The sequence below is a fragment of the Canis lupus genome, chromosome 24, assembly GCF_003254725.2.
Source record: "Canis lupus dingo isolate Sandy chromosome 24, ASM325472v2, whole genome shotgun sequence".
Classification (NCBI taxonomy): Eukaryota; Metazoa; Chordata; class Mammalia; order Carnivora; family Canidae; genus Canis; species Canis lupus.
The window spans coordinates 43,629,282-43,771,429 of NC_064266.1; the positions used below are offsets into that span (position 1 = coordinate 43,629,282).

The 142,148-nt window shown below is 49.6% G+C and overlaps 2 protein-coding genes, 2 long non-coding RNA genes and 1 pseudogene across 21 annotated transcripts; 3 read left to right on the forward strand and 2 right to left on the reverse strand.

Moving 5' to 3' along the window:
• Positions 1 to 17,483: 17,483 nt before the first annotated feature.
• On the reverse strand, positions 17,484 to 51,752 carry LOC112674187 (uncharacterized). Of its 4 annotated transcripts, none has more exons than XR_003145297.3 (5): positions 50,958 to 51,752; positions 49,172 to 49,348; positions 44,773 to 44,872; positions 42,628 to 42,762; positions 17,484 to 20,886 (listed from the first exon to the last, which is right to left on the reverse strand). It is a non-coding gene; the product is annotated as an uncharacterized LOC112674187 (long non-coding RNA). The 4 variants fall into 4 exon arrangements; XR_003145298.3 differs by having other exon boundaries at positions 42,672 to 42,762; positions 50,958 to 51,742; XR_003145299.3 differs by lacking the exon at positions 42,628 to 42,762 and having other exon boundaries at positions 50,958 to 51,646.
• On the forward strand, positions 40,206 to 98,375 carry LOC112674186 (neuroendocrine secretory protein 55). Its single transcript, XM_035705908.2, has 3 exons — positions 40,206 to 41,442; positions 93,634 to 93,706; positions 97,892 to 98,375. The coding sequence occupies exon 1, from the start codon at positions 40,657 to 40,659 to the stop codon at positions 41,398 to 41,400; it is 744 nt and encodes a 247-aa protein (XP_035561801.1). The 5' UTR covers positions 40,206 to 40,656; the 3' UTR covers positions 41,401 to 41,442; positions 93,634 to 93,706; positions 97,892 to 98,375.
• On the forward strand, positions 53,678 to 108,873 carry GNAS (GNAS complex locus). Of its 14 annotated transcripts, none has more exons than XM_025470539.3 (13): positions 53,678 to 55,586; positions 93,634 to 93,706; positions 96,923 to 96,967; positions 101,255 to 101,309; positions 101,396 to 101,515; positions 103,466 to 103,563; positions 106,736 to 106,790; positions 106,922 to 106,995; positions 107,110 to 107,168; positions 107,277 to 107,397; positions 107,573 to 107,703; positions 108,031 to 108,098; positions 108,335 to 108,873. In XM_025470539.3, the coding sequence occupies exons 1-13, from the start codon at positions 53,693 to 53,695 to the stop codon at positions 108,479 to 108,481; spliced, it is 2,940 nt and encodes a 979-aa protein (XP_025326324.1). In that variant the 5' UTR covers positions 53,678 to 53,692; the 3' UTR covers positions 108,482 to 108,873. The 14 variants fall into 14 exon arrangements, with proteins under 14 accessions (XP_025326324.1, XP_025326326.1, XP_048956588.1 ...); XM_049100631.1 differs by lacking the exon at positions 53,678 to 55,586 and adding an exon at positions 87,015 to 87,041 and having other exon boundaries at positions 96,923 to 96,966; positions 101,251 to 101,309; positions 106,649 to 106,790; XM_049100626.1 differs by lacking the exon at positions 53,678 to 55,586 and adding an exon at positions 89,458 to 89,731 and having other exon boundaries at positions 106,649 to 106,790.
• LOC118352271 (uncharacterized) lies at positions 84,947 to 94,976 on the reverse strand. Of its 2 annotated transcripts, none has more exons than XR_004809142.1 (2): positions 94,901 to 94,976; positions 84,947 to 85,747 (listed from the first exon to the last, which is right to left on the reverse strand). It is a non-coding gene; the product is annotated as an uncharacterized LOC118352271 (long non-coding RNA). The 2 variants fall into 2 exon arrangements; XR_004809140.2 differs by lacking the exon at positions 94,901 to 94,976 and adding an exon at positions 85,857 to 86,414.
• A 7,956-nt stretch (positions 108,874 to 116,829) lies between the features above and the next one.
• Positions 116,830 to 118,982, forward strand: LOC112673333 (phosphorylated adapter RNA export protein-like; annotated as a pseudogene).
• Positions 118,983 to 142,148: the final 23,166 nt, after the last annotated feature.

Consider the following 142,148-nt stretch of genomic DNA (forward strand, 5'->3'; position numbering starts at 1 on the left):
TGCAGGGGTGAAGAGGGACCTGGGGGCTCCCGGATAACTCAGGGCAAGGAGACAGCATCCTTACGTGCCCTAGGTTCCGCCTGAGGCTGAGGGAGGGAACTTGTTGGCAGAACTTTTGGCGGGACAGAAATACCATGTCCCTGAGAGGGGACATTCAAGGAGACCAGATCAGGGGGACGTCTAGTCTGGTTTGGGGGCAGGTGCAGTCTCAGGGCCCCCCAGAGCGTGACGCACTTCGGCCGATGCCTTTTTCCGACCCGAGGGCGACCTGTTTCCTACCCGCACCTACAGACTTCGTGGGGACCATTTCCGCAGCCAGGAGTGGGCTTCCTGCCGCCTCCGCCTCCCCTCGACAGGGCCGGGGACCCACATGTGCTTGAAGCCAAGCTCTTGGTGCAGGAACCAGCCGGCACCCACCCAGGGGCGCCCGGCTACAGCGGGCAGCGGCTCCCCTCCCCGAAGGGCTTCCGATCGGCTCCCAGGCCTCACCCCGCGCAGCAGGGACGCAAGCACACCTCCAGCGCCCGGGCCGGATGTAAATCCAGAGGACAGGAGCCCAGCCTTGTAGTCCCTGTAGCCTCCACGACCCCGCGCCCGGGGGGCTTGCCTGGAGCCGTCACTCAGAGCCTCCCCTCGGCGCCCCGGAGGCCCGGAGCCACATGTACCCGTCGGCATATGCATTCCAAACAGGCCGCGGGGGGTGCTCGCTAAAACACCTCTCCATCTTGCGCTCAGGGCCGAGGTCAAGCAAATGGATCTGTGCAGAAAATGCTCTTTAAAATGCATTACGTGCCGGAGTTTAAAGAGATGCCCGCTGCTCGGTGAATTTCAAAAAGGCACAAGCTGGTGATGAACGACCTCGGGTTGTTAGCAGCTAAGGAACAAGGGGCTCTGTCTGTCTGCCGGTAAATAAAGTATGGTCATATGTCACCTTCGGGCTCTGTCGGAGGGAGGCTCCCGAACCTGTTGGACAGGAAGGTGCACTTCCCGGTTCATCCAAGCATCATACAATAAGGTTCTGATTGGGATGAATTGTGGAAGGAGCCACAGTGTGCAGTGAGGGGCCCCCATGGCCATCTGGGGCCCGGGGCCCGGGGGAGGTCTCAGCTCCTCTGCTCCTGGGCAGTAAGGAAACTCTGGGAGGCGCCCCCAGGCATGGACCAGCACGGCCTGATGGCTGTTGGTTAACTGTCCGGCAGATTCTGCCGTGGGACGTTTCTCCCCCGGGCAGCACTCGGAGACAGGCCGAAGGCACTCCTAGGCCCGCGTCGTGGGTGGAGAAGCAGTCGGTTCACCGACAGTGTATGCACTGCATCCTCTGTTTTCTCGCCTCTGAGGACGATCAGGGAAATCAAACCGGGAAAGCGGGGTGGTTTGGGGGGGGGGGTTCTTAACAAGCCGGCAGGACATGCCCCGTGTCCCGAGCACCCCGCCAGGCACGGTGGGGAGGCCGGCGCCGCCCGAGGCCGCTCTGACACACCCCGGGTCTGCAAGCACGTGCAGGGTTGCCACGGGGCAGCCACGACGCGTCACTGAGTCCAAGTGACAGACTCCGAGCAGACGAACTCGGGAACGCGCCCGGGCAGAGGAGTCTCAGGACCGAGAGGGAAGGAACGTGTCCCCCGGTTTGCTCTCGCTTCAGGGGACCAGGGGACGGAGCCAGCTGTGTGCATGTTTCCTCTCCCTCGTGTCTGACAGATGCATCCCGGGCTTCCCGGGGCCTGGGCGCCGGAGTGCGTGGTCATGGGGCTGTGCACAGAACCAGATGCGAGATAAAGGATGGGCCGTCCCACCAAGGTGAGTGGGAATATAATCACCCTAGAGAGACTGGCGTGGGCAATTACTCATCCCGACCCTTTCTTCCAAGACGGACAGCTTCTCATCGGGGCTCGGGAAGCTGGGTTTGTGACCTTGGGCAAGTTGTTTGCTTCTGGGAGCTCCACCTCTCATCTGCAGACGGGCAGCGCCTGCCAAGCAGTCCCCAGCACATCTGCGAGCCACTCGAGCCCTGCCACCCAGGTGCAAGCGTCCCGGACTCGGCCCGTGCAGAGAGGCCAGGCCCCTTCTCTCTTCTCTGCCTCCCCACCAACCCTGCAAGCTGTGTGCACTGAGCTGTGTGTCCCGCGCTCACCGGGTGCCGAGGCCCGTAGCCCCCGCTGCCAGGCTGCCCGTGGGCACCATCTCAGTTTGCAGACGTGGCGATTCTCCTGGTAGTTTGGACTCGAGTTGGGCCTCGTTCACAGCAGGACTCCCGCCTCCCTCCTGCTGAGGAGGCCGTGGCACGTGCTGTGAAGGCCGAAGCTCTCATATCACGCTGCCCGGGCTAGGATTTCGGTTTTACCACCTGATCCAGGCATCGGCGGAGTGGGTCCTACTCCTCTGGGCCTGGTCCTCATCTCCAGGACGGCGATGAGGATAATGCAAAGGACTTGAATCCTTATAGGGAGGAGCCCCTCAACAAATGAAGGTCTGATTGTAGCCGTTACTATTATCATGATGCCGGTCTGAGAAGACAAGTGTGTGGTTGCTGCGGCATGTGCCCCCCAGGGATGTCTTGCTCGGTCCTCCTCGCTTACCTGAGATCCACGGGTCTTCAGCTTTGCGCGGCCACCCTGTGCGGAGCACCTCGGTCTCTTTCCATCCTCAAGGCAAATCCCCAGGCACCAACGGGATTCCCCCCCCCCCGTGAGACCCCTCATTACCCAAGAAGCCCTCCACCAGACAAGGCCTCAGGGTAAAATATTTAAAACTGAGGCTTTCCTGCCAAGAACCCCTGGCCTCTGAGGTCTCTCGGCCATAGCCTGGGAATCCCTTCTCGAAATCCGGGCTCCACTCGGCCCTCCAGGGGCAGGGACCACTCTGCTGGTAGGAGTGGGGCTGTGAGCCGCGCGTGGCCGCTCACAACACCCGAGACGTGAGTATTTCAACAGGTCAACGATACGCAAAGCTGTTGGGATACCTCGCGTTCTTTTCGCCGTAGCAAGTTCTCAAAATCTGGTGCGTGTTTTGCTCTGATCACGTGTTGCAATCTGGACGCCAAGTTCTCGACAGAAGTACTCGATGTGTATTGAGAGTTCATAAAATTTAAAGCCGAAAACACAGATACACGGCACCCAAGTTGCTCCCAACAAACTTCAAAGTTTTCCGATAAGCGAGTCAAGCGTTAGCTTTTAAATTCTCAGTCTTAATTAAGTAGAACGAGACATCTGTTCCTCAGTCACATGAGCCACATTTCAAGCGCTCGGAAGCCACGTGTGGCTGGTAGCGGCTGACGGCACCTGACAAAGACCGTCTCCTCCATCATCAGAGGAAGTTCTGCTTGCTGGGCAGAGCTGCTGAGAACGGTGCCCTGGGGGGCCCTGTGTAGACGCAGACCCCGACCAGCGGGGGCGGGGGGCGTCTAGGGTGCAGGGGGTCCGGCCCCATGGATCGCACTTGGGGTGGCGAAGCTATAAAGAGCAGAGACTCTGGACGCAGCCGGGTGTCCAGTTCCGGCTCTGCCTCCCACTAGGGCGGTCGACTCCCTTCGCTTCCCTGGGGCTCCTGCCCCACTGATTACCAGGCTTGGCCGGACCTCCACGGAGTTCTGTGAGCCTGTCAGGACACTACAGGGCTTGTGCGGGGGATGCTCAGGGACCTCTGTCTCCGTCAATGAGCAGCTGTAATCTCGTACAGCTCTTTTGCACAATAAACTGAAACTTGCCTCTTCGTACCTCACACCCTCCCACCTTCCTTCTGTTCTCCACAGCTAAGCGGAGACACGCAGATTGCCTGAGCCACACAGTTGGCCTTCAAACGGTTTAAAGCAACAATCCCATCTCCTTACTCTTCCCTTCCTGCACTCTAAACCATCACACCCACTCTGTGTAGTACCATGGGAGGAGAAACCTCGTAAGCCGCTATCAGCCATCCACACTTTAGTGAGAACTGGCTCATCAGCTTACTTTCCTCTGTAGGAGCGGGCAGGCAAACAAACAGTCCGACTACCCGGGAACAACTTACCTGAGGTTGTGGGGTAGCAGGACAGCAACAGAATTAGAAGGTTTACAGGCTCTGGCCATTTGCTGCGTGGACAGAGCAGGGAGCCTCCAGAACTGTACGGTTGGTCCTGATGAGCCCAGTCATCCCCAGCACCCTGCATGCAGAGGCAAATGGAAAGTCACGAGATTGTACCATGGACACCCCACATCCAGCCACCCCTCACCTTAGCCTTCTCTGCTCCAAACAGCCTTTCGCTTGGAGGGTAGATGACCTGCCTTGGGGTGAGGCGTGAGGATAGGGCAAGGGGTCCTTCTCCCCAGCTGCCTGAGACCAGACGCTTCCTAGGTGGCCTTTCTTCCCTAATATGCCCCCGAGGTCAGCTTCAGGGGCTTCCCATGTGCAGTCCCAAGGCCCCCTGCCCTTTCCCTGCTGTGCTGCCATTGCCCCATCCAGCTACTGGTCTGCCTCCCCCGACAGACTCCAAGACCCCCTGGGCCTCGGTTATTGTCCTCAGCGCTCACCACCCCGTTGTGACTCCCTTTCCCTTCAGAAGGGCATTGGAAGCCAGTCTGCAGGGAAAAATCCCTAAAAGAGGCCGTGTCTTTTCTGCTCGTCCCTCTATCCCCCTGGGCCAGTGTCTGGGATATTATAGGACCTTAATTCAGGCTTGTTGAGTGAATGAATGACATGACATGACAGCAGGTAGGACGGGACTGTGGGCACAGAATTTGGATTTCCCACTCTCACGTGGCTCTGCCAGCCCGAGGCTTCCCTGGGGTCTCTCCCGGGGATGCACGGCCCAGGGTGCCAGCACAGTGTTCAGGCACAGCCTCCAGGCTGCATCGGCCATGGAGGGTTACAAGACCCTAAACTGGGGACATGCCAAGTAACTGGGCCTGAAGGGTTCACCTGTCCAAACAGAGGTCTTCCTTTAGCCCAGGCTCCTGGGAGGAGGAGATCTCTAAGCCCTAGGGATGTCCTGATAGGGTGCCTGTGTTTACCTGGGAGTCTTGGGTCACGCCTGATGGTCTATGCTGATGACATGACTCACTGTGGGCGCCTTGGCCCACCCAGTCTATCAGCCTGACCTCCAGAAGCGCTGGACGCCAAGGTCAGCCAATGGGCCGTGAATCATGTCTATATGGTCAGGCGCCCACAAAAACCCTGGGCCTGGGGGGTGTGGGGGAGCATCCTCACGGGCAGTGGCAAGTAGTGGCCAGCGGCCAGATCGTGGGTACTTTGCCTTCATTTATAAGGATTTCATTTCTTATAATGAGCATGGATTTCCATTGTAATCGCAAAAGAGCTTAGGCCATAAAAATATATAAAAATCGATTTAGAGGGAATAAATGTAACTTCATGTTCTTATTCGACCTCTCCACGGCTCACGAAACCTTGTGGGGAAGGCCCAGGAGGGGGATTACAAGGGGGGGGTCAGCTGGGGAGTGAGAGTGGGGCTGTGGGGAGAGGATGCTCTCCTGGTCAGGTGGCACATAGAATACAGCACAGATTCCCAAATGGGACAGACTTGTACTGAAAAAGTATCCGTTGTTTCTCTGAAATTCCGTGTCACCGGGCATGCTTTATTTGAGTTTGCTAACTGGCAGCCCTGTGTTGTGGCGACCTGGACCCCTTTGAGAGTTTGATAGAAACCCCAGGCTTTCTTCTGGAAAAGTGCCCGGGCCCCATTCTGCCAACAATTCCAGGGAATTCATGGAACCCTCTGAAAGCCTATCCAAGGATTTAGTTAGATCAGGGCTCAGCAAACTTTTTCTGCAAAGCTCCAGATAATAAATATCTTCAGCAAAAGCAGCCATAGCTGATACATACACACAGGCATGGCCGTATGCCAATAAAACATTATGGGAAATTCAAATTTCAGTTCCCATAAATAATTTCTGTGTGTCAAGAAAAAAATCTTTTGATTTTTTTTCCCAGCCATTTAAAAAAATATAAACACCGTTCTCAGCTGGCAGGTCACAGTGTGCCTAAGCCCTGCTCCAGAGCCCCTGCCCGCCCCCCGGTGGGGTCTCCTCCTTGCCCCTGTGTCCACCCCATCCCACTGCTGCCGCTGCCCCCTTTCAAATAAGGCCTGAGCAGTTTGGGAGGTGGGTGGGTGTTTGTTTGTTTGTTTGTTTGTTTGTTTGTTTGTTTGTTTTAAGAAAACAGTTGTTGGGGAAGGAATAAAGGCAGGTCCCAAGTGGTCTTTCTGTGATGACTGAGTCACCGGCCCGCCCACAGCCTGGGCCCCTTGCTTCCGTGCTACCTGCAGGGGAGGAAAGGTTGAGTGACCTGAGCAAAAGCCGGTCCACATGGCCCTTTGCAGCTAGTGGAAGAGGACCCTGTGGCCCACACGGCTCATAGGACGTTCTCGCAGGAAGCAGGGGAGGTGACAGACGGGCAGGGGGTCCGTCCGGCAGCACGGGAGGTCACAGGCGACTCTCCTTGTGATGCCAGGCCCTGCCCTCGGCACCAGCTAGGTCCCTGGGGATCCTACAACCTCCAACAGGGTGGTGGCTTTCTCGAGGTGTTCCGGAGCAGCAATTGAGTGGGCCACCCCTTCCGCCTGTCTCCTGTCACGCAGCCGTCCTGGAGATGTGGGCTGACTGGCTGCCCTTCTGGTGCAACGCCGTCCAGCCTGGTTAGCTGTGACACAGGCCCGTCCCAACCCCGACAGTGTGCGTGACTGGCCGCCGCAGGGGAGAAGCAGGCACTCGGTCGGCAGGGCGCTAGTGAGCACAGCACGGCGGCCCGAGTGTGGGGCCGCTCCACGGGAAGGTGAGCCGAACGGGCACAGACAGGTCTTTGTGGGGCTGGACGCTCTCCAGTCAGGGGGGAGTGTGTGCTGCAGGACCCGGTTCGCCCCGCAGCCCGGGGGCCTCGAACGCTGCTAGCCCAAGAGTGGGTGCTCAGCAAACGTCGGTCTGGGGTTGAGTGCTTCCAGCTCCCATTGCCCTTAGAAAGTCTAGGGGGCGGGATCCCTGGGTGGCACAGCGGTTTAGCGCCTGCCTTTAGCCCAGGGCGCGGTCCTGGAGACCCGGGATCGAATCCCACGTTGGGCTCCCAGTGCATGGAGCCTGCTTCTTCTTCTGCCTGTGTCTCTGCCTCTCTCTCTCTCTCTCTGTGACTATCATAAATAAATAAAAATTAAAAAAAAAAAAAAAAAAGAAAAGAAAGTCTAGGGGGATACCTGGGTGGCTCTGTGGTTTCGTGCCTGCCTTTGGCCCAGGGCACGATCCTGGAGTCCCGGGATCGAGTCCCACATCGGGCTCCCTGCATGGAGCTTGCTTCTCCCTCTGCCTGTGTCTCTCATGAATAAATAAATAAATACTTAAAAAAAAAAAAAAGTCTAGATGCTCCCCTTTTCTGGGGAACACACCTTGGAAGGTGATTGCTTCGTAATGCCCTTTCTCCATAAAATAAAAAGTGGCTAGCTCCGCTCTAATTTTATATATATATATATATATATATATATATATATTTTTTTTTTTTTTTACTGCTCTGCAAAATCTTGAATCCAACAACCAATCAGTCCAATGGCGTATTCATTGCCTGGAGAGGGGTATCCCTAGAGCACCTGAAAACTGCCCATAGTTACCCACCTCCTGTATATACTACAAAGGGGTTTTTGTGATACCGGATGTTTCTGCCTTGCTCTGCCAGCTTTGTAAAACAAGGCACTGCCAAGTATTTAATATTGATCTCTGGGAAGACACTGAGGACACTCGGGCTCAAGCCAACACGCATTAAAAGGCTGGTTTTCTCAAGGCTACACAGTGGAATCCACATGTTCGGCATCTGTTTTTGTCCCCCCCCCCCCAAGCCCGCTGAAAGAGGCGCTGCAGGTGGGGTCGGCCTACCCCTCCCGGAGCCGCTGAAGGGATGGGGAATAGTGGAATCCATTATACCTGAATAAAACGGCTGAGGGAGACAGGAGAAGTGAGCTGGGTCTAAGGTACCTTGGGTAGCCAGGCAGGAGAATGAGTGGAGAACAGATGTGCTGAAATTTCATTAAGAGGGTCTTGAAAATCAACCTGTCAGGATTAGATGCTTGTTCTTTCCAAGTGGTTTCTGAATTTTCAAGGTTTTCTTTTTCTTTCTTTCTTTCTTTCTTTCTTTCTTTCTTTCTTTCTTTCTTCCTTTCTTTCTGGAAATAAATAATTCTATAGGTCCTTCTCCCCAATCAGTGGCCTATCTTTGAAATTAACCATTTCTCTGGCTCTCCCTCTGATTGGGATCATGTTCCTCCTCAGTCTTTCTGAAGTGCTATTGTGCCGGGTGTTATTCGCTTAGCCACACACAATGTAACTTCGAAATGTGATGGAAAAAAAATTAGCATTTCCAGTGAACTGGAAAGAATGCATCTGATTTCAAAATGTGTACTTAGAAAAGAAAAAGTGCACCCAAATTGATTCTACCAACTTGAGGGCTTATTCCGGCAAGCCAAACCTGAAATGCATTTTTGCAAAGGGACAACTTTTATTTATGATTCTTTAGAGGAAGGAAATATGAAGATCCAGGCACAGGGAGGGAGGGGGGAGCGGGGAAAAAAGCATCTTGAGGATTTAATATAGCTTGGATTAATCAAAGCGCCTGCTTTTAAGCTGTGTGCCCCCACAGAGGAGTGAATTAATGAGCGATTTTATGCAATGAATATATTTTTTTCTTTAATTATCTAGGTATTTCAGATGAGCATGCTTCTTCTGACTTGAATTCTCCAGATACTTCTCTGAAATTTTAGCTTCACTTTGCATGGATAATTACTGCCTCCAGTTGTTCGGAGAGCAAGTCTCGAGGAAGTGGAAACCTCTCTCGCCCCGGACCCTCATGCAAATCAAGCGGGTTGCTCGCCACTCAACCTCAACTATAGCCTGAATCCTTTGGAATGAAGAATCTGTTTTAGAATTATCCTTAGGCCGGTGTCTCCTAGGTTGGTTTGGGGGAACGGTTGTTGTTTTTATTTTTTGGGGTTTTTTTTTTTTTTTTTAATAAGAGTGCAGACCCTGGACCCCACCCCAGGAGACTTAGAACCAGCAGGCCTGGGGTGGGCCTGGGAGCCTGTATTTTCAAAGGTCTCCCAGCAGAGTGGCCAAGCCCTCCCCTCCCCCTACTCTTTCTCTCTCTCTCTCTCTCTCTCTCTCTCACACACACACACACACACACAGAAGACACAGAAGAAAGCCTTTGATGAGGCAGGTTAGCTTCTCCGCTGCCTGTAGACCCAATGCTGATCCCAAAGGCTGAAGGTCTGTGAGCATCGAGAAGATGGGTGTCCTTTCCCACAGCACTAAGCTCAGCAGCAACGCAGACCCCCAGGAAGAGGGTGGGGGGTCCTGGAGACAAGCTGAGCGCGTGGTCGGTGTCGCCCCATTTGTAGGTTCCATGACTGTCCCAGCCTCCAGGAAAGGGGGGAGGGGACGAGGACACTGGGCGGTGGAATTCCCAGGCTGGGGCCTAAGCACTCAAGGTCAGTCTTATCTCTGCCTCGCAGCTTGACCCAAATGGACAGTCAGGTTTTGAGAAACAATAAGTGGGCACCGCCAAGAAGCCTGGAGCTATTGAAAGCCCTGGGCGGCAAATGTCGTTTGGAGGAAGGATTGCCCCTTCCTCTCGTAAAAACAATCCTGGATCTTACCTGAGCGTGGGGGCAGGGCAGCAGGGCTCAGGGGCAGGGCCAGAGGGCGCCTCGGAAGCCATGGCCCCCAGGCCACCCAGCCCAACCCCCATGGGCACCTGCCTGTCCTCCCCTGGGTCCCTCCCTGACCAAGCCCTCTTCTGAGGCCAGAGGAGGGAGGGAAGGGGGTGGTGCCCCACCTGATAGAAAAGTGCTAGATCAGTGGGAAGCCTGGGCCCTTCCGGCCCTCTCCCCTCGCAGCCAGCACCTCTGGGGTCTGCGGAGTCAGATCCCACCTTCACTCCTTCCCACCTTGCCCCACTTCCGAGGAACAGAGGGAGCCTACTTCTGACGCTGGCATCTCCTCTCCCCAACCCAGAATGTTTGGGAACCAGAAACCTCAAGTTCAGGAAAGTACAAGTGTGGCCTCTTCTTCCGGCCACCCCTCCCTCTGCCACATTTCCATTAGCACCAAAATCATAGCTGCCAGAGCCTCGGTGGCTTCCCGGCTTGGATAATTATTTTCTTCTTATTTCCATTCACATTCACCTGCAAACTTCATTAGACACTGGTGTATAAAACGGTCATGTCTCGGTACACGTGGCCAACCGGGCCCACGTCGTGCCGGGGCCTGCCTCCCAGCCCTCCCTCCCACGCCCTCTCCCCCTCCTGCGGGAACTAGGACGAAGTCATCCTGACCAGGGGCCTGCAGAAGGTGGCCTCCTCCCTCCCAGCAAATACCCTTCTGCTGCCTCTCTGCGCCCCCCCGCCCCCTCAGCAGGTGTTGATCTGGGTTAAAGCGAGTGCTCTTGGTCTTCCCTTTCCCAAGCTCAAGCCTAAGTCAAAGTTGGACAGAAGGGTTGGCGGGGCTTTCCAGGAGAGAATAACCGCCAGAAAGGTGTGCAAAGGCCCACACAAGGCGGCCGTGCAGTAACCAGCTCCAAATGAGCAGACACTCTGGGCATCTTCAAGGTGAACGGGAGTGCGGCGGACCCAGGAAGCACGGCCTCCGAGTAGCAGTGACGGCGACACGTGGCCCTCGTCCCACTCTGCTAGAATTCAGGAGAAACCACCCTGTCCCTTCTCCACTGGAGCCCCTCCCCTGGGTCTCTGACATGTAACTCTGCTCCGCGGAGTAAATGGAAAGCTCACTGCAGGTGCCTATTTCTTCTCTTTTCTTGAGCCCATCGAGTCAGAGAGCCCAAGAGACCAGGCCACTGAACGGAAAGTCACTTTGCTGGGGGCGGGGGGGCGGGGATGCTGCACGGAGCCGCGTGCCCCAAAGTTCAGCCCACCACGTTTCCACGTCTGTGGCTTCTGCGTATCTGCTGGCTTAGCTATTGTGCCATTATTTACTTAACTTTGTTTTGCTCTTGCATTATTTAAATGAATTACTTGGAAGAGATGTTTTACGCTACACCACGGTGAATGGAAAAATCTGTATCACTCGCCACAAATAGGAAATACACATAAAAACAAGTCCATACTTATCAAACGTGGTAACAGCAACCCTCACCACCTCGCCTAGGGGCCCGGGACTAGGGGGACGAGGGTCCTGGAACACGACTAGAGGGTGTCGGTGGCCGGGTTACAATGTGGAAGACACCAAAGTATCACCAAAGAGTATTGGCAAAGCAAGAGAACTACTGCAGAGTTTGGAAAAATTCTGAGGGCCAGAGAGGGGCCTGGGTGTCCCCAAGGCGACACTCTTGCCTGTTTCACAGGAATTCACCATCCCTTCCCTATGGTGTGTTTTTCGTAACAAATTAGCACTGTGTGGGGTTTGTTTGTGTTGTTTTTTTTTTTTTTTTTTTGTAAAGGGAATTTAATTTCATGTATTTATTTCTGAGCACTTATTTCTGGTTCTCAAAAACCAAAACATACAAAAGGGTGTGCGGGGAGGTGTCCCATGGCCTCCCTCCTCTCTCTCTCTGGCCTCTCCGCCCCCCCTCCTGGGAGCCAGCCAGACTAGGGACACACTAGGTATATACAAGCCAATGCATACGTGTATATTTTTTCCTTTTCTTATAAACACAGATGGTAGCATACTATAAACATTGTTCCCCACCGTGGCTTCAACAATGTGATGACGCATCTCCTCTCACTATACAATGAGCCTCCGGGTTCTGTTTTTAGCGCTACATGGTAATTCCATCGCAAGGGAGGAATGGGGTTTATTTAAGCAGCCCTCGATGGCAGGCATCTACGTTGTTGCCAGCCTGTTGCTGTTACCAACCACTCGGCAATGAATAAACCTGGGTATTCATCATCCCTGGCCTGGGCAGGGCATCGGAAGGAGAAGTTCCTGGCAGTGCAATTAGCAGGAGCCTTAGAACGTTGTTCGCACGTGTTTGTGATGTTCCTGTCCTCGTGGGACGGAGGGCTCCACCAAGGAGGTCAACGTCTGGGGACAGGAGCTCCAAAGAGCTGGTTCTATTTCCTCCAATTTAAGAACAGGCCTCTCCTAGTCTCCATCTTTGGGAAAAAAATGGAGAATTCCATTGAGACACACACACACACACACACACACACACACACACACACCATTGGGTTCTCCATGAATTACGGATTTTTAAAAAGACAGGAAGGGAGGTGAGATATTGAATTTCCAAACTGGTTTTATCTTACTTAATTGAAAGTTCATCTTGCGCTTCGGATTTTGGCACGGGTGTGCAAAGTGGCCGCAGCAGCCCCGCTCCAGGCCCCCTCACGCTTAGGAGGTGGGTTTGTGGGCTCCCCGAGAGACACGGGCTCCTTCTGGGTGTCCCGCTGGCGGGGCTGCTGGAGCACGGCCTGCCCATGTGGCAGTATTTGCGGGATCACTGGTACCCCAGCCTCAGGCCCCGCCGTGGCCTCGTGGCCGTGGGACGTGTCCCAAAGACGCGGGGGCACCTGGATCTCTGGGTGCCCCCCCTCGTGAGGGGCTCCCCTGGGCCCGGTAGGCACAAAGGGAGACTTTTGAAGGCGGACACCAGAGGCAGTGACTCAGAAATACGGCCACACGTGGGGTCCTGGTTCAGGAGCCCGAACCGCCTCTGGGGGTCCTCACGTTAGAGCACCACGTTAGAGCCCACACCGTGGTTCCGTGCAGGTCCCGATCTTGGCGCTCCCGTGTTAGACTGTTTGACCTCAACTAGGAGACACTTTGGGTTGTCACGACTTGGGCGAGGAGGGAAATATTCGTGTTCTGTGGGCAGAGGCCAGAGAGGCTGCTAAGTACCCTACACGTCCAGGATGCCTCCTGGCAGCGGTGCATTACCCCACGCCAAATGTCAGTGACGCGCGGGTTGGCCCGGCCATGCAACACCATCAAAAATGGTCTGGGGACTCAACGCTGTCTTTGTTTGTTTGTTTTTAATTTTATTTGTTCATGAGAGACACAGAGAGAGGCAGAAACGTAGGCAGAGGGAGAAGCAGGCTCCATGCAGGGAGCCTGATGCGGGACTCGATCCCAGGACTTTGGGACCATGCCCTGGGCCAAAGGCAGACGCTCAACTGCTGAGCCACCCAGGTGTCCCTCAACACTGTCTTTGAAAGGTGGAAGAACCCGGTCCCCTCACCTGAAGGCAGGAAACGTGCTTGATGTCTCGACTCCCCCTTCTCTGTTTCCAGGTCTCTGGCACTTAGACCCTCACTGAGTCCCCCGTCTCCTCAAGTCTAGGCTGCAAACATGTACACATCAGCTCAGAGGGGAAATATATGAGAGAAGCAATATCTTCGTATTCTCAACAATTTTTCTCCTCTGAGCTCAGAGAGCTTTTCCAGGACAATGTTACTTTATATTCCTATAATATAATGCAAGAAGGGATTGCTCTTCTCACTCTCCAGATAGACATATTTCCCAGAGAGCTGTTCCTGACAGCTAGTTAGTGAGAGAACTGGATCAGAATCGATAAGTCATGAGTACCCCCCTTTTTTTTTATTTTTACAAAATGAAAACAGTTCTTTTTTTTTCCTGATTATAAAAATGATACATGCACGTTGTTCTTTAAAAAAAAAATTCAAACGGTACAGAAAAACATAAGGAAGAAAAATAAAAAATTACCCAAATCCCTTCAGCAAGAGATATAAACAAATGTAGACGTTTTGGTGCCGATCCTTCCAGCCCTCTCTGCATGCGGGCGTGCATGTACTTTACCCACAACACCCTGCTGGCCGCTCCTGGGTCTCTCCACCTGCCCCTCACATTCTGGGCTCTGCTGCAAGGCCGTCCGGGGCATGGTAGGGTGCTCAGCAGCATCCCAGGCCTCTACCCATTAGATGCTCAGAGCATCTCCCCATCCCTGAACTCTGAGAACCCAAATGTCCCCCCAGAAGGAGGAGGCAAAACGGACCCTAGTTGAGAACCCCAGAGATAAATGGAATCATGATTCTACTGCTCTGTTTATACCCAATGTTTGGAGAGAGAGAAGGTGGGGGCGGAAAGAGTAAGGGTTTTGACTGTTGTGTCCCTTGGTATTTAGCATCAGAGTTGCGGGCAGGGGGCGGGGACCAGCTGTGATGTTTATGAGGTCAGAGCTGCAGGTAGATGACCTGACGTCTCCAGAAACAGGGACAGAGCGCCTGTGCCGGGAATGACCCCACGGGCCTGTCCGAAGTCCTTGCTTGGGTGGTGTCACCACGTGCCTGGCTCTGTGGCTCTGGTCGCAGGGACCCCAGGGCTGGAGGGAGGCTGGCCCCTCCTCAGGGACGAGGCCGGCTGCAGGGTTTCAGGGTGATTTATTCCAGGCACCGAGTCAAGAGGAGCAGCAAGGGGGCTGGTGCAGACAGCGTCGTGAGGTTCTGTTTGTGGGCTTTGTTTTTTAATTCAATTCTTTTGGAAAACAGATAAGCACACGTCTGCTTCAATCTAGTGTGCTAGGTTTTTTCTTTTCGTGTAAACTTTGGTTTCTTTTGAGCTTTAGATATTAAAAAAAAAAAAAGACAAATGTATGAGATCAGTTGGAGGTTTAAGCAAATTGGTTTATTCCATTGCCGGGGGAATTGGGGTGGATGAGTCACAGTCCTCCAGTTGTTGGATTTTTACAAAGTAGCGTATGGTTTCAATGCTGGTGCAAAGCCTCTGGCTCCTTGCTCTCCCCACCCCCACCCACACCCTTCCCCCACCTCTGCACGCACACCCCTGGGTCTCCCTCAAAATGCAGACTCCAGCACCCGCCCCTCACCCAGCCCAGTGGGACCAGGAGAGCTTGACTGCTTCCTAAAATGATCCCCACTACCTGAAACATCAGTGCACCCCCCAGCCTCGGGGTAACAACTGCAGTTCTTTCCAGGGCCCACAGGCCCTGCGTAGACCCTGGTTTTCTCCCAGGTGGCCCAACCTTCCTTGGGCCCCCCTGCTCCCATGGTTCCCTCCCACAGGGCCTTTGCACATGCAGTCTGCCCGTGCCAGGTAATGCCTCCCTGTCCTTTGGATCTCGGCCCCACAGCGCATCATCTGGGTCGGGACCAGCCCCCTCTGCTGCACGTCATCATTGGTGGCAGTTTGACACGTGTTTCTGTGATTATCCAATTAATCTCATTGGGCCATAAGCACCCTGAGGCACAGCCGATGAATATCTGAGGGAAGGAAGGCAAGAAGAAGGGAAGGCGGGAGGGGAGTCTCCTTCATCTTTAGAAGTGTGATTTTCTTTTTTTTTTTTTAACCTTCAACATCCCAGTCTTCCATATTCACGTGGCACCTGAGTATCAGCACTCTCTGCCCGCCTCTCCTCCCCTCCTGGGGACCGAGGTGAGCATCTCCCATTAGAGGATTGGGGAGACACATCCATTAAGCACCTGCGATGGCCGTCCGCTACCAGCCAGCGCGGGGGAGGAGGAATGACTCAGTGCCTCCCCGGCAGGAGTGACCAAATGGCCCGCTCCAGCCTTCCCGAGGAGCCGTCCTCCGCCCGTAATGGAGAAATTATGTGAGGTGTAATTTATAGTAAAAATCAAATGAACATTAATTCTGGTGAGTCACCCATGCAGAAAGGGCACCCGGCGGCTGTGGACGTGGGCTGCGGTGGAGGACGGCTAAATGTTCACTCAGAGACAGGGGACCGCAACGCACACTGTGGGTCCCAAAGTTTGGGGCGGCGGGTGGGCGCAGCAGCACGGGTCCACCGCACCTCGGGCTCCCGAGCTGGGAGGGCACTTGGCCAACGGCCAGTTAAGCTCCCCTATTCATAAAGGGGCCTCCAAGACCGCGGGAGATGCCAACCTGCCGCATGTCCTGCCCAAACCGCCTTCCCCAGCTGTGCCCATTGTGCGGCTTTGGGGCCCGCTCTGCACCGGAGGGCTGGCACTCCTCTCTCCTCCCTCTGCCAGCGCCCTCTCCCCGTTCAGGGGCTCCCATCACGGGCTCCCATCGACCGAGGGGTGACGCCTCCAGGCTTCTCGAAGGAACTTTCCCAAATGCAAGCCGGATTGTCAATGTGTCTAAAATGCTTCACGTGGCTCATCCCTGCCCTCTCAGTAAAATCCAAGCTGGGGCGGTGGGGTAGGTTGGGGGAGTCCTGAGGGTCAAGACCACCCCATGCGTTCCCCCTCCCCATCACGGGCACACACTTCCCTTCCGCCTGGCCAGCTGGCTACCTCCTCCGTGTCCGTGTCCGTGTCCGTGCCGCCTCCTTCAGGCAGCCCTCCCTGCTTCTCCTGGCCAAGCCCCTGTCACAGGGTCACAGGCTCTGAGCTCTACATGCACAGACCCATGTCCATCTTGTCCTCTTCTGCGTCCCTGCGGCATACGTCACTTCAGACTGCTGCGGGGAGGGATGGGTAGTGGCTGGCCCCAGAGAACTGGGTGGGGATGGCCGGGGGGGGCACCTCTGCTTCCCTTCCCCTGCCCTTTCTGGACCTCTTCCCAGGAGGAGGATGGTGCTCAGGAAAGCCAAGTTGGGGGGTGCCCCACCACAGCCACCCCAGCCTTGGTCAGGGGACAGGGACCCCTTCATGACCCTGGCCTGGACCACAGGCATCACAGCTAGCTGTGAAGGAACAGGCCACAGATGGCTCCCATTCACAGGCAGGTGCCAATGCCCAGTACACAGGAACACCTTCTTTCTGAGAAGATGGTATCAGTCCCAATTCACCTGATTACAAGAACATTCTTCCTTTTGAGAAAGTGAAGAGAGTATCAGGGGAGTTTGGGGAGATACTTTGGGGCAGACAGGGCCCCTGCCCTGGACTTCCTTCCTCCAAGAGTGTGTTCTGGGTTTTCTTCAACTTGTGCAGACCGTGGCCTGCAGCTGGGAAGCCCAGGCCCCACTGACTCCGGGCCATGGGGAGAGCACCTGCCAGGCCCGAAGTGGTCATGGAGGCTCAGGAGTTCCAGCCCAAGGAGGCCTGGGCCTTTCCCGGGAGGTCCTGGTGCACACGCTGGAGTATTAGGGCTTCCGGGCAAGAGACCCCACCCACCCCCCTCCTGTGACCTACCTCGGGCTCAGCACCACCCCTCTGACCTACCCACTGCCCCGCTGGTCCCAGCCAGGGCCCCAGCTCATCTCCCTCACCAGGTATCCGGGCCAACTTCCTCTCTCCTGTCCAGTCACCCCCACATAAGGGACCGTCCTCTCTTGTCTCTTCTTCCTGATGCTGGCTGTGCACCTGCTGGTGCCAGCGTCCTAGGACATGCAGGGACACCAGTGGGCAGAGTAGAGCAGCGCCCCCATACTGTGCAGCCTGCATTCAGGCAGAAGAGGAACCCCTTACACTGTAAATACACAATGCTGTGAGTCAGGGCACAGAAGAGAGATGAGGATGGGGGGTGACGGGGCATCCAGAGCCCACGTGGGTATGGGAGAGGGTGCGATTTTACTTTAGTTCTCTCTCTGTGGTGCTGACCTGCATCCAGGAAGGCCTGGTGCCTCAGTTTCTATTTCTCATGAGACTGGGCCACACGTGCCTATATTTTTAAAAAAAGCTTTTTATTTTAAAATCGTTTTAGATCTACAGAAAAGTTACCAAGAGAGTCCAGAGTTTCTGTGCACCCCAGCACCCAGTTCCTACTATTGTTACATTGCTGGGCTAATTTGCCACGGTGACTGAGCCAATACTGATACATTATTAACTCAACTCCAGGTGTTACTCAGGTTTCACCAAAAGCCCTTTATTTTCTGTTGCAGGATCCATTCCTGGACACATTACATTTTACTGTTAGGTCTCTTCTTGGCTTGGAGTTTCTCGGATTTCCCTTGTTTTAACGACCTTGACCATCCTGAGGAGTGCTGGTAGGACGTCCCCAGGGTTGGGTTTATACTTGGATTATTGGGATGATGGGTTCAGAAGGGACTCTTGGACGTGGAGGCTACTCATCATGCCCTACCTGGGTCTGTGTTCCCGACCAACAGTCAATGGGAGAAGTGAACCTCAGCCCCGGCTGCTGTGCAGTGCTCCCCTCAGCCAAGGTTCTCCGCTGTGCTCTGGAATCAAGACCCCGAGCATTGCCCAGACTGAAGGGGTGGGTAGTTGTGTCCCCGCTTCTAAAGGGGCTTTTATATGAATTCTTTGCAATTCTCCATACAAGAGATTTGTCTCTCACATGCATTCCTCTATTTATTCAGTTATCTACAACAGTGTAGACTGAATCCTAATCCCGGACTAGCCTGTGAGTTGAATGGTTCCACTCTGGGTCCCTGGGAGCACTCTGGGTGGCTCCTGTGTCCCTTGCCAGGCCCTCATTTTGGTTTTTGAGCACATCCTTACTTTCTGCCATGACTCTGGGCTCCAGGCTCATCACAGTCCTCGCCTCAGCCCAGGAAGAAGCTCTTGTAACAAGGAGGCTGGTTCCTTCCACCAGATACTGGCATCGGAGACCAAGTCTGAGGTGGGGCACGGCTGCGGCTGCTGGGGTGCCCCTGCTTCCAGGGCTTCCCAGGGCCCCGAGCAGAGCTGGGAAATCCGTCTGTGTATTGTGCACACGATGCACACTGATCTAGAGCTATTTCTGCAATGTCGGATCAAAGGCCCTCCAACACCAGGACCCGCGGAAGGGCACAGACTTCACATCTCAGCTACCCTGGGGCAGGAGGATCGAGTCCAGAGCAGACGGTATGTGAAACATTTTTTTGTCCTGATTTATTTCTTCCCATCAGGTCAAGGTAAAACTTAGGTAAGTCTCTTAACTGTAGTCTCCCAGTGGGGTGTGGGATCCCTCCCAGGACACCAGGTGATGTCTGGAGATGGGCAGAGGGGCGGCCACTGGCATCTGGTGGGGGCAGAGGCCCAGGGTGTGGCCAGCCTCAATATCAGTGATGTGGAAGGTGAAGCCCTGGGCCTGGACACAGGGTGGGGAGCGTGGGGTCCCCAGATTAAACCTGCAGCCTGTCCTCCTGCTCCGCCCGAGTGCAGGTACACAGAACACTAACATGCTACCTAATTCCTAGTTCTCCTGTATAGCCTTCCACTTCCCACGGAGGGAACGCCTCGAAGGGACTCCTGCTTCTCCTGTGCAGCTCGGCAGGGCCGGCGTGCCCACGGCTGAACAGGTGGCAGGGAGGAGGAGGCCACAGTGGGCAGAAGCCACGAGGAAGGAAGGCTGGCCTTGGCAAGGACGGGCGTGTGGTCTTCGCTGGGGACAGGAGGAAAAGCTACAGGCGAGAGAAGCAGGTGGTGGTTGGCATTACAGCTGTGCTGGCGATGGGGAGTGGGTGGGGGTGCCTGGCCCCAGAACTGGACCATTAGGCCCATTACCCACCCCCACCCCCCACCCTGAGACGCGGGCTCCAGAGCTGCTGATGCTGAGCCTCCCCCGCAGCTGCACTCTGGGAGCAGAGGCCCTGTCCTTCGTTCCTCTCTCGGCCTCTCATAGTGCCCGCGGCCCGAGTGTCCCGAGCACTGTCAGGAAGCCGCCCGGCACTTGGGACACTCCTTCAATTGCCTTTTTCATGTCCCAAGGGTCTGACTTTTTCGGCGCGGTCCATCCAGCTGCCTGCTTCGTTCCAAGTGTGTGACAAAGACAGGCCCTGCCCTCGGGGGTTCAGTCTGGGGGTGGGGGGGAGCCAGGCATTAGGAAAGTAAGTTCTACGCTATGGTAAGTGCCACGGAGGAAGAGAGCCACCTGTGACCGTGGGAGAGGACGGGGGGTACCCGGGCATCACGCTCCCTGCGGAGCCCCTAGAGCAGCAGCCACGAGCTCCAGGGAACCAGAGAAAAGACGAGGGAGCCATGGGTGCGAGGCGAGCAGGGAGGGCTCTATGGAGAACGAACAAAGAGATAGACGTCTACCCTACTCAAGCTCAGGTATTCGTTAGGCACCCACTGCACACCTTGGGAGAGGACCAGGCTGGTGAACGTAGTAATCCTCAGGACAGCTCTGGCCCCCATCCCACAAGCTCTCGGACTAGAATAGGGGGCAGCAAACATTACCAGCAAAATGACAGGGATGATGGGGGCCGTGAGAGCTGGGTGGCAGGGGGCTCCCTGCAGGTGGGAAGCCAGGGTGAGAAAGACCCCTCTGGCCCCCAAGAGAGGAAGAGCAGGCCCAGGTGCAGGTCTTCAGGCAACTGTGGGCTGAACAGCGTATGGAACATTTGGGGGCATTTGGGGGCAATGCTGGTGGTCAAGGCCAAGCTCAGAGGGTGGGCTGTACTGCAGGTAGCCACAGGAGGCTTGGGGCAGAACAACAGTAGGACAGGCCACCACGTGGGGGACTCGCTGGTTGGGGGGCAGGCTCCCCATGTCCCGCCTCCTGACAGTACAGCCCAGCCCGTGGGCGCAGCGCTCCTCCAGCCCTTCAGGAAAGCCTCCACCCAACCCTCTGAATCCAGCACAACAGGATTGGGGGGTGCCCTCCGGAAGAGCCCTTCATCTTCATTATCACCCCTCCTGGCCCGGCCCTGCACGGGGACCTCTGGTGGCCCCAGGTGGACAGAGACGGCACAGGACACCGGTGGCCCCTCTCTGCCCCCCAAGGGCTAATGCCACCACGAACCTCATGCACTCCACTCAAACATGCACATCGAAGCCTGCCTTCCGACCGCCCGCTCCCCATCCCAGTTCAAAGGCAGCACTGTTGACTTTGAAGAAACGGCCTTTGAACGTGGGTTTGCAGGGGCCTTGGCGGCAGGCTCTGAGCACCACGGAGAGGAACTTCATCACGGCTCTGTCTCGGCCTCACGCGCTGACAGCCGGCCTCAGCAGTTCATCTTCTGAAGGCTTCTCCCTGAAGGTTCTGTCGCCACCTTGATTTGAGCAGCGGGTGCGTGCTCACGACGCTGTTCTGTGCGGGGCCCCAGGAGAAGAGTCTATGAACAATGGCCTAACTTGAGGGTTGCCACCACGGCGAACCCCTGCCTCGTTCTGAACAAAAGCTGCAAATCAAAAAGGAGCTGTCAGTTCACTCCTGGGGAAGCAGGAGGCTGGTCCTTCCTGGTGGTGCAAAACCACGGGAGCGCAGCCTGCCCTCCGCCCTCAGCCCACCGTGTGCCCCGCGTCCTGCTCCAGGGCTCACCCCCACCGCTGACTTGGGTGGTTCTAGGCTGATGGCACTGGAGGGTGAGGAGTGTCAACGGGAGCCTGAACGTTCTGCCTAGAACATTCGCTGCGGCCGAGAGGAGATAGTGAGAAAATGACGACGGCAACCGGATCAGGAAGAGGACGTCTGAGTGGGACCTTCTCCTCGGGGGGCAGAAGACCACAGACCTAACAGCCTGGCGCCCCAGACAAGCAGGTAGTGGGGAGACAGGCCCATGGCCACCCCAACCAAGGTCACTGCATTCCACATTTATTATGCAGCAGTACAAAGTGTTTGCTCTATGGATGTTCCGTTATTAATTTTTTTTTTTTTTAACAACAGATGGTCTGGAGTTCCCTGCTTTCACCTGATATGGCTTGGCAGTAAACTGGTACAGTAAATCCTCTCATTTCAGGAGGCTTTGGGTGGTGGGGTTGCCACTGTGAATTAATCAAGCCATCTTACAGAAGCCCGGTGGCGAACCCAAAGTGAGCTCTGACTCGGCGTCTGTAAGGGGCCACCGCCCGGCCTGTGCTCAAAGCTACAAATGACTCAACTCCCAACCGACATTTGCAGAGAACATGCCTTAGAAACCCTTAAGAATGGCTGGGTTCCGGTAGAAGGCAAAGATCAGTCTTTATCTCCTAAGACCTTGTTCACACAAATCTATGTTTTTAGTTGACCTTTCCTTCAGAGAGCAAAGGGTAAACGCCCATGGAGAAGAGTCTGAAGCATTAAGATGTCAAATCAAGGAGGTGGCATTAACAAGGCTCAATGGTGCTGGAGTTTCAAAGGGGACACTGTTGCTGGAGGTTCCAAGGACACCCGAGAGCAAATAGATTTGGGTTAGAAAGAAAGCAGAAAAGGGGAAGGGTTAACAGGATAAACAAAGCCAGACACACAGACACACATGCACACAACCCCCAAGGTCACATTCAGGGGGCTTTTCTACTTGATCTTTCCTCCAGTGGCCAGAAGAGCCATCAGAGCAACTTATATTTACAGGCAATCTCTAGACTATTGTCTCTTGTCAATCTGAGAGAGAAGCAGCAATGGTTTTGGAAACGTGGCCCCTTTTCTGATGAGAGAGAACGGGTGGTTCACGAAATCAGCCGCGAGCCACATTCTCCAAGGCCTTCCTGTGTGATGATCTTAGATCATCCACCCACAGTTGACTCCAGAGCCTCGGCCAGCCAAGAGCAAAGCACAAGGAGTCAAGATTTCAAGTCAAACCTTCTCTCAAATCTTTCTGGTTGGCAAGAGGAAGGAGACAGAACTTGGCGGGCCTGTTGATCTTTTCAAGCAGGGACAGAGGCTAGGGAACCCAAGAAGACACAAGGCAGTTGAATTCGTGGCCTCGTTCACCATCGAATGACTGCGCCAATGGAAACCCATCATCTCTGTACCCAACTGGCATTCCAGGCAAGGAAACACATGCAGGTGCCACCACTTATCTGAGACCACATGGCCAGGTCCAGAGCAGGTCCGAGAGGTCCCCTGGGCCAAGGGGACCATAGGAACCCCCACCCCAGGGACTCTCCTGAGAAAGGGGCATGGAGAGCAGTCGACATCATTACTGCAGCTGCGCCACCTAGTGGTGAGGAACTGGGGCACTTTGTGGCACGGTCCCAGCCCCTGGGAACATCGATCACCCAAAGAGAGGAAGACCAAGGGCAGGGCTCCAAGCCAACATGGGGCTGTCCAGAAGACCTCTTCACAGTGCACCCACAGTGAGCAATGGTCACCCACACACCCACTTAGTTGACCATTTTCATGGGACGTGAGGCGTGGCTTCAGGCACTGACCTCTCAAGGCTCACTGTCCTCCCCTACCTGAGAGTGAAAATGGGGAGTCTCTGGAACTCCACATGTACAGGTCCTACTGCTCCTTCCAGAAGTGCAGGTGAGAGGGAAGGCACTGCTGGAAATCGGATCACCATGCACACACTGGCCTCTGCCCTCAGCCTGCCCACACTCTAATAGTCACATCCCACACCCCAGTCAGTGCTCCAAGGCCACCTTGCCCCAAGGCCATGTCTGCTCCAGGCTGGAAGGAACCAGCTCTGACCGTAGGCTGACAAACATTCCAGAAGTAACAGGGACCCTACCCTCCTCTACGCTGTCAAGAAACAGGCCTCAGAGTGAAAGCCTCCTTCAGACTGGACCACATCAGGAAATCAGACCCCAGCTACCCCAGCTCAGCTCTGTTCAAATCAAATTGACCTCTCACCGCTAGCACATCCTTAGGCAAGCGCTGTGAGCCTCCAAATGCATCCCAAACATACTCATCATCCCCGCTGACCATCCCCACTGACGGGACCAGCCAGGCCTCTGGACCAGCTGGTCTCCCAGCTGCTCCTCTTGCCTCTGGCAATGCCTCTTACACAGTAGCAGAGAGGGCGCTAGAGGTGGTGGATTCAGACCCTGGCCCTGGTCCAGCCCATCCCCTCCTTCTCACTCCTGCAACCAGCTCTTCCCACCCCAAGCCCTTCCCCTAGTGTGCGACACACGACACACGGGGACACGACACACGACACACGGGGACACGGGGGCTCCTGACTCAGCCCCAGCACCACCTCAGACTCCTCCCTGGAGCTCCCCCCTCCCATCCCTAAGCAGCGGTTCAGAAGGTGGGCTCTGGAGTTAGAATCCTGACTCCACACTGTCCAGCTGTATGGCCTTGCACAGGCTATCTGACCCGGGCGCCTCAGTTTCCCGGTGAAGTTGCTATGAAGATTGTATAAATTACTGTATTTCCCTAATGCCTTGGATGTGGGAGGCACCACGAGACATACCCAATAAAGGAGCAAACAAGTCAGGAGCGGGGCTTCCCGAGCGTGAGGCTGGTTGTGTGCGTCTCTCCCACAGAAGACGTGGTTCTTCAGAAGAGGAGTGGTCTCCCCAGCCCTCACACCGGGGCCCCGACGGCCCAGCCGCACCACGGCTGCCTCGGGTTCTTCCCAGGGGCCTGGATAAACAGGAGGTTCTGCGCAGCCACGGGGGTTAAGTTGAGGGCCGCCTGCCCCCAGTCAAGAGCCCCAAGAGCCCCCTGAGCACCACCCCCCACCCTCCTGCCTTCCTCCTCCGCTCTGGAAGCCACATCCAGGTTCCAGACCCGCTCCGGCCTCCCCAGGCCTCCAAAAGCCCATCCTCGTGGCTGAGAGGCCCAGAGCCGCACGGATGCTGGCGTGGCCACAGAAACCGCCCTAACCCTGTGGTGTTCCTACTCAGGTTACCGAGGGGCCACAGGGAGGGAAACCGGCAGCCGAGCCGCCTCCAGGGGCCTGCCAGAGGCCCTCGTGAGAGCTCGTTGCCCCCTTCCCAGGCCGGGCCACTCCGCGCTCTCCCATGAGCCCAGGTCTCCCAAGATCAATGTCATGGCAAAGTCAAGGAGGCCCCAGCCAGCAGTTGGGTGGCTAATTCTGACAGCCCTCGCCCCTTCGGAGATAATAATAGGTCCACTTCACTGCACGGAGAGCAAGTGCAAATGCCTACAGAGGCCAGGCCCTGCTCAGAGATGAGTGACGAGGCCAGGTGGCGGCCAGCGCGGTGGCGGTCCTCGGCTCCCCGACAGGGGGCGGCCGCCCCTCGGCGACGGCCGCCTGTGGACAGGGCCCCGGGCGGCTAGAGGCTCCCGGGAGTGGGCCAGGAGAAGTCCACCCTCCGAGTTTTGGTAATATCTCCTAATACCTAAACACTGGCGGCTACCATGATGGAGACTTAGGAAGACTGTCGTGTGCGGTTGAAGCACAAGCCGTTTCTGGGCGGGATCGGCGTGCGGGGCGGTTTCCAACTCCCTTCCAGAAGGGCGGCTTTCCCCGACATCAGTTTTTGCCGGTAGTAATAGCGGCCACCGTTTCGGGACTTATTTCTGGGCGTCAGGTGCTGCTCATCTAGTTTAAGGGCGCAGAGCCTTGGTTCCTTCCTCGTAAACCAGGAGACCGACCGGGCAGGCCATCGAGGCGCCCCCAGGGGCGCGGGGCCGACAGCGGGGGGCTGAGGTTGGCGCTCGGTTCTGCGTGACACCAGAACCAGGGACCTCACCCACAAGGCTTGCGCCCCGGGGCCGTCCCTGCGAGCGAGGGGGCTCAACCCCGCTGACCTCTGGGCTCCACACTTGTCCTTGGCGTTTCCCCACGTTTCCATCCGCCCCCGCCCCCGCCCGCCGCCGCCTACCGCTTACTCAAATGACCCTCCTGCTACCTCTTCACCGAACTGCACATGCTGGGCTCCTTCCCAGGCACTAATCCTTCCCAGCTCTCCTGACCATATCTAGCGATGGTAATGCAGTGTCCTCCAAATCCCCCTGCCCCTCTATCCTGCTGCCAACGGAGCTTCCATTTGGCCTGTGACATTTAAAAATATCTGTCCAGCCTTGGCATATAGAACCCAATACCCCCAGCTGTTTAAATACCACTGCCTCATTCGGCCCGCACATGCCCGTGCTTCCAGTAAAAGCGTAAGTTGACCCAGAACATCGGGCCACCCGAACCCTCTATTCCAATCACGCCAATCTTAATTTGGCTCCTCCGTCAAGTGTACCATCCGCTGGAGCCCATTCCTGCCCCTACAAGGAGAAGACAGGCGTGGGCCCGGGGGGCTTTGAGCGGCAGGGCAAGGTGTGGGCCATCTGTGTGCCCAGGACACGGGAGCACATGCCTGGAGCATGGTGTGATGTCCGCCACAGCTGTCCCTGCCCTCCCTGGCTTCCCACCCCACTGGGCCCCATGGCTCTGCTATTAATATAGCGCCAAGAGGCCCAGCAGCTGGCCGTGGCAAAATCTTTCCACACGGACAGTGACAACTGACATCACACTGATTTGGGCTCTGTACGTTCCAAATGTGCATTCTTTTAGAAAGAGCATTGCTGAAATTTGCCTGGTCACTGAAAATGTGTCTATGTTGTTTCGGGAACTGGGAAAACATCTCCAGTGACCGATTTGGGGGCCTTGAAAAAGGGATCCAGAAGACGGGTGGGAGCCCCAGGATCTCCTGGGGCTCATAGGGATTAGAGTCTACTCCCCTCTCAAGGGTGCCCCAGATCTGTGTAGTGACTAAGTGTCTCATGGAGAGGAGGAGGGAAAAGCAGGGGCAGTTACGTGACTTGCTCTTCTTAACGGAAAGAAGGTGGCTTCAACAGAGCCCAAAAGAGCCCAGAAAGAGCAGAGTGAAATGGTATGATTTCTGGGACATGCCTTAATAAAGCTACCCAAAGGAGTAGGGGTGAAAGAGGGAGCAAGAGCTGATGGGCTAGCACAGCTGTGCTGGGGCCCCAGGGTCTCGTCTCCACCTCTGTGTGCTGGCAAACTTCCCTAACAAGGTTAAGCTTCAACATGTAAAAAAAGACTCAACAAAAATTCAACAAAATCTGAACACACTCAAAAATACTCACAACATACATGTGAAAAAACAAATCAACAAATCACGGAGAACCTCACGTGTGCTAGGAACCCTTCTGGGACACTTCTCAACGTGTACAAAAGAAAGAGACGTGAGCAGAGAGCCCTGGTGTGCCGGTCAGCAACTGCCCCGCCTGAAAACGACCTCCTTTTGGCCACAGCACAACGGGTCTCCTCCCCAAATGCCCTGGATTTGTTTCAACTGTCCCATTCCATTGACCCATGGAGACAGCCTCAACACATACTTTTTTAAATTTAGTATTTAAAAATACACAACGAGCCAACCCAAGCAAGACACAGCCGGTAACCTCATCTACTAGAACGCCTTTCTCGCCTGCCCTCACCCACCTTCGCCGCCACAGCAACACAGTAACAAATCTCTAGTTTATCATAGGCTTTCTGCTTTCTGTGAATGTGTTTCTTCTATCATGTATATACTGGCTTAGTTTTGCTGGCTTTTGACCCGTATGAAAAGCATATCCTACCACACTTCTGAGGGCGTATTTTTAGGCACAGGCTCTTTTCTGGCATTTTCTGGCATCCAATCAAGAACCAAGTGCATGATGGGAGAAAGACCCACCTACCCCCACCCAAATCCCCAGAAAAGCCCAGCATGAGAGAAGAGGCCTCAGCTCAAAGGGGGTGTGGGTGGGCCCTGCAAGACGTGCCAGCAGGAAGTAGAGAAGGTGCCTGAGCTCACGCTCCTGTTGTTTGGGACAGAGCTCTGCTGAGGCCAAGGGCACGGGTTAAAGCCTCACTGATAAGCCTGTTTCTTGGCTGCGTCTGCAAACAAAAACATGTGAAGTGACGGCAAATGTCATGGTAAAGGCAGATCAAGACAACTACATCTGTCGATTTATTATTAGAAGGCAAATGTCATGGAAAGAAAATATGCCCCAAGTAATTTAGTCCTGTGCAAACTCAACAGGCTTCAGCTGGTTGGAACCAGAGGCCTTCCCAGCACTCCTCAGCTAAGAGTTGCCTCATTAGATACTGGGGTCAAAATCTAATTTGTCCCCCCTTGATGGTACATATCTGTTGGCGAGGGAGACCAGAATGTGCTGTCACCTGTCATGACATCTTTTCTCGGGTCCACACCAGTACCTCCTGAAGGGGATGAGCAGACTCAGCTCCTCGCCGTCTGCCGGGGAGAAGACAGTGCTGCACTGGACCAACCGAACCTGGTGCCCAGGATAACCCCAATGGGCCAAGGGCCAACTGAGCTTTGGATTTATCTTCTCAAGTATTTAAAAAATTCTTAGCCAGAAGCGAAGCAGTAACGGTAGAATTTTCCTTTAAAACTAAATTCATTTACACAGATACAACAAGTTGATTTAAAGAAAACCATTAAGTGCAGCTATAGTGCGGGAATATGGCAAAACTCATCCAGCTGGTATGGAAATAATTGAAGTTTGAGCAAAAATCTCAATTATTTCTAAGGGACTGTAAAATTTTTTCTAACTTGTATAGTGCTTCTGAGCTCTGAAAGTTCTGACCACATTCCATCCACACCACAGGCCAGCCACCTCCAGTCTTCTCTGTCCCATCCGGGTGCATGAGACGGGAAAGAAGGAGCCCAGAGTCCCCACCGCTGATGCTGAGCGGAGCCCCTAGGCCGGTGGTCACGCACCAGCTCTCAGGTCAGGAACCCACATGAAAGGTCAAGTTAGTGTTTTCTTTCTCCCAAGTTTGCTCTTTTCCTTCTTTACGTTTCCACGATGACTTCAGAAACACAGACGAGCAAACTTCCCTTTTCACGCTGATAGTTCACCCAATGTAACAGGTGCTCCTAAGAGCAGACCTTTCTCTCTTCAGACAGAAGTCTATTTTAAAACTAGTTGGAAAAATAAATAAATAAATAAATAAATAAATAAATAAATAAATAAATAAATAAATAAATCTAGTTGGAAATGGGAAGTTACTCTTTTAAACCTACTAAACATAATATTAATGTCAATCATATTATTTCATTAACTTTGTAGATATATATCTCCCTACAATGTTACATTATGGATAACAAATTAACGTTACTATTGAGGAAAAGCTAGGCAGCCCGTACAACCCGGTCTGCAGGAAAGCCCTACATTACCCCTGTCATCCCAGAAACCCCTCCAGTTAACACGGCCTTCCACACTCAAAAACGTCCCAGCTGGATGACAAATTACACAGTAACCCTGGTTATACACCATGACTAACTCGTCTAGCCTGCAAAGAGCAGGGCAGGGAGGGGAGTGGGGGACAGGGTCCCCCGATCTCGAAGGCTGGAGAGCATTCTTTCCATTGTGACCATTCCCAATTTAAACTGCCTAGATGGGGGATTAGGCAGGGAGGCCTACCACGCGGGTTCAAAATGATCAGAAGACCAGAGCGCAGCTCAGAGTTCTCGAGGGATCGCCAGCAAGAACGGTTTGTCAATGCTGCCTCCCCAAAGGCACGCTGCCCTTCACCAGAACTTGGAAGAAGCTGAGTGCACAGCCTGTGCCCCGGCCGCCTCTAGGCCAGGTCTCCCCCCACCCCTCTGGGCGGCAGGTCTCTGAAATGTAGTTCATTAAAGTTTCACTCTTCTTCCTGACCGGTCAGAGCCAAGGTCATGCCCCTCAGACCATGTGGGGGTCTGGGTACAGCACTGGTGCCACTGCCCTCCTGGCCAGAGCAACTGGGTGCCGAGAAGGTGAGGGTCAGACACATGCTGCCTGGTAGCCTCGGGCTAAAGGGCCACCAAGGCAAAGCGCTGTGTCTACCTGTGACCTCCCTTAGGACTGACCCTAGAGAACCCTAGTAAATGTGTGCAGAAGTATGTGCCAGGACGGGGCACCAAGTCGAAACAGCAAAAATACACATCAACAGGAAAAACGGCTATTGACAGTCCTTTACTGGGACCACAGCCGATGGGGCGACGATTAAAAAGAACCACAGAGATCTTATGTGAACCGACATACGAGGGTCTGCAAGATAACGCTGCCAAATGAAAAGGCTGCAAAGTCACTACTTGTCTTTAAAAAAAAAAAAAAAGACACTTTTTGAGGGCACTCGGACGGCTCAGTGGGTTAAGCGTCTGACACTTGACCTTGGGGTCACAGGTTCGGGGCCCACACTGGATGTGGGGCCTGGAAGGGTGGAAGGAAGACGTTTTCTATGGAAATAGGTCATTCTTTGTGAAGCTGGTCCCTCGGGGGAACGTGAGGGGTGGGCTACGGAGGCTGCGGCTGGACGAGGGCCACTAAAGCAGACTCTAGGCTTAAGCCTCGGTCAGTATCACCGAATTTATGGAACGTATCTAATTCATGCCCGCCATATGTAACGCAGTGCTGTATTTTTTGCCATAACGGAGAGGAGACGCTGCTAGGACATCACAGCTTTCAGAGTAGGCATCTCACAAAAGGGTCTCTGAGGGAAACGGGTGTGCCTTTCTTGTACCTACTCCCCCATATCCCGGGGACTGGCTTCAAGTAACAGCTGGCGCTTTGGGCCTTGGCTGGATTTTTGAATAACCGGCAGGAAAAGAGTGCTACCGAGTGCTCTTGGCTCTCACCTTGCCCAAGTCGTCCTCGGCTGCCGCGGGGACCCTGCCAGGCCAGAGCAGCGAGGCCATGGTATAGTTCTATTTCGAGCTTCCGAGCCACGTCCAGCCAGCTCTCGACCTGCTCTTTCTCTAACAAGAAGCCAGCAGAATGTCAGTTCTAACGTGATCAAGAAAAGAATGCAAAGCTGCACATTGTCCGTTTGGATGCTGACAAAAAATAGATCTGCTATCAAGGGGGCTGACATCTGAGCGCGGGGTTCATGTTCCATCCCCCCGCGAAGACCCTCGGCTCGGGGCGGCGCACGGGGACAGCAGCAGGGCAGAAGAACCCGATCTTTGAGGGCTCCCGCCCCACGTGGAGCTGTAAACTCAACTCCGGGGCCCTGTCGTCCCCGGGCTTTCCCACTAGGCTCCCGGCTATCGCCACAGCCCCTCCATCCAACTATGGAGGATCCTACCCTTTGGCCTAGTAGATTCCTTCTCGCAGGCCATGCAAGGCGCCTCTAACTCAATGGGCCAGGGGCAGAACTTGCCCCACAAGGCTCGGCAGGACTTGAGGTCCACCAGCCCCCTGCACTCCACACCCCCCGCCCTTCCCGTGCTCAGTGGAAGGTAGCCACTATCCCTTCCAGTTCCAGCTGCGTGTCCCCCCTCACACAGCCCACTCCCTGACTCCACGCTGCCGCCAAGCTGTCAGCTGATGTCCCCAACAACGACTCTCGAGGTCACTCTCACTGCCACCAGTTTTGTATTTCTAGAATGACCTTCCCCAGACCCAACTACTCCCACCATCTCTGGCTTGCCTCCAAATTCTACCCCCAGCCCCCAGCCAGAGAGAGTTTTGTCACAGACAACTTGATCGTGGCACCTCCCAGCCACCAGGACAAGGGCTTCCCACCGTCCTAAGGGTGGTGGAGACCCAAGACCGCATTCTGTTCTGCTGGGTCAAGGAGGCCCCAGCCCTGGGGCCACCTCCCCGACTCACTTCACTCTGTCCCCCAGGTTCTGCTGACTTTCTGCCAGTTCCCCTCATCCATCCAGTCCCTTCCAGCAGAGGGCCTGCAAACACGCAATTCCTGCGCTTGGACCCGGGCCACCCCTGCCGCTGCCACATGCTCATCCTTCAGTTCACAGCTCAAGTGTGCACATATCACTTCCCCAGGAAAGTATTCCCTGACATGCCCAGATCTAGGGCAGCTTCCTCTGCTGTACGCTCTGTAAAAAGTTTCTTTTCCAGTGCCCTTAGCTCAGGTTGTAACGAGACTCTCCTTAGCGTGATGATTCATTATTTCCAGATCCCCCGCCGAATAAAGAGTAGAGAGACAAGAGGCTGGTTTAGCTCACCAACACATTCCTGGTGCCTAGCACAGTGCATGGCCCACAGCAAGTATTCCGTGCACTTCTGTACATCAAACCACCGCTCCTAAGACCTTCATCAGGAAGCCACTATGAGAGAACTGGAAACAAAACCCACCATCACCACCACTACCACCATCACATTCACCACCGTCACCAGCACCACCACCAGCACCATCATCATCGTCACTACATCATCCCAACCACCACTCACATCACAAACTTCACCACCATCACTGAGAGCTGCCATCAGCCAAACTACTGGTTCAGAGTTCACCTGTTCTAGACCCTTGCTGGGCACTTTCTATTTCTTTCCTCATTTGATGCTCTCCATAACCCTGGAAGGGAGAGTTTTTTGGACCCTTGGAAGACCTTTCCTGCAATGGAGGAGATGGAAGTCCAGACAGGTGATGCCACTGGTCAGCTATGAAGCAGAATATATAAGATGCACATCTGGGTCCATCTGGTTCCAACACTGGCTTCTCACCTCTCACACTTCTCAGCCTTTCTACTGAGTCCCTCTTATTAGATGCCATCTTGCTTCCTCTTAGAAGCCACCCAAATACACTCAGAGAAAGGACATTAAGAGAAAATCCCTTAAAAAAAGAAACACAGCGAGGTTCCCCCTCCTCCCATTCCCTTGTTTCATAAAGGAATAAGGGCTCTTCTTTGCCATATGCTGTCAGACAGCATGTGGAGGCACCAGGGAGGGTGAGGAGACTAGAAAAGGATGAAAGAAGACATAAAACATCAATCTAATGAAATGACGTGACTAACCAGAAGAATATAAAAGAATAACCCAAACTTATTTTTAAATAAAAAGAGAAGCCCAGAATTACCAAATATCACAAACTGTACCACTTGTCAAGAGGACAATGAGGTGGAAGTCCCTGATTCAGAGATTTCAGACAACACTAAAATTTCAAAAGAAATGTGAGATGCCAATCTGGGGCAGCCAATTTATTTTTTTAATATAAGTAAAATCATTTTTAAAAAATGAAAAACATTTTGTGAAGCTCTAAAGAAAAAAAACCTCTAAAATCTTAAAACAAAAACCTCACATTACTATCTGTTTGATTCAAAAGGGGGTGACACTGACATACTAATAGGAGGGAAGCTTCTGCAGGCTCCGTGGTCAAGAATAGTCCCTGGGGTGCCTGGCTGGCTCAGTTGGTGGAGTTGATCTCAGAGTTATTAAGTTCAAGCCCCATGTTGGGAGTAAAGATCCATTAAAAATAAAATCTTTAAAAAAAAAAGTCCCTTCTCTGAATAACTTGAGCCTGATGAAAAAGCCACCCCATCGTCTTTAATTTTTCACACTTCACCGCGGGTTTGCATTTAGTGACCACTGACGTTGTTCACCTCTCTCTCTTATGTAGGAATCCCTTCGACAAAATCCTCTTCAACCTTCGTTGAGTATTTGCTTGAGCAGGCTGCTGGTTGCCTCATAAACCAACCAATTCTAAAAGTCACAGAATATGAGAAAAATGCACAAAAATCAATACCATTCCTATAAACGCACAGTAAACAGCCTGCAAATAAAATGAAAAGAGAGAGCCCATTCATAATAGCAACAAAAGTATCAAATACTTGGGAAATACATGATATATTTTCACATACCAAACTCTACATATGATACGTGGACATTATATAATGAAAACACAAATCCTTAATGGGAGAGATAGAAACTCAAGTAAATGAAGAGTGAGATCATACTGGGGCTCAAGGCTAAACGCAGAAACGATGACTGTATTTCCCAACTTAATTTATAGATTGAATGGAATTCCAGTCAAAAGATCACCAAGGTCATTACAGAACTTGATAAAAGTGGTTCTTAAATTCTATAGGAAAATAAGTGCACAAAACTATCAGAGGGTTCTGAGATAATATCCAATAAGAAGGCATTTGCCCCAGTAGATCTTAAAATATAGTATAAAGTGATGATCATTAAGGCTGTAAATCAATCAGGGTAAAACAATGGAGAAAGACATTATGATTTAACAAACGCAGCAGGAATAAAGTAGCTATCAATAAACAAAAAATACACAAGCCACCTAATGTCACAATAGTCTGGCCTGAGGTTTTTCAAGACCCTCTTATCTCAAATATGGAAAGGAAGTTTTAGCTTTAACTAAACATCAGGCAATTTCCAAGTGACAAAGATGAAGTTGTCTGACAGTCTAAAAAAAAAACACCTTTCTGCCTCCTCTGTTTATTTCCCCATGGTCATCTCAAGACCCACAGCGTCCTTGCTGGGGTGCTTGTTAATTAGATCCTCTTGTTCTCTGTGAGCACCAGTGTAGGTGAAGGAGACATGGGCAGTGGACAGGCAAGAATCTCCCACCAGGGCTCCCTGGCCAGGGCCCATGCCCGGCGTCCCCCAGCAGGCCCCACGCGGCCAGCTTACCCGCTGGTTGGCTTCCTAATGGCAAGGACTGTCCTCAAGGGCAATTATGATTGAAGTCCGCACTTGCCTCAAAACAAAACCAGACCTCTGTGCTTTGGAAAAACAGGAGTCTTCTCTTGCTCTATGAGTGAAGAGCTCGGAGGGAAGTGATGGTGTTTTGTGAGCGTATTTCTAGACCAGTAAAGGGAAAACCCCCAATTTACAATGATGTTTAGCCAAAACCATGAGTGGAAGAGGGGAAAGCCATGGCCAGCCTATTGATGAGTTTTCATTTCCGATTTTGTTCATTTCTGTTGTGTTAGTCTAGTTTCACGATGTTTTCTGTAGCATGCATAGTCCATGTCTGACCATGGGCCCCGCTGGAACCTGGATGGTCCGGGCATAGGGATGACCCTGTCAATCACCTGGCCCATGTCTCAGGATCCTTATGGATCCTGAGGAGGGAAGGGGTGTGGAGAAAAGACAGGCGAGCCCAGAGCTACTTCCACCGGAAGCAGAGGTGGTCAGGTGAACTGCTGATTACATACAGATCCATATCACTGTCCCCCACGTCTGACTGGTCAACAGTGCCCTGCCACCAAAAGCCACGTGCCCTAACATCTGTGCAGGGTGGGATGCAGCTTCACCAGACTGCCTTTTAGAAAAACAAAGCCCAGCTCAAATAACAAACAAATACCTAGAATCCTCTTTAACTCAGAGCAGCGTTACAGTGAATGAGGCTGATTTCCCCCGTTACCAGGCCGGACTGATTACAGAGCCCAGAGCCATTTGCCTGAAGATAATTGCCCCAATTCCCCACTTCACTTTGCACGTATAGAAACAGTCCCAATCTACCAGAGCCTCAGTGACTAGACATGTAAAATTGGTCTAATCATATTTTGAAGAGCTCGAGCTGAAAGGGTTTCTGTGAGCATGAGCCTGAACCATGACACCAGGCAGAGTTTCTCCCCTCTGGGTGCGTTGCTCGTTTGCTCACTCCCCCACCAAATCTGAAGGGGTGAGTCACTTTCTCAGCAGATGAGAGAAAAACAACTTTGAGGCTCTCTGTCAGTGCTGGTGGCTGGAGGTAAAGGCTGGATGCCCAGGAGAGCTGGACACGAGCTAAAAGCACAAGCCAGAGGACATTCCTGATAGCGGAGTCCTCTGCGATCAGCAGCCCATCTCCAGGAGGAAGCTGGTATGCAGGGCAGCGGGGACATCAGACACTAGAATCACAGGGGCTGTGGGCATCTTGGGACACCAATGTCTCAGCGGGCCATGGGAAAGAACCAGGCAAGCTCAAGTGTAAGTTGAGGGCAGGCAGATGGAGAGAACCTAGTCCTAATTTCTGTAGGACAAGGCCAGGCAAATGGCCAGAGTCCAGGCTGTCAACCAGGGACCACATGAAAGCTGACAGCTAGAGCAGAAGCAGAGAAAAGGAGGCACCATGCCCAAGGAGGACCTGTGTGCCCAAGTGTACGCTTTGCCTAAATAAGGGAGCTACCAGACACTTCCTGTTGGATTAGGAGCCTAGAAAGTGCTCCACCTGTGGCAGAGGTGGGTACGTAGGTAGGCAGGTAGGTGAGTGGGTGCTGGATGGATGAGAGAACACTGGTAGAACCCAAACCCAAGGGAAAGAAAGGCCATTCTCGAGAAGACAACTCCCAGCAGCTCTGTCCACAGGGCACAAATAGAGTATTATAATCCCAACAGTGGCCTGGACAGCATCCGGCCATGTCAAATAGGTGATTATTTCACCCTATCATTTGCTTTTAGCTCGAGATGGCATTCCCCCAAAATCACAGAACCAGGAGTTTGGGCCTGTCACTATTTCTACTGGTGAGAGCCAACCCGGATCAGTGCAGTCTGAGTAACAGCAAAATAACGCCCCAGAGAATTGAGCCAAATGCTCTTGTACTGTACCCAGACCTGGGGGCAAGTGGGACGTACAGTGCCAAATTCTCAGTAGGGCTGAGGCTTTCTGGCTGATTGCCACAGTCAGGGGTGGGGAATACTTCAAGCTCCCTGAATTCATTTCTACCCAAAAGAAAGTTTGAAAAGCTCTCCATCTCAAAAAATAGTCCTTTTCAATGATTGTCCAAAAAATACATTCAAGGGTGATTATACCCACTCACCTGGCAGAGCAGAACCAGTCTTTTATCTCATGTCTCATCTTGGAAACTGTGTTGGTGTCTAGGGGAACCCATGACAATAGTCTGTCAAGCCTTTTGAGAACTCATGGGATTCCTCTTGGTCTCTCTCAGAGAGACCAGCACAGCGATCTTCTCACCACAGAACTTTTAAAAAAACAAAAAAATCTAAAAAGTCAGGCCAGGGGGGAAAAAAAAAAAACACCACCACATCTTTTTCCAGAAACCTCCCCCCACAGATGAACTTCCCCTGACTGTATCAGCACTTCCCCAATACTGTAGGGTTCACTATTTGGCACTGGTTGGCAGCCCACTTTGTAGAATTGGGGGCACTTCGCGCTGACACGCATGTCGGAGGGGGAGCTGCAGTTCATTCTGTTACTGCCATGCCCCCCCACAGCGCCTGCGACAGCGTCCTGCTCACACAAGTGACTCAACTCCTGATGGCTAAATAGCCAATTTCATTCCTAATTTCCAAGACAGCTCTGGGAGGGGAGGCAAGGACCGATAGAATTAATAGACAGGGGATCCCTGGGTGGCTCAGCGGTTTAGCACCTGCCTTCGGCCCAGGGCCTGACCCTGGAGTCCCGGGATCGAGTCCCACATCGGGCTCCCTGTATGGAGCCTGCTTCTCTGTGTGTGCTTCTCTGTGCCTCTGCTTCTCTGTGTGTGTGTGTGTGTCTCATGAATGAATAAATAAAATCTTTAAAAAAAAAAAAAAGAATTACTAGACGGACTTGACAAATTTCTTTGCTCTGACAAGAGGGCTATGGAACAAAGTGCCTCTGAGCCTGAGCCCGATTATAGAAGCCGCACAGCAGCCCTGCTGGTTCCCTCTGCATACACCTGTTTGCTCATGTCCTGAAACTGCCACCCAAACATTCCTTCCTGTCACTGAGCCGCTTGCACTTTCAAATGCTTCTAAAATAGAAGCAGAGTCGGAAGGGCATGTCCATCAATAGAGCCCCCAGCCCCTCTCCCAAGGTCTCCAAATGCCTTTCATGGAATCAGAATCTGAGTTGAAAAGAATTTTGGCGCGCATCGAGTTCCAACTCGGCCTGGCTCATGAGTCCCACGGAAAACATCTCCAATATGTGCTCATCTGTCCTTTGATTTAACACCGCTTCTGACAAAGAGCCAACTGCCTCCTGACAGCCATTCCATTTCAGAGCCCTAATTGTTAGAATATTCTTCCTTGGGTTCAGCTGAAATCTGCCTGTTGTAACTACTACCCATAGGTTATAATTTTGCCCTCTGGAGCCACGTAAAATACATCTCAATGCCTGTTCCACAGGACAATCCTTTAAGGGGCTGAAGACAATATTCTTCACAATTCATCCCAATCAGAACCTTATTGTATGATGCTCGGATGAACTGGGAAGTGCACTTTCCTGTCCAACAGGTTCGGGAGCCTCCCTCTGGCAAAGCCCAAAGGTGACATGACCATACTTTATTTACCGGCAGACAGACAGAGCCCCTTGTTCCTTAGCTGCTAACAACCCGAGGTTGTTCATCACCCACTTGCTCCTTTTTGAAATTCACTCTGCAGCAAGCACTTTTTAAAGTCGTGCACGTAATGCATTTTAAACAGCATTTTCTGCACAGATCCATTTGCTCGACCTCGGCCCTAAGTGCGAGATGGAGCAGTATTTCAGTGTGGTCCTGCTGCTCCTCCCGGAGACTATGCGGAATGTTCACCAAAATGTATGTGTAACTATACAGGACCAGGGCTCTAAAATGCAGTGTTTTGTTAAATGTTCATTTGCTGATTAAAATGCATCTTGCAAAGAAAGTGCATTACTAATGCAGAATCTAGTCCAAAAGTACGTATTATGTAATGCACATTTGTTAATAATGCAGGCAATCTCGGTGTATCTATATTAGTGGATCAGCTCGGGGCTGCCATCTCCATTATAGGCATAAAGCACTCCTTCTGAAAAACGAAGTACTTTCTTATGAACACTAAAGAATCATAATCCACCTTGTTGCTGACAGCTGGCATTCGTCTCCATTGAAAGGGCATTCACCAGCACCCACATATTCTTGATTTTTTTCCCCAGCGTGCCTTGAAAATCCCTTGAACGACGTCTTTATGCTCCATGCACTGTCAGTGGGGCTGTGCTAATTGAAAGAAATAAAGCAGGTGGGTCAATGTGAGCAAAACCTTCAGAGATGTCCCTCCTTGATGGAGGCAGAGAGATATGGATTTGAAGTATGCAGGACCCAACAGCCCATCCAGTGCCCCCTACTAATAATCACATGATGACTGGAACCAGGCTCTTGTGAGGAGACCCTTTCAGTTCCTTTGCAAAGTGTGACAGTAGGCACAACTAGAATACAGACATTTGTCCTTTTATGGGGTTTGCCAAATCAACCCTACTTTCTTAGACCAATCAGTATTTTAATGCCACAAAAGAACTCAAAAGAACACAAGAGGAAAGACAGACACAGCCAAGAAGCCGAGTCAGGAACATTCAAGAACATCCACAGCCAAGATGCAGAAATAAAAAAATAAACCCTCAGCACATCGAAAGCAGTTGCTAGAATCTTGCTAAGGTCTGGTCTACACTCTGGTTTTGACAGCTGCATGTAAGCATGGTGTTGAAGGTATGAGGACAAGTTCCACCATGCCAGGTAATGGCTGTAGGCACAGGACTCTTTAGCCTCCAAGAAGGGGGTACCAGGAGCAAAAGCCTGGTAGGTGACCTCAAAAAGGAAAGCAGAATTGTGAGGGCATGCCTCTCCAGATTTCCCCCATGTTGACTCAAAGACAAAAAACCCCCATGTGTTCCAAGTGGAGCAACTTTATTGACATGTCCAAGAATTCTAGGAAGACGGTGTGGCTCTGGATTAGGCAACTACCTTTGGACTTGCCACCATGGCAAAAGGGCCACTCCATACTCTAACAGGGAAGGCGTCATATACAACCCAGAAGTAGCAGTCAGGTTATAGATAGAACTCAAGAGCTTTCCGAGGACCATGCTTCCCTGAGCTAAGATCACTCCAGGGATCCCCCTTCAGGAGGACATGGAGCTCATTTGATTTTCCAGGGCTGAGAAAGAGAGGTACTAATTTCCTCCAACCTTTCAGCCTCCGGGGTTCAGCATGGTCTTGGAACATCTAGCCACATCACCTAACCCTAATGCTCTGATGGACCCAATAGTTTTCTCAGAGCATTAAAGACGGATTAAATATTGGTGGGCAAGGAGGAATTCGGAGTGGTTTAACACTCTGATTAACAGCAGATTAGTCCTAAATGGGCTTTCCTTAATGTAAGTTTCTTTTCTTCATTTTTAACTTCACCTTCAGCACCTGGAACAGGGCTTGGCATGTGCCAGGCACTGAATAAATATTCACTGAATGAACTAGCTTTGTTGAAAACCTATCTGTGGGGATCCCTGGGTGGCGCAGTGGTTTAGCGCCTGCCTTTGGCCCAGGGCGCGATCCTGGAGACCCGGGATCGAATCCCACGTCAGGCTCCCGGTGCATGGAGTCTGCTTCTCCCTCTGCCTGTGTCTCTGCCTCTCTCTCTCTCTCTCTGTGACTATCATAAATAAATGAAAAAAAAAAAAAATTAAAAAAAAAGAAAACCTATCTGTGTATGAAATGAAAGCGCTTTAAGGGGTACCCCGTGAGATTTCCTTGATGGCTAACCGGCCTGCAGCGCCCCACAGGGGTAGAGAATGGGCTGTACCTACTGAATATCAGGGCAGGCAAGATTTGCCTTAACTAGTGGTTCCAGCTAATTAGAGTCTGTCTTCCAGCAGCACATGTTCTCAGCTAGAGCTCATGGCAGTCCACCGATGGGTCTGTGGACTTGCAAACCATCACCCTGTCTGTGGGGCCCTTCCTAGGAACGATGCTTACTTGTCCACGAGGTAATTAGCCAATTGAGACTACAGGGGGGTGCGGGGGATATTTTTCGGAAACGCTCTAATTACAGTCACTATAAGGGATCTGCCAAAGGTGGTTTCGTGATTAATGACTGCCTGAGGTTACCATCCTCAAACTATTAAACCCCTGGAACTCGCCCGGGGCTGGATCATTAATACCCATGCACAGACCCCCGTTTCATTCCGCCGAGTATCTGCGATTTTGCGGTCTGGTCTTTTGGCTTGTTTTACCGATAATCCTGGAGTTGGGAAGGTGTATGGACCCCACGGAGAACCGGACCCATGCCCGGCTGCCCGAGTACCCTAACCTGTGGCTAGCTGGCTCACTTGTTTTGCTCCTTGGCACCCGCCAGGCCCCCCCGCCCCTCGATTCGCCCAAGTCGCCCAAATCGTTTCAAACAAGGTTCCCTCCTGCCACCTGCCGGCCCACTAGGGTCTGCGCCACGGGCTCGGCGCCACGGCGCAGCTCGCGGGGAGGCGCCCCCGCCTCCCTACTGCACATGCCCGGCAGAAGTCCGGGCGCGCAACTTTGCAGAACCTCTCCGCCGCGTCCCTCCCGCCTCAGTCTCCTCTTTCCTCTCCCAGGCGAGAGGACCAGCGGAGGCACCTCTCCCGGGTCTTAGGCCGCAGAGTCTGAGACTTAGAGAGAGGAGCCCCGGAGGAGGAAGACTTTTTCTCCCCTTACCCATCCCTTCTTGCTCAGACAGGCAAGCAGAGGCGCGGAGCTTTAGAAAGTTGAGTGATCAGGAAGGTAGGTGCTTCCTTTTCTTCCCCCCTCACAGCGAGGTGGGGCTGGGACCTCCGGACCCAGCTTCTCACCTCGTGGGGTGCACCTCCGTCGGCTCTAGCAGCCAATGCGCATCGGAGCCCCGCTCTGCAGAGCCAGAGGGCGGGTGGTCTTCTCGGTGTGCGCCTAAGAGAATGGATCGTAGGTCCCGGGCTCAGCAGTGGCGCCGAGCTCGCCACAACTACAACGATCTGTGCCCACCCATCGGCCGCCGGGCAGCCACCGCGCTCCTCTGGCTCTCCTGCTCCATCGCGCTCCTCCGCGCCCTCGCCACCTCCAACGCCCGCGCCCAGCAGCGCGCGGCCGCCCAGCAGCGCCGGAGCTTCCTTAACGCCCACCACCGCTCCGGCGCCCAGGTGTTCCCCGAGCCCCCCGAGTCGGACCACGAGCACGAGGAGGCCGACCTCGAGCTGTCCCTCCCCGAGTGCCTAGAGTACGAGGAAGAGTTTGACTACGAATCTGAGACCGAGACCGAGACCGAGTCTGAAATCGAATCCGAGACCGACTTCGAGACCGAGCCTGAGACCGCCCCCGCCACTGAGCCCGAGACCGAGCCAGAAGACGAGCGCGGCCCCGTGGTGCCCAAGCACAGCAGCTTCGGCCAATCTCTCACCGAGCGTCTGCACGCTCTAAGATTGCGGAGCCCCGACGCCTCCCCGAGTCGCGCGCAGCCCAGCACTCAGGAGCCCCAGAACCCCAGGGAGGGGGAGGAGCCCGAGCCCAAGCCCGAGGACAAGGATCCGAGGGACCCCGAAGAGTCCGAGGAGCCAAAGGAGAAGAAGCAGCAGCGCCGCTGCAAGCCGAAGAAGCCCACCCGCCGCGACCCGTCCCCGGAGTCCCCTTCCAAAAGGGGACCCATCCCCATCCGGCGTCACTAATGGAGGACGCGGTCCAGATTCTCCTTGTTTTCTTTGATTCAGGTTAGTTGCCCGCCGCCGAGCCCGGGAGCCCGGGAGCCTGGGGTCGGGGCGGGAGCCGCGGGCGGGAGGGAGGAAGGGGGAGGGAAGGGCAGGGGGCCCGGCTGGCCTGTCCGGGAGGCGGGGGCCAGGGCGAGCTGGGGAGGGCTCCTCGGGGCGCCGGGAGCGCCCAGGTGGCCGAGGGGCTGTTGGACGACGGGGCGCTCCGCGCGCTCCGCTGGAGACAGCCTGAGGTCTCCGAGCTGGGGTCCAGGACGCCGGCGGAAGCCCCGGCGCGCCCCGGGTTTCGAGCTGCACACCCACAAGGCACAGGTAAGTCACCTGTTTTACACACTTTTTTTCTAACTAAACACTAGTCTCCGACCAGGTGGCCTCGGCAGGCGCCCGAAACGTGGTTCTGAGGTGCGCGCGCCAACTTTGGCCGGGGAGAGCCGCCGCGCTGTAGCGACACTGTTGCAACGTGCGGAGAGTAACCGCGCTGGGATTGGGCAACTCCGGGGACTGGCGGCTCCGGGAAAAGTCGCGCGCCGCGCTTTAAGGCGCCCGGAGCCGGGAGCCCGGAGCCCGGGTCCCAGCGCTGCCAGTCTGGAGCCGCGGGACCTCGGCGCCAGTGCTCCCCGCGGCCGTGCGCCAGTCCTGGCTGCCGCCGCCGCCCGCCGGCGCGCGTGGGGCCGGAGCCCGCCGCAAGGAGCGTGCGCACCTGCCCGCGCGCTCCGGAGCCGACCTCTCCAGGGCGGCCGGCAGCTCCCCGCGACTCACGCGTACCTGGAGGGCTGGCAGAGAAGGTACGGGAGTCTTACGGGGTGCCCCTACAGGCTACCGGGGTGGGTGGCGCGGGTTTGGTCACGTCGGGGCATCGCTAAAGCGTTTTGGCGCAGCTGATCTGGCGGCGGGGCCGGGTGCAGCTTGGCTGGAGAGGTCTGGGGCTGTTTGCGCAAGGTCCTGGGGATGGGAGCGGGGCTAAGCGGCCCGCGAGGCGGTGCCGGGAGGAAAGGTAAAGCGGCACAAGAAACGGGGCTGGAGAGGGGATGGCATCTTTCACCGGGATACCCTACACCGCGTCCCCAAACCGCGCGGCACCGCCGAGCTGGGGAAGGGTGTTGGATCGGACGCAAGTCCTTGGGCGACCGGTCGAGAGGGGGCAGGGGCCGGCGGCTTGGGCAGCCTCGGGGAGGGGAGGCGGCGCACCGGCCATTTGCAGCTCGGGTGGAGCTAAGTTTGGTATCTGTAACCTGGAGGTGAAGCCGTCCTGTGGCCAGAGGACAGAAACCGCGGCGGTCCGTAACGCGTCTTCAGTGCGTAAAGTGTGCCTTACTGCCGACCCTGGAGAAGACGGATAGAGTGAAATAGATTTTACAAACCCCACCTGATGTGGCAATTGATCTTTTCGTGGTGCGCGCGTCTTGGTTTGCGCCGGTTTGAGCTAGTCTGATGGGAATGATGAGATTGGGGGGGGGCGCGTTTTGAGGCTTGAAAAGATAAGATCGGTCGGGTTTTATAGACTCAAGTAAAGGATCAGGGGTGAAGCCAGAAGGCACACACTTGCCACGGTCTTCCTTCCAGGTCTCCTCCATAGGAACCGCGACGGTGCCCCCAACTTAGTTCGCCGGCTGCGGCGCTGACTAACTACCGTTGGATGCCTTTAAGGTCTTAACTGGGAAGGACAGGTCTTCACTAGGAAGGACCCAGGAGGCTCTTGATGAGCAGAGGCTTCCTTGGGCAGCGGACAAGTGTCAGAAGTCTTAGGCTCCTGAGGACTTGCCGCAGGGCCAGGAGTGCCCTGCCTTTGGCTTAAATGTGTGAAATTGCCTAAGTGGAATGGAGCTCCCCAAAGTTGGAATTTCTAGTCTGGGTAAACAGTGATGGCTGTGGTTCCTTTCTGTGGCATAAGTGTTGTTTTTCCTCTGGGGACGTCTTACCAGCCTGAGTTCAAGTAAAAGGTGTCTAGTGAATGTGCGACAGAAGCCAGGGTTTGGGTGGCTTCTTTTGGCGTGCTTTTCCGGGTGGGAGCTCCCTTCCCAGCTTGGGGGAGGGGGGGCCCCTGCAGAGCTAGGTTTTTCAGTAGAGAAATTAGCATCTTGCCTTGTTGCAGGAAGAATAAACAAGTTTAAGAAGTCCTCAGTGCCTAAGCACACACCATTCACGCCAACCTTGGTCTGCTTTTAAGCAGAACCCCCATATTGGGAGGCTTGCTTCTTAATTGGAAGAAATACACCAAGATCATTGTTGGGGAGGGGGTGGTCCCCATCTAAGAACGCACAAATAGTTGGCCCTATTTTAGACGCACTCTTCCATATAAACTACCTGATTGTGAAAGTCAGTTGCCTACCCCCACCCCCTGCGCCACTCAGCTCCCTTCCCCCACCCTTCCCCCACTCTCCATCCCCCTCCACCCCCTCTCTCTACCCTTTCCCTCCACCCCCATTCCAGAGTGGAAAAGCCTTTGGGGACTCTACAGAATAACTGAGGAAACTCAGTTTCTATGCCAAACTCCTAGGAAGTGCCCTGGACCCACCCAAGGATGGGATTTTACTTCATAGACACTTCAAACCCTCTCTCTACCTGAGACACTGGTGCTACACTGCTTTTTTTTTTTTTTTTTTTAATCCCCAGAGGCATTTCTGGCAAGTTCTCCCAAGCATTCCCAACTCACTAGTCTCCAAACTGGCCCTTTGTCTCACCCTGCGAAATTGGGGTTAGCATTTGAATGGGCTCACTTGCCCTTTCAATTTAGGTGGGGTGTGTCTGGTGAGGAAATTCACTCAAGAAAAAAAAAAAAAAAAAAACACACCACAACCAAACCAGACTTTCTAGTTGACCACATAAGTGATTTACTAGCTGGTTGTAGTATCTCATGTGGAGAGGGGGAGGAGAATAAAGCTAGTTAAAGGTGATGGTGTGCTCTGGCATTTAGGATTTTCCTTTACTACATTAATCATTTACTTACTAGAAATTTGCTTTTTCTTGGACAAAGGTCTTCTTATAACTGAACTTTTTGAGTTGGAAAGTCATAGCAGTGTTCAAATATTGTGTGCTGTCAGCCAGCTGGTGTAGGTTTACTTTTACTAAAGTTTGGCAAACTAAACTTTTATGTTTATCAGAATTCAAGAACTGGGAATTTTAAAGTTTGGAACTGTTTTAGGAGGATGTTTCTATAATTCGCTAGAGGCTGTTTTTTCACCCCCCTGGAAATGCTTACAGCCCTTTACTCTTTAGCCTTCACTTCTAGCAGCTGGGATTGAAGATTTCATGAGGGAGCTGAAACTTCAGCGTGGGTAAGAATGAGGTCTTTTCCTTTGTTTTAATAATCTGAATGGATTTTACTTAATTTACCTGTGTTATCACAGCTCCTCATGCAGAGGGAAGCTATTGAGAGGAAACTGAGCAGAAACCATGGCGTTGGGGAAAGTATGTATCTTAACAGAAAGGTGACCTATAACAAAAAAACAAATTACTAAAATCAAATTAAGCTTCCAGAGGCGAGTGATGTCATATGCCAGCCCCAGTGCTGCCCTTCTCTTAGACATTGCCCAGCAAAAGGGATGAGGTCCTCAAATTCCATCTTTAATCCTCATGTTCCAGAATGGGGGATGGAATCCCTCGTCCTGCTCTCCGGGGTTTTGACATTAATGACTATTTCCTAAGTCTGGATGCCCCAGGGATGGACAGCAGGACCTAAGAATCTTCTAGGCCTCGTCCTGCCCAGTGGCCTTGGGTCAGACCCAGCACCTCACTGCCTCCACTTCTTCAATGAAAATGAAGTATGTTCCCATCATTCCCTTCAGCTCCAAATGCTTGCAGGTTGATTAAGCCCAGGGTTACCCAATTTGACTCTACCCATGATTTTAACACTAATGGAACAAAAAAAGGTTTTCAAGGTTAATCAAATAAAAAGCACCAGTTGTGAAGAAATCTGTTTTGTGTTGTTCCAATTTCCATTTTATCCAGTCTTTTTGAATGGGTGGCAAAAAAAAAATTTAAAAAGGCAAGTTAGAGAATACAGAATTCCACTGTGTCTTGTTACTAGCCTGGGGGGAAGGGGAACTGGCCATCCTTGAGCAGATCTATAGCGTGTGTCTTCTGTGTGCCCGTTTCCCTCACCTCTCCCTGATGGTGTGCGAAAACAAGCTTTTCTGAGTGGGAGCAGGCAGCCTGAAGCCAGCATTGCACTGAGTACTGCAGCCTGGAGATGCTCACAGCTCTGGGACCAAGCAGTCTGACAGCAACGTTAGCTAACCGACCACAAGTGTTGAATATATTATTTGGTAACACTTGTAAGTGTCCTGATTAGGCCAGACCTGCAAACATGGCTCGGAGGCTGCAGTGAGTTTGGATAACCAGCATCCTCGGCCTTTGTTTCTATTACCCTTCCCTCCCAGGAGCTTTTTCAGACTTTTTTTCTTAATTGCTCCTCCCATGAAATTTTAATACCACAGTTCTAGAGATGTATCTGTTTCTATACTGCAAGACCTTGTGAGAGCTAAGATTTTTTTTTTTTTTTTTTGCATTTCCTCCTAAACCAATTTCCCCCTGTTGCAAATGCGTGGGATAACAATGCAAATGAAAAAAAAAAAAAAACAGTCAAATCAATGATTTAACATCCCATTTTTGTTTTGTTTTGGCTATATATCACAAGGCTACATATAAGGTAAATTTTTGCTGTTTGGTTTTCCCTTTTTAAAAATCTTACCTCCCACTCCCAGCTCCACATCCCTTGGCACTGGTCCTGGTGCTAGGTCCTAGCTAATTCAGAGCAGAGGAGCCAGAGTGAACAGCCTACTGACTTAGATTCTCCCCAAGGCCAAGAGTCTGCAGTGCAGGGCTACCGTCACCTGTTGACAGCGCTCAGCCAGTAAGGCAGGACATCCAAGAGGAGCTGGCGCCATGGCACCCCCCCCCCACCACACACACACACACACACACACACGCACGCACGCACACTCCCTTGCCACTGCCGACGGCGGCAAACTCCCTATTGCAAGGTAGAATTGGGGAGGCTGCCTTCCTGGCTTCGCCTGTGGACAGGGCCTATTTTTTACTCTATGAGCTTATTTTAGGGCGAGCATGCTGCAGATGAACAGAGGGGCATGGCCATCAGAAACGCCAGGGTAAGACTAGACTACATGCACAGATGGTACGTGGTATCTGTAATGTGCAGGAAGAGTTGAGAACAGAGGGAAAGGAGTGTTTGGGGGGAATCACAGAAAATACTGGAAGACAAAGACAAGAACACTGGAAAAGGAAGAGAAGATACTATCTGGAACTAGGAGTCACAGAGCCCGTAATATTAGGGCTATTTAGATTCTTATGAAGAAATAGAGATTCAGGGAGAAAAAGGTTTAGGGGAGACTTCATGGCCATCTTCAAAAATCTGGTGGCAGCAGAAGTAACGTCAGGAAGAGCATTTTTAATAGCCACACCTGCTGTAGAAGAGCACCCTGGGGACTACAGATTAGGCACACGGAAGGCCAGAAATTTCAATTTCATAGGTGCAGCGGGGGTTTTTGTGTATTTGCCCCAACGGCATCCGCCCAACAGAAAGATTTAAAACCTAGGAAATACTGTTTTTAGAGTTTAAATGCTAAATCTTGGATTTCAGTTCAAGGAGAGGCCCCAACTCTCAAACTGGCCAAGGACTGCCGCCAGCTGAAGACAACCAGTTTCTCCTCCCACCCCACCCCGGCGAGAGGCGGCTCTGAGTGCCCTGGCTTATGTTGCTGTCTGTATCTGAGCTCAGGAGGAGGATGCGCTCTGGGAAATTGAGGCCAGGCGCAAACATGAAATACACCATTCCCCTTACATTCAAATTATGGTGCCCGGCCGCCCCCAGGGTGCCTGGAGTTTCCACCATGATTACTGAAATCTTAAACAGAGCTTCCACTAAAGCCGAATTTCTCTTCTGAGATTCCCTCTTGCCCTTCTTGCGCCCCCCCCTCCCCACTTCTCCCCCCCTTTTAGTCCCCCTTCTCGGGGCACTGTTCATCTTTTCTGGAATGGCCACTCCCCTCCAGGTTCTCTGCTGCATCATTGGCTAGCTTAAAGGAGGAGTCCACAGCCCAGGCCCAGCAACTGTCCAGAAGGCATGGACCCACCATACCAGCGCGAGTGGTCAGGGGACAGTCATGTGCCTGGCTGCAGCAGGAACGGGTAGCCCTTCCAAGTGGAGGGCTGCTGAGTTTAGCAAGTGAGCTGAATGAAGGGGTCTGAATTCCTGGTAGGAGACCCTCAGCCCCCAGGGCTCCAGCACGGGGCTTTTTAATCTGAGCATATGGAGTAGATCAGCCCTGCACCTGCTCCTAACCTCCATTTGAGGCATTTTCTCTTCAGCTGGCATTTGCCTGAAACAGCCTGGTCACGCAGACCCTTCTGCCGACAGCAGTAGGCTGCTGCTGCCTCCACCGGCCAAGGCTGGCAGAGGAGATGCTGGAAGGTAGAAGGATGGGCACAGCAAGTCTTAATTGAACAGTAATTAACTGAACAGCTTCAAAGTCTTATGGCTACTCAGTCAGCACTCAAAAAACATTTGTCACTGGGAGGTTGAGAAACGGAATAGTTGCCTGAATTCTCTTCCCAGGTTCTCTCCTTTCTGTCCCCCTCCCCCCCACAACTGGTACAAAGATTCTCCTTTTCCTCCTTTGAAAGCAAGCCACTGACAACAAGTGACAGAGGTGGTCTGCGGAGCCAGCTCTTGTGCAAATGGCCCCCACCCCCACCACAGGCTAGGACGAAATGCTACTGCCAGAAAAAGAAGGTTTTTCCTAGGTTTCTGCTCTCTTCCCTCTCGACCATCCCCTTCTCTGTCTGCTTTGCTTTTTCTTTCTTGGATACAGGGATGAACTAAGGAAGAAAATTGACAGGCAGCTACTTAAAAACTTGGATGTGTCTGGTGCTTTAGGCAATGAATAAGAATCCCCCAAATCTAAGTATCCCAGTGGCCGTTTGCTGACTGCAGTGCGTGCTAGTGGGGCAGCATCAACAGAGCAGGAAGATTGAGTTTGGGAAGCCTAGGGCACCACACGGGGTCACCAAGGAAGGGGGCCACGTCCCTGCAGATGGCAAGGGTGCTGCTGGGAGAGCCAACAGTGCAGAAATACCTTCTTTCTATTGGGAATTACTCATTTGCAAAAAGCCAGCAGATAGTCCACCTAAGGCACCTGCCATTTGGCGAACAGGCCGACCATCCTCAGAAACGCACTTTTACTGAACCATGAGTGGTGTCTGCTGTTCCTTTCTCCATTGTAGTGTAGAAGACATATTCTTTTTAAGTAGCTAAAGATACACAATTTCCCAGAAACCTTCGCCTAGACTTTGACAGCCAATCCTTCCCTTCCCTGACGGGTATACCATCTTGCCGCACTCCCTGTGGGAACAGGGCCCAGACCCTGGCACATAGCTTCTGCCCTTCACCTCAACTCCCCCTCCTCTCAGGCACCCCGACTAGCCCATCTTGCCTCTTCCTGTCATCCGCGTGAACTCATTAACCCACTTGCCTTCCTCGTTCCTGATTCTTCCTGTCAAATAGTGGCCTCTTTCCCTGATAGAAATCATCCAGAAGTGGAAATCTGGACTAGGCTGCCCACCACACCTGTAACTGGCCATCTCCATCCAGGGCAAGGCCACATTTCTGTCTTGAGCCGGAAAGCTTGCCAAGTCCTTGGTGGGCTGACCAGACAGCCCCACCAATCACAGCAGCCCCCAGACAACCCTCCCACTCATTGCCCCCAGTGCTCACCACACCGGGCTCCTCAGGTCCCTGTTGCCAGGTGCACCAGCTGCCTTTCAGCCAGCTCCTCAAACATCTGGCTGTACTTCTGAGGTGTCCCAGGTCCCACTGCTCATCTGTGATGGTTTCTGCTTTGAACCCCCTCACATAAGTGATTTGGGGTTTTTAGACTCTGGTGGCCAATGCCTACAGAAAATAAATAAGTAAATAAGTAAAAGTAGACAAAATGGGGAACACTGGAGTTAAATAGTGGGGTTTTTCTTCTTCGCAGTCCCAATTTACCTTTAAATTAAGATGATTCCTACTCAGGTCTAAGGGTCTTTTCTCAGCCTCCAGCCATGGTTTCATCCGGGGGCGGTTTTGCCCCCCAGAGGACATTTGGCAAAATCTACAGACATTTTTGGTTGCTACAACTAAGGGGCTGCTACTGGCATCTAGTGGGTAGAGGCCAGGGATGCTGCTAACACCCTCAAGCGCCCAGGACAGTCCACAGCAGAGAATCAGCTGGCCCTGATGTGAACCATGCAGGGGCTCGGAAACCCCAATCTCCCTGAGGCACTCTGAGCGATTCTTAAGATTCCCACCCCACCACCACCACCTCCAGCCTACCACCACCTCCAGCGTACCCCCACTAGTCCTGTCCTAGCCCACTGCTCTCTTCCGAGACATCTTTCCTTTTCTTTTCTGTGTTCCTATCACCCAATGTATTCCTCCCCTTTGGGGTAGTCTCTGATCCAGTGATCTCATACCCTAGAAGGATGGTTGTGACTTTGAACTTGGGGTCTGTACCTTCCTTCTAAACCAGACCCGCCCTCTTAAATAATAGGCCGTGAAAAACTCCTTCCCAATTGCCCACCCTTCCTTCACCTCTGCCCAGTCTAAAACCAAATGGGCTCCGCTACCACCCAACTCCTCCCCAGATCCTCTGGGCTTCCCTGTGTCACTTGTGTCCCATCATCCAAGTGCCATACTTTGGCTTCTCCACCTTTGGTGATGTTCTGTCACAGAAGCTGCTAGAGGGCCCTTTGGATCCCTCTAGAGGCCCTTCCTTCAGCCTTCCTGCTTCCTTCCATGCATGTGGTTCTCCACATCTTAAAGGTCATGACCAGCCACAGCTTCCTATGTTCGCTCCATCAGGATTATCCTCCACACCACCTCCATCTTTACTAAAACTAGGCTCAAAGCCTCACTCGCAGGACAAAAAACACTCAACATCTCCATTTCCTACTAAAACAGCCTCAAAAGTGCTTGTCCTAGAGTTTCCTAGTATGCCCAGAGAGATCCCATCCAGTTGGTCCTGCTTTCACTCCCAGTGCCCCTCCCAGGACTCCACATGGAGTCCCTCGCTTCCCCCAATTGGGTCTTTGTTAAGGGTAGGCCCACATCTCCCATTACTTCCATTCCTCCCATTCCTCCCATTCCTCCCATTCTTCCCATTCCTCCCAATTGTAGGCGGCGGCCCTACCCATCCATGCAAGCCCATCTGAACCGCCACCATGTTCCCCATCAAGACTTCCAAGAGTCCTCCACCCCCACCCCCAGGAGTCATCTTTCATTTTTATGTTCCTGCTCCTTTAGGATGGAGGTCTGGTATCTACCCAGCCTTTATCCCCTCAACGCATGTGTTCTCCAGGTAAAGGACCAACATACCAAAGAGTGTTGAACAAAAAGGTCCCCCATGCCCATGAGGATGTCAAACAAAGAGACCCTGTACCCGTTCCTTGATGAGCAGTGCTTGAGGAGAGAGGGGGGGCACACCGTCCCTTTGGGGCTGCAGACCCCAATGTCTACTGACCTTCTAGCTCGGCAGGGCGCAGCATCCCAGGGCCTCAGGTCCTTAGGCGTCTGGGCCCCTCCTGTGCATCAGGGCCTTGGCCCTCTACCAACAGGCCCTAGACATTTTCTTCCTCCTCGCCTGGCCTCATCGGCGGTCCCCTCGGGAGGGTGGGTTTGCCCATCGAGCCCTAGGGTTGTCTCCTGGTAGGCCCAGACCTTCCCTTCCAGCCTTGGCGACTTGTGGCTTTGGGAAGAGTGACCCCACGGCGCCAGTGAGCCTCGTGGCGTCCCAGGCCTGGCCGCCATACGCACGCCCACCAACCGCTTCCAACCACCCCAGCAGCACAACCTCTTGGGGCGTTCCAACGCGGCGCCCCCTATTGGACCTCCCCTTCATATCCGGTTTCCGGTCCGACGCCCCCTGCTCATTCGCCAGGCAACCTTGATTGGCGTGACCCCAGCCCAATGGCTGACCCCGCGCTGGGGTCGGAGGGGAGTGAGTTGACGGTCGCGACCCAGTTGGCCCATTCAGTGGATGCTCAAACGGCTGAGCCCTGGCGCGTGGGGATAGTTGGGCAAAGTTTGAGCCAAAGTTCAGTGTTGGCGTTTCCACGTGTGTAGACCCGCCGACCTGACATGATGCGCCTTTGGGGGACCCCACGCGTTGCCCAGAGTCCGACTTTGTCAGCTCTCCTCTGCAGCACGGCCACGTGGATGGCGGATGCGGGGCAGTGGTGCGCCGTGGCTGTGGTCCCATCGTTCTAAGAGGGATGCGTTCGACTTAACGAGACTGAGCGGTGCGTGGTTCACCCGCCGGCGGCTCGTAGATACAGCGATCCAAGCGGTGCTCCCGCTCGCCGCAGCCCACCCCTGGCGACACTCAGCCTGCGGTCTCGCGCGCCCGCCCGCCAGGCGACCACCCGCCCCGTGCCCGATGCCCTGCACCTAAAGGTGGCTCGCAGGTCCGCTTCACCCGCTGGCGAGACAGACCTCATGCCCGTGTCCCGGATCGTACGTGATCCGCAAGCAGTAATTTTTTCCCGTGGCCCCAATCCCTCGGCAGACCCCAGCCCCCGGACCCAGAGCAGTGCGCGCGCACCAAGCCCACCTAGAGGGCTGGCATTCTCCCCAGCAGGCTCCAAGCCCCCCGCGAGCTTCGGCGACCGGAGCGCAGCCAGGCGGCCGGCGGACTTGCGGCCGGGCTCAGTGCCGCCTCTGAGGGCTCCAGCGGTGGAAAAGTGGAGCGGTGCCCTGGGATACCCGTAGCGAAGGGAGAGGGGCTGGAAGGGGGCCGGAGAGGGACTGGGGCCGCTGACCCACCGACCCTGCAGCCGGCATCCGAGGCAGATAAGCGGCACGTTGTAGCCGCTGCCGCAGGCGCGGCACGGTTGTCTGTCTTCGGGTTCGGTGCGCACAGGGGCTGTCCGGTCTCTGAGACCACGCTAAGCCGGCCGTAAATCCCCGCTGAAATCCCCTTCGCCCTTCCCCCAGAACAGTGGGACCCCCGGAACTCTGAGGCCTGCACGGGATGGGGTCTCCTTGTGCGTCCCGCGCCCCCCAGTTCTGTGCCGGGCGACTACCGCTTGGAGGGTCTCCGTGGGGCGCGCCCAAGACCCTCTTAATTCCTCTGCATCATCATACATAACCAGGGGAGACCCTTGCCCCGCGCCACCCTACACTGCTGCGAGGACCCCCAGAGTGTGGTGGGGATGGGGGACATTGAAGTGCTTTACGGGGAGCCAGCCTCGGCGAGCCGGCAGACAAAAGCTGCAGAAGCGGCGGAAAGTACCCCAAGGCATTTTAAAAACAAATTATGTGCGCACACACCGCAGCCCCTTGCCCCTCGCCTGCGGTCCGCTGCGCCGGTGGGCTCACGACCACCTGTCGCATCCCCGCGCGCACCGCGCCCCCTTCCCACGCGCCCAAAGCCTCACACTCCGGACTTGGAGCTTAAGGTGGGGGGCTGCCCGGGTCTGGGGGCTGCGGCTCAGGGGTGCAGGGGTATCCTGGGGTGATGAAACCCTCCTGCAGTTCCCCCCTCCCCCCAAGGAGAGTCATTTAGGTCTGGGAGGGAGGGTTTCAGCTCCTGCGCTCGAGCAGCCCGGGGCCCACGTCTTGCGTCACGTGTCCCGCAACGCAGGAGAGCTCTCTCTCTCTCTGGCCAGGGGATAAGAGAGGAGAAAGACTCCAAATCAGTCAGGGAGAGGAGTGGAAGGAGCCAAAACATCCCTGCGAGGCCTGCGCTCCTCAGCCCCCTTACCCAAAGTCCGGGGCTGCCGGCGCCAGGATCCGGCTCCCGGAGCCGCCTCGGCCCGGGGCCGGCGTCCTCTGGTGGCAGCGAGCGAACACTACGAGCGATTTTCGGACCGAATCGGCACGCTCCTCAGATCCAAGCAGGCGGGGCTGGCCTGGAGCAGAGATAGAAAGAGAGGGAGAGAGAGAGAGAGAGAGAGAGAGAGAGAGGAGGGGACAAGGACAGGCCAAGGGGTGGGGGGGCGGCCAGGGGCCAGCCTGAGGGGATAAAAAGTGGCCAGGAAGGACCAAGACTCCACCAGCAACGGTAGAGTTGCTTCCGCCACCATCTTGGGTTTGAGGCCCTGAACCCCCAGACCTCAAGGGGGTTGAAAAGTGAGGTTGGAGAACTTTCCAGCCACTACTTTGAATTTTTTTGAAAAAAAATTTTTTCACCCTAGTTCGGTTGGGTGCTCCGTGTTACGGGGCCCCAAGTTTATTTTAAGAGGCCGCCACCGTGTTATGGGCGTGCGCAACTGCCTCGACGGCAATAATATGTCAGGACAACGCGATATCCCCCTTGAACTCGGGGAACAGCCCGAGCAACCATCTTTGGAGGCCCCAGGGGCAGCTGCCCCCAGTCCTGGGCCTGGCGCAGCCGAAGAGATGGAGACCCAACCGCCTCACAGCGAGCCCGTCCCCGTCGAGACTGAAGGCGAGGCCTGTGGACCCCCAGAAGTCTCCAGGCCCAACTTCCAAGACCTGGGCGAGACCGTCAAGGAAGCCGGAGCCCATGGAGCCTACAGCCCACCACCTGAGGAAGCCATGCCCTTCGAGGTCGAGCAGCCCAGCTCAGGAGGCTTCTGGCCTACCCCGGAGCAGCCTGGAGACACCACTGGGGCCCATGCAGGCCTTCAGGTCTCCCGCCCATCGCTCATGGAGCCCGGAGCCTTCGATGATGCCAGACCAGGCCTGGGAGGCTACAGCCCTCCACCTGAGGAAGCCATGCCCTTTGAGTTTGAGCAGCCTGCACAGGGAGGTTGCAACCAGCCTCCCCTGCAGGTCTCAGACCTGGCTCCAGGAGGCCCAGGTGCAGGGGTCTATACCACCCCTCCCCAGGAGCCCCGGGCTCTCAAACCTGCAAACGCAGGCTTCAGAGGAGACCGGAGCCCTCCCCCTGAGGAGGCTATGCCATTTGAGTTTGATGGAGCAGCCTTCGGGGACGACAGCCCACCCCCCGGGCTCCCCCGAGCTATCCCACAAATCGACGGCGGCGGCGGCGGCGAGTCCGCGGCAGCCGCGGTCCCGAGTGCGGTCCTCCTCGCTCCCGCCGCGAACGAGCCCCCCCTCTGGGTCCCAGGCGCCATCGGCAGCCCATCCCGAGAGGCTGTCAGACCTCCTCCACACTTCGCGGGCGACAGCCCCCCGATGGAGATCTCCGGACCCCCGCTCGAGATTGGCAGCGCCCCCGTTGGGGTCGACGACGCTCCCGTCAACATGGACAGCCCCCCAATCGCGCTTGACGGCCCGCCCATCGAGGTCTCCCGAGCCCCAGTTAAGAGAGCGCGAGCAGAGGGAGAGAGACCCCCAGTTGAGGGAGAAGCAGCCGAGATGGAAGGAGGCTCGGCCGCCGCTGCTGCGGAGGGAGGAAAAGTCTCCTCTCCGGGGGACGGAGCCCCTGCCGCCCGGGCCAAGCCTGCTTCTCCAGCCGCCGGGGCAGCCGCTGCCGCCCCTGACGCTCCAGCCGCCGGGGCAGCCGCTGCCGCCCCTGACGCTCCAGCCGCCCCTGACGCTCCAGCCGCCGGGGCAGCCGCTCCTGCCGCCCGGGCAGCTCCTGCCGCCGGGGCAGCCGCTCCTGCCACCCGGGCCGCTCCTGCCTCCCGGGCCGCCCCTGCCGCCCCTGCCGCCCCTGCGTCTGGAGCCCGACCCAAGCTCCGCTTCCTCAGACCCCCCAGCCCCGAGATCCAGGCTGCCGATCCGCCTACTCCGCAGCCTCCTCGCGCATTTGCCTGGCGGGGCAGGTCTGGCCGCAGCCGCGACGACGACGAGGGGTCGGTCAGCAGCGACGACGACCACAGCAGCGATGAGTCCGACGATGGGACCTCCGGATGCCGCCGCTGGCTGCAGCCCCGGCGAAACCGCCGCCGCCGAAAGCCCCGGCGCAACTTGCTCCGCAACTTCCTCATGCAGGCCTTCGGGGGCTGCTTCGGCCGAGCTGAGAGCCCCCAGCCCAAAGCCGCGCACAGCCCCAAGGTCAAGAAGATTCCTCTGGCGGAGAAGCGCAGACAGATGCGCAAGGAAGCCCTGGAGAAGCGCGCCCAGAAGCGCGCAGAGAAGAAACGCAGCAAGCTCATCGACAAGCAACTCCAGGAAGAAAAGATGGGGTACATGTGTACGCACCGCCTGCTGCTTCTAGGTAATGCGGCGGACTCTGCCCGCGGGGAGCAGGGCCGCCGGGGGGCCCCGGGCGCGGGTGGCAGGGCTGCCCGGTGGAGCTCAGGGCCTGGCAGCGGGAGGAGGGGGTCCAGGCCCAGGCGGGAAGACACTGCGAGAAAGTTCCAGTGAGGGGCCCCAACTTTGCCCTGGGAGCGGGAGGGGGCCTCGGTTGGGCTTGGGTGGCCGAAGTATGTGCCCTCCAGGGAGAAAAGTGGTGCCGAGCAACACTGAGGGTCGTTTCCGGCTGGACAAGCCAGCGCCAGCGACCGTAAGATGCCCCCGAGCCCAGGGGTGGGGGCCGGCAAGGAAGGCGGGGGTTCAGGTGAGCCAGGAACTGCCGGGGAGGGGCCCCGGGGCTCCCCAGGCTAGGCCGGTTGGGGCCGCGGTGGGCTGGGGTCGTTGGGGAAGGTGCGCCCCCGCCTCGCCTGGCACTGCTGCTTGGGTCAGACAGCTTCTCGTTGGTGTGTGTTGGTGTCTTTATTGTGTCCGCCTGTGCATGATCCGCTCAAGTGCCCCCGACCCCGTCCCTGGCACCCCCAGGTTACCCGCCGACTGTGTACTCGTACCGGGGAACGGGCTGTCTTGTGTTTTGCGCCTTGGCGCGGGCAAAAACTTTCCGTGTTTGCACACTCTGGTGGTACCTGTGCGCTGGCGCTCTGCAGCGGGCGGCGCGAAGAATGCGGAGGAGAAGGTGGAGGGACGTCTCGGGGAGCGTGTTGGGTCCCTGGCGCGGGGGAGAGGCGGCCACCCCTCGTCGGCCTCCATAACCTTTTTTCTGTATGTCTTTCTCTCTTTTTTCCCTTTGCGCTAAGCGTTTCCTCACTTCTCATTCGTTCGCCAAACCCTCCCGCCTTTACGGTTGAAAAACCAGACACTCAGGTATCTGGGGCGCCGGGGCTGCACACAGAAGTTCAGTATTCTGCACACACTCAGCTCACCTGGTGGGGGGATGGAGGGAGGAGGGGGAAAAAAATTTAAAAAGCAACACCTCACTTAATCTGCCACAGGCAGGTCTGGATCCAAACCTACACGGGGCTGGTTCCAAGAGGGTGGGCGTGGCTGTGTTTAAAAAATATGAAATAATTTTTTTCCTAGGGAAGAGCCCGAGGTAAGCCAATCATTTACGCTATTACAAAGAGTACAGGAGGAGGGGCTTGGTTTAAAAAGAGTGTTATGCGTTGGGAGTGGAATGCTGTCTTGTCCTCGAAATGCAATTAAAATAAAAACATTTTAAAAATGTTTCCAGTGTATTTTAAGTATGTGGACGAAACGTGGTAAAAATGTGACTCTGACTTGTGAAATATGTAAATGTTTGCATGTGAATCTTTTCAAGCAGCTTTAGCTGGGGGCAGAGAGGATCAAAGGTAAGATCCTCTGCGCACGGACTTGGGATACCAAGAAATTAAAAAGGTCTTGTGTTCATAACCATATCTGGTACGTTTGGCGGCCCTCCGCCTCACCCCCCTCCTCTCTTCATCTTTCTCACCTTTGAGAGCCCCACCCCCACCCCTCTGGGAGTCTCTCCCCCCCTCCTACACACACACACAAGTCCCTCCCTCACCCCATCCCTACCTCAGTGGTCCTTCCCACTCCCCCCCACTGCCCCTGCTCCACCCTCACCTTAGCTCCTGTCTGAAGGTTTGGCTTCTTGTGCCACAGTCCATCAAATTAGCAGCAATTAGCAAGGGTCTAAATGTGTGGCTTGAATGAAGATTTCAAAAGCGAAACTCCACGATCTTAATTTCTCTATTTTATTCTCTAACACCTTTCAAGGGATTTAAAGATCACAACTTCTAAAGCTGGGCTACATTTGTTTGTTAAATATTTTATAATGTGTGACGCTTTTTTATTAATGACATTATGGACATAACTGTGTGCTTTTGTGACATGTGTTTCTTTCACAAATCACAGTTTTACATATGGTGGTCACTTCAGTGACGCCCACCCAGGGTAATAATGACATCATCACTTTCCCAAACACCTATGGAAGAGAAGCAGTTTTAAATTTGGGATGTCCCAACTGTACTACAGCCAGAGCCTTAGAGGACAGTGCGCTGTTCTCCTGCAGACAACTGGCTTTGCCCTGACAGTCCCATCTCAATATTCCAAGCATAGCTCTAGGGAGCCAGCCTCTGATGGGGAGGGGACATAGTGGGTACAGACAGGAAGCCAAGTGACGATTGTCCGCTTGAACCCTAGTTGGCATTGTCCCTTATCTCCTGGGGTCTTGGTTGTCTCATTTGTGACATGAAGCTTTCCCAGCAGATCTCCACCACAGTCACCTTTGTTCCATGTCTTGAGTCCTCTATTGGGGGAGGAGCGGGGGAGGGGTGGAAAGCACAGTCCACTTAAGTCAGAACTGGAAGCTTAAACCATGGGTTATGCAGATGCCCACCCTGCAGCAACCTGTCCATGTCTGGGGTCAAGTCTTAAGAATAGTAGAAGTTTACCTTGCTTACCCTTGTTTTGTATCCAGGGTGCAAAATTAACCTTAATTAAAGGGAATGTCGTGGGGTCATCCTGCAGTTGTCCTGACTCTGCTCTCAGGGAGTCACTGGTCAAGAAGACTAAACCTCAGGCCATGTCAGACATGACCCTGAACTAGGGCAGCCACTGTCACCTGCTGCCATAATGCGGTTTGTCAAACCAGGCTAATTTCTGACCAGGCTTCATTTGCCCAAAGTGACCAAGAGAGGCACCCCATCTGGGTCTGAGTTACTGATTGAGGAGGAGGGGGAAGAAGGATGAGGACTTACAAATGTAAGGACAAGACCTCTTATTAACAGTCTAACATAAAACAAGACATCCATATATTGCTACCAGTGAAAAAGGCATGTCAAAAGACCATCTTTTCATATGGTTACTAATTTGTGACATGCATATTCATCTGTTGCTTTACAACTGTGTGTGTGTAATTCTGTGTATACACTGTTTCCATTTTTATTGCCCAGTTTAACCACATTCCAGAGAATTTTTTTTTAAGAAGATAGATAATCAATAACATGACTAAAATTTTACAGTGTGTAAGAGATGAAGCCTTTTTCTTATCTGACACTATCAGTAATAGACTTAAGTATTCCCATGTTTTTGGAAACCCAATTTGGGTATGATTCCCCTGTATTTTAAGATTTGAAGGAGATTGCAGATCAGAATTTTTTAGTATCTGCTACGTTTATTAAAAGTGTGCAGGCAAACGCTATAGATAATAATGGCCATCCTGCCATGACACTTTATTTATACAGTGAATTTCAATTAATTGTATGATAATTTATTTATGCCACCAGGTGCAACAATGATGCATTGCATCCCACATCGTGCAGGAGCGCCTTTTTTTTTTTTCTTCTTCTTCTTTAGTACAGCCATTTTTCCGTATTCAGAATGCCTCCACTGAGCTGTTTGGTGCAGTGAGAAGGGCATAGCTTATCAGGCCACCAAATCTTTAGAATTAAGAGAGACTTTTATGATTTTCCCTCTGTCTCCCAGTAGTATTTTATGCTTCTCGAAACCCAAAATTCTTCCTTGCCTTTTTTTTTTTTTTTTTTTTTTTTATTTATTTATGATAGTCACAGAGAGAGAGAGGCAGAGACAAAGGCAGAGGGAGAAGCAGGCTCCATGCACCGGGAGCCCGACGTGGGATTCGATCCCGGGTCTCCAGGATCGCGCCCTGGGCCAAAGGCAGGCGCCAAACCGCTGCGCCACCCAGGGATCCCTCTTCCTTGCCTTTTAAAATCCAATTTCCCATAGATTTCTCTCTCTCTCAAAAAAAAGTTTTCTATATAAGTAGGTTCATTTTTATAATTTACCCACATTATGAATATCATGGGAAATTGGTATTAGGCAAAGAAAAGTGGGGTCCTTGGGCTTTTTGCATATCCCCTCCTGACTTGAAAGGGATAGTCTCACTGCCTTCAGGTATTAGTAACCAGTAACAGTGATGATCACAGATAATGATACCACATTCTTACTGTATTTTTAAAAGCCTTTCATCTAAGTCACATTTGTCCTTTGAAACAGCCTTGGGCAATAAAAATGTGGTAGGACCACATGTCATAGGCAAATAAAACCAAAAGCTCAGAGATTAAATGTCAGGGACTTTTGCTCAAAGACTGCAAGGTAAGTGAAGGAGTCAAAAGTTTCTAATTCAGATAAGACCATGCTTAACCAAAAAAATATGGTAATAGGCGATAAGGCATTATTTAAATGTAAAGCATGACTGTTGAGTGTGCTGTGTGCTCTTCAAATCCCTTGTCAAATGACAGGTGTCTAGCAGTCTTCTGCTTTCTGAAGGATAGCCAAACTCTACAGATCTCTGGTTATAAATGTCCATTGAGTGTACATGACACGTGAGCTCCCCCATTTCTGAGATACCTGTCATCACTACGGTGATATTTGGTTTCCACATTTGTTTTAACTCATCTGCCAACACTGCAGTCTTAGTTTGTTTATTGGGCTTTGTTCTCTTTTAACTGCAGGTTTCCTTTAGAATCCTCTGTGGTTTTCTTCAGTGGGGTTGAAAGCTTTCCTTACTTAGGAGTCCCACTAAAAAAATAATAATAATAATAATTTACAGTAATACTAAAAAGTGTGCTTTTATGCCTCCCTCCCCTACCTTTGCAGTGTTAGAGGAGCAGACTGTTTTAAAATCCTGGCCTGGATCTAATAACCCTATTAAAATAACTCTTTGTTTTAATATTTTTCATAGTGATCTTTAAAAAATAAAAAGGTATTCCTTACTTTTAGTTGAGGCCTAATTCCTACTTAGCAAGACTTAATGCATAGGCTTAGGAATCACCTTTGACTTTTATACAGGAATGTTGGCATTAAGCAAAAAAAAAAAAAAAAAAAAAGTATATATATTTTTTAAGAGAGGGTAGCTTTGTTGCCTAGATTTGAAATTCCTCATACTGTCATGCCTCTCCTTTTTTGAGTCAGTTTCCCCACCAAATAAAACTTACCCTCACCCCTAGCAAAATGTGGCACTTCCAGTGCTTCTACAGAAAGTAACTTCCAGGAGACACAGGAATAGCCTTTCATTCGATAGAATTGAAATTGGTTTCTACACTTCTTGGTTTCTTAAACTGGTGGCAAAAGGGTTCTTTCCAAACCCACCTTGTGCCTCCTGGGGTTCCTAGTGGAATGTGAAATTACCATGCCACTTGTCCATTTCAGAATCAGATTTCTAAGGAAGATGAGCCCTTTCCAAAATAGGAAGGGCAGGGCCAACTGATAGGACAGGGTTGCCCCCACCAAGTGAAACAGTCAAGCATTGGTCCCGCTAATTAACCCTCCCCAGCCCCGGTGGCCCCCCAGGAACAGTGACTCTGACTATGGCTCTGCTGACACCCTCCCAGACAAATTTCCTTGAATTAGACTGGAAAGGGGCTTGGTCCCATCAGCTTCCTGTTCTGGCCTGTGGTCACCCTGGGCATGAGATCCTGACCTCTTCAGGGAGGGAGAAGAATCTGCCTGAGTTTGTGTGTCTTTGAGAGAGAGTCCTGCTGGAGAATCAGCAAATCCTCAGTGGCCTTTCTAAAAGTGGAGGACAGGGGGGATGCCCCAGGTACGAGTTACCATGGGGGTAGGCCAGGGGGGCCCTGGACGAGGGAGAGGAGGGGCATCCAGAAGAATCCAAGGAAGATAGGTCTCCCCCCGCCCCATAATTCCTCTAAAAAGAGGGCCAGGTGCTAGAAGTGAAGTTAACCCTCTATAAATTCTCAACCCCGTGCCTGGCACGTGTAAGGGCACAATAAATGATAACTGTTGTTTTTAGAAACTCTCTTGGACTTTTCTCTCCCTGCTCTGAGTAAGATTCTCGTTTTTTTTGGTTTGTTTTCTGTATTATCCATGAGACTTAACTTGTAAGTTCTAAAAGTACTAGGCACCCTATCTCTCTCTACGTTTCAGAGTACACTCTTTGTACACCCTTTATAAATAAAGGTCAGCTCAAACAGGAGACAGAGGACACCTTGCCAAATTTATGCTTGTGTGAAGTCACTCTCAGGTGAGTGACATGGCCAAAAGGAGATAGGAGAGAACTTGTTTTTACTTGTCCTGAAAAAGTTTCTCCTCACACCCCCCCAACACCTCTTTCTCTTTTTATTATTTATATTCTCCCATCTATAAACCATCTCCATACCATGACTGAACCCAGGGACCTGAGCACAGCTTGTTCTATATTTACTACACATGGGAAAAAAAAAAAAAAAAGATTCTTTCTAGTTTTCCTTCTCGACAGCCGGATGATGAAGCCGACCAGCCAGTGAAAATTGAAGATGAGACCTCCAAGAATAAGGTAAGAACAACACGAAAAAGCAATGTTTGACATTTGATTATTGTTGATGATCATACGCTCAGTTGGGACTTGGGGTGCTCTGGTCCCCAACAAACCGTGAGCACACAGACGCACACCTTTCATGTTAGAATTATCAGAGCGGTTGTGCCCCGGTGCAGGAAGCAGGGGCTGTCACACGGGAAGAGTGTTAGGGAGCTGATCTGTGACAGAGTAATGGAAATGAAGGGAGTGTGCCTCTGTTGTACTCACTTAACGGGAAAATCCCAAATTGCGCTACAGAGTAATTTGTTAAACCTCGGGAGAATTCGGGAGCCTTTGACTCGTGGAGCTCTGCCCACAGAACTTGAACATTAGATCTTACTAAATGCTTCTTAATGATTCAGTTTGGGGCGAGGAGAGAGGTGTATAAATTGTTATCTGATCCCAGACTTATTATGAGTCAGTCAGTGTTTCCGACGTTGTCACACACATTTGGTGTGTGGGACAGAGTGAGTACCTTAAACTGCCTCTAATGAGCTGATAATGGGAAGGAAGATCTGTACCCACTTCCTGAGGAGTGCCGTGATCCAGCTCCACGGCCCCCCGAGACCGCAGTTGAGTCTAACAGGGAGGCCAAGGACCCTGAGAGGCACGCCCTTGATTGGCACAGCTTTTGCCTCCCCCAATCAACAGACCGTGTCACCTCCCTCCTCGTACCTAATTAGTAAATGGAACGGTTTTTCCTTCCATCAAACCAATGGCTAGTGTGCAGGTGATGATCAGATTTTTTTTTTTACAGGGAACCTGCATTCAGGTAAGTCTGCAGGATTTTTGAAAAGAAAGACTAATGTTCATACAAATGCCCAAAACCAGAGTCAGGTGGCATGCTAGAATCTGGGGCCTGTTTCACTGGCTGGGGTCCAACTGAAAATGAGGAACCCCTTCAACCTGTTGAGAATAGATGGTGTTATCTAGGAAGGGTCCTGGGTCCTTAAATGTCTGGAGCCAGGTGGACATGTCCCTTTCAATAGGTGGCTGCTTCTTGTCTACAGAAAAGCAAAAGCCTGTGTGGCCCCTCTTTATAAAAAGTGAAACCTCATTTGTCGTCAGTCCCCTGAATTTTTTGGTTTTCTTGGGTTCTCAGATCCTAGAAAGTGTCCATCTTAATTCCTTACAGCCTCTGTGTTTATAGGCCCTTAAGGCCTACACGCTGCATAATTACCACAGTAAAGAAATCTTATGGGTCATTCAGGCGTCCTTTGCCCACTGCCCCCGCAGGTGTGAATTTTTTTTGATGACTGACTTAGTAGGGTCCAGAGATGGTAAAGGTGAGTTGATATTTCAGGTGGCCACTAGATGGTGAGACGATATAAGGCAGAAGAAAAGGGTCATATCTGTCCTTAAATGAGAGGGGAAGGGGACAGGGAATGGGTGGGGGAGGGTCCCGCTCCACTTTCACCCCTCCCCCATCCCATGACAAAGCCCCCATCTCATAGGCCCCAAAGCTTTAGTCCATCCCAGCCTTTTGTTTTTAAGCTGTGACATCTCCCTGTTGGCCAGGCACTGGGATTTGGGGAGCATTTTAGGGGGCCATATCTAACCCTAGGGTTCTCTATAGGAGTTCTACTGATACTTTGTCATGGAGGCTGTCTGTGGGAGGGATTGTAGGATGTCTAGCAGCATCCCTGACCTCTGCCCATTTCTATCTCTCTCTGCCCCTCCCCCATACAGACAGACAGACATATACACACGTGTCCCACCCCACCATGCCACCACTAGGTACAGACACAGTGCGACCACCACAACTATGTCCCCAGGGGGATGACATCACCCCCCAGTGGATAACTTACTGCCTTAGCATCATCAGTATCAAGTTCTGGGGAAGATAGGGATCACACTCGTCATAACTTGAGCACCTGAAAAAGAAGAGAGCGGGTTGGGGACTCCAATTACTAATAACCAGTCAGAAATGTTTGCTGCCTGGTGGTGGCGACCCCGCATTCGTGAATAGAAGTAATTTCTAAAAATCGCAGAAAAGGAGGTGACCCAGATGACCCTAAGTAGAAGAGAAAAGGGAATTATTCCAGGGATGTAAGTAATGAATTGGCCTAAGACTCTGATTAACGAAGTCAGTCCCGTAGCTAATCAATGGGCCAGGATAAATCAGGGCTTAAATAGATTTTAACCCTTACATGATCATTTCTACCACTTAGAGGTTCTTTAAGGGGCCCTGGGAGCAGGCTGGGGATTCTCTCTTCTGTCAGGCGTGTACTAAATTAATTTACTGGGTAGTGTAAAGAAAGATGCCAGGATAGTCAGGACTAGTGTTCAGACGGCTGTTAACATAGCAGCCCTGGGATGGCTGGGCCCCACTTGACATGAGCCCGCCAAACATTAATGGAGCCTTTAATTGGTAGTGTGTGTGCACACAAGGGTATAGGCTCTTAGCTGGGTCATCTTGGTCCCAGGTCCACAGGGAAGCAGCCCAGTGCATGGAAGTGACCCTATGACCTTTAGCAACTGATATTTCAAGGCAGGAAGTTACCTTGTGGGGTGGGAGGGGCAAAGGCAAGGAATACCTCTGAATGACTGCCTGAGAAAGGTAAAATAAGATCTTTTAGAAATAAAACATATTTGTGTCAGTAGAAGTAATAATCCAAGGACATTTGCTGGTCAAGAGTCTTGTACTTGGTCCTGGATAAGATGGTCAATGCCCCCTTCTCCATCCTAGGGTGGATTCTACAACCAGCACCTCTTGTAATAATCCTATCAAGACTAAATCATGATTTTAGTTTTAAACAGTGGCCTGACCCCCCCCCCCCCACACACACACTTGCACCTAAACAGCCTCTCCCTCACTTAATCATTATGGTAGAAGACTTTATTGCTTCTTTATTATATTTTGAGCCCAACACATTTATAATCTTGCCCCCATCTGGTCTTTCTATAGAGCTTTCAGATCTTACAGATTCATCAGAGATTGAATTTTTCTTAAGCAAAGTGTTGTGGGTTTTTGCTTAGAGCATTTGAAATTTGTGATCTTTAATTGTAAAGTCTAGAAGGAAAAAAAATTAAAAGAATAACTACTTCCCACCCACAGACCTCTATATGAATGTAAACACTTTTGCTTTTATTATTAGGATGACTTTAGGGGTGAGGGGTAGAAAGTGATTGGGAGGGATCCCTGGGTGGCGCAGCGGTTTGGCGCCTGCCTTTGGCCCAGGGCGTGATCCTGGAGACCCAGGATCGAATCCCACATCGGGCTTCCGGTGCATGGAGCCTGCTTCTTCCTCTGCCTGTGTCTCTGCCGCTCTCTCTCTCGTGACTATCATTAAAAAAATTAAAAAAAAAAAAAAGTGATTGGGAGTTTGATAAGTTATATATTGGATATGTAAAAACTTAAAAATATCTTTTTATATGTTTCGAGTTTAGCTAAGTAAAGTGCCCCTGAACTAACACATCCTTCTTGCAGAATCCTAGAAATTACCCCAGGCATGTTTTTTTAATGTTGATTTTGACACTTTGCCTGGGACCAAGTACAGCATCTTTCCAAGGAAGTACTTAGACTCCGGGCAGAACCCAAAAACAAACGCCAGACATTAGGGGAAACTTTTTAAAAGTTGGATTTGCCAGAAAACTAATAAGCTATTCATAATTAAACATTTGTGTGATTTCATTTCTTCCTTTTTGCTGCTAAAAGAGAAGCATACCAGATCATTTTGTTTTACAAACAAATGGCCAGGGCTGGTTTTAAGATGGACACTTGAAGGAGGGTTCCCCTTTCCAAATGGGAGTCTTTGGAAATTTTCCTGATGGGATCCAGTCATTCTGGAGCAGTCTTAGGAAATCATCTATCGTGGGGTGGTTTGGCATCGGGTGAGCTTATGGCGATTATTGCTTGCTGTCTTCCCACATTGCCCTGATGGGAGGGAGTCTGGTCTGATGGGGGAGGGAGTGGACAGAGGATCCCCAGTTTTTCTGAAGGGTTCTAGGAGATTGGAAAGAGAGCACTGGCTTAGGCATTGGGGGTGGGTGGGGGTTCTCATTCCTGGGACGTTGGTGGTTTCTAGAGATCCCATGACTTTGCCAAGTGTGACATCCAGAAAAGGCCAAAGTTTGATTCTTAAAAATGTCGACAAGCCTTCATTTTGTGATGATTCTGCAGGAGTAGTCCTGGGGTCCTGCCACGGTCAAGAGAGGGACTTAAATTTGATGGGTAGTCTAAGAGAAAGCCAGGTGGTGTCTCTATGTCCAACTTTATGTATAAAGAGGTAATGACCCAAGGCAGGGCTTGAGAAAAAGATTCTGTGTAGAGAACATCAAAACCCTTGCAAAAACCCCTATCCTGAGACTTAAGTTGGCAGGTAGCAGAGGGCTCTCTTCTCTTTTTCTTTCTGGCCCTAAACCTTCATTCCCCAGAGGTGGGGGTCTGACTTCAGATGTGAAGGCAGGCTCAAAATTGGGGGTTGACCTCTCATCCCGCAGGAAGAAGGGGTCAAGACAACCACCATCAGGGCTTGTCCTGTCCCCACACAGGTCGGCCCGCTCAGAAATGGAAGCAGAAATCAGCCTCCTAGGAAGTTCTTATTCCCTTCTTGCTTTCCTTTTCTTTCCCCTCTCTTTTGAGATTTTTTTTTTTTTAACAATTAGATTCTTAATTTTAGGGGCGGGGGTGGGGTGCTTCTGAGTAGTAAATAGGTTGTTTTTAGGGAAAGAGGTGAGATCCCCAACTGTTTGAGGCTGAGATATAGAAACAGTAAAATAAAGCAAGTCTGTTCAGAGCTGGCTGGCAGATGGCGCTCGGCTTTTACTATTGGGAGCCTGGCTTTTCAAAACTCACCACGTGCTCCGCCTTAGGCGACTCTGCCTCTGCATCCCCCTCCCCTAATCCCCTTTCTCAGGGACACAGACCCCTCCCCCACAGCCTAGGGATAGTTTTAAAGATTTTTCTGTTGAACAATTGATATCTGAGGACAAATCCTGTCACTTTTAACTAGTGGCTCTGGAGACTTTAGCCAGTGCAGAAAAACACACTATCACAGTGACCTCCAAGGTCCCAGCCCACGCGTGTGCCGTGGTTGTTCTAGGAACCAGCTCTGAGACCTTGGGGGCAAATTGCTTTATCTTCTGGGTCCCCTTTTCCCTCATCTGAAAAATCAGAGGGATGTCCTCCTCACTTTAAAACTTTAGTTCCGGGCAGCTCCGGTGGCTTAAAGGTTTAGCACCGCCTTAGGCTCAGGGTGTGATCCTGGAGACCCTGGGATCCAGTCCCACGTTGGGCTCCCTGCATGGAGTCTGCTTCCCCCTCTGCCTCTCTCTCTCTGTGTGTCTCTCTAATCAGTAAATAAAATAAAATCTTTTAAAAATGAATAAATAAAAAAAATAAAACTTTAGTTCCCTCGTAAAAAGTGTAACTAGAACAGGTAGGATGGCCCTCTACCCCCCACCGCCTTTAAAGTGTCCTTTTCAAAATGGCAGACCGTACAGGAAATTTTCAGCCTATCTGTTGTCCTTTGGTAAATAATGAATAATTTCTGGATAGCCATGGCTGGGAGAATCTTTGCAGAAAGCAGGGGTGAGTGGTGCATCTTCCCCACCCCAGTCAAGGGCAAGAAAAGAGATTCAGAGGTGGGCAGAGGTCCCTTTTCTACCAGGGAAACCCAAGGAGCCTTCGTGGAGGAGTTAGCGTTGGAGACAATGTGGGAAGATACAACGAGATGAGGGAATAGAGTATGGGTTGGAGGCTCAGTGCTTTCTGACAAGAGAAGGTTCTGGCTGAGGATGAATTCCTATTGTTTTTTTGCTTACGAGGGCGTCCTTGGGTTTTTCAGGGACCCTGAGGTTTCAGGGCAAGTTTTAGTTTCCTCCGCCTTCAGACCCTCTCCACTCTTCAGTGCTACAAACCCACAATGCACTAGGGTATGAAGAGCCTTCCCTGCCTAAGGATGGGACCCCCACCTTACGCCTCAGGACATGGAGCAGGTCACCTCTGCCACCTTTAGACCAAGTTTCCTTGGAGGGACAGCTCGCTCTGGTGATGTCTGGGGCTAGGTTCCTTGGTTCCAAAAAGAACAGGCACCCTTCCGCCATCTTTCCACCCCCGTTCCCTCCCTCCCTGCAGTGGCTGTACAATCATGAGGTCATCCCTTTGAGAAGGGCCTTCAAAGCCAGTCAAGGGAATCCATCCCTTTCCAACAAAACTCATCCTCCATACACCATCCCTAGATACTTTCCCCCCATTTATAGTTGAAAAGCCAAACGGACTGAATAAAATGTATTAATTTCAGGCAGGAGCTTCCCCCATTCCGCTATTAAAATTCTTTTAAGTTAACAAAGTTTATTCCAACATTCCTGTCTTAAGCCCATAATCTTCTGGGGCTCCTTTAAAGCATTTCTTGCTCTTTCTTTTCTCCCCACACCTCCCAACTTATAGCCCTGAACCTTGGCCAAGGCAAGTGACCATGGTGGCCCCCCCGGGGATGTAACTCAGGATTTTGGGGGTGCTGGGGAACGGGACAGGTGGGCTGCCCCTGTTTAGAACACCTTTTTGGGGCCAGTAGAGCTCCTTTCCCACCAGAGGTCAGCAGAGAGCTCAGAATGGCTTTGCCCGCTCGCAGGAAGTGGGATCGCTTAGAATTCTCTAGATGGAATGTAGGAAACCCAACGGAAAAAAGCCCCACCTTTTAGGGACATCTTAGGTTGGGGTCTCCTTTTGTCCTGGGTCCCTAGAGGGATTAGTGTTGACACCAGTCCTGCCATTCTGGGCTTTGAGGGGGGCGGGGGGGGGGGGCTTTGGTCTGTTCACTGGGGTCTCTTTGCCAGTGTCCCCAGCCCCCCAACCCATACATATGCACAGACACCCCGTTTCCTTACAAGGGACCTTGCCCTCTAGAGTTCAGAGCCTTCCACAGGTGACCAAACTGCCCATGTGTTGCCCACAGGACTGGGAATCTGCGCCCCAGACTTTCCCTGGCCCCTTTCCCTTTATCTTCCAGAAGGTTGTACTTATTGTTAAAATGACATTATAATATTACAGGAAATCCCCCTACCCCGCCCTCATCCTGCCATGATTTTACATCTCCTTATCTCTCCTGTTCTTCAGCCAGATGTATGGATGTTTCTAAAGAGGGTATTAACCTCGGCATACAAACCCTTCTGTGCTCGTGCCTCACCCGCCCCCCAGCACACACGCACACACATGCACACGCACACACGCACAGACTCCCTTAGAGGTTTTCCACGTTTTCCATGGTGCCTACCACTTCTACTTGTGCTGTCCCTGCACCGGGTGGGGTAAGGACTATGAATTCCCTTCCTTGGTTTTTCCTCCTCTGAACTCTAGAAATCCCAGAGTGCTTGTGAACCACCCACCGCCGCCCCCCCCCAAGTCAAAAACCATCTCCCCTTCACCAGTCCTTTGTTGTTGAAAGGGAAAGAGAAGGAAAGAAGGTGCAAAAGGAAGTAAAGACTTAAACACAGAGATCAAATGGAAGTTTTTAAAAGAGAGAGAAAAGTTGCCTTGGCTAAATTTAGGTCTAAGTGGCAGCCGGGGTCCCTGTCCTCTGGGAGCTTACAGTTGAGAAGGGAGGAGGAAAGAGGATCGGGTTGCAAGTCAGGGCAGCAGCAGCAGGCGGAGGACGGAGGGCTGCCAGCGGCCAGTCCTGTAGGAGCCAGCACAGCTGAGGGGCCTCATCCTCCCCATCCCTCTGGGCCCTCAGGGTTGGATGTCGATGCCAGGAGCCCCCTGAGTGGGACAGAGGCGGGGGCGGGGGGTGGACTAGGAGGTGTGCATGGCAGGGACAGTGGCTCTTCATTCCCTGAGCTCTGACCACCGCCTCCTCTCTCACACAGTGGACCCTTTCTGCGTCCCCACATTCCTCTCCTGGTCCTACAATGATTGTTCAATTCCTGGAATCCTTTTTTTTTTTTTTTTTTGAAACTAATAACTAAGCCCCGTCTAGTACAACCTGATTTTCCAAGCTGCTTGCGCAGGCCTTACCCCCCACCCCACTCCGTGGTTTGGTTTTGCTTTAAGAAATCTGGCACCCAGTGGACCTTCTTTTTGTCCTTTAAAAAAAAAAAAAATCCAGTCTTCATGAGTTCTTTGATTCGATAATTACTCGAAGCAAAACAAAGCAAGTCCCAAAGTTAAAAGCAAAACACCCTGTACATTACGTATACATCTCAGATGTTGAGGAAATCCTTAGAAGTTTACAGGTTGGTGTCCTCGAGAATCTGGCTCCAGCCAGACCCAGTATAGGCATTGTTTTCTTTTCTGTTCCTTCCTTCCTCCCTTCCTTCCTTTCTTCTCCCCCCCCCCTTTTTGGAAAAACAAGTTTTATTCTCCTGGGTATGTTCATTAGAGAGGGGAGACATTCTATTCAGTGAGGAAGAATGGGGGGCAGGGTTCTGCAGGAGGAGACACAAGATTGATTGCCCTGTGCTGGGGGGTCGACAGTGACCATCACGCCCAGATGCAAATCTCTCAGGCTATGACAAGGAACAACACACTAGAACAGACCTTCAGCTTCCTGGAGTTAGTGGGGAAAATATTTCGTCAGCGGCCTCTCTGTCCTGCCTTTATTCATTAACTCAAGTGAAAGAAGAAAAAAAAAAGAAAGAAAGAAAAAAAAAATCAAAGTCTTGTCCTAATTTGTTGTGGTGGGACCCCAGTCTCCCAAGTTTTTGCCCTTTTTGTTTTGTTTGTTTGTTTGTTTGTTTTAAAAAAGCACAGCCCACAGAGGCATAAGGGGTTTGCTCTCAAGGCTTAGCTTCTCTCCACCAGGAAAAGTTCACACCAAGTGCCAAGAGTTAGAAATGTGTCACTAATTGATTTGACCTAAATTTGTATTGCTTTGAGACTTAGCAAATGGTCAATTAGGGGCCAATGGGGGGAGGTGGGAGGGGGAAGCAACAATTGCTGTTCTGATGGCCAAGAAAAGGGACCAGCCACAAAATAAGTTTATAAAATGGGCCTTCTCTGATGTTTAGAAATCACTGGGGGGGGGGGGGGGGGTCATGGTGGTTCTTCAGAGCAAGAGAAGGGTGGCTGGGAAGCGTTTAATGGGAATCTAGCATAAAACGACACGCCTGGCCCAGGAAAGTCTCCGTTCCAAATGAAAACAGTTGTCACAAATTAATTTTTCAAATTCTTGACTATTGGCAGATCCGAGGTTTACCTCATATGCAGCATCATGTCCAACTTGGCAAAGAGCATGGAATATTGCCCGGTCCTTGGTAGATGTGTACCCATTCTCCCTCCCTGATAAGTCATCTCCCAAAGTGGGGGTCAAGTCGAATGTTGAAATGGCTTTGTTTCCTTTTTGCCTCCCTAGTAGCATCTCTTAGCTTGCGTTAGCCGCCGCCCGTGTGTCTGCCAAGCCGCTCCGAAGGATGCAATGCTTGCCGGGTCGGTGAGTTTGCCTTCTCTTGGGCATTTTCATTCCTTCATTCATTCATTGACTTGTTCAGTGGACACGCGTGGTGCCCCACATGTGCCCTTCCCCACGGGGAAGACGGAGGTGTAAGACTTGCGACTCCCTTTGATGGTCTTACTGTCAGAAGGAACCCAGGAGGTCTGTGCTGAGAGGACAGTGGAGAGGACAGACAGTGGAGGGACGGTCAGAGAACTGCTGTCAGAAACCCCCCAGCGCCCCCCGGGCCGCAGAGCAAACCCGGCCAGCGCAGGTCACAGGACTGCGCCCTGACCTTTAACCGCAGGGAACCCGCCTGAGCTGCTTTTGGTCAAAACAAACAGTGGTGTCTCCACGTAGGGCAGGTACCCTGTCGCCTGAGGCTGGAACTGTGTACCCAGGGGTCGGGGTCAAGCCCTCTGCGGGCCTCTCTCCCGGGGGAGGGACGTGCCCCCAGGTCACTGGAGGTCACCAGAGGTCACCGGCCGGGCTGCCCGCCAGGCCCCTAGCTAGCCGCCCCCTCCCCTGCTGTGTGTGCGCCGGGCCTCCCGGACCTTCTAGACCTGGAAACTCTGCAAGCGGATGGGCCCAAATTCTCCCCCTACCTGAGGATCTGCTTTGGGATTCCTGTGCCCGGGGTGGGAGGGGAACGTGCTCATAATTTGCCGCCAGAGGTCCTGATGGGCCGTGGAGTGCTTTCATTTTAGCTCCTCAGCTGCCCTCCATCTTAGTTCCAAGCCTCCATCTTAGGCCCTAGCCGCCCTCCATCTTGGGCCCTGAGCTGCCCTCCATCTTAGTTCCAAGCCTCCATCTTAGGCCCTAGCTCCCCTCCATCTTGGGCCCTAGCCGCCCTCCATCTTGGGCCCTGAGCTGCCCTCCATCTTGGTTCCAGGCCCCCATCTTGGGCCCTCAGCCTTTCTCCTGCTCTCTGAGGCAAGTAGAGGTTTTCTGTATTCAAGTAGCGCGGTTAGTTCCCAGTCATTGTGGAAAGAACACACATCCTTAAATTCCAGAATTAATTTCCAACTTCCGTTTCAGGAACTACTCTAAGCCTCAGCCTTGGAGGGGCATGGTGCTACCTGTAGGCCTCCCGTAAGGCTCAGCGCCTCCGTGATCTCTGTATAAAAGACGGTTTTTTAACGTGCGAGTGTCTACAGACCGGGACTGTGCTTTAGCTCAGGGCAGGCACGTACAGAGGGTTGGCATGCGCAGTTAGGCCCCGGCCGGCCATGACCCCGTGACCTCTGCCCCCAGAGAGCCCCGCGGCCGGTAGAGGGGCCGAGACTGGTCTCAGGGCGTGAGGTGGCTCAGAAAAGTCAGTCGCCCAGGTTCCCTTGAAAGCATCCTTCGTGACATGCGTTAGTCCGTGTGGCGCCACGTCCCGGGCCGGCTGCGGGCTGCTCTGTCCCCCGGCGGCGTGTCCAGGACAGTAACCAAGCCGGGTCGGCCCGAAGAGAAGCGATGGGCAGAGGCGAGGGCATCAGGCCGGAGACGCCGCGGGCAGCTGGTCCGCCTGCTGGGGTGCGAGGCCTGGAGGTCGGGGACAGGGATGCCGCGTGGCTCCTGCGCCCTCCCAGACGAGCCCCTGGCAAATCTGAGAAATGGAGACCTGACCCGGGGCCTCCATACCTCCCCGCAGGTGGCTGTGTTCGGTTCAGTTAATCCCATTAGCTGGCAGAGGCTTACAGGGCTACCCTTAAGGGAAATTTGCATTTTAATAAAGAGCTCTGTGAGGCTACAAAAAAAAAAGAAAAAAGAAAAAAGCAGAGTCACATTTTTAATGGTGGAGGCCTTGGAGGTAAAAATGTAACTGGAGGCACGGAGAAAGGATGAGGAGGGGGCCCTTGGGCAGTGGACTTCCCTCCCCATTCCTTGTCCTGGGCTTTACCCCCATTCTCCCCCCCCACCCCACCCCCCATCCCCGTAATGCAGTGAATTCATGGAATTGGCTTTTTTCCCTTGTGACCCTGCAGGACTTGAGGGTTCCACCCACTCCCCCAGTCCACCCCCAGCTCTCCAGGTGCTACCAGGGCGCCTTACTGGCTTCCGCTTGGCAGTGGGGGGCCGGGGGTGGGCATCCGAGTGGCCGAGTCAGGTCCAGATCGAAGCCTTTAGGTGCCTGACTCATTCCAGCTCAGGTCGATAATAACAAGCCCCATGTTTTCCTCTAGCATCCTCTGCTATGACACACAGAGCAGTCAGGAAATAAAAGGCTCCAGTACTATATGGTGGCTTTGCTTTCTTTAAAAAAAAAAAGAGAGAGAAAAAGGAAAAAAAAATCCTGTCGGGGGTAGTTAGAGAGAAGGAGCAAGGAGGCAGGAGACCAGGCCGGCAAATAATCCCGCAGCAAAAACACTCTTGTTGCCCGGATGTTACATAAACAGCCCCCCAACTGTCCTGCGTTGCAGCCTCAGGAAAAACTGGTGCTTAGTGACACTTGGGTTGATTTCACACCTTAGCTTCCAGTTACTCAGAGGTGCATTAACAACTAATGATTCAATTGAGGGAGGCCTGGATTGCCATTTTGACTTGCTAGATATTAGCATACCCTCATAGAAACCCGGAAGCCTGCCAATTAAGCTCCCCAGTGTAACTCAAAAGGGGCCTTTCCAAGATGTGTGATCTTTAGGAAAAGGAAATTAAGCTAATTTTGAAAGCTCCTGACATACGAGTTTCCTTAAAATGTAAGTAGTTGAAGGCTAGGATGAATATTATGATTTCCTCCCATAATATGTATTTGAACATATGTCATAGATTCCAGCGGCAGAGCTCAGAGCTACCCGGGGCCCTGGGTTCTCTCTCTCTCTCTCTCCTCTTCTTTCCTTCCACGTTTTTTCCCCCTTTCCTGCCTTTTGTTTTTCTGCAACGTTGATGGGCACCCCACCTGCGAGGCTCTTTGCAGAAAGTTCTGCGATGGCCAGCAGGATTAACGTGACGTTTGCACAAAACCCAGAAGGGACGCCATTGCCAGGACTAGAGCCCTAAACGCTGCAGCGTCCATGACAGGCAGGAGTGTCACCCAGTGGCTCGGTCGCGCTCGGCTGGGAGGAGGAGGGCATTTAATTATGCGTGTAAGTTATAGCTTTATTTCGAACACAAACACGCAGGCCGCCGCTGATATTAAACACACAGTCACGCTTTCCCGGGGAGCGTGAAAGGCATTCGGATTTTATCTTCCCAGATCCAGAACCTATTGGCTTCCTCCAAGCAGCATCCCCCTGCCCCTCTGCTCAGTCACCAGAGGCGGGGGGATCGGCCCCCCGGGGTGGCTGAATGGTGCACCCTGACAATGGCTGGTAACGAGGGGCCGCCGCCACCGCTCCCGCCCGCTAAGATGGCTTCGCCGGCACCTTGCCGCAGAGAGGCCGCTCGAAACATCGATTTCCGCCCCCCCCACCCTCCCAAGGTTAGGCTTGTGCTTAGAACTCTCGGCTTCGAGCTAAAATTTCCATCCCCAAAGGGCCTGATTTCAGGCGGAGAAAGGACCACTTTAGCAAATGAGAGAAGAGGAACGAGAGGGTCATTTCAACTGCAGCAAAAATCAGCCATGCCATTTCCCTGACAGCACTTTAATTATGATGAAAGAACAAGATGTTTTTTGGTTTTTACAGAGGAGGCTTGTGGCGGGGGAAGGGAAGGGACCTGAGGACTGCAGAGCGGGAGTGCAGAGCGCCTGTCACCCGCGTGATGGATACACTGGTGGGGGGGGGGGCGGCTGCGGGCAGACAAGCGGCAGCAGCCTGGGGTCCCGGCCTGGCTCGGTGGGTCCCGCCTTGCCGTTTGTCATTTGTCGCAGGGGTGAGGAGTGAATAGGAAGGGCCTACAGGACATAAGTCGGCAAGCTGCAGGGTGTTGGCCTCTCTCTTCCCTTCTGTGGGGGGTGAGCTGGGACTTTCACCCCAGGAGGAGGAGGCCAGCATGTGTTCGGCTCCACCACCGCTGGAAGCGGTGCTGGAGGGGTTTTGAGTGGTCACACACACCCCATCGTTGAAAATGAAGTTTTTCCTAAAGTCAGGTGCAGGCTCCACATGGCCGTTCAGGGGCCTTGGAGCTGCAGGGAGAGCCGGGGCCTAATGCTCCGAGGGGCAGGGAAGGGAGTTAGGAAGGCAGGTGTCGATAGGCTGGGTTCAGTGCCCGCAAGGCAAGCATCAGGGACAGAGCCCTGGTTCCCCCTTCCATCCTCTCGGCTCGTCTGTAATCCCTGGCCCGACCCGAGGCACTGGGCCCACGGGGCTGGCAGCGTTTAGAGAGAAATGTAAAAGTGAATGCCGGCCTCTCGTAGCTGGAAAGGGCCGTAGCTGCTGGGACTAGGAATGTGAGCAAGAGAGTAGCAGAAGGCGTCCAGGTTGGCTGTGGGGTCCCCAGGGATGAGGGGAGCAGAGGGAAAACACACAGACATAGAAGGTGCATTATTTCCTGCTACCTTTCACCTCCCCGCTCTGTTAGGGCTCTTTCATGCCGCAAAACGCACTGTGTAGGCTGCGTCCAGAGCCTCCAGCGCGGAATCGCACAGAGCAGGAGACATGATTTGAACCTGCTCATCTCGGCTGCTTTTGTGTAACTGAATTACACAATGTCTCTGTTAAAAGTGATGTCGCCGCCGCCACTGCCGCCGCGGCTGCCGCGTGCCCCTCGGCCTTGAATTAAACACCGGTGGGCATTATGTCCCTCCGAGGAGGCCCTCTCTGCAGCAACTTCCTCCAAACAATTTGTGATTTTTCTGGGGCTCCTTATTGCCCTCGCTAAATTGGCGTGCTGCTAGAGACACTTCTAATTTTGACAATTATTAACGGGCAGCGGATAATGAAACAGCAGGGACTTAGGGCTTTGTGGTAGATGAATTATGGACATTTACCAGTAAAACCACTTTATTTCTCGCACTTAACAAGAGGATTAACAAGCAGAATGCCACATCTGTAGACTCGTAGAGGAGGGGGCAGCGGTCGGTACTGCAGGCTGGGCTGAGATGCCTCCTTCCCTGGAACCACTGCAGTCTCCCCGTCTGAGCCAAGCCGAGATGCAAATTCTTGTTCTATCTAGATACTCGGGGATTCTGTGTGCTACGGAGATGGAGGCACCATGATCGGGCTGATTTCAGTGGACCAGTTGAGGGGAAAACATTAGAAAAAGATGTTCAAACCCATTCCCCTCCCTCTTTGCTTGGAGAATAATATCAGGAGCTGGCAGTTCGGTCTGCAAAGAGAAACGTTCGAGGACAGCATCTTGACTTACAGCCCTCAGGGTACTTCGATATTTTATTTTATAGTGATTTTATAGTTTGGAGGAACAGAAAAACAGACAAGATACAGAAGCCGGCAGAGTGGGAGACGGCGGGGGGGGGGGCGGTCAAGGCGAGCCCACTCGAGGATACTGTGCCTTTCCGATGTCAGAATAAAGACAGTGAGGATTTCATCCCCTCTTTGAGAGAAATAGGCACTTCGGAAAGGGGAAAATAGCTCGTTCTTTGAGAAACACGGTGAGGCGATCGGTTAATATCGGGCGGCGGTGGTCATCATGCTGCCTGGAGAAGTGGTCTCATTTTTCATGTCAGAATCAGAATTAATATTGGTTGAGATTAGATGGCTTCTTAATTTAGACCATTTACATTTTATTCAGTGCTGAAAAGGAGGGCCCGGGCCACTTTTCTGGCAGCAGCAACGCCAAGTAAATAGGAACAGTATAACCTTTAAAAAAAAAAAAAATCCATTCTCTCTGCGGTGGCTTTGTTCTGGCAAATTTGGAGTCATTTAGCACGATCTGGAAACTCGGATTTTTCATTGCGAGAAAAATGTAATGCTGTCCACTCTCCTACGGCGTCTTCGCGCCCACAAATTTCCTGCTCTGGTGACCTTCTTGACTTGAGTTTTTTTGTCTTCTTCCCACCGAAGCTTCCAATCAATTTGGTCAAAAATGTAATCGTGAAAGAGCATCTGGTTGTTTTGTCTACAGCCAGCCAGTTTGCCCGAACACTTGAGAGGAACATCCGGCCACCTACCCTGACATCACCGCAACACAACCCCAATGCCGTAGATAAACTTATTTTTTGGAACCAGAGGGAACAGACCTAGGAGCCAGGCTGCGCTCCGAGGGCCGAGGAAGGGAGGGCACGAGGGTCTCGCTTTCTCTGCAGCGGCCATCGGAAGGCTGCGGAGGGGCGGCGGGGACCAAGTGGCAAGGCGGTCCCTACAGGCAGGCGCAGGGAGGCAGAACGATGCCAAGAGACAGCTTTACGACTTCGCTCTCGGCAACATCCTTATCAAGGTCGAGATTTGTCTGGTGTCTGCAGCCATCTTAGAATTTAGAGGAAGCTAAAACCTAAAGCCACCTGCCCCGGTCCCACCAGTCAACACTAAGGATGAGAGATGCAGCTTTTATAGAAAAAGAAAGGAAAAAAAAAGTCCACGGTTCATTTTCTCAAAAAAGCTGGCCCCCGCATCCCCTTTATCGCAAAGTCATCACAACTAGAGCTAGATCATCTATCTTTTCTCTCTTTTTTTCTTTCTTTCTCGCGTGGATAGCCAGTTTCAACTCTGGGCTACATTTTGTCCTGATCTTTCAGTGCGGTGAGCAGCCAGGCAGGTGGAGGAGGAAGGGGCTGAGGAGAGGCAGGGAAGGGCACTGGCGCCCCCGGCGTACTCCAGCCTCCTACCCTTCATTCCTGTTTGCAGACAGCTCAGCCCAACGCAGCGCGTTGATATTACCCCCAGATGCTGTCTCTACCGGGTCTTACTTTCCCTCCGGGCCACAGGGAGTGCAGAGCCCAGATGTGCTCAGACCTCCAAACCCACCCAGCCTCGATCCTTTATTTTTATGTTACAGTTACAGAACCTGGAAAACGTCTTTGCAGCAGTTGACCACAATACCGAGAATTTCGGGAGAGAGAGGTCAAGAATTGATGACTTAGATTTATTAGTAGCCCCATTAGGCAGACCTCAGAATTCTAATAATGGGTCTCGGCCAGACAAATCAGTGTCACGTTCCTAAAAGGAAGAGAGTGACAGCTGGGTGATTTCACAGAATTGCCAGGTATTGGGAAGAAGGTTAAGCAAAGGTTCCATTATGATAAATCAGAACGATCTTTTTTTTTTTTTTTTTTTTGTCTGTTTCCCTGGGGTTTGTGGGCCACTGATCGCTTTTTAAAAATTTTTTGTTTGCAGAATGTGCTGTTGTGCTCTGCATGCTTTAGAAATGACATGTATACTTTTCTTCCCAAATCCCCCCTGCCTTTGGCATCCATTTTAGAAACTAGATGTTTGTCGCAGAATTCTCTCCTTCGCCTCGGGTCCTGCCTTCCTTCTCCTTTTTCCAGAGTTCCCCTCGCTGCTATCCATAGCTTCAGTCAATCTGTCAGATAGATAGCTATGCCAGGTTGAAGAAAACACGTTTATTTAACACATTTAAGAATGTGCAAGGGAAATGAAATATCAAGGTATTTTATATTGAAGATTCAAGCATTAAGTGTCCTTGGGGATCACACTAGTTAGTCAACAGTTTGGTTTTTTTTTCACATTTTGCATTCAGCCAACTCATGGCAGCTCATTGAAATGATATATTTAGAGTACTCCTTGACTTAATTAACAGAAAACCATCTAAGAAACTCACTTTTAAGGCACAGAGTGGTTTTAAATTATCCTGCTCTGGGGCGCCCCCCTGAGGCATGGGTTAATAACCTCATGGTAGGAATTTGGGGTCAGGGTTTCCTAGACTTGTGGGGATGCTTTCAATGGCAGTGAGTAAATGGAATATCCATTTTAACTTGAAGTTTAGGTGTCTTTGGGTTCCAACTAAGTTCTAGATCAACTTCCTTTGAAAGGTTCCTTCACAGCTATGCTTTTGGAAGCAGCTCTGGAGATCCAGTTATTAAAGAAATACTGGTACTCAGAAGGCAGAGATTAAGAATGAGAATCTTTTAAGAATAAGAAGCAGAGAAAACTAACATGGCTTTAAGTTGGTCAACATCTTAAGCCATCTTCATCTTAGCGAGAAGCAGTCTTACTGGAACCAGTCTCCAAAGTGGGAGACGTGGCAGCGTTTGGAGCTGGTCTTCTATCCATCAGCCATGTGGCGCCATCTTGCCAGAAGACAGGGGACCCGGGGCCTTTGTAGTCAGTGGGAAGGACCAAGGAAAGCCTGTCCAGGATCCATCTTGGCTTGACAAAACACAGCCCAGCCTTCTTCCTTCTCTCTCTAGACCAGGACACCCTGTGGGCATAATCCAGCTTGCCCCGCCAGACTGACATTTTAGAGTTGCCCTCTTCCCAGTGTGCTGACATCACCCCAGAATTCCCAAGGTTTGGTCTAGAGCCTCACTTGGCTTCTTTCACTGCTTCCAAGTTCCCATGAAAATCAGCTGCCTTCATGGGTGACTGCTGCTTTCTCACCCCAGAGAGGACCACGGGACTCAGTGAAGCCATTGTCCTGTGGCACCCCCACTCCCAAGGTGTTCATGTCTTACATACGCAAAGGGCCAGTTTTCTACAGATCTTGTATCTTGGTGTTAGGTCACGGCAACCCTGTGATAAAAATAGGTATAATTAGTATGTTACAGATTAGACTCTGCGTTTCTAGCTTTGTGCCACTTCCTCTAATAATACCAATTTTGGTGACACATTTCCTAGAATCCCGGGCTCGCTTCAATTGCTAAAATCCTCCAAGAAGTGATTATAGGACAGACCTGTTTGCTTTAAAACCGGGAAGGGTTTGGTCCCAATCAGTTCTCTCCGCTCCCACCTTTGCGTTTCCCCCACCTTCCAGGGTCTGCCTGGATTTCTTCTTTTACCTTCAGGGAGCAGTGCTTCCATTGTGCCCCCCCCCCCCACCGCAGCTCCCCCAGGCTGGCGTTTTTTGTTGACGGCTGAGCACACATGGTCTTCTGTGTCTGTGGCAAAAGGCACTTGCTTTCCTGGCCGGCTCCAGAGTCCCCACCAATTAATTGGGGGGAAAATTTGAGTGGGGCATTGCAACTCCAGCCAAGCTGGGCATACATCAAGTACACCTGTCACTAGAGCCCGTGTCCAAAATTCAGCCCTACGGGTCACAGCTGTGGCATTATTTCAGCATGAGCAACTCAGTATTTAATGTTCCTTAGAAAAATAAATCATTCCAAGCTGCTACTGCTCACCTATTAACCCTTAGAGGAGGATTTCAGAGAAGGAGGGGTGGTGTAATCCATAATTTGCCTGGCTCCCGGGGATAGCTCATCTTTTCCGGTGTTGTCTCTCCCGGGGCCGCTTCTTACCTAGTGGAGAGCTGGGGCAGCAGAAACCAAATCCTCTGCTCGGCTGCAGCCACCGCCTTGGAGGGGGGGAAAGTGAGGCTTGCATTTCATTGATGTCTTTACCTGCCTTAGAACAGGTACTGCTTTCTGCAGGTCTGCAGCTTTGGTCTCTTCCCTCTTCCCTGGGTTGCCACGTTAGCCTGCCATCATTGGCAAGTCATAATTTACAATGAAGTGCTAGGACGGGGCGGATGGGGTGAGATGGGGGGGAGCTCATCGTTAATCAGGTCTCCTCATTTTATGTAAATGGCCCCCAAAAGCAACACACATTTTTAATTTGTCCTCCCAATCGCTGGGCCCTTCTGTCACCTGGGTCTTAATAAATGAATTGGCCATCTGCAATTAATCCGCAAAGTGCAGCTCGTTTGAAAGCCGAGTTGTCTGCCTTCTGAAAGAAATTGGCTATATTTAGGTTTAAGGCAACCCTGCTTTGTGTTCTTTGTAAAGTCAGCGACATTCTTTCCATTTTTTCAGTGTAATTAGCACAAAAGGAGCCGTAATCTGAGAAGGTAGTAGAGACTAAGGCAACCGATGGGCAGGAATGTTCAGGAAAGCGGCAGAGGCCGCCTTCCCAGTGCTGGGCGGGCGTGCAGAGACCCCGAGACGCGGCGGCTGTGGCTAGGGCTGAGGTCTGGAGCTCATGGAAACATCTCCTTTTCATCTGATCCCCAGACTGGTTGCAACTGCTTGGTGCTTTGGCTGAGTGATTTTTCTCGTCCTAACTTCCAGAGGTCAGCAGAGACCTCAGGAAGCCAGAGTGCCAGCGGGGCTCTGCTGATGTCCATGGGCTCCTGACAGGCAGGCCGGCCACAGTTGTGCACCCTGCTGACCCCGTAACCTGAGGGAAGGGAGCCAGGGGGGACCAGCCTTGGGCCTCCCAGCAAACCCTGAATTACACCAAATGGTGGCTTAGTGGAGTTTGTGGGGTAGGGTGGGGGTGGGGGGACAGCCAGGAGGAGGCGGCTTTCCCCATCTGGGGGCCTTGCTGTTGGCGGCCGGATGGTTTGTTCCCCCCTCCAAACAAAAACCCAGGGAAATAGGTGGAGCCACACTATAATTACACATTTTTCTATTTCAGTCTAAACGTGTGTGGGCAAACACAAAAAGATGAAAAGGTAGATCCATGTCTAGATGAAGAAGGCATGTGACTAATTATGTCACATGAATTGCTTCATTCAGGGTTTACCAACAGCAGATGGAAATGGGACAAGGGGAGGGGGCTCCAGCCAGGAGGGCAGAGGACACCCCAGCCTCGCCAGGATGTCAGTGATGGCAAATGGGGGGGCTAGTAACTAACTGCAGGGCCACTTGAAAATGATCACCTGCGTTTAGTTGGTAGGGAAATGAAGTAAAACCCAGGACGTAAAACTTGAAGCTAGAAATTGTTGCATTTGCGAATGTTATATACACAAAGCAGCATTTAGTGAAAGGAAATTTATTACCTGATTAATCCGGAGCGTTTAACTCTCTAAACTCTTAATTAAAGGGGGCTGAATTTGAAGAATTGAATGCAATAGGGAAAAAAACTAAAATCTTTAAAATCAGAGCAATTAGAGGGCCTCTTTAATCTGAGGAGGTCTGATTAGGACTTTAGCGCTCTATCGATCGCGCCAACTTGCTTTTTGTTTATATTTTTCCTGTTATGCTGTTCCTTGTTTAGTGAGATGTCGGATCAAAATGCCATTTAAATAAGACACCCTGTAAATGAAAATAGAAGTTAGCCGGCCCTGCCTCCACCACTCCCCATCCTGGATGAGTTTCCGTACTCAAGGCCAACTTAAAAGTTCTAAGCAACAGGTTTTGCCATTACCTTAGCCCTCATGAAAAGACTTTCCCCCAAGGGGAGTTAAAAATATTTTAAGTTGAGGAAAATTAATTTTCCTGCTCAAGGGCAGTAACACTCGTACAGCTTTTTTTTTTTTTCAAACCCAATTATGATCTCCAGTTAGTGGGTCCATGGATCTGTTATGTTTGATGTCATTGTGCCCCTAATCCAAAGGGTCTGTCCATCTAGAATCTTCAGTCAAGTTTAACATGTGTATCATATTATTTAGGTTTAAGCTTTAAAAGGAACAGAGTAAAGCACATAGTCTCTCTTGGATGGTTTCCCCCTTTTAAGGTTAGATGGTGGCTGGCTTTGTTAAAGGTTTACTCCCACCCACTCTGGGGCCTTTTGGGGGTTTGGTGAGAAAGGTAAGGAGGGCGCTCATGGCCCCAGACACAGGGCATCCGTGGAGACCAGAAAGCTCCCTTCATAAATGGGGCCCCCTCATCAGAGTCAAGAAAGATCAGTAAAGAGGCAAAAAGTCTCAGTCACCCTCATATTGTGCACCATCATTTTCAAGTAGATGCTTCAATGGCATCTCAAAGCACTGGCTCTTGAGCCAGTGCTCAAGAAATTGGGTCCAAACACATGGACCATTGTGCTCCCACATTCTGCTTGGATCAGCTGTGTTTTGAATTTGAAACAAATTGTTTTGAAATTAGTTGATGGCAATGAAATAGGGACTTTTCACATGGCATGTAGTTAATTCTTTGACTTCAGATCTTCTGAAATGAAGTTTTACTGACTTAAACATTGCGTTTAGTTTGGAATGCAAGTTTAGAAGTACTTTGTGATTGAAGTTACTAACTAGGGAATATGACAAGAAAAAGATGCCTTGGGTAATCACCAGGTTAGATTTTAAGAACTTTGTGGTCCTAAATAATAGGACCTCCTTACCAGGGATTTACTGGGTCTTAGTTCTTACTCTCATCATCTACATAGCACAGGTTTCAGGTCACGTTCATTTGCAACCATTTTAGTCCTTCTATCTAAATAAAGTACAGAATGTGCTTTAAAGACTGAAAACACTGTGGAAGCACTAAATACTATTAAAATCTTACAGCTGAGGTTTCCGTTTCAGTGGAAACCTATTTATTGTTTCCGAGGCTGTTAAAATCTTACTATATTTTCTCTGGGCTCTTTCCATGACCCCAACAGATGAAAAGCCAGTAAGAACACCCTTGTCCAAAAACTGAATTACATCATTAAGTGTAACAATATTTTCAAGATTCCAAGCTATAGCGAGTCTATTGCTTCTAAAAGCAGACTAGGCCTTCTTACCCAGGCAGGAAGATGCAAAAGAGCCAAGGAACACATCCATCCCTAAATACGAAGCTCGCAAGACCACAAAATTCAAACCGAGACATGTGAATTCATTGTCATAAAACGTCGTGTTGGGAAGATCTCTTGCTAGGCCATCCCTCTGGGTCGTGTGCGGCTCTGCTTAATCCAAGGCATATCATGAGGGGACCTAATGTTTTAGGTTAAGGGTGTGCTATCCCAAGTTGCTGGCTTTGGCCAGGAAGCAGGTCACCTGAGCCAGGGACCTGTGCCCTCCCTAGACATTTTATCCTCAGGACATTCCGGCCCTTTGCCCCTTTCTGGAGCCTTTAATTTTCCACAACTTCCATCTCCCCCAGAGCCAAATGAGAGGCCCCTTCCATTAAAAAAAACTCTAGCTGAACTGTTCCAAGAATTATGCTAATGGATTGCTGTACTTTCAAAGCGTAAGCCAGGTACTTAAAATGGCAGCGACCTATTAGAATAAATTACTAATTCATATGAAAAGGTCACGCATGGTGGCCTCCAAATGTGAAAACCTTTTTTAAAAAAAATTAAAGCTTTTAAGGCCTGGGTAGGTCAAATGCTAGACCGAAAACTCTAGACGGTGTCGGCTCACCACGCCAATTAAGTAAAATCTCGTCTTTCAGTTTGTGTCGGGTGAAAACAGAAAGCCGAACAGACCACAAACGAGCTTGTGTTCCAGGGTGCTCGGTGTCATTTGCTTACCTGTAAACCCTTGATTCCACCTGCTGTCATTTATTTACAAAGTAAATGCTTTATTTGTCCATCAGTGGTCATAATGACATATAGGTGAAACCTACACTAAGACAAAACAAAGACCTCTGGAGGATGGCCTGCTGGGTTAGAGGCTGAAATGAATGAAGTCTGACCTTGCTCGATACATTTCCGGGACAATGGTCCCAATTGTACCTTGCCTGGAATATGTTTCTGAGTGTGACATGGGACAGGTTCGTCCCTTTGAAAGTTTAGGTGTGACGTTTATCTAGAAGGGGGGGAGGAGGGTAACCCACCTCAAGGCTTTCCAAATAAGGAGACTGGGCATTAGGTTCACTGTAGTAAGGTGTAGCTACTGGCATAAGTATCATTGGTTACTATTTACCTTGTTCCTCTTAAATACAGTATATTTGTGTTTTGCCACATTAGGAGCAGGAAGGAAGATGCTTTTGTACAAATGGAGCGTAACAAATTTCTGGCCTGTTCCTCCTCCTTATAAATCTTTGCCAATTTTTAAAAATCCACAGTCAGTTAATCAAATTCAACCAAGAAGTTTTTATTCAATATAGGAAGATAGAAAACGTGGGCCCTGTCTTCAACTAGTGTCTAATCTAGTCGGTGAATGACTGTGAGTCACGATCTCTCGGAAGAGCCACAGAATAGTTGCTCCGAAGGCCTTGCTGTGGAGGTGGCTTTCAGGCCCCTTTGGGTCCACGGGTTCACTATTTTTACCCGCTCTGGTTTAGGTAAAGAAAAAAAAAAAAGTCAACCTGGAACAGCAGTTCTTTTGAGCTCTTTTCAAAAGAAGGTATATTTTTGTGTGGAAGAGAGGCCAGATGTGTGTGATAGAGACCTGGTGAAGTTTGCGCGTGAGGAGGGGAAGGCAAGCACAGCAACCGGTGGCCGGCGGAGAGCTTCGGAGGCCTTCGGCGGCCTCGCTGCTGAGGGTTATGAGGGTCTGGCCTGCGGCTTCTGCTTCCTGTGCTTAACTCCAAGTGTTCTTTTAGTGACTTTGAATTGCCCTGTTGTCTCCCGGATCCATAAAAAAGAGGCCTTGTAGAACAGGGATGGAGGTGTACCTGATGGGGCCAAGAAAAATAATAGGTGACATCTTCATCTGTCACAGCTTCTCTTACTTTTGGGAAAGGGGATTTCAGTAGTGCCGTTGAACAGTTACTAGTGTCTTTCGGTTTCCAAAGAAAACTTAGGAACTGTTGGCGACAGTTGGCTCCAGGCGTCCGGTGGGATCAGTCACCCCTGGCCCCTAGCTCTGTTAGGTGTGTTTCCATTTACAGGTGGGCTTCCTTCCTCACTTTAACCGGAGGCTCCGGGAAGTCTGTTAAGTCAACGAAGGTCAAGGGTGGGAGAGAGTTCACGACCACCTAGTCTAGGTGGTGGCACCCGCCCACCCACCAAAGGCAGTCGCGGTGTCTTAGCCTGCTCACCTGTGCTCACCTGCGCACAAGGTGAGCCGCATGCACCACCTTTATTGAATGAATGAATGAATGAATGAATGAACGAACGAACGAGCTGCACCCAAGCAGACACGGGTGCAAGTGACTCACGCGGGGGGTCCGCGGGGAGGAGAGCAGCGTCGGTGTTGCAGAACTTCAGTGTCGCTGCTCCGCACCCCGTGTCCTGTGCGTGTGCCTGGCGCCGGGACACACTTTTATAAAGTTTTTAAACGACGCTCAAACTAATTCGTGTTCCGTAAACTACTTTTCCCCTCTGTTGCAGAGCTCCCCAGCCGGGCCGCGGAGAAGCAGGCGTCCCGTCCGGCCCGGGAAGCCGCCGCGGGCCCCGAGGGTGCAGCCAGGAGCCCGCCGCCCGGAGCCCGCCGCCTGCACCCTGCGCCCTGCGCCCTGCACCGCGGCGCACCGCCCGCCGCCGGCCTCTGCAGCAGCGCTCGCTCGCACGGCGCCTCCCGCCAGGACAGCTGAGCACCCTCCGCGGGCGTCGCGATTAATTAGTGTCTCCGACACCCAGCTCCGCGGGCGGGCGGGCGGGCGGGCGCGCGCCGCCGGGGAAGGGGAGGGGTGGGCGGCGGTCCCCGCGTGCGCCGGCCGGAGCTGGAGGTAAGGAGGCGCGCGGCAGGGGCGAGCGCCGCCGTCGCACACTTTGCACGCCGCCCAGGGCTACACCACTCACCGAAAATTGGGAGGCAGGTCCGGGAGGCGGGGTCCGGCGCCCACCGCCTTGGGCGCCCCCGCGCCCCGCGCCGCCGCGCCCCCCGCGCCCCCTGCCCACGCCCACGCCCCCCACGCACCGGCCCGCACCCCCGGCGCGCGCGGCGGCCCGTTTGGGCGCGTCCTCGGCGGGCCGATTTTTCGGCTTCCCCTTCGGTTTATAGGGGCCGCCGCTGTGGGTCCGTCCTCTGAAGAGGCTGGGGCGTCATCGGGCTGCTTAGGAGCGCCGTCTCCGGCGGGGACACTCAGTCGCGTCGGCACCGCGGAGCGGGCTGCGTCAGGTGGCTGGCCCGGCGGCGCTCGCTGGCTCCCCGGCTCCCGGCTCTCCGGCTCGGGGCTGCGGCGCCGGCTGGAGCGAACCCCTGTCCCGGCGCGGGGCGGCGGCGGGCGGCCGGCAGGCAGGCAGGCAGGCACTGCTTGCGTGTGAGTGCACCTCACTCACATGTAAGTCCGGGTGCACCGTGGCCTCCCGAGGAAGTGCGAGTCGCCCGGCGCGGGGCAAGAGCCGCCGGGGCCGGGACAGGGCAGGGGCGCCCCGGCGCTGCCGCCCTGCCCCGAGCCCGCCGGGCACCCCCCCAATTCTCTCTTTTCTCTTTTCTCCTCCTCTCCATTGGCGTGCCCAAGAGCCAAACCGAGGAGCGCCTGAGGGTAACAGCAAACTCGTGCCATCGCGCCTCTGCACTTTTCTTTTTTGAGTTGTTTGACATTTCTCGGTGCTTTTTGGTTTCTCGCTGTTGTTGGGTGCTTTTTGGTTTGTTCTCACCCCTTTTTTTCCGTTTGCTCATCCTTTTTGGCGCTACTCTTAGGCAAGCCAGCCCAGCAGCCCGACGCCCCGGCCGGCCGGCCGGGCGGGCAGGCGGGCGGGCGGGCGAGCCAGCGGCGCGGCGCGCGCTCCGGGGTCCCCCGCTCCGGGGTCCCCCGCTCCGGGCAGCGCGGCGGGGATCGCGGCCGACCCCCCCACCCCCGCCCCCTCCCCGACACGGGGCGCACGGGGTCCGGCCAGGCCGAGGCCGGGGGCAAGCAGGGCGCCCGGGCCAGGCGAGAGCCGGGCACCCCGAAGGGGCCGAGCCACCATGCTGAAGATGGCCATGAAGATCAAAGCCCGAGCGGCGGCGGAGAGCGAGAAGAAGACGGCGGCGGCTGCGGCCGAGGTGGCTGCCGAAGCTGCGGCGGCGGCTGCGGCGCTGGCCGGGCCGAGAGAGCCGCTCGCCCCGCGCAGGAGCGGGGACGCCGAGGGGACCCCGACGACGGCGCGGGGCGCGCCCCCCGAGAAGTTCCTGACCGACAAGGAGCGCAGGAAGGTGGAGAAGAAGCTGCAGGAGCAGAGGAGGAGAGAGGAGAAGAAGAAGGAGAAGGAGAGGAAGAAGTTGGAGAAGATGCAGAAGAAGAAGAAGAAGAAGGCGGCGGCGCCCGAAGCCCCGGAGGAGGCCCGAGGCCCGGAGGCCGCCGCCGCTGCCGCCGCCGCCGCCACCGCCGACGAGGGCGCCGCGGAGGGCGCCGGCGGGGGCGGCGAGGGCGCCGGCGGCGGGGGCGCGAGTAGGGCCTGGGCCGCGTGGGACACGGACTCGGGCGACGAGGACGACGCCTACTACTCGCGCCGCGCGTGGGGGGCGTCGTGTGGCGGCCCGGGCCGCTGAAGGCCGGCGCGCTGAGCGCCCACCTGCCGCTCGTGGTCTTCCTGGTCTTCTCGGTGCGCAGCCCCTCGTGGGTGCTCAACTTCCTGCTGCAGAAGCGCACGGAGCAGGGCCGCGGCTGCGGCTTCGTGTTCGGGGCGACCTGCTGCTTCCGAGTGTTCCTGGGCTGCGCCTTCTTCTCCTACTTGGGCGGCCGCGCCAGGCGCAGAGGCCGCGGGCGCTCGGGGGCCGGCGGCGCCTTCGGCTCGGGCCACGGCGCCCGGCGCCGGGGGCGCGACGAGCGGCTCATCTAGTCCGCCCCCCGCCCCCCGCCCCCCGCCACCGCCACCAGACACCACCATCGCTGTGTAGTGTGGATTTTTATTGAGTATTTGTGTGTGTGTTTGGACACATTTTCCTTTTCGGTTGCTCTGTCCTTTGGTTCGTGCTCGCCTCGCTTTTTCCACACTCTCCCTGCTCTCTGGCTCTCTCCGTGTCTCTCTCTCTCTCTCTCTCTCTCTCTTTTCGAAAATTTTCCGAAGTCCGGGCTCGGGCTCGCGCTCCCTCCCCTTCCGCCCACCCCGGCCCCTCGGCGGCGCCCGCGGGAGGGGCGGGGAGGGGGGGTGGGGGCGCTCGGCCTCGGGGGCCGCAGGGCTACGCGGCCCGGGGGGTGGAGCGTTGGCGTCGTGCGAGGGGTCGTCACCGGCTCGGGGCCGCCCCCTCTCCCCCCGCGGCCCGGCCCGAGCGGGGCCCGAGCCCGGGGGGCGAGGGGGCGGCTCCCCGGGCCGTCCCGGGCCGGGCGCGGGCGCGGGCGCGGGCGGAGGGACCCCCCTTCCCGGGCAGCCGGGGGGCGCCTCCCTCCGCCAGCTCGCGCCCTCCCCGCCGCCGCGGCCGCCGCCGCCGCCGCCGCCGCTCCTCATCCCTCCTCCTCCTCCTCCTCCTCCTCCTCCTTCCACCCCCCTCGCCGCCGCCGCCTCCTCCTCCTCCCCCCGCCTCCCCCCGCCCGCTGCAAAGCTTTGGGTCGGGGCGGCGACGGGCCCGGGCCGAGGCAATAAGAGCGGCGGCGGCGGCAGCGGCGGCAGCAGCTCCCGCAGCTCCTGCTCTGGTCCGCCTCGGCCCGGCGGCGGCCATCAGCCCCCCTCGGCCTCGGCTCGAGGGGCGGGGAGCTTCGCGCTCCCCTCGGTCCGACCGCCAACCTCCCTTCCCCGCGCGCCCCGCGGCCCGCAGTCCGCCCCGCGCGCTCCTCCCCGAGGAGCCGAGCCCGCGCCCGGCCCGCCCGCCCGGCGCTGCCCCGGCCCTCCCGGCCCGCGTGAGGCCGCCCGCGCCCGGCCCCGCCGCCGCCGCCGCAGCCCGGCCGCGCCCCGCGCCCCGCCGCCGCCGCCATGGGCTGCCTCGGAAACAGTAAGACCGAGGACCAGCGCAACGAGGAGAAGGCGCAGCGCGAGGCCAACAAAAAGATCGAGAAGCAGCTGCAGAAGGACAAGCAGGTCTACCGGGCCACGCACCGCCTGCTGCTGCTGGGTAAGGGCGGGGCGGGGGGCGCCGGCCCCGGCCCGGCCCGGGGGCCCCTCGGGGCGCCCCGCAGGCCGCGCGCGCCGAGCCCGCCCCCCGCCCCGGGCGCGCGCTCCCGAGCCCGCCGCCCGCTCGCGGGCCGTCCCCGGGGGGGCGAGGCCGGAAGGGGGACCCCGGGGCGCGGATTCGGCCGGGCGGGGGCTCAAAACGGGGCAGGGGGCCGCGGCGGCGCGGGCGCGGGCCCCCCCCCCCCGGCCCGCCCGTTCTGTCCGTCCGTCCGTCCGTCCGTCTCGCGCTCTCTCGCCTCCCCCTCGCTCTCTTTCTCTCTCTGTTTTCCGCGAGGCCTACACGACGCCAGGGGTTTGGGTGCATGTTGGGGAGGGGGAGGGGGAGCCCCGCCGGGCTCGGGAGACTGCGACAAAAAAAAAAAAGAAAAAAGAGGGTTTCGGGGACAGGAAATGGGGTGGCGGGCAGGGGGAGGGGGACCCGCCTCCGTGGGATGTGTGATTTGTTGGGAGAGGGAGAAGAAAGGGGCCGGAGAGGAGGGGGTGACGCGGGGCGGGGGGGACCTCGCCAAGGGGAGGCTTCGGCGGGGGAAGTGGCCGAGGAGCGGGGGGGGGCGGGTGACATCAGCCCCTCGGAAGGGATCGCAGCGGTAAAGGTGGTGCAGTGGGGGGGGAGGGGGCGCGGGCGAGTCGTGGCGCCGGAGCGGGGGGGCGGGGGGCGGGAGCGCGGCCGCCGCTGGGCGCGACTCGGTGCGTTTCGGGCAGGACACGCCGTGTGCGCGGAGCAGACGTGTCCCGGGCCGGGTCGGGCCGTGGAAGGAAGACCAGGAGAATCCAATAAAATTAAGACCCCAAAAAAGAAAAAAATTAAAAAAAAAAAATTAAAAAAAAAAAAGAAAAATGGAGTTAGTACGCTAAGTGCCCAGTGAAGCCAAATGACACGTCATTTTTACAGTATGACCTTTTTATCCTCTTCCAGACATGCAGGCTTTTTGAAAAGCAAAGAGAATTTAATTGTAGCCCCTCCACCACCACCACCAGCACCAAACCATTAACACACACACACACACACACACACACACACGCGCGCGCGCGCGCGCACACACACACACACACACACATTTTCCTGTTAGTCGGCCACATTGAGAGTGCTTTGTGAAAGAAGGAAAAAAAAAAAAGACATTCACAAATCAGAACTGGAAAATGACATTTGTCTGTAAATGGCTTCTTGGTCTGGAAATGGCGTGAGTTTTTTTTTTTTTTTTTTTTTTGGGTCCTTTTCAAGGTGGGAGGGGGCATTGAGAGCGCTTTCAGGAGAAGACTTCTTTTCCAGGTGGAAGGAGATGAAAAGACGTTAATTAGTTGTTTGTCAAGTGACATTTGGTTGTTTGGTTTTGGGTTTTCTCTTGATTGCGGTTTTTCTTTGGCCAGAAAAAAAAAAAAAAAGGCGGGGAGGGGGGGCGTGTTAACTATAAGGAGATGGCCTTTCCTCCTTTTTCCTTAAGGGAGGGGGGGATGGTACAAAATAAAACAGAAGCATAAAAGAAATTGTTGAAATGACCAGAAGAATTACACAAGCATTAATTAGTATGGAAGTTTTCCACTTCCTTAGTAATTTGGCTATCTGAGTTAATTTGTGAATTTGCTAGGTTGAAGCCTAGTTCATGGTCACATTTCAACAAAACAGCTTGAGTATAAAGAATAAAAATGTAAAAAGGTTGATTTTTCTTTGTTGGTGGTGTTTGGTTTGCTTTTTTTTGGATGGGTCACCCCTTTGTTCTCCTGGGTCCAGATTTCTATAAAGCTGAAAATTAAGTGGTAATAAGTCTGGTGTTTATGCATTTGCCATTTCAAAAATTAAATGATAACCTGTGTTGAAGTCTTGCCTAAAACTGCTAAAGGTAGAATTATGCTATGTGAATATTAATGTGTATATAACTTGATTTCAAAGTAGAAGCCTGGAAAAGTCTAGAATCTTTCCTAGGAATGCCATCCTTCTACCTGAATACTAATTTGAAACAAATGTGATACTAAAGGTGCCTTAGATTTCTGACACCTTTGCTCAGAGATCACAAAGTCTCCACTTAATTTGAGACTGTTACTCTGAAACACACCTTGCATCCCTGTGGGCTAATTTTCCCCAGGTGTCCTAGCTTTTATGGCTACATTTTATCATGATTTATTGATAGCCCCTGGCATAAGGGTCTGCAGCCCAACTCAGTGCCACACATTTTGCATTTTTAAATGGTAGTTCTCACCAAATAATGCCCCCCTCCAGGAAACCTTAATGATACCCCAGATCCTCTTTGTAAATGCATCTTATTAATCACATGAAATTGAGTAAATTACAGCGCCACTAAAGCCCCTGCAGTAATTTTTCAGCCCAATCCTCTAATTTCATAAATATGGAAACTGAGGCACAGACCTGTTTGTGTCTGTGAGAGAGAGGTGTTACACACGTTAACACTTCTGACAAAAGAATTTGCAGATCCTGATTAATGTCCTGTATTCTCTGCATTATTAGAGAATAATATTTTGACTTATTAGAGTTGGTCTCATTAAGATACAGTGTTTGCTTTGAAATCAATGTTTCTGTGGAAACTAATTTTAACTTTTACAGATATTGATTACAGCCTTATGAAAAGGCAAGAGAAGGAGGAATGCTTTGCTCTCTGGGCAGTAAAACAAAAGCAATTAATAAAATGAAAAGTGAAAAAAAAAAAAGAAAAAGGGTAAAAAAAATTAAAAATTTAAAAAACCCAAACAGGATTGTGTGGGAGGAGGGCAAAAAATTTTTCACACAAAGAGTATCTGTTGAAGAGAGTGTACATTTGCAAAAAAGAAAATGAAAAAATAGCAATCCTCCTTCTAGCTGGGTGGAAATGTGCCTTTTTTTTCCCCCCCATAAAATATATGTTTACAAATGAAAGGTGACTTAAAATGGAGGCATGTGCTCCTTCTGACTTCCAGAGAAGGGCTTGGGGGTTCTGAAAATTCAGTAGCTCCCAGGAATATTTTTCCTCATGATTTAAGTCGTGTCCTTTTAAGACTTTCTACAGTTGTTGCTGTATGTGAATATGGTTGTTCTCAAGCACTACGTTTGATATTAAAAATGTATTTTTCGAGAAAGATGACATATAATTGATGGGCTTCCACTCCCCCCACCCAGCACCCCAGCTACCCCCCCCCCCCCCCGCCCCTGCAACATGGTGGTGCTTGTATCCAGAGAGAATTTATCTTTAGGATAATACCTTTGGCGGGGAGGGAGGGAGGATCCTCGTAACCTTGAGGGTTGGGGTTGATTTTTTGAGTAGCCCAAGGCTAGAGAAAGCTGCCCGCAAAGAAGCTGCATTGTGAGAATTTGCGGGAGGGAAATGCTGCGTCAGTGCAAAGCTGAAGGAGACTGCGGTGTCTGGGCATTGTTTGTGAATCCTGGGTGCTTTAACCATGAAACCTCCAACAAACAGTGAATTCTGTGGCTGCCTACATTGATGTGTGCGTTTCACCAAGTGAATGCTCCTATTTCAAGAATTCAGTTTCAGTTTTAACTTCAATTTTCTCTCCCCCCCCCCCCATATGACAAAATTGCGTCATTCCTTCCCTTTGCCCCTTGGCTTCCCCACCCCACAAATTTTAAAGCAACCCAAGAGGGGGGGGGGGACAGAAAAATCCTGAAAACAGCAATCCCTTTTGAATTCTCGTTAACGGTGATGGTGAATACTGCAGGTAGACAGAGTTGTACATGTGTTTCATTTTTCTCTGCGTCGAAATGTCAAGGAAAATTGCAAGTCTTGTTATTTTGTTTTTTCTGCGTGCTGCTCCTATGGAAAAGACGGCAGTCCTCTTCCCTGCCCAAAGTGTGTAAAATGCCTCCTTCATAACCTGAGACTTACTTTCATTTTCTAGGTGCCGGAGAATCTGGTAAAAGCACCATTGTGAAGCAGATGAGGATCCTGCATGTTAATGGGTTTAATGGAGAGTAAGTGTCAACTCTGTGCAAGGGCACAGCAGGATTAACACGTTTGATACTAACCTTTAGGAAGTTTAGGTAGATTTTGGGGGCTGGGTAGCCAATTTTCACTTAATTTTTTCAGCCTACATGTTAGAAAATCCAGGGAAGAGCTCTTTGGGGATTTCCCCTCCCCCCTCCCTCCTTTTAATCTTTGGTGCAGCAATAAATAATAACAGTAATAATAAAGCACCAGGGTTCTTAGGAAAACACCCCCACCCCACACCCCACCCCAGGAAAACAGCACCTGGCTGGCCCTGTGACAGGTCTGCCGCAGATCTGCCCACAGATTTTGGTGCAGTGGGTCCTCAACATGGCTGACACCTGCCGAGGCCACCCCCTTTGCGGGCACCCTGGCCACTGCAGAGAAGCCCCCCCCCCCCACCCCCGCATCCCAGTAGATGTCAGCGCAATGCACCAATGCAGGATGTTTTAAGCTATTAGAGAAAAACACTGTTTCAATAATGTCCTCATCTAAAACAAAGTTAGAAGAGGCAAGTAGTCCCTGTTAATTGTTCCCCCACCAGCCCCCTTTGGAATTAATATTATAGGCAAATCATTGTTTCCCTTTCTTTAAAAAAAAAAAAATCAATAGTCTTGCCTAAAGAAAGAAAAAGGAGACATGTAAGTGATGGAGATTGGGAGTTAGGTACTTCCGGCCGGCCGGGTCAAGGGGCATTTTTGCCTTTGAAAAGTCCTTGCAGGCATCGTGGTATAGGGACAGGGTGACAATACCGCATTGAGAACAAAGATTAAGAGTGAGGGACCTAAGAGAAATGTAGGGTCCTGTTTGCCATGAAGAATGCAAACAGAGGGGAGCTTTCAATATCATCAGGGCACTGCTTTTCTTTCCAGACCCCAAATGGACACCCCCTCCTCCCCCCTGGGGAAACAGAAGACACTAAATCTCTGGTCCTCTGCTTTCACTGGGGTGACAGCCATTCACTGCACTAGACTGCAAACACCTGAAGGCACTAGTTTGGAATTACTAGCTGGTTAGCAGTCCTAATCCCTTCCCTAAACCTGGGTTCAGTTTAAAACTTGTCTCTCCGTTGCATCCCCTTTGGTTTCGAAAGGGGACATTGAGTCAAGGCTGCATAGTTTGTTATGCACCAAAGGTACCCCCTCTGCCCACCCCCCCCAAATAAAATGCCATTTACATACTTTACGTACGGATGCCTTCTACGCACCAGGCACTGAGGACACAATGATGGATTTTATTACCTTTCAGAGGTAAAAGGACTGCACTTAAAGGCAGCCCTTAATGGAACATTCTAGAATTTTCTTAGGTCAGCTAATCCGGGCTGAGGATGATGTCACACATACAACTGGGTGTTTTAGTTTAGGATGATTTCTATGCTTTAAGTATGGATTCGCTAGGATGGGCTACTTTACCAATTTTAGGAGTGACCCGATGTGTTATCAATATGCACATACAGGTCACTAATAGAGTGGCTCACTCTCACTTGTCACAAAGCGAATTCTGAGATTCTTAATTCCTGACACACCCTTCAATAAAGCCCTATTCCCAGAGATTGCCAGCAGTTGATAAACAAAACTGACTTTTAGTTATGTGAATTTGTAATTTAAAGATAAATCTTGTATAATTATTCCCGCCCCTCGCAACTTGCCGGGGAGTGCTTCTTCACGAGGCTAGTTAAGCAAAAATAATTTGACCATGTACCCTCTGGATAAATATTTTGATTAAAACTGGACATGGCTAGCATTTTTAAAAGGACGCAGCCGCCGCTGTTTACCTTCTTGAGTCCAGCAGAAGGTAGGACATCCTTGCCATAACTTAAGGCTTCCTCACTCTCCAGGCTGCCCTACAGTTTTTTAATTTTTAGAGAAAGGGTTCTCCCTTGACGAGCAGTCTGTAACACACACGAGGCATTTAAACCAGAACTTCTCTTTTCTATTTTCTTTTTAAAAAGAGGAAGCAACATTCCCAGTCTGCCTGCCTGGTAGAGGAAGCCATAGGTAATCTCTCAGGATGTTAAATTTAGCCCGTGGAAGTGACATACAGGGGAATTCTTCGTGTGAGTCTAGAAACTTTATTTTTGTCTCCTTCAAATGAGCCTCCTCTTTTCTTTTTCCTCACTGCGGTATTGCAACAAAAGCGGTTTCCTTCTTCACTAGGAATTCCCTATGAAATAATGGTGACATCCATCCACTCGGGGTGTTCTGCGTGGCGCGGGGCCTTTCCCTCCTCACTCCCGTAAATGTGCGCTTTGTCAGGGCTGGGCTGAGCTATTAAATTTGCCTTAACTATCCGCAGACTGCCGGGCCGGTTACATTTTGAGAGTAAAGTGTAATATTAATCTGACCTTGAGAAATACAGAGGTCAAGTGTGGATTTTCCTAACTCAAAGCTAACTCTTCCTCATGTTGGGGTGGTGGGGGAAGGTGCCATTAACATTGGTTGAGCTAATAAGCTAATCAATTAAAAAAACCCATGTAGAACGCTTAGCTGCGCTGCCCTTCCCACCTTCAAGGAGGAATTCCTACCATTTATGAAGATTAGGTTTTGAGTAGGGTTTGGGGGCTTTTGGTTGCTTGTTTATTTTTTATTTTTTTATGGTGGTAGTAGTGGATTTTGTTCTTCCAGTTTTTTTTCTTTTTTCTTTTTTTTTTTTGCTGCCTCATGGTGCAGACACAATTTTAATTGATGACAATTTATCGGGAACAATTATATAAATAAAAACACTTTAGAGGTAGTTACCCCGACTACAAGAAGGGAGGAAATTAATACTGCACCAGGAAATCATGGGCAAAAATCAGGCATGTCTGCCTTTGTGTGTTCAGATACAACATGGGAAAGATTGAGATCTGGGAGAAATAAGCCTTACGAGCTGCTATATTCTCAAAAGAATTGTGAGATAAATCACTGCTTTATCTCCCTGATGCGTGTACATTTAGTGAAAGCACAAGAAAATAATTATCCGTCCCTTCTGTATACCCGACCAGAGAGTCTCCAGAGGGCTCGGCTAATAGGGTGGCGGAGGTGTGGCATTCTTCCCTCCACGGCCGCAGTCTCAGTAGACATTCCAACTTAGCCAGGAAGGCGACCAGGATTGACCCGGGAGGATGGCGGACATTTGTTTAGGAATGTAGAGAGGCTGTGTGGGGTTTTTGGGAAATCGCGGTGCCTTGCAGATTAGGTGAGCTTTCAATCTCTCTTTAAAAGGGGCGGCGAAGAGGACCCGCAAGCTGCAAGGAGCAACAGCGATGGGTAGGCACATTCAAAAACAGAAAAACTTTTTTAACAGACACACACACACGAAGATCACACTGGGAAACCGAGACCCGGGGAGGAAACAAAATCATTTCAGGGCCATCAGCCATCATGGTCTACGTTCGCACATGACACATGAACAGTCTCTTAACATTGCAGAGCGAGGGAAGCGCAGAACGTAATGGGGGGGGGGGGAGCTTTAAGTATAATTAAATCCAGCTGGGGACAAATTATAGATTTCATTTCAGCTTTAGCTGATCAGTTTAAGATTTCGAGAATTGATGTTTTTCCGTATGGTTTGTTTCCCCACTCCCCACCCCTACCCCAGCTGTCCATTCAAATTGGCTACTTGTTTTTAAAAACTATCTACTAATTTCCCTCCACCCAGTGCTTGGTCTGATTTTAAAATTTCAGACCTTTGAGGGGGGGAGACAAAAATCTTTCTCTCCTATTAAAATACGTGGTGCTGCACTGTCTGTAATTTGGGGAGGAAAAAAAGTGCCTCGGCACCTCTCAGGAGGTCATTGTTAAGAATGATCTCGAAAAGTCTCCGATCTTTTCAAGATTTTCAAGTACTTTTTTAATTGGAGGCATTTTGTGTTAGCTAGTGGATAGGAAATTCACGATGGCATCCGCTTTTTTTTTTTCTCCATTCATTATCAATTTTTTTGTGTTTCTTCAGTTCTCCATCCCCACTCCCCATCACATGCCGACACGCACACGCATGCCAGGTAACCATTGCAGGTCTGCTTGCACATTCAGCATGCAGTGATGAAGCAGCTATTTCTCATGAGAACACGCAGAGCCAATTGACCTAGCCTAGGGTATCTCAAAGAAATAGCTTCTGAGGCCAGGGTGGGGCGGGGCAAAGGATCCTGGGACAAAGTAACTTACACATGTTTGTTCATCTGTTTCTTTTAGAATATATTATCCCTAGATGATGGCTACAGTTTCTCATCTTCCTGGCTATGTCCTATCACACTTTGCATGCTGGAATTGCCTGGTCTTAGGAACTTCTAATAAGAATACTATTCTGTTGTGGGGGGGAGGGGAATGGGGCCCTACCACCTAACCTCTAAAGATAACCGAAAACCGAAAAAAAATTCAAAAAAAAAAAAAACAAAAACAATTTACAAAAACCCCACAAAAAAATACATGACATGAAATCCTTCATTGGCAAAAACTTAGTGTAACAGCAATTCAAAGGCATCTACATAAAAGTGACCATTTACTGTACCAAAAGTTGGCGTTTGAGAACTACCTGACAAGCCCTTAACCACCTACTGTGTACTAGACCCTTGCACCCTACTAATACCTTGCCTGCACTTCTATCTGTGACTGTTCTGCAAGTAAATATAAGAATTAACATACGTGATAAATAAAAATTCTCTGCATGTCTCAGCAATCCCTGTATCCTGCGTCTGTCTGCTGTCTTCTTTTGTCTGTCCTTTCCCACAAAAGCACAATGATAAGGTATTATAGGACGGAAAAGAGACTCTTAGGACGACCTAGCCTCCCCCCTACCCCTTAGGCAGCTGACGAGGGGGAGGGGACGGGCTCTTAAAATTCAAACCCTGACAACAGGCTTTATATACATATGGGGGGAGGGGGGAGCAATGTGCTAAAAAGCACTTCAGCCCCAGTCCTGATATTTTAGTCCATGCAGACTTGATCATGGATACATAATTTGGCTTTGTAAGTAGTTTTAGAGACCTCTGAGGGATTTTTCTCTGATTTTCACAATCAACGTTAAATTCATTAAGTGATAGTAAAAATGATGATAAACCTGCCAGCCCCAGTATAATATCTCCATCTACATAGTAATTGCTTCAATGGAAGAATTTTATGTTTTAGTATTACACACCCGAATTAGATTTTAGATTTCTATTTTAGCTGTTTTATACTTGATATACTCCCACACCTATTCACATACGTAGATGAATACTGAACACGTTCTCAAAATATCCGTATTTAAGACTGGAAGTTTTCCAATTATCATACTACTACTTAGACCAAAATATCAAACTGAATGAAAGAACCTAGTTTCTGGAGGTACTTTCCTCTTGCTGTACGTACATTTGGGTATTTAATACCCGGACATCTCTAATTTTAACTACTCTGAGACGTTGAAAGCGAAGGTTAATGGCTCTCATTACCATGCAAATGGAGCCTGTTTTTAATGAATGGGAATGGATCTGTCCCGTGGGATTTTAGGTAAATTTGGGTCCATAAGTGAACTTTAGGGGCAAACACACATCCTTTAGAAATTTCTCATGTCTAAATAACTGATTTTGACCCTAGTAGCACTGGGTCTGCACAGGGTTCCTAATTTCAGAAATGAGCTTCAGTGAGTGGTGCATGTGGAGAGCAGAAAAGCCCCACAAGGAGGGTCAGGACAGCGTAGGGAGGTTGCATTAAGAGGAGGGGGCCAGAGCCCAGCCTCCCATCGAGGCCTGAATGCCCACACTCCCGGTTTGCTGGACTGTTTGCAGGACGCCTCTCGCTGTCATGTCTGCTCCTCAAGCTCTCCTGACTTCAGCACTTTTAAGTGGGTGTGACGGGGGGGCGTGTTCCTGGGACCATATTTTACCCCCACCCCACAACATACCCTCCCCCCACTGATGAGAACACTCCTAAACCAGCCTCTTCGATATCAAAAGCAGTTTCTCAGAGGCCAGTTTAAGGGAGAAAGAGGGCTGACTCTGGAGAAGGGGTGAAATGAAATCCGAAATCTGGGCTCGCCCCTCAGATCAATATGCAGATCTCTATTTTGATAGGATTGAGACAGCAAATGTTAGCTATTCCTTAGAACGCCCAAGGCCAGGATGGGCGGGGGGCAGGGCTGTTGGCAGGTGAGCACATGACCCCCTGCACCTCCCCTCTACCCTGCACCCCTTGCACCCTGCTCTACTACTAACCACCCTGCAGCCTGCAGGAGCTGTTAACCAACCCCCCCTCCTTGTGTTTCCTCTTCTCCTGGGTGGTCACAGGCCTGATTCTCCCCCCCCATTCCAGGACTCCTGGTGAATCCACCAAGTGAAAGCTTCACAGATACGAATCTTCAGCTTCTTTTTAAAAGTCCTACACAGCAAGAAAAAGAGGAGGCTCTGTTCCTTCTGCTTCTGTGACTCACTTTTCCTCAGCCTTAGTTCCCTCTGAGGGGTGGCACCCTCCTGCCACGTGACAGTAATATCAACTCCTGCGGTGCGGCTCTAATGCACTGTAGGTGTGTCCTGCATTCGGGTTCCCTTCCACCCCCCCCACCCAAAACCACAAGGTTGAGGCAATAGGTGTGATAAGATTTATACCCCAAGGCAGAGGTCCTTTTTATTCCCTGAAGACACAGACTTGAATCTGCTTGGGTCCTGTCTCAAATGACAGCGCTGAAAGACACCTGCCGCACTTTGTTTGACACATTCCATCAGGGTCCCTCCCTGCCCCGCCCCCACGAGCCAAAGGGTGTGGCCTTTACTTACAGCCCCAGTGACTCTGAATAAAGATCATCCCACATGTCCTATATGACTTAAGTTCAAATCGTAATTAAAAAGGCTGCTAAACCTTTAACTTCTCCTAACAGGTACCCCCCCCCTTGCCACCCCCCACCCCCAGCACACAAGTCCCAGGTCATGAAGCCTTCTGGGGACAGAATCTTACATTATCCCTATTCATATCAAAGGATCAACCTATATTAATGTCACTGAAAAACATCATTGCTGCTGGCTGGTGACTGACATGGTGACTTAATAAAAACGGCCCCAAATTCTTAAAATTCATAGTATCCTCATCTGCATTCACTGGTTCCCTGTACTAATCCAGTGATGGAGTAAGCCCCAAGTGGAACCATGAAACCTTTTCTCCTCCCCAATATGTGATTGACCTATCAGCCTCCCCCAGCCCCAATATACACACCACACACACACAGGGGTGTTGTAAAGGGCCAATAGGAACCTTGTAGGAGTGTTGCTGTGCAGTGGGAGCTTCACAAAATGGAACCCATCTGAAACGGTCAATGAGCCAGGCCTGACTTCTGGTACAGTAGACTTGATCATTATCTTGATGCCAGTTTGCTAATCTGCCCCAATCGGGCATGTCCTCAGGACACACCTTTGGGAGTGATAATTTGAAACCATCCTTTATTCAGGAACCTCCAATCTGGACAGATTGGAAGCCACGGCTCTTACAAGAACAGAATACTATGCTTTTAGTTGGAATATCTTGACTAAAGAGGCCCTGCTCATCAATGTGATGCAATATGATCTCTTTCTCTTTTCAATCCCACTGTAGTGAGAAGGCAACCAAAGTTCAGGACATCAAAAACAACCTGAAAGAGGCGATCGAAGTACGTGTCTGGGTCCTTTCTCTTTTCTCTTCGCCTCCCTTTCAGACAGTGCTGTCCCCCTGACCTCTTTGCTAAATTGTTTTCAGACCATCGTGGCCGCCATGAGCAACCTGGTGCCCCCCGTGGAGCTGGCCAACCCTGAGAACCAGTTCAGAGTGGACTACATTCTGAGCGTGATGAACGTGCCTGACTTTGACTTCCCTCCTGTAAGCTCAGCTCCTGGATTGTCCCTTTAACCCCCTCCCCGGCACGCTGGGCGGCACAGGTGGTGAGCTCTGTTGGCGAGTCACCTGTATGTGGCACAGGAACATGGGTGACACACAACCCCCAGGCACACCTGTGCCAAAGCCACACACTTCGGGCAAAACTCGTTTCAGCAATCCTGATTCTTAGGAAAAAGTGAATTCCCTTAGGATCCTTAATGTTCAAACAAACAAAACAAAACCCTAATAATCAGATCATTAGAGCTTTTGCTCAAAATGGGTGAGCAGAATTCCATCACCCCTTGTAAATCTTGCCTCGCCCATCCCCACAAGTAAACACACTTTAATCTTCAACCTGATTAGATCGTAAATTTTCATGCGGGAAAGTGTCAGGAGTTGTGTCGCAGCCTTAATCATGCCCTTGTACACGACTTGTGACAAGCAAAGCTGTATGTTAAACATGGCACACAAATGCTAATTGTCCAGTTAGAGGAAAGTATCCCAAGATACCAAAGAATGCAGAAACGAAGTGCCAGCCCTGAGTTTTCTCATTTTAAACAATTTGCTAGTTGACCTTTATTAAGGTTTTTTTGTCTTGTTTTTCCCAAAAATCAGTCCTTGGCATTGGGGCAAATGAAACCCTTTCTCATTTTTTTCCCTTTTTTGCAAAAAAAGGGAAAAAAAGGACTTTCACCTAAATTATAACTTGGAGATTTTCTTCTGTGCGCCCTGGTTGGTGTGCAGGACGCTGTTTACAAAAATCCTCTGTTCCATAAAGGACTATTTTTAGGTAACACAAAACTGCCCAGGCCCAAGCATATACATTTTGACCCCCCCACCCCTGTTTGTAGGGGAGGAGTAGTTTATGAGAGGAAAACGGGGAAACAAGATGGAAAGATGCGCAAGTTTATAAGGCCCAGAAGGAAAGGACTTGTCTACAGTTAAAACAATGAGTTATTGTTGCCTTTTGTCAGGCTTTCCTGGGAATTTGTGTTTGTGTATTTTAAATGGGCTTGGCTGCAAACTACTACTACTAGCAGGGAAGCAGTATTAATAAGTAGGGCTAGGTGCTTTTTTTTAAACAGCATTTGCTTGGAAAAAAAAATTCAAGCAGTCAGCACAATATATATAATGCCTATTTCTAATAGAAGAAGAGATGGCAGCCTATTGAAAATGCACCAGAACAGTAACCTTTTATTAGTTGTGCTGATAGCTAGACTGTGTCCCTTCCTACTTTTAATCCTTCTCTTGCTGAATTCACATCGAAGAAAAAACCTCTTTTCCTTGTTAAGGGAATATCGCCCCCAAATAATTAAAAACGTTTCTATGTTCAAATGAAATGGGCATCGTAACCCCCACTGCAGTTCAGAACAACCCAGAGGTCATTTGCTCCTTTTATTCTCCCTATCACCACCCTCCCTGAGGGATGGGCACCGAGAAGGCCAGCTTTGCCAGCAATTCCTAACCATCATATTTTTGGGGTAAAATTCAAATTTTCCTGGAAGGGAAATTTCATCCCAGCACATCTTACAAATGAAATATCTTGTTTTCACAACACTGAATCATTCCTTGGCATATTCTCCTAATTCAGATTAATGTATATCTTTCCCATAAAGGCAATTGTGTGAGGAAACAAAATGATTCAGTAGTTTACTCTGCCCTGTGTTCCCCCTCCCGCCCCCCCAAAAAATAACATAGGAGGAACACTACCCAGGACCAGTTAATTCACAATAAGAGGACAGCAGGAATTAATTACTTTGGCTTTTAATTACGTTTAACAAATTGAATGAAAGTTCTTGTGAGCAGAGAGTCATTAATTTGGCTCACCACCGGGAATCCCACCCCATGCTGGTCACAGGGCACCTGGTGGTGCCTGAGTTGGAGGGTTGGGAGGGGTCGTGCTCCTGCCCAGGGCACATGCTCATCCCTGGCCTTTCTTGTGTTTGCTCTCAGGAGTTCTATGAGCATGCCAAGGCTCTGTGGGAGGATGAAGGAGTGCGTGCCTGCTATGAGCGCTCCAACGAGTACCAGCTGATTGACTGCGCCCAGTAGTGAGTAACCCCTCTTCCACAGCCACACGCGGGATACGCACACGTGGAGAAAGTGCTCAAACTCTCAATTCCCGCTTGTGAAGTTACTGGCAGAGGGCTTCTGTTCATAGACGCCAGCCAGTCAGCTCCACCTGCACGTAGAAAGTTCTAGTCTGATTCATTTGTTTCAGAAAGCCCTTAATTGCACTTTTCAGTGCAGTGACATTATTTTATATAAACAATTAATGCCTGTGAGAGCAAAATGATAATTACTTGCAGTAAAGTGATGTTCGTAATTAATTAGCTTGAAGTAATTAATTGGATTGACCTCCAAGCTTTTGGAAGGAAGACTGGGCAGCTCTCGGGCTTTGAATAATGTAAAAATACTATATTTTATTGCTATAATTTAAAAACCTAACAAATGATGATGACAGAACCATGCCCCTCCCCCTCCTTGGTGGCTGATGATGGCCTTGCTATTTCTGCAGTCAGGTAAGGGACTGCAGGACGTGTCCAGCGTTACTGGATGCTGTTCATGTGGACTGAGGTTTTGTGTTGAATTCCATTGCCTACCCGTATTATTCATTCATTCATTCATTCGTTCATTCACACAGGGCTTTAATTCAAGGATGCTTCCCCCTGTGGGGTCCTTGCCCTGTCCCCTCCTGAGCTCTCTTCCAATGGACAGCACCATACCTACCTGGAGCGTTGCCTTTTAAATAGCCTACAGCCTCCCCGATCCCGTACCTGACACAGTAAATACATGACGGTCAGAGCCATAAAGGGTTTTTGAAGGTAGCGCAAACACGCTACGTGGTCTCGGTGAAAATATTCTGAAGTTGGGGTGTCTTATGACTTGGTGGGGGGAGGGAGGTGACAAATGGTGATGTAGGTAGCTGAAACTCAGAAACGACTTTGCTATAGAAAATAAGGAGTCAGGAGCAAGGTTCCCAGTTGGCTCAGCAACAGCAACAAGTGCATTACTTAGGAGCCCCAAACCTGAGGGATTTATTGTGACTCTACCACCGGTTGAATAAATAGGAGGGAGGAACAGGTAACAGCAAACAAACAGCAAGTCCCCTAGAATCCTGTTATCTACAAATCACAGAAGCTTCTCGTAGGGTCTGTGAAACCTATCAATTCCTCCCTCCCTGGCCCCGCCTTCCCATAGGAAGTGCCCAGTGGATTGTTTCCAGTTGTCACAGACAGAGCTGTGTCGCAGTGGACTAGACACGCCAATCTGTGTGTTTTCTCAAGGAACAGAAAAACAGTCCATCTTGGCCGGTCCCTGTGACCCCAACCCCCTACCACTTCTTTAACAAAGTCCCTGATTTTCTCAAAAGTTTGAACTAAAAGCTGGAAGTGCTAATTATAGTAACTCAAAACAAATGGAAATCCTGGAATTGTTTGCGTTTTGTATTTTGGATCCAAGTCAGAAGCACAGGTACAAGATTAGGAGGGTTTAACCCTCGAGGCTTTGAGTGCCCTGGAAGGGGGCAGGGGAGGGTGTAACAAGTTCATTGACTGGAATTTCAGCCAGGTTTCTGGGATTTTTTAAATTATTATTATTTTTTTTAATTTTTATTTCCCACCATTTAAAAGTTTTCTCTTAAAGCACCATTCAGTTGCTCCTGCAACTTTATCTGAAAATGGCAACGTTTGCACAGTTTATGGAAAGTTTTAAGGAAACTTGGAGGGGAAAAAAAAACCCAGCTTCAAACTTTTAAAATGTCTTCCCTGGCGGGATGATTGGAACAGCCCCGCATTCACGCTGACCAGCGTGTGTCTGGTTTAACTGCCTTTACGTTAAAGTTGCCATCCTGGTCTCTTGCCCATTTCTTAAGCTGCCTATTTTTATTTGTTGAGCTGGGGTTTGGCTGGCGGGGCTCCAGATGTCTCTCTCACAAGATTTGGTGCTGATGATCTATTTATAGAACTGTGGTTCTGTTGCCATGGCAACATGCTGGAGGCCAGGGCGGCTGGGGAGCTATTTCTGGACCGGTGCTGTAATGTGGGACTGATTGGGCAAGTTAGTGTATCCTCTAAGCCAGACTAACTCTAAACTGGTAAAAAAGAAGGGGAGAAAAAACTTGCAGAATGTCGTTCAGTAGACTTCTTCTCCCTTTGTGATTTTTTTTGTTTTCAAACAGTTCCATACCCCCTCCCTCCTCCCCTCGGCACGCCCCCAAAACTCCCCCCTAGTTTTAACATGAACTTTGCATATTAGTTAAATGACCCCCCGATCTTTCCAAAGTTATTTTTCCTAATGGTGTGTCTAGTCCAGCAACACCAGCAGGGTCCTCTTTGCTCTGGGAAGTTTATGGCCGGGGCCCCCTCTTCCACATAACTTCCCCTCCAGTGGAAGATCCACTCTCAAGCCCCAAGCCCCTCTTTTGTGCAAGATCCAAGCCAGAGAAGGATCCATAACCTTGGAGGGCTATGGGATTCTTTTTTTAATAACTAAAAGTCTCCTCTCTGGAGTGTTCTATTTCATGGACCAAATAGAACGGAAGGGAACTTTGTGTTCGTTTCCTGTTCGGTGTGGTTAGGCCAGAAAGGGCCTCTTGTGTCAACCTCTTTTGTTCTCTTTTAATAAGTGAGATTCTTAAAAAGTAGGAGGAAGGGATACCCATTCTGAGTAATTCAAACAATCTCATTTTCATGAGTCCCTTGAGGGGAAAATCCTTGCTGCTTTTAAGTGTGCCATTTTACTTTAAAAAAAAAAAATGTGTGGAGCATAAGTATACAGTTTTCAGATTACTTGTCATTTTAGTCCAAGCCAAACAACCCGAGAAATTTTAAATCTTTAGTCAATCATTTTCAAATGGCACAAGATCAGATAGGCCTGGTTTGGGGGCCTCTGCTGGTTGCACAGAACCAGAACCCCACCTTTTGTCCTGTGCTGTACCTGTAGGCCAGGGGCCCCAAGAGTCCATCCTACTTCCTGGTTCCTAGATCTCATCAGCCAAATGCATTTATCTTAAATGCTGCTTGAGCTAACCTTTCTGAGGCATAAGCTTTGAGTCATAAACATACCCAACGCAGGCAAAACTCCCATTGACTTAACGCCACGTAACGATGACACCATCATTTCCATTGAGCTCAGCTTTGTAGCGAGGCAGGAATTGGGGGCCAATCACCATGAGCTTATGAGCTCCTTGAAAACCGCGGTGTGTCTCTCCTTGCCTCCCAGCTTCCTGGACAAGATTGATGTCATCAAGCAGGCTGACTACGTGCCCAGTGATCAGGTATGCAGAAGTTCTTGGTCGTGGGACTCGGAGCCCTCATTCCAAGCTAGTCAAGATTTTGCTTTCCAATTCGCAGTTACTAATATTGCAGTTGGTTTTGGGGAGATCTGTTGACCTGGGTTTTGTTTTAGGATCTGCTTCGCTGCCGTGTCCTGACTTCTGGAATCTTTGAGACCAAGTTCCAGGTGGACAAAGTCAACTTCCAGTAAGTGAATGACTCCCATTTTGAAACAGAATGGTTCCCTTACGTTCCCACCAGCAGAGTGGTGGAGTGGTGTTAGCCCTTTGCAGCGACCCGGTGTCCTCTTATCTTCCGCAGCATGTTTGACGTGGGTGGCCAGCGCGATGAACGCCGCAAATGGATCCAATGCTTCAATGGTATGGAAGCCATGGACTTCTCAGCTCTATAAGCACGTTTTGCTCTTTCGATCGTTAAGGGTCATTTTCACCTCTAACGTGCATTGCTTTTGCTTTCTTGTGCTGAAGATGTGACTGCCATCATCTTCGTGGTGGCCAGCAGCAGCTACAACATGGTCATTCGGGAGGACAACCAGACCAACCGCCTGCAGGAGGCTCTGAACCTCTTCAAGAGCATCTGGAACAACAGGTTTGTGGAGCATCTTCCCTGGCTTCTCCCACCCTCCCACCCAGGGGTCCTGTTACTGTGATCTCAAGGCCCTGTATTTGCACTATTATAAAAAGACTCACGTAAGAATGTCAAACCCCTCCCAGAAAGAATGATTTCTTTTCCTGGACATTAAACCTGCCTCCCTCTTTGTTAGATGGCTGCGCACCATCTCTGTGATTCTGTTCCTCAACAAGCAAGACCTGCTCGCTGAGAAAGTCCTTGCTGGAAAATCGAAGATTGAGGACTACTTTCCAGAATTTGCTCGCTACACTACTCCTGAGGATGGTACGTGTGGCCTTCTGCCATTGCACTGGGACATGTCTAAGTTCATTGGTCCTATACATTCATGAAAGTGCTAAAAGTTTCCATTTCTGGAGGTTTTTCATACGTAGAGTTGAAGAATCACCTAAATGAACCACCTCTAAGAATGGAAATCTCCCTTCACTTGCACCACCAAACTATAAGGGGGTCTGTAGGGAAGCAAGAAAAATTTATTTCTGCTAATTTGCATATGGAAAAATCCCAGGAGATAAGGGGCTACAAGGATGCCAGCATTCAAGCTCTGCTCCTAACCTTTTAATTACCTTACCAAAATACTTCTCTTCTTCACAGCTACTCCCGAGCCCGGAGAGGACCCACGCGTGACCCGGGCCAAGTACTTCATCCGCGACGAATTTCTGGTGAGTAGAGTCCATCTTTAGATCTCTCTTTACTGGTTCTTTTTCTCAGAAGTGCAAATTTACTTGAACATTTGGGGATTAAACTGTTGAATTCTTCCATTTTATGTCACTGATAGCCACTGAGAATTTTAGCTTTAACATAACATCAGTAGCTGGTCAGCTAGTCCTCAGCAGGTCCCCAGTTGATGATCGTAGAGAGGTGGCACTGACTCCATTTTCTTGTGTTTGTGCCACAGAGAATCAGCACTGCTAGTGGAGATGGGCGCCACTACTGCTACCCCCACTTCACTTGCGCTGTGGACACCGAGAACATTCGCCGTGTGTTCAACGACTGCCGTGACATCATTCAGCGCATGCACCTTCGTCAGTATGAGCTGCTCTAAGAAGGGAACACCCAAATTTAATTAAAGCCTTAAGCACAATTAATTAAGAGTGAAACGTAATTGTACACGCAGTTGATCACCCACCATAGGGCATGATTAACAACGCAACCTTTCCTTTTCTCCCCAAGTGATTTTGCGAAACCCCCTTTTCTTCCCTTCCGCTTGCTTAAATATTCCAAATTTAGAAGGCTTAAGGCGGCCTACAGAGAAAAAGAAAAGGAAAAAGGCCACAAAAGTTCCCTCTCTCTTTCAGTAATTAAAATAACAGCAGCAAACAGAGATAATGAAATAAAAGAAATAAATGAAATAAAAGAAATAAATGAAATAAATGAAATAAATATTGTCTTGTGCAGCATTAAAAAAATCAAAATAAAAATTAAATGTGAGCAAAAGATGTGAGTCCTGTGAATTATTTGCAGTTTTGAGCAAATACCTGTTAACGGTTTTGATGGCTATAGGAGATGGGAAGCCCCACGTGGAAAAGTCCCCAAGGTTTATAAAATGGGGTAAAATCTTGACACTGTTTTTTTGTTGACCTGATTTGGGTATCTGAAAACAATTTGCAGATAACTCATAAAGGTCCACCCCTGTGGACCCATGCCCCATAGAAAACCATTGGCCCATGTCTAAGAATTCTGCATTGATGGTTGCCACCCTACCCATTCCACCAGCTTCCCTGATATATAGCATCACAGTGTGCCTAGAGTCTCCCCGAAATAGGTTTTCAGTTTGGGGCTCTGTCCAACTTGAGGGTATGGGCTCACGTATACGGGGGAAATTCAGGAATGCAGTTTCAAAAGAGGGGAAGTGGGGTTACTCAAATTGTGCACAATGTAGACCTTTATTGAATCCTCACATTGTACACTTCTAATAAGTATCTCAGAATTTCGTCAATTACCCTCAAAGCTGGCAGAAAAAATGAACAAGCTATCAGAAAGAAATGGTTTTTAAACCAATGGATAAACACTTGGGGACAGACTTAAACTGGATCCCTACCTCACTCCATACACAAAGGAATTTTAGGTTGATCAATCACATGTTTAATTTTTTTAATGTACTTTAAAATGGGTATATTTACAATCAGAATATTGGTTTATAGGAGGCCCCTTCTATATGACCTAATAGCCACAAGCCATGGGGGTGAGGTGGGCTATAGGAAGTTAAGATTATATAAAACAAAATATGAATGGGTGGAGACTGGGTAAAAATCTGTAACAAAGGGTTCATTTCCCTAATAAGCCATCATAAAAATGCAAAGTTCATAAACATAGTTTACTTTAAAAATTACAAATAAAGGGAAAAATGGGGAGTCTTAACTTAAAATGAAATATACACTATAAACTCTGGTGGTGGGGGTCATCAGCATTCACAGGCCCCACATGAAACTCAGTAAAGCTGTAATGAACTGTGGGTGGCTTGGACCTGATGTCCACTTGGGCTCCCTAATCTTCATCCCCAGGGTCATACCTTAAGCTTATGGTCACCCCTGGTGTGGCTTCCTGGGGAAGTGGGAGAGTGAGACCAGCTCCTCTTCAGCATCAACCACTGCACCCTCTGAAAGTGGCCAAATGAAACTTTAAGTTGATTCTGTAATTCAGCCCAAAAATCCACTTCTGGTTCTATTTTCCAGATAAAATTAATCCTAGCCAAATTAATCCTCTAGCATAGCTTACCAGAGGTGAGCAAAATAAGCCCCAAGGAGGGCAGAAAAAGTAGCAAATACTTCCATGAACCCTTTGAAAGCTTCCTACGTAATATTCAGTCTCAGTCCACACAAAAATTGTGTGCATTCTCTGTAGATTTTGTTGCAAAACAACCCTCAAAAGTACCCCCAAATTAACATACAATCCCCCAAATTAACATCAATCCACTTAAGTGCTTATTATGCAAATAAAGCCACAAGACCAGCCCACCAATCCCCATAATCCTCCAAAGTACTCCAAATAAACAGCTAACTAAAATCTGGGTATCAGCTATCAAGGTCAGCCCACCAAGATGGCCAGCTCTTCTAAGATGGCTGCCTGTATGCTTCCCTAGATATTCTGGAACCTTCTCTGAAGAATCCACAGGAAATGACCACAGCACTAGCCACAGATCCATCAAAATTAAGAAACAAATTCTCAGGCCATAAAGCAATTACACCCAGAAAATGATACCCCAGAACCCCACCCCCTGGCCACCCCCTGGAACTGGCAGACTTCACAATAACTTCACAATAACCTCTAGAAGGAGGGTCACTTAAGTCACAATTATCCAGCCCCTATTATGTGCCGACCACTGCCCAATGAGACAGTTTCGGCCATCACCACCATTTTACCAATGAGTCAACCAAGGCCTAGAGAGGTCAAAATCACTTGCTGCAAAAGACATGGCTGTTTAACCAGGAATCTGGGCTTCAAACTCTGGTAGCCAAAGCCCACTGCTTGAGTACCATACCATACTGTCCCTTCTGGAAGATACCAAAAAAAAGAGAAAATGGCCTCCTGTTGTTGGGTCCAGGATGCCAGTTGTCAGGAGGGGAAATCCTGCAGGACTCTTCTGGAATCCAAAGCCAGTGGTGATGATGGGGTGGGTGGGGTCAGTGGCTGAGCTGGGAGGGGGTCCTCTTCCCTCTGACAGTGGCATTGGCCATACTCCTGCCTCCCCACCAGTTCAGATGTTTGCCATGGGGCCACCCCTAGTCACTCAAATGTGTTTGAGGGTTCCTTCTGTTCCTATGGATTTATTCCTTCTACTTAAAACATTTCCATTTCTATTTTCCGTCGGATCTGGTCCCAAACATTCCTTTTATAGGGCTACTTTAAAAATCTAAATTCTAGGACCTTCAGAAGACCAAAAAATTATGAAGAATTTCATCTAAATCTTTGATTACAAGTAGCCATTAGTTTTTAAAATTTCAGCTGAATTTTACATCTCTATATGAATGCAAAACAACATTTTTCTAAAGGTAACAATTTGTGGGCAGCGGGGTGGCTCAGCGATTTAGCACCGCCTTCGGCCCAAGGTGTAATCCTGGAGTCCTGGGATCGAGTCCCATGTCAGGCTCCCTGCGTGGAGCCTGCTTCTCCCTCTGCCTGTGTCTCTGCCTCTCTCTGTGTGTCTCTCATGAATAAATAAATAAAACCTTTTAAAGATTTTAAGAAATAAAGGTAACAAGTTGTGCCACCCTTTCTAAAGGTGTATAGACCATGTAAGTAGACCATGTATAGACCATGTATAACTATTTAGTGACTATTTAGAGAATAAATAAAAATAATAATAAACCAGCAAGCTCTCCAATAAGGACTAGTATATGAGGAGTATCTAGAATTGAGCAGAATCTTTATCCACTGTCATTTTTACTTAAATGTGGGCGAAATCATATCCAAAAAAATGACCACCTCTGCAAAACCCTTCTACGTCAAATGGCCTTCTATTATAATTGTTCCTCGGATATTACTGGTCATCTTTATGCAATACAAGCATACAGAGTACAGAATCCCTGCCAGCCACTGAGAGTTTTGCTCTCATGGGGTTTACATTCTATCAGGGGAGACACACATTTACCAAATAAATAATCAAAAGAATTACAGATGGCAACAAGGTCTCTGAGCTAATAAAAAGAACAGGGCAATGGGGAATGGGAGGTATTTGGGGAGGGATTCCACTTTAGATAGAACAGCCAGAGAGGGCCTCTCGGGGGAGGTGATTTTCTCATGGGAATGCAAAAGTTGAGAAGGTGCTTGCCATCCATAGAAGTAGCTCACATCAATGGGTTTTATTAATCCTGATTATTAAAAGATTATAATTAATATTTATGGAGTACTTTAACATATGATAGGTGCTGTCCGAGGCCCTTTTTGTGAATTATCTCATTTAATCTCTTTGAAACCCTTTGAGGATGTGTTCTGTCATCTATACAAGATGTACCCAATCTGTACCCCATTGTACAAAATTTCAAAAAGTGATATCTGAGACATGGTGAATAATGTATGCAAATTATGCTTTTAACAATGCCTACACTAAAAAGGCCATTGCAGTAAGCACTTGATTGGAGTAATTGCTACCCAGGTTCCTATTTTAGAGTTAAGGGATTTGGCATCTCTGTGATAATTTTGGTATGTTTAAACACGCATATACTATGAGCATCTAAAGTTTGCTGGTTTTGTCTAATTTATTCTATCAGTCAGGAACGCGTTACAGCCCTTGACTTGGAGTGTCACAGAGAAAGAGAGGCCTGTAACTCACTTCACAGGAGTCCTGAAGAATTCTGAAAGTGGTTCCTCCTGTTACTTAAGCAGCTCATCAATGGCAGGGCCGGTGCCGCCACAATTCTCCTGGCGTCTCTCTCCTGGTTGCAAGACATGGTATCACATCTTAGCCCAAGGCAGAGAGGAGAGGGAGAGAAAGCCTAGTCAACTGTCTCTTTTATCAGGAATGCAAACGCTTTGTAGCTGCCCTTCCATTTTCTCAACCACGTGAAATATACATAGATACCTAGAGAGCAAGATAGTTAGATGCCTAGATAACTAGCTAGACAGACAGAAAAATGTATGCTTAATAACACTATCACAGAGAGAGAAGGATTTGCAATTTTCTGTTGCACAGACCTTGATGGAGCATCTAGAAAGATCTATCTAGTGCTTGTAGTTTTTAAGGATTAGGGAAGATAATAGGAAAAAACTCTCAAATCATAAGAGAGCAATTTGGATAATTCTATGCATATCAGTTTGAAAGCCTAGATGAAATAGATAGTCGTCCAGAAAAATGCTGTTTATCAAAACTGACTCCAGTGGAGACAAAAACAATCTAAGCAAATCAGTTACTGTAGGAAAACAAACAAACCACAGAGCCTAGTGAGCACCATGATAAGATGGCTCCAGGCTGATGTTGGAGTGGGAAGCTGGCAAGTGGAAGGAGACATGAGGGAGGCTTATGAGATATCTGTTTCTTGACCTAAATGCTGATTAAACAAAGTTATTTAATAAAATTCATTTAGTTATATAGCCACAATTCATGAAGATTTCAGTCTATACACTATACTTCAAAAACATTTTTTTAAATGAGAGGAAGGAAGAAAGCACTAGACTTGGGTAGTTTCACAGAGAATTCTACTAAATCTTTAAAGATCAAATAATTCCAATACTACTTAAATTATTCCAGAGTATAACCAAAGGAAAATTTCAAAATTATTTTTGTAAAGAAATTATAATATTGATTTTCTAAAAAATGTTTTAAAGATTTTATTTATTTATTTGACAGAGAGAGAGAGTGAGCATGCACAAGCAGGGGGAGTGGCAGGCTGAGCAGAGAGCCCAACACAGGACTCGATCCCAGGCCCCTGGAATGATGACCTGAGCCAAAAACAGACGCTTCACTGACTGAGCCACCCAGGCACCCCTTACAATGATTTTAAAATATGCCAAAGACTGCATCCAAAAATAGAATTACAGACCAATCTCATTTATGATATTAATGTGAAAATCTTAAAATATAAGCAAATAGAATCCAATATTACATTTAAAAAATAATACATCATGCCTAGATGAGATTTATTCTATGAATTCAAGGTTGGTTCAATCTTAGCAGAATAGTAATATTTGCAAAATTTAATACCCATTTATATTTTTGGAAATCCAATAAAATGGTAATGGGTGCTTTCTTAATGACTATAGGTATACTACATATATATATGTATGTGTGTATATATAATATATAAAATACATTGTGTGTATATGAACATATAGTATTTAAAATGTACTTTCCTATGTTCTATATATGTAAATGTATTAAATATTAGAAACACATTATACACACATTAAATATAGATATAAATATATTATAACTGATGATTAAGTAACCAATTAATATAGATATATTAAGTATCTCTACACATTTTTTCACTCCAAACAAACCAATATTTTACTTAATGAGAAACCTCTAAAAGCTTTCCCATTAATGTCAGAAACAAGAAACAAAAAAGACCAGGATGCCATATCACCATACTATTTATCATTGTATTGGAAATATACACCAATTCAATTAGACAAAAGAAAGCAATTAGAGGCCTGAGAATTTGAAAGAAAGAAGTAAAACTTTTACTTTATCTTGTACCGCAAATTATGTAACTATCATAAGTTCCCCCAAAAAATCTACAGAAAAGTAATTACAAAAAAAAAAGAATTTAGTAAAGAACAAGTTTATAAGATCTACATGAGAAATCAATAGCCTTTTAATAATGGATAGAACATCTGGAGAGAGGATGCTTGTGTGGCTCAGCAGTTGAGTGTCTGTCTTTGGTTCAGGGCATGACCCCGGGGTTCCGGGATCAAGGACCACATCCGGCTCTCTGTGAGGAGCCTGCTTCTCCCTCTGACTATGTCTCTACCTCTCCCTCCATCTCTCGTGAATGAATAAATAAAATCTTAAAAAAAAAAAAAAAAACATCCAGACAGAAAAATCAATAAACAGCTGACTTGAACAATTCTATAGACCAAGTAGACCTAACATATATACAGAACTTTCTTCTTAACAGTAATGGGATAAAGCAATGTTAGGTCACAAAACAAGTTTTAACAGAGTTAAGAAGATCAAAATTATTCCAAGTGTCTTTCCCATCCAAAATAAAATAAAACAAAACTAGAAATCAATTAAAATATGTGTAATTGGGCAGCCAGGGTGGCTCAGTGATTTAGCGCTGCCTTCAGTCCAGGGGGTGATCCTGGAGTCCTGGGATCGAGTCCCACACTGGGCTCCCTGCATGGAGCCTGTTTCTCCCTCTGCCTGTGTCTCTGCCTCTCTCTGTGTGTCTCTCATGAATAAATAAATAAAATCTTTAAAATAAATAAAATAAAATATGTAGAATTTAAATATGTGGAAACTAAAGAATACATTAAGTGACTATTGGGTCAAAAAGAAAATTGAAAGGTATTTTTAAAGTATCGTGAGAGAGATAATAATGAAAATACAAATTACCAAAACCTAAGGGATGCAGCAAAAGCAGTACTAATAGGCAAGTTTATAGTGATAAACACCTACATTAAAGAGAGAGAGGGAAAAAAAGAGGAAATATCTTAAATAAACAACCTAACTTTACACCTTAAAGAAACTAGAGAATAACAAACTAAGCATAAAGCTAGCAAAAGGAAGGAAATAATAATGATTAGGTAGACATATATCAAATAGAAAACCAATAGAAAAAACCATTAGTTTTTTTTTTTTTTTAAAGATAAACAAAATCAAGAAATCCTTAGCTAGGGATGCCTGGGTGGCTCAGCAGTTGAGCATCTGCCTTTGGCTCAGGTCATGATCCCGGAGTCCCAGGACTGAGTCCCGCGTCAGGCTCCCTGAATGGGGCCTGCTTCTCCCTCTGCCTTTCTCTCTGTGTGTGTCTCTCATGAATTAAAAAAAGGAAAGAAAAAAAAGAAAAAAGAAAAAAGAAAAGAAAGAAGAGAGGAAAGAAAGAAAGAAAGAAAGAAAGAAAGAAAGAAAGAAAGAAAGAAAGAAAAAGAAAAAGAAAGAAGTCCTTAGCTAGACTAAGGAAAGAGAGAAGACTCAAGGGTGCCTGGCTGGCTCAATCATTGGAGCATGTGATTCTTGATCTTGACAGTTTCAAGTCCCATGTTGGGTGTAGAGATTGCTTAAAAAATAAAATCTTTTTTAAAAAGGAGAGAGAAGATTCAGTTTGTTTATTTATGTATTTATGTATTTATATTTTATTTATTTGACAGAGAGAGTGAGCACAATCAGGGGGAGCTGCAGAGGGAGAGGGAGAAGCATGCTCTCCACGGAGCAGGGAGCCTGATATAGGACTTGATCCCAGGAGCTGAAGGCAGATGCTTAATCAACTGACCCACCCAGGTGCCCTGACTCAGATTTTTAAAATCAGAAATGAAAGAGGAGACATTACAACAGGTGCTTCAGAAATAAAAAGGGTAAGGGAATATTATGAACAATTAAACACCAACAAACTGGATAATCTAGAAGAAATACATACATTCTTAGGAACATACAACCTACCAATACTGAATCAAGAAGAAATAAAAGCCTAAACAAACCAATAACAAATAAGGTGATTGTATTTGTAATCAAAACCCTCCCAACAAAGAAAAGCCCAGGACCAGATGGCTTCATTGGTGAATTCTGTCAAACATTCAACGAAGAATTAATACCAATTCTTCTTAAATGCTTCCACAATAATAGAAAAAGAGGGAACACTTCCAAACCCGTGTTTTGAGGCCAGTGTCACCCTGACACCAAAGCCAGATAAAGACACCACAAGAAAAGAGAACTATAGGCCAATATCCCTGATGAACATAAATGATATAATACTAATAAAATTTAATAGCACGTTAAAAGGATCATACACCATGACCCAGTGGGATTTACCCCTAAGATGTAAAGATGGCTCAATATATGCGAATCGATCAGTGTGATACAATGCATTAACAAAATGAACGATAAAAAGTACATGATCATCTCAATTGATGCAGAAAAACATTTGACAAAGTTCAATATCCATTCATGATTAAAACTATCAGCAAAATAGGTATAGAAGGAACTTATATCAACTCCATAAAGGCCAGTATGAAAAAAAGTCCACAACTGGTACCATAATCAATGGGAAAAAACTGAAAGCTTTTCCTCTAAGATCCAGTACAAGGCAAGGATGCTAACTCTTGGCACTTCTGTTCAACATAAAACTGGAAGTTGTAGCCAGAACAATCAGACAAGAAAAAGAAATAAAAGTCATCCAAATGGGAGAAGAGGAAGTAAAATGATCTCTGTTTGCAGATGACCATGATCATATACACAGAAAACTCTGAAAGCTCAACAACAGCTGTTAGAACTAATAAATGAATTCAGTAAAGCTGCGAAATTAAAAATCAACGTACAAAAATTAGTCATGTTTCTATACACAAACACAAATTATCCAAAAAGGAAGTTGAGAAAACAGTCTAGGCTGTGGGAAGACGGTGCGGGAGGCTGGTGACATGGAGGATGCGCAGCTTTCCCACTTGGATTCCGACACCACCACTGCTCCCAGTGACAGGCTGCTGCAGGTACTGAAAACACTAGGTGGGGGCAGCACGGGGAGGCCCTCCCTGGGTGCAGCAACACCAATATGCACCCGGGTGTATCACATTAGCAGACTCTAAAAGTGTGGATCCAGGGGCGCTTGGTTGGCTCAGTCCATTAAGTGGGTGCCTTCAGCTCAGGTCATGACCAAAGAGGTCCTAGGATCGAGTCCCAAGTCAGGCTCCCTGCTCGGTGGGGGGTGGGGGGGGGCTGCCCCTCTCCCTGCTCATGCTCTCTTTTTCTCTCTCTCAAATAATTAAATCAAATCTTAAGAAAAAAGTATGGATTCAAGCAAAGAGAGTTTTTCTGATGCAGATGATAATAGCTCTCTTTGAAATGCAAGCGACAGAAATATTTTAAGCCTCCTCCCAAGTCAGAGCAGCCAGAAACCACGTGTGCCTGGACCTAAGAAGGTGACACCATCCGGGGTGCTGGGCTACCGGAAGAGAATCGAGGCGCAGTGGCCACTCGGTATCTTGGGAGTGGAGGGTGCTGTTGACAGAACCAGACGATGGGGGACCTACAATTATTTGCTTGCTAGGAAACTTAAGAGGAAATCTTGAGAACATACAAAGGAATCAGACAAAGACCTAGATGAATAGAAGCGTGGTGGCAAAAAAATGAGATCAAAGGGAGAGAAAAATGGGCGAGGTCACCTCACCCAGAACTGACCCGTTAAAGACAGGCCTGGGGACAGACTAGAAATGACCTGTACCGGCCAGTATCAGATCACGGAGGACGATCCACATGAGAAAGCGGCTGATAAAATTTCTTTCGGGTTGCAGGCACCAAAGAAAGATCTGATAGCACAAGGAGTGAGGATAATTGGGAACAAAAAGGCAAATGAACTGATAGAAATGCCAAAGTTGAACAAAATGCGGCTGGCCTTTTCATGATGGATGCTACTTGAAGAAGAACACCAGGTGGTGTTTTCCCAGATCCCCTGGGAAACATTCCTAGTGTCGGCGAGGAACAAATTAAGGATGTTTTCTACACTGAAAATCAAAAGGAGTATGAACATGAAAAGGCTGCTAGGAAGAGAACACAAGTGTTGGAGAAAAAAGATGAAACAAGCTATTAAAAATCTAATTTTTTGTTTAAAGATTTTACTTATTCATGAGAGACACAGAGAGAGAGAGAGGCAGAGACACAGGCAGAGGGAGAAGCAGGCTCCATGCAGGGAGCCTGACGCGGGACTCGATCCCCAGGCCCCGGGATCATGCCCTGAGCCGAAGGCAGGAGCTGAACCAATGAGCCACCCAGGTGTCCCAAAAATGTAAATTTTTAAGAAGATCGAGATGCATTATGAGAAACCTTTGCAAGTGGCACGAATGAAACAGACAAGAAAAAGATAAGCCCTCAGAAGGCCACGGAGAGGCAAAGGTGGACAGACACAGAGGATGCCATTGACATTCATCATTCTCATGATTTGGACACATTTTAGTACATTTTGGAGGAAAAAAACTTCCTAAATTAAGACTGTAATAAGCAATCTCCTGAGATTGCTTTGTTTCACTTCGTACTGATAAACATAAAAATCTGGAGAGAAAGAATTATTTTCTTGTTTAAAATAAAATTGAATTTGTGAGAAGATGAATGTTATTGATAGAAACATTCCTCATATCTGACAAAATACTTAAAAGCGTATAGCAGAGGATTTAATTTCTCAATCTGTCGCGTGTGTTAATTATTACCAGCTGATAATTACTTTTTTCCAGGACATTGTAACATGCCATTCAAAAATTTGTTTTCTTTTTCTGATTTATCTTTGCAGAGAATTATGATTGATTTCAAAACATTCCATTAAAAGATCCTAATAGGGTCCATAAATTGTTAATCTATTACAAATGTATTCAAAGTTAGTTTTTCTGTGTTCTAAGAACTTCTAGACAATTTTAAGGATAGAGACTGAAATTAAAATAGGTTTACATTCATGGTTCTTCTCACTTATTTGTCCAGAAGTAAATTAACATGAGAAGCTTTTCAAAGAAGTATCAGTTCTTAACTTTAACTTTGTTTTTGACTTCTTTTTAATTAACTTGATCAAACACTAAAGACTGAATGTGATCCATAGCTGTGTAATTGCCATGGACATTTAAAAAATTCCCAGGGGTTACCTGTCTAAGACTGTTTTACCTTATGTTCAAAAAGCTGGGTATTGGGGGATCCCTGGGTGGCTCAGCGGTTTAGCACCTGCCTTTGGCCCAGGGCATGATCCTGGAGTCCCGGGATCGAGTCCCACCATCGGGCTCCCGGCATGGAGCCTGCTTCTCCCTCCTCCTGTGTCTCTGCCTCTCTCTCTCTTTCTATGTCTATCATAAATCAATCAATCTTAAAAAAACGCTGGGTATTTAAAATGTTATACTGGCAAAGAAGGAGAAGAAGGAGAGGGAGAAGGAGAAGAAGAAGAACAACAACAAAGAGGAGGAAGAGGAGGAGAAAAAGAGAAGAGGAAAAAGAGGAAGAAGGAAGGAAGGAAGGAAGGAAGGAAGGAAGGAAGGAAGGAAGGAAGGAAGGAAAGAAAGAAAGAAAGAAAGAAAGAAAGAAAGAAAGAAAGAAAGAAAGAAACAATCCCATTCACAACAGCAACAAAAAGAATAAGATATTTATGTGTAGACTTAACCAAAGAGGTGAAAGACTGGTACGCTGAAATTATAAAATGAAGGACATTAAAGAAGACACAGGTAAATGGAAAGACCTCTCATGTTCATGGATTGGAAAAATTAATATTGTTACAATGTCCATACTACCCAAAATTATCTATAAATTCAGTGTAACCTCTATTGGAACCCCAAAGGCAGTTTTTACAGAAATAGAAAAAAATCCTAAAATTATCATGGAACAAAATTATTATGGAACAAAACAAATAATCAAAGCCATCTTGAGTAACAAGAACAAGGCTAGAGGAATCACATGGAAATATATTTCAAAATATATTACAAAGTTACAGTATTCAAACCGACATGGCACTGGCATAAGAATGGACAAATAGATCAATAGAACAGAATGGACAGCCCCAAAATAAATCCACACATCTATAGTCAATTGATTTTTTTTATTTTTTAGTCAATTGATTTTTGATGAAAGTACTAATGAGGGTAAGGACAGTCTCTTCATTAAAGGGTGCAGGGAAAACTGGGTATCTGCACGCAGAAGAATGAAATTGGACTCTTGTCTCACACCATATACACAAATAGACTCCAAATGGATTGAAGAGGTAAAAGTAAGACCTGAAACCATAAAATGAATAGAAGAAAATATAGGGGTGGCTCAGTCGATTGAATGTCCAACTCTTGATTTCACCTCAGGTCTTAATCTCAGGGTCTCCAGACACTGGGCGTGGAGGAGAGGAGAGGAGAGGAGAGGAGAGGAGAGGAGAGGAGAGGAGAGGAGAGGAGAGAGAGAAGAGAAGAGAAGAGAAGAGAAGAGAAGAGAAGAGAAGAGAAGAGAAGAGAAGAGAAGAGAAGAGAAGAGAAGAGAAGAGAAGAAGAGGAGAGAGGAGAAGAGGAGGAGAACATAGGGGGAAAGCTTCTGCATTGGTTTGGAGAGTGATTTTTTAGATACGACCAAAAACATAGGCAACAAAAGCAAAAAAACAGATAAAGGGATTATGTCAGACCAAAAGGCTTCTGCACAGCAATAGAAACAATTAACAGAATGAAAAGGCCACCTACAGAAGGGAGAATATATGTGCAAGCCACATATCTGAGAAGGCGTTAATACCCAATAAATATATATCCAAAAACCAACAGCAAAAAACCAAGGAACCCAATTATGAAATGGACAAAGAAACTAAATAAGTTTTTCTCAAAAGAAGACATACAAATGACCCAAAGGCGTATAAAAGGTGTTTTGGGGATCCCTGGGGGGCTCAGCGGTTTAGTGCCTGACTTCAGCCCAGGGTATGACCCTGGGGTCCCGGGATCGAGTCCCACATCGAGCTCCCTGCATGGAGCCTGCTTCTTCCTCTGCCTGTGTCTCTGCCTCTCTCTCTGTGTGTTTCATGAATAAATAAATAAAATCTTAAAAAAAAAAAAAGGTGTTTCGATGGCACTAATCACCAGGGAAATGGAATTCCAAATCGCCATGAGGTATCACCTTGCACGTATTGGAATGGCTGTCATCCAAAAGGCAGAAGAGAAGTGTCGGAGTAACAGAAAACCCTGGCACACTGCTGATGGGGATGTGAATTGGTTCTGCCACTACGGAAAACAATATAGAGGTTCCTCAAAAATGAAAATAGAACGAACTTAGGATCCAGCAGTCCCACTTCTGGGTATGGAGACAGAAGAAATGCAATCAATATCTTGAAGAGATCTTTGCTCTCCCATGTTAATTGTAGCATGATTCACAGTGGTCAAGACATGGAAACAACCTAAGTCTGTCTATAGATGAACAAAGAAAACGTTTTATATATATAAATATATATATTATATACATATATAGTATATATACACACACACACACATACACACACACTAGAATATTATTCAATCTTTAAAAAGAAGGAAATCCTACCACATATGATAATATAGATGAATCTGGACATTATGCTAAGTGAAATAACCCAGAAACAGAAGGAAAAACACCGCCTGACCTCCCTTACATGTGGAATCTAAAATAGACTCATAGAGGCAGAGAGGATGGTGGTTCCCAGGGGCTGGGGTGAAGGGGGAAAGGGGAAATCTTGGCCAGGGGTAACGTTTCAGTGATACAAATAAGTTCTGGAGATCGAAAGCACGGCAATGTGACCACAGTTAATACTGGATTGAGTACTTGAAATTTGCTCAAGAGTAGGTGGTAAGTGTTCTGGCCACAAAGAAGGGAATGGTTACCAGGGGAGGTGGTGGGTATGTTCATTAATTTGACTACGTGATAGTTTCACAATGTAGACATATATTAAAACATCAGGCTGTACAACTCAAATCTATATTTTTTATTTTTATTTTTTAAAAGATTTCATTTATTTATTTATTCATAAGAGAGAACAGAGAGAGAGAGAGAGAGAGAGAGAGAGGCAGAGACACAGGCAGAGGGAGAAGCAGGCTCCATGCAGGGAGCCCAACGTGGGACTCGATCCCGGGACCCCAGGATCACATGCTGGGCCAAAGGTGGTGCTAAACCACTGAGTCACCCGGGCTGCCCCAAATCTATATTTTTAAATCATCAATTATACCCCAGTAAAGATGGGGGGATCAATAACACAGGAAAGGTGAAATAATAAAGCTTTTAGGAGAAAACACAGGAGACCACTGGCTGCATAGGGCACCATGTTGCATTTGGTTTATATGTCTTATTTGATTTGTGGCTCCCTCTCCAAACCCCCTTACAGTTTCACTGTTCAAGGAGCTGGGTTCAGGGGCACCTGGGTGGCTCAGTGGTTGAGCGTTGGCCTTTGGCTCAGGTAGTGATTCTGAGGTCCTGGGATCAAGTCCCGCATCGGGCTCCCGGCGGGGAGCCTGCCTCTTTCTCTGTGTCTCTCATGAATAAATAAATAACATCTTTGAATTTTTTTTTTTTTTTTTATTTATGATAGTCACACAGAGAGAGAGAGAGGCAGAGACATAGGCAGAGGGAGAAGCAGGCTCCATGCACCGGGAGACTGACGTGGGATTCGATCCTGGGTCTCCAGGATCGCGCCCTGGGCCAAAGGCAGGCGCTAAACCGCTGCGCCACCCAGGGATCCCACATCTTTGAAAAAATAAAAAAAAAATCAAATAAAAAAAGGAATCAGGCTCTTCGTCCTATAGAGCTTTCCATATTTTAGATTTTTCTAAAATACTGCATCCCCATAGTACAGACCTATGTGGAATTCTGGTTTGAATAAACCAACTATTTTTTAAAGTTTTATTTATTTGAGAGAGAAAGAGAAAGAGAGAGAAGAGTGGCAGGGGAGAGGGAGAAGTAGACTCTCCGCCGAGCAGGGGTTTTGACATGGGGCTCCATCCCAGGACCCTGGGATCATGACCTGAGCAGAAGGCAGACCCTTAACCGACTAAACCACCCGGGGACCCCCAAACCAACTATTTTAAAAAATCACAAAATTATCTGGGAAACTGGAACAGTGATGGACATTTGACAATATTTTTGAAAGTTGTGTGAAAAAAAAAGTTGTGGGAACTTTTTTACATGCAATGGGAAATTACAGTTATATTGTTTTAAGGAATTCTCATGGTTTAGGTGTACCCACTGAAACAAAATATGATGTCCCCAAATAAACTAGCTGGGCGGAGGGAGGAGGGGAGCTGGAGCGAGGGTGTGCTGGTAACGGCCTAACAGCAGGCTCCCTGGCCCAGAGGTGGGGGGAGGGGAGCCCCGACGGGGAGTATTTGCCAAATTCCATGATGTAAACATGCCCATCACAGTTAAATTCAAACTCCCTGTGGTTCATCATTTGAGAAGAGAGGAAGATGACCAGCTCTTGGCAGACCCGGGCATCCAGCTCCGGGACATCACCAACAGGGGCAGAGGCAAAACAAGACTGGATGGGAGCTGGTATTTGCTGAAATGGAGTGATGAGTCCATGGGGGTTCCTCATCTCTAAATTTTTTTTTCCTGGTCTCTCTAAAGTTTTTGATTAAGGTATGATAGACATAACATTGTATTAGTGTCAGGTGCACAACATAATCATTTGATATACGTATCGATTCCAAAATGATCACCGCAATACGTTTAGTCAACATCCATCACCGCTCATAGTTACAAACCTGGTTTTATCCTCATGGTGACCACTTTAACGACCTACTCTCTTGGTAACTTTCAAATATACAATATAGTTCTGTTAACTATCCTCACCGAGCTGTATGTTATAGCTCCAACTCATTCTGTATATGCTTGACATCTCTTTATTTTTTCTTTCTTTCTTTCTTTAGCTTGGCATTTCTTTAAAGATTTTATTTATTTGAGAGGGAGAGAGAGCACGAGCACATGACTGGGGAGAGGGGCAGTGAGAGAGGGAGAAGCAGACTCCTCGCTGAGCATGGAGCCCGAGGTGGGGCTTGAACCCAAGACCCTGGGTGTATGACTTGAGCCGAAGGCAGACACTTAATGAACTGAGCCACCCAGGTGCCCCTGTGCTTGACATTTTAATTACAAATTTTAAAAAGGAAAACCCTAAAAAAAAAAAAAAAAAAAAAAGGAAAACCCTAAATTGCAAGATTAAATTTTTTAAGCCTTTTAATGTTACGGTTTATCATTGCAGATAATTATGAATAGAAATCACATGGCCAAAAATAAAAAATAAAAAAAAAATAAAATAAAGAAATCACATGGCCACCTCAGTGGTTCATGATGACAGTAAGAGCCACCATGTTACTGAGTGCCTATGACCTGCTTGACCCTGGTTTAAGAGCTTTCTGAGGGACAATGTGGGGCTTTTATCATCCTTGTTTTACAGATGAAGAGATTGAGGAGCAGAAAGCCAAACCATTTCCTAGGGTTATGCTCACACAGCCAAAAGTGGCCGAGTTGGGATTCAGATCCAGGTAGTCCGAGTCCAGAGCCTGATATTTTAAACTCTGACCCAAGACACTTAATTTTACTTTATTTTGGTTTTTATTTATAGTTTATTTAAGTAATCTCTAAGACCCCGAGGCCAAGAGTTACATGTTCTGCTGACTGGGCCAGCCAAGCACCCCACTTAATTTTTTGAAAAAAAAAACACCCCAAATTGCTAGAATGGAAATAAACCCATGATGCAGCCCACCAACAACGCACTGTTTAGGAGAACTGTTTTCTAATACAAATCTGGTGAGTGCCTCCTTTAGACTAGAACTAAACCAGATGATGGTGACCCAGGCAGATCTGGCTCCTGTCCTCAGGAGCGGGGAAGCCAAGCACATTTCCACAATGGGATTTCATTTTGGGGGGGCTCAGTGGAGCAAGATTGCAAGGATTATTGGTATATAAAGATTGAGGTTAGTCTTTTATCAACACGGTGTTCTTTCTGGTAGTTTCTCAGCATAAATCTGTTAAGAGTAATTTTTCTATATTTTGAAAACACAAGAAATGAGTATGGGTGAGGATATGGGAAAAGGGGAACCCTCTTGCGTTGTTGGTAAGGCTACAAGCTGGTGCAGCCGCTCTGGAGAACAGTATGGAGGGTCCTCAGAAAATTAAAAATAGGGGTACTCTACAACCCAGCAATTGAATGATTAGGTATTTACCCAAAGGACACAAAACACTAATTCATGCGATTGAGCCCCGGACTGGGGTCTGTGCTTAGCACAGAGTCTGCTTGAAATTCTCTCTCCCTCTCCCTCTGGCCCTCCCCACCCCACTTGCAATATATACATATTATAAATAATATATATATATACATGCAATATATACATATTATATATATGTATATATACATATTATAAATATGTATATATATACATATTATACATATATGCAATATATACATATTATAAATAATATGCAATATATATGAATATTACTAGGCCATAAAAAAGAATGAAATCTTGCCATTTGCACTGACATGGATGGGTCTAGAGAGTATCATGCTAAGTAAAATAAGTCAGAGAAAGACACACATCATATGATTTTGCTCATATGTGGAATTTAAGAAACAAATGAGCAAAGGAGAAAAAAGAGAGAGGTGAACTCAGAAACAGAGGACGTACTGCTGGTCACCAGACGGGAGGTGGGTGGGGGCTGGGGGAAGAGGTGATGGGATGAAGGAGGGCTCCTGTCGTGACGAGCGCCGGGTGATGTGTGCAAGCGCTGAATCTCTATGCTGTACACCTGCAACTAATGTTAGACTGTATGTTATCTGGAAGTTAAATGAAAACTTAAAAACCCAAAACAAATATTTTCACTTTTTGTCATAGCATGGACTATTTTGCCCACTCAGCAGACAGTTACTGGGTACTTCCTCCCCACTACGCGTGGTGCTAGGCACAGTAGCGAACAGGGCAGGAAAGCCCTCTCGTTCTAGGAGCTCCATCACCAAGGTAACTCGGAGGGTCACGAGGTCCATCTACAGGAAGGTCATGTGGTGGCGGTGGCATCACTTCAGAAGCGTGATCAGGGAAGCCCTGCCTGAGGAGGTGATACTGGCCTGAGACCAGAAATGTGAGGCGAGGCAGGAGCTGGGGCAGTGGAAGGTCCCGGGTGTGCTCCACGTCGCTGAAGCACACATTTTGAGACACAAATGTGTGCTTATAATTAAGGATTTTCATGACACCACCCATGGCTCTCTGGCTGGGCCTCTCGGGTCCTTCCTTTCCACAGCGAGGCTCTATAGAAACACAAGCCAAAAGCGGAGAGTTTGGCTGGGCCAGGTGGACTTGGGGGTGGGGTAAGGAAGAGGGCAGGTGATGGGAAGACTCACTTGTTGGAAGCAGAGTTGTAGAATGACCCCATGGGGAAACAGGAGGGCATTTCAATCAACTTCCTGGTGAAATGAGTGAGCTCATCAAAGTGGCTCTCTCGATTCTGGGGAGGTGAGTGTAGGACTTCCCTGACCCCCCCACCGGCCTGGACTGTTCTACACACGCACTGCTTCAGAGGTGGAGGTCAAGTCTGAGTATATTTGAGATCAGCTGCTGGAAATAAGGATCCATGAGCTGGAGGGAATAATCAGTTTCTCACTTTTTTTTTTTTTTAAAAGAAACAATCAAAGAAAAAAATTTCTATGACCCTGTTTCCCAAGGTTGGGGATCCTCAAAGGAAAGAGAGAGTCTCCATTAAACTGGGTTTCAGTGAACAGGGACTTTAAGCAATGGATAATTATACACAGGGCTGGGATTACCAAACAGCCCTTCAGACAAAGGCTAAGAATGCTTTTGTGTTTTCTCATCTTTTACTCCCTGATTGTCTGGTATTGCTTTAAAATTTCATAGATCACTAGCAAAATGGGGATCCTTGCACATTGTAATAACTGGCCAGTGAGGACATTCTAAACTATGTTCTTTAGGGTTTTATAATTTAATAGTGCTGAGCAAACATCTGAAGACCCATTAAAAATCACACTGCAAAAAAAAAAATTAAAAATCACACTGTATTTGGTAAATCTGCAATTATTCAATATTTCTCCCTCTGCTTTGTCTTTCTCAATTATTAAGTAGCCTTTGTTGGCAGTGTCCACAATGACAACATTTTTCCGATGCCTTTCAAGTGTGAAATGTCTTAGGCTCCTAGAGTTTGAGGAACCCTCCAATGTAGTTCCATTTGGGTAATTTGCTGCTACAATTTCTTTCCTTAGCTTCAAACTGAAAACTTTTTTTAAAAAAAGATTTTATTTATTTATTCACAAGAGAGAGAGAGAGAGGCAGAGACACAGGCAGAGGGAGAAGCAGGCTCCACGCAGGGAACGCGACGTGGGACTCGATCCCGGGTTTCCAGGATCATGCCCTGGGCCGAAGGCAGGCACTAAACCGCTGAGCCACCCAGGCTGCCCGAAAACTTTTTTTTAATACCAGATTACAGAGATTGGCCATAAAAAGACATAGATCAAAGAAGCATAGACCCCTCAAGAAAAATGGTACCAAGTAAGGGAGAAACCAGACTGCAAGCACAGCAAGTTTTAAGGAAAAATTCACGTTTTCTTGACTTCACATAGAAGAGAATTATTGTCACTGGAATAGCTGGAATAATTCTTATTTATCTCCAGGAACAAGAATGCAACGCAGAAATGAATACACTTCACAAAAAAGAAGAGGTCTTTCCTTAATTAGTAACCGAAAATCTAAAAATCAGCAGGTACTACAAGTTAAATTCCAAACGACAGCACATGATAACAAAGCATTAAACCTTTACCCATAAAATTATAGCTTATTGTACAACCAATTGAGAAATTACCCCATGTAGGATTCTATAATAGCTTCCATCCACAACTATAAACATTTCCATTATCTTCATATAGAGGTTCAAATATTCTTATAATAGTTTTAGCAATAAATTGAAGTTGTAATAGTAGCTTATCATTTGCCTTAAGGCTCTTACTTTTATTAAGTAGCAATACCAGTACAGAAACCACAGGATTCCCCCGGGTGTGCCTATGACAATATGAATTCACTCGATCAAGGTTCAACCCTCAATGAAACCCACTGATGTGTTGAAAGTAAAAGCTCAGAGTCTTGTATTTCTTTCTATACAAAAAGTGTGTGGTTGGGGGGGGGGGGGGAGGAAAAAAAAGAAAATAATAAAAAAGTACCCAGGATTTTCTTTACACCTACCTACCTCAAATAAAAATTGAACTTATAAGTCACCTACTTCTTCTTCAACCAGGCAATTCAGACACAGAATTATCTACACACCTGATCAAGACAAGGGCTTTTTCAGGTGTAATTCAATGTATCTTCTGAAACCCAAATCCTCATTGTAAAAGCTTAAATTCAGATGAGTTTTGAGAGCCAGCTTTCTGCCCGTGCCCTCGGAACAAGCAATTCTGACCACTTCTCTTCTGCATTCCACTGCAGCTTTGGGTTTGTCAACAACAGTTCAACAACTTGGCAACACATCTTGCTCCTTTGGTTCTTCCTGAAATGACGCTTTGTCTTCTGACCCTGATGCTTGACACACTTCTTTACAGACTGAGAGATGATGGAGATCACAGCAAACAGGCTCCGGACCACGGCCCGAGGGGTTTATCCCAGGAAGGCAGAGGGTGAGCATCGCAAAATAGGCCAGTGGGATTCCCCATATTAATGGGTCCAAAGAAAAGGCTGATAGTGCTGCTTGGTAAGGGTTCAAAGGGCATGTGAGACCTTTGGGCCCCCTCCTGGCTGTGTTCTAAAGTCCTTGGCAGCATAGTAATAAAAGGATACGACATCGTGTGTGCACGGGTCCCACAGCCAGTGATATTCTCGACATTCTTGAAGTCAGGAGGAGCGAGAACAGTGCCTGCGCTCATCACTCTTATGTAATTTCACTCTGCAAGTTCTGGTTACACTTCCAGGGCAATTAGCCAAAAATAATAGTAATTACTACTGGATTTTTAAAAAGATTTTATTAATTTACTCATGAGAGACACAGGGAGAGAGAGAGGCAGAGACACAGGCAGAGGGAGAAGCAGGCTCCATGCAGGGAGCCCGACGTGGGACTCGATCCCGGGTCTCCAGGATCGCGCCCTGGGCTGAAGGTGGCACTAAATCACTGAGCCACCCGGGCTGCCCACTACTGGATTTAAAACCCTGAGAAAGTAGAAGGTAAAGTTGATCACGTAGCCCCTGCAGGTACTGTAACTCAACTGCACACTTGCTGAGCGCCCGCACTGCCTCGTGTGCTACTGCTCACCTATGTGTGACCCTAACGATAAAAACAGAAATGATGGAGTATCCCCAGGACTGTTTGATACTTTGCCACTCATATACATACAACGGTAACTGGTAAAATTCACACCTCTTGGGTGTTTATGATGCACTAGGACCTGTCAAATACTTTTAAATACTCTGATCAATTGTAAGAGACTTTAGATACTATTTGTGCCACGTTGCAGGATGGTATAAATTATTCATAACACATCATACTACAACAAATATATTTCTATGACATAGTTTCATCTATAATCACACATACAAAAAATACAAAAAAAAATCACACATACACATGAAATACGTATTGAATTATATATAATCAATATACTAAACACTAAATTGTATTATAGATTAATATTGTGCTATATTTTAATATTATTGCATATATTCATTTCATATAATTATACATGTAAAAGCTGATGTACTACATACTAAATTGTATGTAACTTATTATACCATACTACATTATATTTATGACATAAATATAAGCTCCCTAAGGGGATACATAGTAAACAGGTATGATTAGATGCTTCCAGGGAGGGGATTCAAAGGGGGAATCTTTCTCCTGGGCCTCAGGAGAAGAGTTAATTTTCACTCCCAGTTTCCGGCCAGGCCATCACTGGCCTGTGCAAGGGCCACTTGTTTCATTGAATTACTTAGTCCCCTAGCTGCATTTCTCTTCCCACCATCAACAGCAATTCTAGTATGTTTGAGGTGTACCCTTTTTGTGTGGTTGTGTTCTTAGAAAAATGCTTGAGTTGTTTGGGGCACGTTATTTTTAATTGATGTAAATGGTATTATGATAGAGACCTTCATTCAGTTTCCCCCCCACCCACAACCATTTTTTAAAGATTTTATTTATGTATTCACGAGAGACACAGAGAGAAGCAGAGACACAGGCAGAGGGAGAAGCAGACTCCCTGTGGGGAGCCCGATGCGGGACTGGATCCCAGGACCCCAGGATCAGGCCCTGAGCCAAAGGCAGAAGCTCAACCACTGAGCCAGCCAGGGGCCCCTAGAACCATTTTTAAGATCCACCCACATTGCTGTGTGTGTGCCTAGCACACTGCTTCCAATGTCCACACGTGGCCGCTGTATCAGTCAGAGTGTATTGCCCTACAGTAACAAAGATGCCCCAAATTGAAATAGTTTAAAGCCACAAAGGCTGACTTCTCATTCGTGCTTCCTGTTCACTCTAGATTGGGAGGAGGGCTTTGCTCCCTGCAACCACCCAGGGACCCGTGCCCCATCTCTGTTGCTGCCAGGTGCTATGCCAGAGGTAAAAGAATGTCGTGCACTGACTTGATTTTCACCTGAATGTGAGACACATACCTTCTAGCCGTATTTGATGGTCAGAGAATGTCACATGGATCCACGTAACTTTTAATGGCAGGGAAGTCCAGTCCTACCATGCGACTATAGAAAGAGAGAGGGTCAGAATAGTCACAGACAGTCCCGGGGAGTAGTGTCACACGCCCTCATGTTGCCTTCATCTCCCTGCCCCCCCCCCAAACGATGGTATGATGAACAATCCCGCATGTGTCCCCCGCAGGCCCACTGGACCATTGCTGTGGACTACAACCAGGAGTGGGATTTCTGGACAGGTGGGCAGGTGCTTAATTTCACTAAGGGCACCAGATCCTTCTCCGGGATGGCTACTCCAGGGCACGCTATAAGCAGACACAAAGGTGCATTTATCCCCATATCTTGCCAATGCTTGACAATAACCAGTTTTTTTAAATTTTGCCAGTCAAATGGGTGTAAAATGATAGCTGTTATTGCTCTAAATTGTAGCTCTATGATCTCTAATGAGTTTAAGCATCTCTTCGTATGCTTATTGATTTTAGATTTCTTTTGTAAATTGCTTGCTCATTTTTTTTTCTATTAGGGTTTCTATATTTTTCTTATTGATTTTCAAGAGTTACTTGTAGAGATCTTTGCTGTATATTCTTTAGGATCTTTTGGATGTAGCCTAATATGAATATGGATATACTCCTGTTCCGCATCTCATCTCCCAACTCTTCGGAGAAAAAAAAATCTCATGAAAGGAAGATAGGTCAGGCTTGAATCAGGAGACATGCCTGAGCCAATCAAAGGTGACTCGGATGGAGGCCCCTCAGAAAGTTAAAGATGGAGCTACTCTAATACCCAGCAATTGCACTACTCGGTATTTATCCAAAAGATACAAACATAGTGATTCAAAGGGGCACCTGCACCCCAATGTTCATAGCAGCAATGTCCACAAGAGCCAAACTGGATAGAGTCCAGATGTCCATCCATAGATGAATGGATAAAGAAGGTGTGGTCTATATATGTATATATACAATAGAATACTACTCAGCCATCAGAAAGAATGAAATCTTACCATCTGCAACAATGTGGATGGAACTAGAGGGTATTAAGTAAGTGAAATAAGTCAGAGGAAAACAAATACCATATGATTTCACTCATATGTGGAATTTAAGAAACAAAACATGAACATAGGGGAAAGGAAGGAAAAACAAGAGTGAGGGAGACAAACCATAAGAGACTCTTAACTCTAGGAAACAAACTGAGGGTCGCTGGAGGGGAGGGAGGTGGAGGGATGGGGTCCATGGGTGATGGGCATTAAGGAGGGCATGTGATGTGATGGGCACTGAGTGTTATATGCAACTGATGAATCACTAAACTCTACCTATGAAACTAATAACACACTCTATGTTAATTAAATTGAATTTTCTTTTAAAAAAAGATTTAATTTATTTATTTGAAAGAGAGAGAGAGAAAGCAAGAGACAGAGCACAAATGGAGAGGGAGAGGCAGAGGGAGAAGCAAACTCCCCTCTGAGCCAGGAGCCCCATGCCAGGCTCAATCCCAGGACCCCAGGACCATGATGACCTGAGCCGAAGGCAGATGCTTCACCAACTGACCCCCCAGGGGCCCCTAAATTGAATTTAAGTTTAAAAACAAAGGTGACTGGGAAGGTGGCTCTATAAAATGACAGCTTCTATTTAAACCACAGGGCAGGAATAGAAGAGAAAACTTTCCCAGGACAAGTGGGGGGTGCGGGGAGGTGAGAGGAAGGGAGGGATGTTCTTACAGGCAGACAAAGAGATAGATGATCGTAGCTCAGTGTTTGGTATAGGAAGTAAGGTCACGCATCCAGGATGCCTCTGATTGCAAGTCATTTTTTTTAAAGGAACATATTGGCTCCAGTAACTCAAAAGTCACTGTGGGTAGTGGGTCCGTTGGATCTAGGTGCTCAAATAATGTCATCAGATCTCCATCTTTCTTTCCCTGTCTCTGAGAAGCTCTCCCCAACATGTGCGTGGTAGCCTCTATCACCAAACACACAGAGTACTTTAACAAGCGTAGCCTAAGGAAAGTGGTTCTTTCCTAATCGTTGGGGTAGAAAAAACTATTTCAGAGAGAAATTCTGATTGGCCCAACCTATATCACATGCCCTTCCCTGGACCAATCCCTGTGGCCAGAGAGATGGAGATGTCTGGTCACACCTGGATGAGGTCACACCATGTCAGACCACCAAGAGGTTGCACCACTGGGGAAAGAGAAAGAGCAAATACAATGGACAGGGACAACCCAGAAATGCCCCTTTTCTGCCTCATTCGTGATGTCAATATGTGCTTTATAAGGACAAAGATTTAAGGGGGGGAAGCCCAGTCAAGAGCTAGCAAAACATATGGCGACTGAAGGAATTAGAGCCTTCACAAATACCTAACCATGACGCTAAAATTAAATGTAATAAATAAAAACCCAACACATACTAAACTTCCATAGTACAAAAACAAACCAAACCACCAGAATCTCTATAAGCGAGACCAAGAGACTAAGGACACATGGGAGTGGGGGGATTTGTAACCTACATGTCGGGCAAAGCATTGGTACCCCATTTATGCCAAAGAGTTCTCAGAGATTAATGCAAGATGGCCACGCCGATGGAAGTCTGAAAAAAAAAAAAAAGACATGAATGATTCTGAGAAAGCAGGACGATGAAGGGTACTACATGTCTGAACCATGTGAATAATAAACGTTTTCAAAGCCTGCAAATTCGCGGGAGGAACATCAGCATGCTCGGGTGTGGTTGGTTGGAGCATAAACTGGCCCAAGCTTTTGAGAAGATGGGTTGGTTTCATGTACCAAAGAGTGAGATGCATTGGTTCATTCAGCCAATATAACTTGTGTGCACACTAGACACTACTCCAAGCCCCCGAGATACCGTGTGAACAAGCAGGCACAGCCCCCACTAGGAGTCTGCATCCTCTGGGGAAGGGGAAGGTTACAAACCAATGGACAAGAGAGGCCTAACCATCTTCAGTAATACAGTAAAGGGGGAGGGGATGGGCCTTGAGAGTAGGTAGCAGGAGACCCTAATGCGCCTAAATCTGGACGTGATGATGAACCTAAGACATTTCACCCACATAATATTTATTACAATAAATATTTGTTGAATGAAGAAATGAATGTCAAGTTTTGATACGGAGCCGACCTGCTCACGTTGGGCCAATTTGCAGTTCTGCTCACTGGGCACAGGTGAGCTGATTTTCTGATTAGAAATTGGCAAATGTTTTAAACTCTTATGATTCAGGGGATCCCTGGGTGGCTCAGTGGTTTGGCGCCTTGCCTTTGGCCCAGGGCACGATCTTGGAGTCCCGGGATCGAGTCCCACGTCAGGCTCCCTGCATGGAGCCTGCTTCTCCCTCCTCCTGTGTCTCTGCCTCTCTCTCTCTCTATCACAAATAAATAAATATTTTAAAAAATATGTTTAAACTGTTATGATTCAGACCTGTACCTATTTATCGAGGGGCTAAGGAACGTGCTGGCCAAGTGACGAGCAGGAGAGAGTGTCCCAAAGTGAGGGATCTGCATGTGCAAGGGCCCCAAGAGGAGAAGGGACAGAGCTTGTCTGGGGAAGTAGAGGTCATGGTGACTGGGGCACAGAGGGTGTGAGGGAGAGGCCCGTGTGGGCTCTGCTGACAGACCAGGACCCATGTCAATGAGCGCGGCGCTGCCCATGGGGCTGGGCAGCTGGGGCCCCACTGAAGGTCCTTAGAGCCCTCCGCTTTGGCTGGCCTCTGTCCCTCGCTCCAGGACAAGGAATCTGCGGTGCCTGTCTGGAGCCTGTGTTGTCCTAGACAACGCTTCCAACCCCCTACAGCCTGGAGTCCCCTCCCCAAACAGCTCCCACCTTCTTCGGGCCTTGTGAAGTCTCCTCTCCCAGGGCCACCTTTCCAAGGACAGACGGAGTGTGTGCACTCTGGGCCCGAGGGGTGACCAAGGGGTGAGCAAGAGGCAAGTTTTTGTGGTTGAGGGTGTGGACAGAGTTTGGATACGTGGCCTAGGGTGTCTACACACGTGCATGGGAAGTCCCTCGCAGTGGGGGGAGGCCAAGTCAGGGAAGGCTCCCATAGCCCCGGGAACCTCAACCCACGGTGCTCTTACTTTGGGGCCCTTGTATGTCACAGGGGGGAATAATCCAAAGCTTCTGAGAGGGCCCTTGTCCTAAGAGCATCGGGCGGCCTGCTGAAGGATTCTGGGTAAAGGCACCGACAAGAATGAACATGGGTTTGAGATCCTTCTGGCTGTGGTGTGGTGAGGGGCCCGGGGGTGCGGTTAAATGGAAGAAGGGCCATCAGTTGTGGGGTGTTGCTGGAATTCAGAACAGACATGACGGCAGTCCATATTAGCAGCAAAACATGGCAAAGAGGAGAAAAACCAAACATGGGTGATGGCCTGGACAGGAGTGGTGAGTGGGCGGGAGGTCCCTGGGGGTGCTGGATCCACTTTGGGGGGCGGCGGGCAGATCACAGATACGATGGCTTCGTTGCCCTCAAGACATCAAACAGAAGTGCCAGAGAGCCAGTGGGAGGGGACCGCGTGCAGCCACGATGCCCCTGGTCGGGGTGCGCCCTGCTTCCCCTGCCACCGAGGAAGACACAAGGCGCCACCTGCCAGGAACTGACCAGGTCTGATTGCAGAGAAATTAAAATGAAAAGAATAAATGTGTCTTAGAATTGATGAAACAGCGTAGTTAGGATCTAAGTTTGGCTTCTCGGGTTAGGCCGAAGGAACAGGAGCACAGTGGGTTCACGGGTGCCCCCCGGAGGAGCCCGAGAAGGTACAGGTGTGGTGGCCCCACCCCAGGAGGTGGCCCAGGGCCCGGGATGCTTTCATCCCCAGGGGCCTGGTGGCCCATCACGAGGACAACATCCAAGCACCGGGAGGGGCGGAGAGAAGGAGGCCACCCAGAGTTCACACGGGTCACTTCCCTTCACCTCCCAATGACCACAGCTTTGTCACATGGCGCTCCTCGCTGCAGGGGAGGCTGGGAACGGTGGCCTTTCCCTGGGCAGCCCGACGGCCGGCTACCAGTCAGCGCTCCTAAGGAGGAGGAATGGATGGGTGTTGGCATCTGGTGGTCTCCGCCCCAGGAGCCACCTGCACGAGGGCATGGCTGTGACAGGTGGCCGAGAAGAAGGCCCAGGCAAGCACTGAGGTCCTCCGAGGCAGAGTGCTTTCAGAGAGACGATGATAAAGGAATGGACTGAGAAAGAAAGGCCTAGAAGGACAGGGGCACTGGAGGATATCTGTGCCCTGGAAGCCAAAGGAAGCCAGTGTCTCAAGGCAGAGGGAGAGGCCACCTCTGTCCAGTGCTGCTGGGGGGTCGAGAGAGATGAGCTTGGGAGGCCTGGGGGGCTCAGCAGTGGAGCGTCTGCCTTCAGCTCAGGTCGTGATCCCGGGGTCCCAGGATCGAGTCCCATCAGGGTCCCCGCAGGGAGCCTGCTTCTCCCTCTGCCTGTGTCACTGTCACTGTCTCTCTCTCTGTGTCTCTCACGAATAAATAAAATCTTTTAAAGAGAGAGAGAGAGAGATGAGCTTGTCTACAAAGTCACTGAATGGAGGGTGGCAGGAATCAAAGCAAGGGGTTTGCAGATACTGGTACTTGGGAAGTTGGGTGATGCTGGGCGGCTCTTTATGCTATTCGCTCCCCTTTTGAAGATGCTGGAACATTTCTATACATCACAACAAAAGAAAATAAAGACAACCCAGCTGATTTATCCACATGGAAATCATCTGTGACGTTCCCGTGAGCAGCTACACAGCAAAAACCAGCCTGGAGGGAAGAGGGATTTGTGGGAGCTGAGGGCCCGGCGTGTGTGGCAGCCTGTGTTTGCAAACACCACAGCACTGTCTTCCGTTCCGCACGTTCTTCCAGAACCTTCCTCTCTTCATCGGGAGGGGGAGTCCATCCCCACAGCCCTGGATCTGGGCGCACCTGTGACTTCTCTGACCAATGGAGGACGGAGGAGGTGGTGCTGTGGGCTTAGTGAGGCTGGGCCATAAAAACGACGCAGCTTCTCTCGTGTTCTCTCTCTCAAGGAAAATAAACATATAAAACTTACCCTTCTGATCACGTTCCAATGTACACTTCGTTAGTGTAAAGTACATTCACACCGTCATGCAACCCATCTCCAGAACTCTTGTCAACCCACAAAAGGGAAGCTGTGACCCCCATGAAACACGAGCCCCCCTTCCCTCTCTGCCCAGCCCGTGGCACCCCCCCATCTACTTTCTGACTCCAGGACCTTGACTGACCCTGGTTCTCTTTCGTAGTGTTTGCCTCCTTGGAATCCAGCTGCCATGCCACAGAGGAGCCCCAAGTGGTGCGTGCAGAGGCCCGAGGTCCCCAGCAGAGAGCCCCCAGCCGCCTCCGAGTGAGTGAGCAAGCCTGCAGGGAAGGCCAGCCCAAGTCTGGGGACAACAGCTGAAGCTCAGAGGCTATAGAGCAGAAGCTAGTCATCCCCCCTGGGCTCTGCTTCCTGACCCAAAGAAAACACTAGAATAATAAATGTCACTCAGGTTGGAGGAGTAACTGGGACACGTGGTCTGTCAAGCAGAGAAGAAAAATGGGGTGCTGACCAAAGGAGGTGAGGTCAAGGAAAGATGGTCTTTGTTTTGCTTTGCTTTTTAGGATGGAAGCTACCTGAATAGGTTTACATGTTGAAGGGAAAAAATATATATATTATTTTGGAAAGGAAACACTGAATCTGGGGACAAAGGAGTCCTCCATAGATCCATAGATCCATAGCATGAAGCTTCCGAGAGGCAGGGTGGGGAGGGTCGTGAGCACCGGTGGGGACGAGGATCTGCCTTCACTGGCAGGGCACCGAGGCGATGGCCTCCGTGATGATCTCTCTGTAGCAGAGGCCTCCTGGCTGGAGCCTGGTGACTGTCAGAGGTTCGGGGAGGGAAACAGAAAGTCTGAAACATCTTTGCAGAGAGAGGGAGAAGGTGTTGACCAGAAGGGAGAAGCAGGATATAAAGATAAACCATTTGGTTGATGTTGGTGATTAGGAATTTCCAGGAAACAGGTTGCCCTGTTGTGTGCTTTTGTTTCTCTGTAAGCCTTAGCCACCCGGCTGTAGGCATGACACAGGGAGTGTCTCCCAGGGTTGGGGGTGTATGTGGTAAAAGGATGACGGGCCGTGGAATTAGGGCATCGGTAAGGAGATGGTTCCATGCTGGACTCCGAAGGCTAAGCTGGGGAAGGAGGGAAGTCTTCATGGGTCACACGAGTGCTGAGTCAGCCTATCCACTTCTAGGAATTTATCTGCAAAAGAGCATTGTGGGGCCCACTTCCAGTTTCCCGGTCCATACGTGAGGAGTGTGGGAGTTGCTACTCCATCCTAAGACCCAGTAAAAAGCTGAACAGAGTGAAAAGTCAAGAGTGCTTCTTGACATAGGATCCATGAGAGAGAGGACACAGGGCAAAGCGCTGCCTCTCGGCTGGAAAGCGAATGCAGGGACCTGCTGCTACATACGGGGCAGGTGGGCCCAGGGAGGAACACCCCAGGGGAGCCAAACTGACAACACCCCCCAGGTAAAGACCCCTCCTGGAGAGGTCCCCCCAGTGCTGTGAGATTTAACAGTGGGAGCTCAACAGATTCCCACAATAAGTATCTGAGAAAAATCCCAATATTTCTAAATACCCCAGTGTGACCTGTCCTTGGCCAGGCCTGCCCACCGGAGCCAACTGGCCCGGGGAAGGTGAACACCCCAGGGCAGCCCGCTACAGCCTTTCTGCCCCACCTCCGTGGGAGAAACATGGGTGAGTCAAGTCCAGGCCCATAAGCTCCTGAAAAGACCGATCACAGGCAACAACAGGCTGCAGGATGCTCCCCCACCAGCTCTGACCCTCACCACCACGTTACCAGGGCCTATTTACAGCAGTTCCTTTACCCAGTACATCATGTTTTGCTCTCAAGAGAAATAAACCGAAGCAAAACAATTGGAAGAGACAGAGAGCATCAGCGCCAGATGTGGCAGGGATGTTGGAATTATCAGACTGGAAATTTAAAACACTATGAAAACATACAGACATACTTCATTTTATTGCACTTTGCAGATACCGCTTTTTTTTTTTTTTTTTTTTTTTTTTACACAAATTGAAGGTTTAAGGCGACCCTACAGCCAGCAAGTCTGTCAGCACCATTTTTCCAACAGTATTTGCTCACTTCATGTCTCTGTGTCACATGTTGGTAACTCTTGCAATATTTTGAGCTTTTTCATCATTATTACACTTGTTGCGGTCATCTATGATCAGTGGTCACAACTCGCTGGAAGCTCAAATTACGGTTAGCATTTTTCAGCATGAAGTATTTTATTTTGTTTTTTATTTTTTTAAAGATTTATTTATTCATGAGAGACACAGAGAGAGAGGCAGAGACACAGGCAGAGGGAGAAGCAGGCTCCATGCAGGGAGCCCGATGTGGGACTCGATCCCAGGACCCCGGGATCACGCCCTGAGCCGAAGGTGTCCCAGCATGAAGTCTTTTAAATTAAGGTATGTACATTGTTTTTAGACATAATGCTATTGCACACTTAATAGAATACAACATAGGATGAACATAACTTTTGTACGTGCTGGGAAACCCAAACATTCATTTCACTCGCGTTTCTGCAATATTGGCCTTGTCGAGGTGGCCTGGGACCAGACCCACAGTGCTTCCAACATCCACCCGTGCCATGGGCACTAATGGATGAGGCAGGCAGCGTGCAAGAACAGAGGCACAGGGTGACAGAGATGGAAATCCTAAGGAAGAACCGAAAGAGATGCCAGAGATCAAACAAACACTGGAACAGAAACGAAGAATGCCTTTGATGGGCTTACTCGTTGACTGCGCGTGACTGAGTCTCTGAGCCAGAGGACATCTCAACAGAATCCTCAAAAATGGAAAAGCAAAGAGAACTGAAAGTGTAACATATGTGTGATGGGAATTCCAGACGGAGAAAGAGAGAAAGAATCAGAAAAAAATACTTGAAACAATAATGACTGCGGAGTTTGCCAAATTAATGTCAGGCAGCAAACCACACATTTGGGAAGCTCAGAGAACACCACGCAGGATAAATGTCGAACAAACAAAACAAAACAAAACTACACTTAGGCATATCATTTTCAAACTACAGAAAATCAAAGATGAATAGAGAAAAAAATCCTTACAAGAGCTAGAGGGGGAAAAAACCCACCTGACCTATAGAGTATAAAGGTAAGGATTATTTTTGACTTCTCAGAAACCATGCAAGCAAGAAGACACTAAAATGAAATTTTAGGGGCACCTGGGTGGCTCAGTGGTTGAGCATCTGCCTTTGGCTCAGGTCATGATCCCAGGGTCCTGGGATCGAGTCCCACGTCGGGCTCCCCTGCAGGGAGCCTGCTTCTCCCACTGCCTGTGTCTCTGCCTCTCTCTGTGTCTTTCATGAATAAATAAATAAAATACTTTTTAAAAAAGAATTTTTACAAAGTTTCGAGAGGAAAAAGTCCCCACCAGTCTACAATTCTGTACCTCTTGAAGGAGAAATAAAGATCTTCTTAGACAAATGAATATTGAGGGAATTTGTTGCCAGTAGACCTGCCTTGCAAGAAATGTTAAAAGCTCTTTACAGAAAAGTAATGTAGTCAAAAACTCAGATCTGCCTAAAGGAAGGTAAAGCATCAGAGTAGGAATGGTGAAGATAAAATAAAAACTTTAATTTTTTCATATTCTTAATAGATCTCACCAGTAATACTTTAAAAAAAAAGATTTTATTTATTTATTCATGAGAGACACACAGAGAGAGGCAGAGGGAGAAGCAGGCTTCATGCAGGGAGCCCGACGTGGGATTCGATCCCAGGACTCCAGGATCACGCCCTGGGCCAAAGGCAGGCGCTAAACCACTGAGCCACCCAGGGATCCCCTAACCAGTAATACTTTGTTCAAAATAGTAACAGCAGTATTCAATTTTGTGTGCCAATGTACCTGCAAGTACTTATGTAGGATTATGTATAGGTGAAAGGAATGGCACCAGCAATACTAATATGGGAGAAAAAAATAAGGAATCATTTCTTATTATAAGGTTCTTGTACCACCTGTGACATGGTATAATGATATAGTGTTATTTGAAACAAGTTTGGGATTAATTGTAACTGCATGTTGCAAACTCTAGGTCAACTATTAAAAATAGCATATGAATCCAATGATGTATAAAAAGAATTATATGCTATGACCCTGGGGGATTTATCCCAGGGGTGCAAGAAGGTTGGCTCATCATTGGAAAATCTATTAATGTGTGATGCATCACATCAATAGGCTAAAAAAGAAAAATCACATGATTATATTAATAGATGAAGAAGAGGCATTTGTCAAAACCCAACACCTATTCATGATAAACACTCTTAGTGAGCTAGAAATGGAGAACATTTTCAACTTTATAAAGAATATCTGCAAAAAAAAAATAAAATAAAAAAATAAAGAATATCCTCGGCCCCCCCTCCTCCCATGGCTGACCTCACACTAAAAGGCAAGAAACTCAAAGCTTTTCCACTAAAATCAGGTACGAGGGAGGGATGTCCCCTCTCACCACTGCTTTTCGACGCTGTACTGGGATTTCTAGTTAATGCAATAAGAGATGAGAAAAGGAAATAAAAGGTATATGGATTGGGAAGGAAGACCTACAATTGTCTTTGCAGATGACACGATCATGCATGTAGGAAATCCAAAGAATGGGGGTGGCGGGACTCCGAGAGGTAATAAGCGATCCTGGCAAGTTTGCAGGATACAATTTTAAAATATGAAAGTAAATTGCTTTTCCTATGTGCCAGCAATGAATAAGTGGAATATCATACACACACACACGCACACACATGCACATGCACACATGCAGTACCATTTACATCAGCACTCCAAAATGAAATACTTAGGTATAAATTTAACAAAATATGTACAAGATCTACCATAAAACTCTGATGATCAGAATCAAAGAAGAACTAAATAAATGCAGAGATCTCTGTGTTCATGAATAAGAAGATGCAA

Bases quoted from the DNA above. Each gene is read 5' to 3' on its own strand.
- LOC112674186 (XM_035705908.2), top strand. From the start codon at position 40,657: ATGGATCGTAGGTCCCGGGCTCAGCAGTGGCGCCGAGCTCGCCACAAC.
- GNAS (XM_025470539.3), top strand. From the start codon at position 53,693: ATGGGCGTGCGCAACTGCCTCGACGGCAATAATATGTCAGGACAACGC. The intron at 55,587-93,633 runs GTAATGCGGCGG...TTCATTTTCTAG, and splicing joins GCACCGCCTGCTGCTTCTAG to GTGCCGGAGAATCTGGTAAA. The intron at 101,310-101,395 runs GTACGTGTCTGG...AATTGTTTTCAG, and splicing joins ACCTGAAAGAGGCGATCGAA to ACCATCGTGGCCGCCATGAG.